The sequence below is a fragment of the Engystomops pustulosus genome, chromosome 7 (assembly GCF_040894005.1).
Source record: "Engystomops pustulosus chromosome 7, aEngPut4.maternal, whole genome shotgun sequence".
In the NCBI taxonomy this organism is placed as follows: domain Eukaryota; kingdom Metazoa; phylum Chordata; class Amphibia; order Anura; family Leptodactylidae; genus Engystomops; species Engystomops pustulosus.
Genome location: NC_092417.1, coordinates 76,625,014 through 76,745,430, shown reverse-complemented (window position 1 = coordinate 76,745,430; position 120,417 = coordinate 76,625,014). Strand labels below are relative to the sequence as shown.

The following is a 120,417-nucleotide window of genomic DNA, read 5'->3' as shown; positions in this document are numbered from 1 at the left end:
CCATAGAGAGGGCTCCGAGTGCCGCCTCTGGCACCAGTGCCATAGGTTCGCCACCACTGAGATAGGACATGTCCTATCTTTTCCCTGGCTACGGACCGGTACAGTGCCACATGTGTGCTGCACTGTACCGCTCCGTAAGGCGCCGTGCAACCATTACTGCCTATGGGGGTGTTTGCATGAGGTATATACGTTGGCCGTATATATACGTCTCCCAATGTTAAAGTTGCAGTTTAGCAACTCTTCTTTATGAAAGGTATGCAAATCATTACAAGCGTCTTTAGCAGAGATAATTACCTGTGTGTGAAAGTCCATATAGTCCAGCGTGAGCTTCAGGGATACAGGATGAGACCACCATGTATTACTCCACTAGGGAGGACGGCATCAAGCACATCAAGTGCAATTGAAATTGCAATTCCAGAGAGGTGAGGGTTTTTTTTCTTATGAAGTACTATTCAGGGTGTGAAGACCCAAAGAAATGCTCAGGGGCTTTCCAGTAACATAAATTGTGATATTACGGATGGAGAACAGGAGGCTACAATATGAGGAGGACAGAGGACAGGAGGCAACAGTAATAGCAGTATGGAGGACAAGGGGCCATAAGAAGAGGAGGATGGAGGACAGGGGCCACAGTATGAGGAAGATAGAGGACAGGGGGCCACAATAAGAGGAGGATAGGGGATGTGGGTAAAAGAATTTAGGGCTTTATAGATTTGGAAGATAAATAAAAGTGGAGGATCAAATGTAAAGGGAGGATAAAATTATTATCCAGGTGATTTGGATGAAATACTGATGATACAGGTATCGGGGATCTGTTTTCCCAGACCATGGCCTTACCCTGCTAGTGTGTTATCACTTATACCATTGCAAGGTATTTAGGTTTAGGCATTTACACCTTTCACAGACAGTTCCAACTTTATGATTAGACTCTAGTAACTGTTCATTTTCAATGCAGTGCGTTGGATTTATTCATCTATTTTTAAAATAAAAGTGCATGTATATAATTATTACACATGAATGTAGAGCTTAGGCTGGAGATCATCACGTGACGTAGTTCTAGTTTTGGTCGCTAGAGGGCGAGCTCTCCCAGGCTTTCCTGTAGTGGAAAGGGCGGGCCAGGCTCGAGTAAGGGCGGAAGTGTTCCCTTCACATCTGCCCATGCACACGACGTGTTGGGACGTCATTTTGTACCGCCGGATATGTGGCTTTGCTGAGGTGTAGATGTGTAGCAGTCATGGCGGTGAGAAACGGGGCTGTGTATGAGGGGGCTTATAATATAGTCGTAAAAATTTGTGGACGACCGGCGGTTACCTCCATTTTGAAAATGGGCAATAAACTTCACCAGGGAAACAATTCCTATAGTAACTGATGACCCGTACACAGACCAGTACTCTGCCACTGTCACTCAATCGGCCAGTGACCCAGATCTCACTACAGTCCTAATCAACACTACGACCGATAACCTACCCCTAATATGAGATCTCTAGTGGTCTGGATCCTGTCCCTCACCCCACCTATGATTCCCCACCTTGCCAGCTTTTGTTGCTGGTTAGTATCCAGCCACGAAATCCAGCTGCTGACCAAGAAGTAGACCCTTTATACACCACTCCTAGTCTACTAGAGACAGACATCAAATTTAGGCTGGTCAAAAGTTAGAAAGGTAGTGGTGCTAATTATTCCTGGTTGCCTGGTGTTTTACATGTCTGTATGTAATATATACTATTGCTAAAGACGCTATAACTCTCCAAACCCCTTTCCGATGTAACTAAATTCCATTAATTGTCTTCAGCCGAAAGGAAAAGTAGGCACTAAGGGAAAGAAGCAGATATATGACGAGAACAAGGAGACGCTGAGTTTCTATCTCCGCATCATACTCGGGGCCACGGTAAGTGTTCCACGTTATATGTGTATTGTGCTTTACCAGGAGTGCAGCTGATAAACTTGTCCACTTCCAAACCAAGCTCTTTTGCCCATTAACACTTGACTCCATCTCTCTGGCCATGAGATGGTGCTGCATCACTTACCTGTGTGCCCATTCGTATTTCCCACTACAGCCTCTAGTAGAATAAAGGGTTATTGGAGCAGCATCTGACCACTGTGACCACAAATTTTCCAAGAGCTTTTTTTTAAGTTTTGGGTATTATTACTGATGGGGGCTGTAGACAGTGAAGTGAATGGGATTTATTGAAATCACTGTGGTTTCACTGTAGCTTATTTAATCATAATGTGACATTGTGTGACCTTTTTTCTCTCTGTCACTTCAGGTGTTGTATGCAGCCATCACTGTTGGGATCTTCTATCATTCTACCACGTTCTGGAGCTGGGTAAGGTCATTCATACATTGTGAAGGTCTGTATAGTGGGCACACATTCACAACCCATGCAAGGCTTTCACAATACACATGCAGGCTCTGTTCAGATCATTGTCATGACTAGAATTATTATATAAAATAAATAATGAAGTGATGCAAGATCTACAATGATGGATCTGCATATGGCAAGGGACTACCTAAATTCTATACCTGCTTACTATGTGTCGATAGAAATGCATGTGGGTTTCATCACTGGACATTTAATACAGTAGTGGTATGTATCTACTCCTACATACTTGCTTGAGATCTTGGCTATCTGCGATTTCTCTAGTAGAGGCTTTAATCTGAGAGCTGTTCTTCTGCACAGCTCATAAAGTTTACAGTTCCTCTCGCCTGCTTTTGCTGTATATCCAGAGACATTTATGATTTCTGTTTTACAGACTGTGGTCCCACATTGTCATCACTTAACAGCAAAGTAATTTCTCTCTGTGGTAGTTGTGTAATTTTCTTTTCCCACAGGCGACCCTGATTTTCAGCTGTGTCATTTATGCATTAGCGTATCGCTCCATGCGGGGAATGGCTCAACCTACCTTTTCTGAAGATGGAAGCCTGGTAGATGGTGGAATTGACTTAAACATGGAGCAAGGAATGGCAGAGTGAGTACATGGGCTTCTGTAAATGCTTCATTTGGTTGGATTATCCTATAAAACCTGTGGTTTCTCCGGACTTTGCTTTGAGGGCGCTGTCCCACATTGCGTTTGCAAACGCAGACAAAACCACGCCCACCGGGGCGGTCCGATCGCATCGGTGTTTCTATGGAAATGCCTGCGCAGCTCGTTCCCGATCGCAGGCGTTTCCATAGAAACACATATGCGATCGGACCGCCCCGGTAGGCGCGGTTTTGTCTGCGTTTGCAAACGCAATGTGGGATAGCGCCCTGAGTGTTATATTGACTTGTAGCTATACCCATTATCCCTTGGGCAGAAGCCTCACTTGTGATCATGGAAATATTATCAATATGTATTTAATTCAGTAAATAACATTTATAGGCACTTTTTTACCTTTACAGAGATCTCAACCCCCAAAATATTGATAGGTCAAGGATAGGAGATTAGGGGATGTGACACCCATTGTGACATCCAGCAGTATTGACTATGCACATAGTGTTCGCCTCACATGACTGGACCATGACTGGGTGTTGCCTGCTTACTGACACCAGCTCAATCCTCTCTATGGTTAGTGTGTGTGCTGGGGTTACTTTATATTCCAGTAATAAGCAGAGTGAGAATGGATTATATCTACTGAGGTCAATGATCAGTTAAAGTTTTAAGTGTGATTTTTATTAATCAATCATTTTCTTTTATCAGGCACCTTAAGGATGTTGTTTTACTTACTGCCATTGTCCAGGTTCTCAGTTGCTTCTCACTCTACATCTGGTACTTTTGGCTGCTGGTGAGTTCTAAGTTGTGCTGCTTTCTCACATTAACTTGTAGTAATCCTAATGTTAACATTTAGAAAAAAAATATACTGTATGTGTGTTAAACTCTCAAAATTGTTGCCAAGATCAGAGACTTTTATGAGGTAAAAGCAATAAAATAACACGTCTACACAGGACGCTAAGCTTTGCTTTTGCATCATATTAAAGTTGCATCCTTCATCCTGGTGGTAGATGCCCTTTAAGCTAGAAGCAGGAAGGGAGTTGTGTAGAGAGAGTGTTCAGAGATACATGCTTTACTAACCTTTGGCATAGGGACCATAGGGCATATTGAAGGCCTTATAGGTCTTTTATTAGAAACTTCGGGGAACATATGTCTTAAGTGAAAAAACATATCTAGTTTGGGGGGGGGGGGGGGTTTGAAGTTTTTTTGTCTCAAAAAAAAAAAAATCAATAAAAAAATCAACAAATGTTTAACTGCTTCCTGATCGATGGTCATTGGTGCCTGAATGTCCAGGTCAATTTTTGACGTTCTGATTCGCGCTTTTTTAAATGATATCTCTGGAAAAGCTTTAAGTATCATAACAATTTTTACTTAGTCTTTTTTTCATGACATGTGACACTAACTTGATAAAATAGTTTTATTAATTACATATTTTTTCTTTATAAAATTTGCTTATAACTGACTACAAATGAGAAAAAATTTAAAAAAAAAGTCAAATGACAAAAAAAGCTTTAGAAGTAGTAACTTTTAAGAAAATGATGCATGTACTTCTGCAAAGTGAATGTATTTCCTGCCGCTTCTTCTACATTTTACCTTTAGCTGACAGGCTGGGCAAAATTTAAATGCCTATATCTCCTGAACCCTTGGGCCTAGATTTGACACAATTCTGGTGTCATATTAAACAGAAGAATTTCCTCTTTAATATGATATAATTGTGTTTAGATGATTAACAGAATCGGAGATATCCACTCTTAAAGTTACAATTGGAAATAGAAAACTCATCAAAAAGGAGATTCTCCAGTTTAATATGACACCAGAATTGTGTGTCTAGGTGCCAGGGTTCAGGAGATATAGCTGTTTGAAATTGGTCATTGTTATGTTTCTAAATGTTCTTTCTGCAGAGGACATGTGCAAATTGGATGTATATAGTTGTATGGCAGTAGTAATGGGGTTAAGTAACCCCTTGCCTACGCCTGTTCTGGACTGGAGGTTATTTGTGCAAAAAGTTGTGACTTTGCACAACGATGTGTGACTTTTGCAGATAACTACAAATTTTAGTTACAAAAAAAACAGGGGGGAAATTAAAAGCTTGATACATTATCCCTTTTGGTTATATAATGAACTGTATAAATTTTTCTCTTTGTAGAGGTTTAGGGTAGCTGTTGTCGGTCTGTGAACCACCATGTAGAGTCCCTTGGGAAGGACCTCCTTACATGATAGTGTAGTCTTCACATAGTTGTTGTAGTGCATATTACAAGTGATAGTGTAAATAAATAAAACAAAGTTAAAAGTGAAATAGCCTAATACTTGGTCCTCCAGTGAGAAAAAAAAATTGTAAATATTGTATCTGCCTCCAAAAACTGGAATAAAATCCAGGGGTTAAATGGAGACGTGAGGACTTGGGGTAGCTGCTGTCATGATGATGTTATCCCCTTGCTCTACAGGCTCCAGGACGTGCTTTTTATTTACTGTGGGTGAACATTTTGGGACCATGGTTCTCCTCAGACTCATCCTCCGCTGACGCTCCACAAGAACAGAATGAAAAGCGACAGCGACGACAGGAAAGACGGCAGATGAAACGTTTTTGAGCACAGTAAAAGGACTCGGCTGTGCAGGCTGGACAAGTGTTTCAGGAAAGACTATGTCAGCTTCTGTTCGTGGTTGAGCTGATGTGGAGGATTTTCTATGCAAGGCAGTCAGTGTTTATTGGGCAAAACAGGATACACACAGGTCCTGAAAACTCCAGATGATACCATCCATGATGATAATAAAACATTCACAGAAGAAAATTACAATTTCATCTTGTATTCATCTGTTCAATGCCTAGAAAGAGATTCTCTCCATTAGAAATCTACCGTAATCTTGTTAGTAGAGTTCCTTTATAATAAGAATATAAGGATGTGTTCCTCTGGTAGTTTTCCCAGAATTCAGCTGTGACCTGTAGAACAATCTGAAATCTACAGTTTTTCTGCAACCACAGACTAAGCCTGACACTAAGAATATGCAGTAAATGACTTTCAGTACCTACACTGACCTATTGACTAGAATCAATAAAAGGGTATATGAAAGTGGGTATTATAAATTATACAACACCCATTTGAAAGAATATTCTTGTGCTCCGAATATAAGAGTTATCATTGTCACTGCCAGTTTCTGACACCAAGACAGGCTGTTAAATGTGTCTTATGTCTTAGATACCACACATCACATATTTAAAAGATTACCTGTGAGGTTGATTTGGGACCCTAAACCAACTATAGGTCCTTATGGACCTGTGGTTTAGGGTCCCAAATAGACCTCTTTGACATGTTTTTTTTCCCACTTTATTTAAAGGTAAACATTTATCGGACTCATTGAGGCGAGTATAAGGCACACCGAACACTCATCCTCAGATTCCGTTCCTCCTCTCGCTTACACGGTGAAGCTGGGGTGTAATGTGCTGACTTCACTTGCCACTACACACAGGAGACGAGGGGAGTATAATGTTTTTTTTTCTCTTCCGAATGCTTAAAAATACAACAGGGAAATCAGGGACACTAAAACACCAGTCCATAAGGACCAGTGTGCGGTCTAGTGCCCTAAATCGCCCTGACAGATTCTCTTGAAATATTCTTTCTGTATGAAATTTAAAACACGCATTGCGGAACAATGTTTTTCCCATAAAACAGTTGAACAGAATTGAATGGAGGGGCAGGACACATGCTCCTCCTGTTCTTGTGATAAGCACGTGTCCCAGCAGTCCAACCATCAAAGATCACCTTTTAAGGACTTGTTTTTCATAGAACAAGCTGCAGTTTCTGTTGATACAAAACACTTTATTACATTATACAGTGAGGTGAACTGAAAACCAGAATTTGCATGGTGCTCAATGGACAAACAAAAAGCCAGCAGATCCCAGAATGAAAATAAGGTTAGGATGTCTGCAGAGGGTTGTCCTTACGATAGCCTAACAAAAGCTGATTTAGAAGTGTTTTATCATTGTCCCTTTTGTGAACAGGTAGAGGTGGCAATGGATTTCCTTTATACTCTATAACCGCCATCTTGGCACGGTCCAGATTTTCCCGGTTGGGTATTCTGTACATACTTGTGTAGTTCCCATCATGGGAATGAAATCGAGGAACCAGAGTTTTAAAAAGCTTGTGAATTAGGTCCTTCTCCTGCAAAAATGAAAATAGCAAAATGTATGTAATCTTGTCTAGAATTATATTACAACTGTTTGAGAAGACCTCTTTCCTAAAAGCCCTGATTCTATTTTCCCCATTATACCTGGAAGATGCTATATTACAAAACACAAATGATTTTATTAGTACTTAAAACAGTACCAAAGTACATCCAAATACACATGTTGTTTTACCAGAGTATGTGAAACATCATTACACCCCCTGAACAGGTAATATATACCCTAACCTACCCTGAAATGGGTAAACAAAATATATAGGTATATCTAAAAGTGAAGGGCCACCATGAGACAAAAAGCGTTCATACTGATGCCTGACAAGTATACAAGTAAGCCAAAACGTCACTGTAGGTGATCAAACATAACTAGTGCACAAGGCAAATCTCTAGCATAAATTACAGGTAACATGGCAGCGGACACGTCAGATCAGGGTAGTCAATAAACAGGAGGTTGAGGCAGGCCTGGCGCCAGCACCCAGCTTACCTGGGCAAGTGCCGGGGTACTGGAGGGGCCCACTCGGGCGCGGAAAAAAAATTCCTGAGGGATTTAAAATGAAACAAACCTTTTTCCCAGCCCACATGCTCCAGTCCCTCTCTCTGACATCACAGATGGGGAGAGTTTGGCTTGTTCCTAGCTTCCGCCCATCTGTGACATCAGTGGGGTGGACCTGGAGCGTGTGGGCTGGTAAAAAAAACCAGGATCCAGATGTCCGTTTAATTTAGAGTTCCTGCCCTCAGAACTTGGCGTGGGAGCGTGGCAAGGAGGCAGGTAAAGTACAATTTACATCTTGGCAAACATGACAAAAAGCAACTATGCAATTGTCATGTTATGGGCTTTTGGAACATGTGCGTGGTGAAAAATGGGGGTTATGGCGACAGGTTCCCGTTAACACATGTGGTAACAGAACATGCAGTTACATGTATTGAGAAAGCCTTTCTGCTAACACAGTGGGTTCAGACAATACAAGACACCGGGAGCTGGTTTCCAAGGGTATGTCCCAGTTGTGGCACCGCGCTCATACCAAGAAGGTCTATTCAAGAATATGCAACATCTGCTCTGCTTGGTGCACCAAGAACATAAATACTTGGAGGTTTAATCTCTATTGCTCTTTCTCCAGCAAGGTTATGACAAAGGAATGAAGCCTAAAATGTTCAAAGTGCAAGTGATGGCCTTTAACACGTTTTCAGAAGGTATATTTTCCAAACATCCGTTAGTATCCAGATTTCTTAGAGGTGTACATAAGTTCTGTCTTACATTCTGAAGACTCAAGTGCCTGAGCTGCAGGCCCTCTCATTAAGAGCCATACCTCAGGATTCTTCCAGAAGTTGTCATTCTAACTCCAAATCTGACATTCTTACCAAAAGTAGCCTCATCGAATAACATTAATTGAGAGAAATTGTTAGTTTTTTCAGATCCTAATTTATCTTCAGATCTACAATCCCCAGATGTTAAGAAAACAAACCTAGTACATGCCTTTTAGGCAGACTTGTTTTGTTTGTGTTTTATCATGGTACTAATAGGGGAAAAAGTCATTTTGTGTGCTGCCAGAGAAAGTCCAGGAAGTAGAAAATTCTTGGAAATGAAAATTTCATTTCCTGGAGTCCATAGGCAGCAAAGTCCACATTGTCTAATGTAAGCTCTGGATCATTAATAGATTACTGCTGATTAACTTTGTCTTTCCTATCCAGCAGTAGGCAGATATTAACCCTTTGTCTGGTGTCTACGGGAAATGGAAATTTCAGAAAACTATTTACATGTAGGAAATTCTTATATGTAAAGTGCTGCAAAATATGATGGTGCTACAATACAAATTATTGATTTTACTTACCGTCAACCAGAAGTCTGCCATTTTCATAGCTTTGGCATCAGTATCTCCACATTTCCCATAATCAATAATCTGAAAAACACAGAGAACAATTACAGATGAAAAGTGGCAGCTTTTATTAAATCTCCACTGGTAAGAGAGGTAATGACAGGCTATGACTTGTGGATGGAGGTGGTCTCTATGTGTCGTGTCTTGTAAGGGGATTGCTAATGTACTGATGACAACAGAAAAGACTACCCAAGCTGCAAACAGACAGGAATAGGACCAGCCCTAAGTTTTTTCCTGAGCGTGGTTCATACGCAGATCCGTGGAAACCGCATGGGAAGCTATCGATATTATTATTGTTGTTTCAACATGAACAAATAATAACAATAATAATGAAAGCACACTGACAAATACTAGGATCATGTACAGGGAGCCTAAGGACCGTCTGGTAGTACTTCTGGTAGGTGGCTTCATACATGACAGTCCAAGATTTTGGGACTTGTTGTTCCCTACCTAAGGGCACGCCCACCTTTGGGAAGACACGCCCCTCTTAATACAAGTTTTAAAAGTATCCAAAAAACACATTAAATGTATCACAAACCATATTGCACCAAAACCATGGAACATTTGACTGACTAAACATATTGTGGTCAGTGAAGGGTCATGCTTCGTGCTGGGGGGCACAGAGGTCTATCCAATCATGGTGGGTCTGGTAATGCTCGTCCTCCACATGACAGTCACTGTAGGTTGTTAGTGACTCTCACCTTGTTGGCATAGAAGCGCATCTCATCTGCACGCGCCCACGTGGTTTCAATGCGCTCATGTCTGACCAGGGCCGTCACGAGATTTCGCAGCATATCCAGTCTTGACCGGGGCCCCAGTCCCATCCGCCGGGCCACCCTGCCATGGGATACCAAGAGATGAGGGAACAGCCTCATCTTGACCGAGCAGAGACCTCTACAGCCCGGCTTCCGTAGACACCAGTCGAACTTCCGGCTTCCGTACAAACTGATGAAGTCGAATCATTCCGTTCATTGCCGGAAGTGGGACAACTGCTTTCCGTACATGGTCTGGAAGGGGAGGAGATTGGGAAAGGGGCGGACTTATGAGGCTGCTAAGAGTAGCGAGCGGAGACCTGCACCTCCGGAGGCCGCTGGAGTTGGAGTTACCCCGGTACTCAGCAGGTTGGGCAGACCCGACCCGGGCTGCGTTACGTACTTCTAATAATTGTGTTATGGCTTCATGGTTTACTATAGGTCACGTGACTAGAGTTGAGTAGACAGTATCACACACTGTAGGATGAGATACATTGGGTTGGTATGTCATGCCATAGATTATGTGCAATATGTCCATCAATATGACAATATGAATGGCTCCTGTTAGTGTCTATTTGAATCGATTATGTTAGTCTTTGCCTCATTTGCTTCTGTCCTACTTATCAGACAGATAAGGGATGGACACTTAGGCTGTGTGCACATGCTGCAGGTTGTCATGTGGAAAATATGCACGGTTTTATATGCACGTTTGTTAATGTGGATTTGTCTACTTAGCTTGTAGTTTTTCACATCTATATATTTTTTTTTTTTACCTGTTTTGTGAGCCAGATCTGACGTCATGTCAAGCAAAAATCTAATCATGGTGTGGGTTTGTTGCAGATTTTGCCTCTCCCATAGACTTTAATATAAAAAAAAAAAGTATGCAAAAATCTGCGAGGATGCACAAAAAAAGCACAATGCTCATTGAGCAACAATGTCTGTGCAAAAACTATTTGTCTATATTACTTTTTATATTCGTCCAAATCACATTCACTTGAATGCTACTCTATTACTCTGCCAATCTTTCTACACCAAAATCCACACCTAAAGTCCCCCGGAACTTGCAACATGTTCATCCATGAATCCATTAAATTTCTATCTTATCTTTTTAGTGATGGGAGAGGTCTGAATGAAGGTGGGATCTGAGACTTAGATGTTATTACAGTATAATAATTATCATTATTAATATTATTATGTAACTACTCAGCAGAAGGTTTTACATGTCACAGGATGAGGCTAGGCACATCTGTTCTGGAGCCTTCATTGTCTTCTTCCATTAAATGGCAGGATTGCAAGGAGTTAATCATCTAGGAAAGGGATGGACGCTCCATTAGAAGCCATTGTAGTCAGTAGAGTTTTTGGTCACTTTAGGACATGTGAACTGTAGTCTTAGTTTCAGTAGCTTGGCAGACTGTTTTACGTGTAATACAGCAACTCCGCAGACAGTATTGCATGTGTTAGCAGTGATGTGCCAAGGTCATCACTGAGGCCTATGATGTAAACAGAGGAGAAGGTGTAGTGGGGCAAGGTGCTGATACTAATTTTTGATGCCCCTTTTCAGCCCAGTTAGCATAAGAAAACCTATGCATGAGCCCTTACATCCGCTGTCATCCCCTGTGACGTACTGATTTGTGGTCTGTTTCTTAGGTGTATCTGAGCTAGTGGGTTCCTGAAACTGTCTCAATGTTATCCGATGATCTACAGTCTAAACCAGAGGTAAGTGCTCCCCCTTCTCTGCAGGGATCCAGGTGTTCGGTACAGGCCTCCAGTAATAGTCCTGGTTCTCTGGTGCGCCATTTTCTTGCTTTCATCTTGCAGCTACTGGTGGAGTTTGTCCAGAACGCTTCTATTCCACTGGGAGAAGGACTTGTCGGTGCTGATACAAAGGATCTGACGTGTCTCTCACTTCTTCCGGAAACGACTGAATGTGCTTCCTTACTGTTACCAGGTAAGTTTATTCTGTGGACAGAGGAAAAGATTTCATAGAAAGACCGCTTTTACAGAGGAGCAGTCCATGGCATGACAGAGACGTAAGAATGTGAGCTTTCACTGCTTCAAAGTCTGTACAGCTCGTTCCTCTGCAGTCCCTGAACAGAATTACCATAATAACTAAAGCTTCTTTTAAAAAAGACCAAAAGGCAGGCACACGGCTGTTCCTTGTAGCGGGGAACTGGTGGTAGGGGGCGCTGTACAGAGGCACGTGGGAGCATGTTACTTGCTCCTACTGAACTATATTAAAGAGGCTGTCAACCATAATAAAGGCACTAGGCATATTCATGAGGGGGAGGTCAAGACGCTGCTTCTCCCCCGGGCCGCCCCAAGTCCCGCCGCCTCATGAATACGCACCAAGCTGTTTGAGCGCAGTCCGGCGTTCCTATTGTACTGTGCAGCAGTGTCTGCTAGCTTTATTGGAGGGTTCTGATAAAGCTAGTAGTGTAACACTGCTACATCTGTTTGCCTTTTTTATGGGCGACAGGTCCTCTTTAACTGAAACAACGATTAAAAAAACATTTTTATTTTAAAACGTAACCTTTAATGAGAATTCATGTTTCTCAGTGTCCGTGTTAATGGCACAAAACCTCTCCAGAAAAAAACACTCCTAAACCAAATAGAACATCAGCAATTGTGTATCAGTGTTCCAGTTCATCATCAACATTGAACTGAATGGGTCAGATTTATCAAACTGTGTGAAAGTCTATATTTCTAGTTGCCCATGGAAACCAATCACAGCTCAGCTCAGATTTTACCAGTGCTCATGAATATTTTAAAGGGGAGCTGTGATTGGTTCCCATGGGCAACTAGAAATATTCTGATTTTCAGACAGCTTGATAAATCTGCCCCAATCTATTAGTGGATTCTAGAGAGGGGTCACCAGACTGGACTTGGGACAGTATCATAGTAGTTCTGTTGTACATAGGAGGTAGTATTATATATATTTTTTATTTTGTATCTATTCTTGTACATAAGGCAAATACTACAATAATCCAGAGAGGGGGAATGATGTTCAGCAGCTGATCACTATTTTCTCAAGGGATTGACATTATCTGTCTGGGGGTCGCCCTGTTGATTAAATGACCCTTGGCAGGCAGAACGGCTCTCCTCCTCTTTCTTGTGATGTATGTAAAGCCATTCTTCAATATGAGCCGATTTACATTAATGGTCTATCTGTAGATACTCCTGCAGAGAATCGAGTGTCACCTAAAACATCAGACACAGAACTACTAAACAGCCTCCATCTCAGCACAGATTCCAGAGATCATAAAAGTGAAGCCACCTTACTGTCTCCATCTGAGCCTTCATCACTTCTGCAGGACCTGCCTACCAATGACAACTCCTCATTCATCCTCCTCAACCTGGCCAGATCAGGTAAGAATCTGCCCTAGCACCATCATCTCCAGGATGTACTATGTCGCTATACAATGTGAGGGAATCTGCAATTACCGCAACCAGATGTGATCAAAACCAAAAATCTAAATCCATAAAGTAACCAAGAGATTCTATATAAAAAGTAACTTTACCTCTACATGTTAGTCTTTACATCACTTAGAATACACCATCTGCAGTTTTACATGGTGAAAATGGATGCCAAGTTAGAGAGTATATCGCTTGCTTTTTGTGGACTGATTGCCTCTTCCATGCAGTATGATCAGTTGTTGATGGTATATCTCACCATGCAAACATGGGATATGCATGACAGTCACATTAATGTGTACTCTGGTATGGTCCGGATCGTTTCTCCAAGTATATAAAGCCAAATGAGAGCTGATTGGCATGATGTTTAGTCAATAGTGTTTTTTTTTTTTTATAAAGCGTAACCAAACTTTTTTTGAGTATTGTCTGAGGACTTGTCTCCCTACAGACAGTCACTGGATTAGTTTTAGCTTCTTGCAGAGCTGAATTATAAAATGAAATATGCTCTTGGTATGGTAATCATTCTGTGTCCTTCTCATGTTTTCGACCATATTGAGCAGTGTATCTGAGTTCTGTACTCGGCATAAATATAAGGAAATGTCTTTATTTGTATGATGTGTACAGAACGCAGATGGACTGCTCACTACAGGAGAAAGAAGGAGCAGAAAAAGGTCACAGAGAATCGGCTTTACTCTGTGAAGTAGATTACGAAGTTTACTATTGTCACCACCTGCACATGTAAAAAATGAATATCCTGAAAAATTTAGACTTTTCTGTCTCTTCTTATAACTGCATATCCTTGTCTCCAGTTTCCTGATGTACACTTCATCTATAAGTTTCTCTCCTATGAAGAAAGTGTTTCTCCCCTTCTTTTGTCTGCCTTTCCTCTTCCCTGCTGCTCTAATGCAGCTTGTGCTGGACTACAATGCCCAGTAGTACTGCTGACTTACTTGACTCTCTTACTTTACAGGGCTAGGTTCTCCATCTGAGCACATGGTGTTTGTTCATGATGAAGCAGAGGATTCTGGGAATGACTTCTTGGCCAATGATTGTACAGATAGCAGTACGCCGTGGTTTCTGCGTGTTCAGGAGTTGGCTCATGACAGTCTTATAGCTGCCACCCGGGCACAGCTGGCAAAACATGCTAAGTCTATCAGCAATAGTAAGTGCTGCCACCAGTATCTCTGTAAACCAGTAAATGGCTTGTAAGACCAAGAATCTATATCAGTATTTCCAGTGTTGGGAGACAGAAAAGTAATGTGCCCTTCAGTTATCTTGATGTAAAAAATGGAATTGTAAGATATTTTGTGTATTATTTTAGTGGACACAACACTGACTGGATCCTGTGAGGCCAGAGCTGCACACCCAGAAAAACGGCTCCGCTGCTCCTTTCATGGCTGTGATCGATCATTTGTGCGCCCAACACACCTGAGGTACCACCTGAAGACACATGTGTAAGTTCCTTAAACAGCTTTGTGGGCTAACCTACTACAACTTGGCAGAGAATTGTTTATTACTGTGATTTGTGTCTGCCAGAGTAGGATATACATTGCCCTTCAGAAATAGATCTTGGTTAGGTGGAGATATGGGTTGTCCAAAACAAAAGAGAACCTGCTGCTGTTAGCTGGCTCACACTGCTGCATCCCCGGTGATGCTACTTTCTATTGCTGTGCGGTTTGAGGGCAGGTCACTACTGACACCAGTTGGTGACGCAGCATTTGAGTACAGGTCACCACTGCCACAGCAGCATAAACCAGGTGTCTGTTTGTGGAATAGAGGTAAAATTTGTATGTATGTGTGCTGGGACGGTAATAGATGTGGTGTATGTTCCTTTCAGATTACTTCCTAACCTATGGTAAAGGGTTAATGCACTGACCAGAGCTTGCATAGCCCTAATCACCAAGTGCAGCTGGGAAGAGGGTTTTTAGCTCAGAGCTGTATTCTGGTCATGGAGCGACTTTGCTCTGGACGGCTCCTTTTTCATTTTGTTAGACAACCCCTTCAAGGTCCAACAACTTGACCTTCAATTACTGGTTATCACACAGGCCCTTTTTAAATGACATATAATAAGACAGAAACGTTAAATGTAATCATGAAAGTTTTTTGCAGAAATGAGCGCTCCTTCATCTGTCCTGCAGAGGGTTGTGGGAGAAGCTTTTATGTTCTCCAGAGGTTGAAGGTACATATGCGCACCCATAATGGAGAACGTCCATTCCTGTGTCCTGAGCCTGGCTGTGAAAAGCAGTTTACCACAGCTGGGAACCTGAAGAACCACCTGCGTATCCATACTGGTGAGCACTAATCTGTCTGTGTATATGTCCTGCGGAGGCTGCGACATGGCTCACAATTCTCCTATCAACAGGAGAGAAACCTTTTCTGTGTGAGGAGGAGGGATGTGGCCGAAGCTTTGCCGAATATTCAAGTCTGAGAAAACATCTGGTAGTTCATTCAGGTAACCTGGTGGCTGGGGTATGTCTCTCTAACAGGATCTATGTTCTTCTTGGCTGACACTTGATATTGTGTTTTAGGAGTGAAGTCACATAAGTGTCCAGTATGCGCCAAAACCTTTTCTCAAAGCGGAAGCAGAAATGCCCATGTAAGAAAACATCACCATGAAAGGAGCGAAGGTGGGTGACTAGTGTCTTCTCCTTATTTTCACTAGTCTTATTGGTTTTCCGTTGAGGAAAAAAAATAAACATTTAGTTTACCTCATACACGGGATGAAGCTGATAACTGATAGTGACCCACCAGATTTACTGGTTGTCTCCTGCAATGAAAGGCACATGTGCTGGGAAATCCTCACTGAGCCAAGATGTCCAGTGCACAACCAGGGAGTTTTGGCAACAAAGCAGTAGGGATACATGAGGAGAGCAAGCACGGTTGACTGGGCCATTTTAAAGGGGTTTTCTAGGTTTTGAAAATGTAATATATGTTGCTCCAAGGAGTATGAAAATAATAAAGCGCTCACTCTCCGGTAGCCATTGTCTACTTTGTTCAGCTCAGATGTGTGCTTGCCGACAACTGTTACTTCGCCCAGTGTGCAGGACACACTTGTTGTCAGATCTATATTCTCCAATGAGGTCATACACAAAACTGTATTCATTCAGTATTGAAATTATCTGAAATGTGGGAGGTTAAAATTTTCTGTATATGTGATGTGCCCCCCCCCCCCCCCCCCCATCACTTAAGAAGTAATTGCAAGAAATAATAACCTAATTGTTTTAACCCCTAGACGCACCACGACGTTATACTATGTCTCCGGGGCTAGATGCTTAGCGCACCGGGACGTAGTATAACGTCCAGCTTCTGGGACCGGCTCACGAACGGAGCCGGTACCAGAAGCAACGGCTGTCATCTGTCTATCATAGCTGACACCGCGCTGTAACACCCGCGATCGGAGCCGACTCGGGTGTTAACCCCTTACACCCCTGTAAGGGTGTTCCTGCTGTGGATCGGATCCCCCGTGCCGCTTACCGCGGGATCCGATCCTCTACTGGGCAGCTCCGAGGACTGGCATGTGTCCCGGAGCTTCCGGGTCTGACTGTAAACTGTCTGAGCATGCACAAGCATGCTCAGACAGTTTACACTGCTCTACAATAAAATAGTATTGTAGAGCATTGTATTGAACTTAAACCAGCGATCAGAGCATCACTGGTTTAAGTATGTATAAGTAAAAATATGCAAAAACACTTAACACTACACATTATAATAAACAAAAAATAAATACATAAAAATATAACCCCCTAAAATGTCACTTTCCCATAAAAACAACTTAATAAAGTATAAAAAAACATTAAAAAAACCCTGCATATTTGGTATAGCCGCGTCCGTAACAATCTGAATAATAAAACAGAATTATTACTGGACCCGCACGGTAAACGCCGGAGGGAAAAAACGCAAAAAACGTTCCGAAAAAAGATCATTTTTAATGAATACCCTTTAAAAAATGCTCTAAAAAGTGATTTAAAAATTTTTATGCACTCTAAAATAAGCCCACTAAAAAGAACTGTTCTCGCAAAAACTAAGCCCCTAACCAGATTTGTCAGCCAAAAAATAAAAAAGTTATGCATATAAAAATGGTGATGCTAAAATGAACAAGATTTTCTCCAAATTAGTTTTTATTCAGTACAATTGAATAAAATAGACAAAACCCCCACATATTTGGTATCCCTGCATCCGTAACAATCTGCATAATAAAACAGAATCGTTATTAGATCCGCAAAGTGAACCCTGTAAAAAACAACCTCAAAAAACTCTCTCTGAAAAAAAGATGATTTTTAATTAATGCCCTTTAAAAATGCTCTAAAAAGTGATTTTAAAAAGTTGCGCAATCTAAAATAAGACCACTAAAAAGAGCAATCATTCTTGCAAAAAATAAGCCCTTAAACAGATTTGTGAGGTGAAAAATAAAAAAGTTGGTGATGCTAAAATTAACAACAATTTTGCCAAATTACTTTTTATTCAGTAAAAATGGGAAAAAATAAAAAATCTATATAAATGAGGTTTTTTCGTAATCGTGGTGACCCATAGAATAAAAATAATATACTATTTTCATGGTATGGTTAATGGCCAAAAAAAAACCACATAAAAATTTTCCTAAAAATTGATGATTTTCATTTCCTCCACCAACAAAGGGTTAATTAAATCTCACCAATTAGCTATAGATGCCCCAAAATTAGTGCATCTCATGTGGCAAAAGAAATAAGCCCCTATAGGTGCACGTTAAAAAAAGAAAAAAATTATAGCCTGTACAATGTGACATAGCAAATCTGATCTGGATGGCGCCTCCTTCCCTTCTATGCCCGTCCGTGCGCCCATACAGCAGGATACCACCACACATGGGGTATTGGTGCACTCGGGAGAAATTGGGTATCAAACTTTGTGGAGCCTTTTTTCATTTGATCCATTGTAAATGTTTAATTTTCCACCCAAAATGAGTGTATTGTGAAAAAATATTACAATTTGCAGACTGCACCTCCATTTTGTTTTAACCCCTATAAAACACGTAAAGGGTTAACAAACTTCTTAAAAGTGGTTTTTCATACGTTGAGGGGTGTAGTTTCCACAATGGGGTAATTTATGAGTCTAGCTATTATTTAGGCCTCTCATTGTCAATTAGAAGTTGAGCAGGTCCATCTAAATACTGGTTTTGGTGATTTTACAAAAAATGTGAAAAATGGCACCCAAATTCTGAGCCTCATAACATTCTAGTAAAATATGTGGAATCTTAAAAAACCATGGCAACATAAAGCAGACATTTGGGAAATGTAAGTTATGAATTTATTTGGGTACTTTTACTATCTGCATCAAAAGTAGAGCATTTAGAACAATGAAAATAAAGAATTTTTCAAAATTTTGTTTTTTTTCATAACTAAACGCAAAAGATTTCATCCAAATTTTTGAACTAATTTGAAGTACTATCTGTCACAAGAAAACAATCTCATAATCCCCTGGATATCTCATAGTGCTCCCACGCTATAACTACTTATAGTGACACAGGCCAGATTTAAAAAATGGGGCCGCGTCCTTTAGGCCAAAAGATGCTGAGTCCCGTAGGGGTTAAGCTGTTTAAATAAGATCAGAATATACACTCACCGGCCACTTTATTAGGTACACCATGCTAGTAACGGTTTGGATCCCCTTTTGCCTTCAGAACTGCCTCAATTCTTCGTGGCATAGATTCAACAAGGTGCTGGAAGCATTCCTCAGAGATTTTGGTCCATATTGACATGATGGCATCACACAGTTGCAGCAGATTTGTCGGCTGCACATCCATGATGCGAATCTCCCGTTCCACCACATCCCAAAGATGCTCTATTGGATTGAGATCTGGTGACTGTGGAGGCCATTTGAGTACAGTGAACTCATTGTCATGTTCAATAAACCAGTCTGAGATGATTCCAGCTTTATGACATGGCGCATTATCCTGCTGAAAGTAGCCATCAGATGTTGGGTACATTGTGGTCATAAAGGGATGGACATGGTCAGCAACAATACTCAGGTAGGCTGTGGCGTTGCAACGATGCTCAATTGGTACCAAGGGGCCCAAAGAGTGCCAAGAAAATATTCCCCAAACTATGACACCACCACCACCAGCCTGAACCGTTGATACAAAGCAGGATGGATCCATGCTTTCATGTTGTTGACGCCAAATTCTGACCCTACCATCCTAATGTTGCAGCAGAAATCGAGACTCATCAGACCAGGCAATGTTTTTCCAATCTTCTACTGTCCAATTTCGATGAGCTCGTGCAAATTGTAGCCTTAGTTTCCTGTTCTTAGCTGAAAGGAGTGGCACCCGGTGTGGTCTTCTGGTGCTGTAGCCCATCTGCCTCAAAGTTCGACGTACTGTGCGTTCAGAGATGCTCTTCTGCCTACCTTGGTTGTAACGGGTGGCGATTCGAGTCACTGTTGCCTTTCTATCAGCTCGAACCAGTCTGCCCATTCTCCTCTGGCATCAACAAGGCATTTCCGCCCACAGAACTGCCGCTCACTGGATGTTTTTTCTTTTTCGGACCATTCTCTGTAAACCCTAGAGATGGTTGTGCGTGAAAATCCCAGTAGATCAGCAGTTTCTGAAATACTCAGACCAGCCCTTCTGGCACCAACAACCATGCCACGTTCAAAGGCACTCAAATCACCTTTCTTCCCCATACTGATGCTCGGTTTGAACTGCAGGAGATTGTCTTGACCATGTCTACATGCCTAAGTGCACTGAGTTGCCGCCATGTGATTGGCTGATTAGAAATTAAGTGTTAACAAGCAGTTGGACAGGTGTACCTAATAAAGTGGCCGGTGAGTGTACATTGCTATATACGGTACCTCCCCTACTCCCCTGGGGTATGCTCTGATGTAGAGAACCTCTAAATTTGTGTCTGTTTGTAGATGCTCTTGCCGAGGATAAAGTGTCACCTAGAGCACCAGACCCACAACTGCTAAACAGCCTCCATCTAGATCCCAGTACAGATTCCAGAGATCATAAGAGTGAAGCCGCCCCACTGTCTCCCTCTGAGCCTTCATCACTGCTGCAGGACCTGACTGCCAATGACAACTCCTCATTCATCCTCCTCAACCTGGCCAGATCAGGTAAAGTCCATGTCGCATCCCTGTTGCTTTCTCTTCATGGTCTTCCCAGCAGCACAGTATATGGTTTATTTCTGCCCCTGCTTGTAAAAATTAATCAATTGAATGAAGTCTGACCAGTCCTTTTAGACATGTTCATAAATCAAGCACCCCCTCACCCCCTTTTTTTTTTCTTTTAAGTTGCTTATTAATTGAGCTTTAAGCCCTTAAAAGTTGATGATGAATTTCTCTCCCTGCTCATGATGTCTTAGACATATTCTCTACTAGGAAGATATGAAAACTTCATCCTTTGTCCACTCACTCGTATACTATTTTAACTTGCAGTAACCCTTAAAATCATTTGAAAATATGACCCACATTTTTCCGTCTGAAGATTTCTTCTGAAATGTTGGACCACCCTGTATTATATTTGTCATTCAGCCTTTTAAATGTGCATTATGCTTCCATTAATAGGTTCAATGATTTAACTTTTGGTGGTGTGTCTTGAATTTCCCATTATTGTTTTGCTGGTAGTGTTAATTTCAACAATTGGCTTTTACTTCAGTGAATGTCTTCAGTGAAGATATTTAAACAATTTTGGCTAAAGGGATTCCCCAAGATTTGCATATAGATGACTTTTGCTTAGCATATATTATCACTTTCGGATGGTTGTAGCTGAAACTCAACCAATTGGCTAATATCATCTCCTGCCAGGTATATAAAGTATACAGAGCTGGAAGTACACAGCTTTCTAAGCTATAGTGGTCTTGGTAGGGTGCTGCAGCTTAGCTCCATGTCAGGTAAAAAAATAGCAATAGCCATTATTATACTGCTGGTAGGAATAAGAATACAAATTAGTTTTAAAATCCCACAATCCCAAAAGTTCTACATTTTAATTTTACCAAGGATGATGCCTACAAGCTAAATACATTACTGTAGTCTTTGCATATACAATCCCACCTAGATTGTATCGCTCTGCACGCCATATTCTACTCTGTTCTCTTAGTGAACCTTTGTTATACAGTTGTCAGTGACTTGTCCACACTAAACCCATAATAAGGAATTTTGAGTCTTTTGTGCTCCCATTTCTTGCATTCTTATTGAGACCCTTTCTTTACAGGGCTAGGTTCTCCATCTGAGCACATGGTGTTTGTTCATGATGAAGCAGAGGATTCTGGGAATGACTTCTTGGCCAATGATTGTACAGATAGCAGTACGCCGTGGTTTCTGCGTGTTCAGGAGTTGGCTCATGACAGTCTTATAGCTGCCACCCGGGCACAGCTGGCAAAACATGCTAAGTCTATCAGCAATGGTAAGTGCTGCCACCAGTATCTCTGCAAGAACAAGAATCTATATCAAGAGGAGGGATGGCATCCCTGCATCTCTTTCCAGTGTCAGACAGAAAAGTGATGTGACAATGGAATTGAAAGATATTTTGTGTATTATTTTTAGTGGACACAACATTAAACAATTCCTGTGAGGCCAGAGCTGCACGCCCAGAAAACCGCCTCCGCTGCTCCTATCATGGCTGTGATCGATCATTTGTGCGCCCAACACACCTGAGGTACCACCTGAAGACGCATGTGTAAGTTTCTGGCAGCAGCTTTGTTTCTTGTCAATGTAGAACCTAGTATTGCAATTATTTTGGTAGCCCCATATAACTCAGCAGAGGATTGCCCAGAGAGGTGGTTTTTATAGGAGGACCATATATCTCTAGCATCAGCCTTGCCCTTCTGTAAGGGAAGATGTATAACTTTTCCTTACATGAATCCTATTAATTGCTGAAAGTGGACAACCCCTTTAAATTAAATGTAATGCAGCAACATAACTAAACCTCCGCTTCAGCTGTCACCGCTCCTTTGTTGCTCTTTAGGCTCGGATCACCGTTAATGATGGTCCTTGCGGTACATTTTGTGTGAAGTCAACATTGAGGTATTTGCTCCATTTAATTTTTATTGGACTGAAATGGCTGGATCGCGAGGGGTCCCAGCATTTGAGGATAATGTAAAAACTTAGGACAGACCATTTAAAGGGGGCATCACAAAAAATAAAATCACAGGAGCTGCGGTGATGGGAGCTGGAAAAGAGCTGACAAGTGTGTTTCATTTTTAGTTGTTTAGCACACAGTTTTGGTGTTAAAATTAGGGGCCTCGGGTTATATACGGTAACAAGAAAGTTTTTTGCAGAAATGAGCGCTCCTTCATCTGTCCTGCAGAGGGTTGTGGGAGAAGCTTTTATGTTCTCCAGAGGTTGAAGGTACATATGCGCACCCATAATGGAGAACGTCCATTCCTGTGTCCTGAGCCTGGCTGTGAAAAGCAGTTTACCACAGCTGGGAACCTGAAGAACCACCTGCGTATCCATACTGGTGAGCACTAATCTGTCTGTGTATATGTCCTGCGGAGGCTGCGACATGGCTCACAATTCTCCTATCAACAGGAGAGAAACCTTTTCTGTGTGAGGAGGAGGGATGTGGCCGAAGCTTTGCCGAATATTCAAGTCTGAGAAAACATCTGGTAGTTCATTCAGGTAACCTGGTGGCTGGGGTATGTCTCTCTAACAGGATCTATGTTCTTCTTGGCTGACACTTGATATTGTGTTTTAGGAGTGAAGTCACATAAGTGTCCAGTATGCGCCAAAACCTTTTCTCAAAGCGGAAGCAGAAATGCCCATGTAAGAAAACATCACCATGAAAGGAGCGAAGGTGGGGGACTAGTGATTTCTTAATCTCCACCATTTCAAGTTTTAGGTTGTATTTCGGAGTTGTCCACAACTCATTTGTTATCAGATCACATTCTGCACTTAAGATAATATCTGCAGCTTGATTTTTTTTTTTCTCCTGCAGAGCACAGTAAAGCTGCACAATCTCTACATCTTAATGAGGAGAGCTTGACTGGGGGTCAGCTGCTATCTGTAGAATCTGTAAGTCACTCCTATGAAGACAGAGTATCCATCCTACTAAATTAGACTTTTTTTTTTTTTTTTGGACACATTAATTTGTTTTACAAATTAGCACATAGCTTCAAGACTGAAGTTCTGCCTTGAGGTACAACAGTTTGTTGGACAGAAACTTATGTAGGGACTAAATTCTTGCTACGACCCTCACAATATGCACCTGGCTGCCAAGTCTTCCAGACAGTCTCTACGGAAAAGATGTTGCAACCTTGCGATTGCTATTCCAGCCGTAGGTGCTTACAAATACATATTTGCCACATCTGCTGAACATAACTCCAGTATCGATTGTACCTTTTACAGACTGGATCTGGGTAGCAGCCAATAGTCCTCTTGTTTCTACGTGACAAGGTCTGAATGTAGAAATTCCAGCATCCTCCATATTCTGCAGACTAAAAACCCATCTAGATTTCGGACCCTTAACCTAAATAATTTCATCTGTATTTTGATGGTAATAGTATATTCTTTGGTTCATAAAAGGCAATCGCAAAAACTTGCCAAAATGAAAATTCCAGCTCCTCCGAACGTAGATGAGAATTAAAAAAAAAAAAAAAAAATCCCATTGACTATGCTGCTACTATACTGTAAATCTCTGTGGGGTAGCCAGTGGCATCTACATGGCAGCTGACTCGCACATGTCCACGTTGCTTTAGGATGGGAGGTGATATTGATGTGTGAGCTGATTTACTGTAGCATTTACAATGTGAAGATGGAATGTGCTGCAGGTCACAAAATCCAGATCCCACCATTTGTAAACTACTACTTTCTCAACTAAAAATAAAAAGATTTCCATTATTTGGGCTTATGGATGCCACATTCTGCCCCTTTTCTGTGTGAAGTGTTAATCTGTATTATATCGTAAAACTAGCTGTAGCTCCCGCCCTTGTCCTCGAAAGTAAATAACTGCTTTTAGCTACAACAAAATAGAATGGGTTAAAAAAAATATTTAATGTTTTTCTCTATATACTGTCTCAGACCGTCCCTTTTCATAAACTTTTTTTGACGCTCTCATTCCAGCGACTGTCTCTTTGTCTATGGGGAGATTTATCTGAAGTGTCTGAGAGCAGAACTGTTCTAATTGCCCATGGCAACCAATCAGAGCTCAAGTTTCATTTTTGCACAGCTGTTTACAAAATTACAGCTGAACTTTGATTTGTTTCCATGATGAACTATACCAGTTTTACCTCAGACATTTCTGATAAATTTCCCCCTATGTCTGTATCACTATGCATCTTACCTCACACATGAGTGTCTTATACTGATTACCTATAGTAACCAATCAAAGCTCAGAGCTCATATTAATGACCTGTAGCAGAACAGCAACCAATGACAGCTCAGCTTCTAACTGCCACAGCAGCAGACAATGGCTCCTGTATATGGTGGGAAATAAGTGGATTTTGGAAAGCGTGGGTATAAATTTTCGGGTCAAAACAGAGACTATGACGTTCCCTGAGTCACAGGCAACAACTATGCAAAACTTGGCGATTGTAAACGTGACGGTACAGATTCCTTTAGCGGACACACACACACACACACACACTTACTTTTGGAAAGGAAGTAGCATAGGTGTCAACACCTCAGTCGCATAATTTCTACACTCAAATTCTTTCAGACAATACAGATGTTTTGTTCATCTCTAGATAAAAATGGATCCCTTTTGTGTAATTTAAGCTCAAAAATAATTTTGGATAGTGTTCTCTGTGCACTGGATCTCTAACAGTGGATATCTGTTTCCAAAATGTAGTCACATCTTAGGGCAGTGGTGGCAAACCTATGGCATGGGTGCCAGAGGCGGCACTCAGAGCCCTCTCTGTGGGCACCCAGGCCATCACCCTAGCACACCAGACAGGACTCAAAGAATCTTCCTGCAGTTCCTAGCAACTTAAAAGATGCTGCTTTCAGTCATATATTTATGTGATAATTCGCTATTTGGGTATGTAGGAAGAGGGAGAATGAGTAGACGGGGACGAATTATCTTTGGAAGACCTACTGCTGGCCCCACAATATTCTGTATACAGAGGGACACTGGAAAGAAGCTAAAATGATGCAAATTTTCCATCTTGTCCTCAGGAGGCCGATATTATCGAACGTTGTTGAAGAACAGGGAGCAATAAGTTACTGCTTTAATTTTTGGTTGGCACCTCGCAATAAATAAGGGGGGGTTTTGGGTTGCAGTTTGGGCACTCGGACGCTAAAAGGTTCGCCATCACTGTCTTAGGGGATTCTGAATTAATGGCACCACAGAGGCTCAGTGTAAGTGGCATGGTCTCAAAAAACAAAAACAAAAAAAAAACAGTGTACAGAGCAGTTAATGCCCACATATATCCCACCGCTTGTGTGCAGAAGGGCAGGAGCATGGTTTACCTCTCTCACCCCAACCGCAGTCTGGGGATGCCCCTATAGAAAGGTTGTATGCTGCAGATTGCAGTGTGTCTGTAGTTGCTGGAGGTGGTGAATACTTAAAGGGGTATTCACATTTAATTTAATTCATTTGCCATATGTAAACATTTCTTCAACTGGATATTATTAAAAAAATGTTCCTGTGTGAAGATTATTTCTCATAAATGCAGTCATGTTGTCCCTTAGAAACATGATGGCTTCCTTGGATACGACCACCTCACATTTTGGCAGCGATGGCCAGACATGCACTATTGAGCACTGCCTGACCTCCTGACTTCAGCAATCATTACCAGAGAATGGCTGTGGGACATGCAGTAACTTCCAGACATTAAATATACAAAAACCTTTTGTTTCTTTGTGCAATCCCTCCAGCAGAGGTGACCGTATCCAAGGACAAAGTCTTGTTTCTAAGGGACCATATATATCACTACATTTATGAGAAATTAGCTTCACAGAGGTAAATTTTTTTTATAGCATCTAATTGAAGAAATGTGTGTGTGTGTATATAAAAAAAATATGGCAGATTAATGAAATTTAATGTGAATGCCCAGACGGGAAAACCCCTTTAAACGTAAAGTAATGCACTCTTTATGTTTGAGCCTTCAGCCAATACTAACAGAAGGCGGAAAGAGGTGCCGAGCTATAAAAAACATAGGTTTCCTATCCCTGGAGGAGGACCCCTAGCTCTAGTTGGGTGCTGTCATGATTTAGGGAAACAAAATTCGGTGAGTAATCACGATTTTCTTCTGTAACAACAGATTTGGACATTTTGGATTTGCATATTAAAAATAATTTATTAAAACTATTCACTAAGAATACATTTCATTATGTACTACTTTGGTAGGATTTTTGCTGAAATCAGTGCTTTAAAAAAAAAAAATTACTTTATGGGCCAAAATCTGTATTTTCACCATGTGATGGAAAAGATTTTTATGGCCCCCACCACAGTGTATATAAGGGTGGACTCGCATTTAGCGTTTTTTTTTTTTTTCCTTTTACATCATTGATTTATCACTTTCAATTCCTGGCCTTAGTTGATTTGTCACTGATGCCTTACTGAATTTTTCTTCTCAATGGGCTTTTTTTTACACTTCAGTTTTTTTCACTGATCCAATGTTGTCATGAACACAAACAGAATAAGGTTACTTTTCCTGTTTTTTTTTTTTTTGTTTTTTTTTTAATGATGCATTAATTTGGGTTACTGTTTTATTCTTTTTAATTTGGTCAAGATTACCTTTTGTGCATTTTTTTTTTTTCCTAAAAACATTCTAAAAAATATTTCAGACCCATATAATGTGTAATCATAACACCCTGAGCAGTCCAAACTGCAGCCATTTATTTCACAGTCCAAGAACACTCAACTAAAATATACAGAAAGTGAAGACCTAGAATTTAGCAGGAAATAAGCACCAAGGTAAGGTGTGAATCCAAAGATTTGTGCTAATTCTTCTGCCGATTAAGTCAGGTTCTCTTCTCCAGACAGCACCATGGAAACTAGGAAAAGCAAAAAAGTCAGATGTATTACCTTTGGTGGTGGCTTCCAAGTCCGGTAACTCCAGTTTGTAGCAAAGACTAGTCGCTGCTAGAGGACTATACAGCGAGTTTTGCAAAATCTAATTCCCACAGTAGGGTTACTTTGAGCAACTGTTGATGATTACAGCGACTAATTCACAAGTGCTACTGACTGAGGCTTGTGTTAATGCATGCATTTGTTAACGCTTTAACACATGTGTTAACTAATGTTTTTGTAAACACAATGTTGACAGCGGTATAATTAGGCAAATCTCCTCTTCAGCTGTTTCAAACAGACGTGGCGTTTTGAACCAATCTTTGGGACGTTTTTAAGCAGTCCGTAAAAAAATGCATGCGTTTTTGAAAACGCATCAGTTTTTTCCTAATTATTATAATTTTCATAGTTTGTGTGTGTGTGTGTGTGTGTGTGTGTGTGTGGGGGGATGACAAAAAAAAAAACCCAAAAAATGCTTGCTTATCAATCTCAATCCATCCCTGGAAACGCATGTGCATTTGGGCCGAGGACCGCCCCCCTGTCCGCTAATGTCCCGTTACGAACGGACACCTAGCGTTACGTGTGACCGCGGTCTTAGTAATTATTTTATCATCACTCTAGTCTACTGCTAAGGTCTTGGGGTGATGCCACACATGGCATTTTGAACCTGTTTTTGGTCTGTTTTTAAGCAGTCCGTTAACTTATGCGTTTTTTTAAAAAACGCATTAGTTTTTGACAGGTTTTACCATGGAAGCGTTTTTGGACGGACTGCTTAAAAACTTACCAAAAAGAGGTTCAAAACGCCATGTGTGGCATCACCCTTAGGCCAGTGCCACATGCACCGCTTAGCCTGCGTTTAAAAACGCAGACAAAGCCGTGCCCACCGAACGCCTGCGATCGGGAATGAGCCGCCGGTGTTTTGCGTTAACTTAATTCAAAACACCGGCGGTTCATTCCCAATCACAGGCGGTTCCATAGAAACGCCGATGCGATCGGGCCGAGGCCCGCCAAGGTGGGCGCGGTTTTGTCTGCGTTTTCAAAACCCAGACAAAGCGGTGTGTGTGGCACCGCCCTTAGGGTGCGTTCACACAATGCATTGCGCTTTGTGTTCTTGATGCATTCCACTGGCTTCAGCCCTGATTACATGCTGAGGTTACATTGCGTTTCCACTACATCTGCTAAAACGCAATGTAATCTTAGTATGTAATCAAGGCTGAAACCAGTGGAATGCATCAAAATCATGACGCACAACGCGAAGCAACGCATAGCGTGAATGTGCCCTTACTGTGATTTTTGTAGGGTATAATATATCTGGTGGGTAGGATGGAATTGCACAATAAGTCTAAATCTTAATTACCTTTTTATCACTGGGCTTCTTCATCAATGTCTTCGCTGTCATGGAACTCACTCAGATCCGATGATGTCCTTCCCTTCTGCTGCACAAAGTCATCATTTAATCCAGCATGTTCTAAAGTCTCTGTATATCTGCGCTCCATATTTTTAATGACACATCCCTGCAGGAATAGACTTGGTAAAAACGGCCTATGACAAAAAAAGCAAACTATGAAACCCTTAGGCCGGCGGCACACGTGGCGTTTTGGGCTGGTTTTAAGCAGTCCGTTAAACGTGTGTTTTTTTGAAAACGCGTCTGTTATCAATTATCGTAATTTAAAACTGGTCAATAACAGATACATTTTCAAAACACACGCATGGTTTTTTTTTTTAACGGACTGCTTAAAAACGGGATCAAAACGCCACGTGTGCCGCCGGACTTGAGCCCCACTGACCTTAGCGACTTGCTCAAAGAGAAAAGCTCTTGTATTGACACGGCTCATCATTTCCTTCAACTCTTTTTTGTATTCCAACATCCTTCTGCGATCCGCCTCCCTAATCGAGAAAAACATCAGAATGGTAGCCTTTGCCTGTTTGATTTTCCATAGTTAATCCTGATATTTAGCACATTTTCTGCAATTGCTATCTAAGTCAGATGCTTAGGGTGCAGCCACACGTTGCGCCTATAACATGTTTCAAAACTCATTGCATATAAGCCCCTAAAATGTCACTTTCCCATAAAAACACTTAATAAAGTATAGAAAACACAAAAAAACCCTGCATATTTGGTATTGCCGCGTCTGTAACAATCTGTATAATAAAACAGAATCATTACTGGACCCGCACGGAGGAAAAAAAACGTTCCGGAAAAAGATCATTTTTAATTAATACCCTATAAAAAAATGCTCTATAAAGTGATAGGGTTAACAAACTTCTTTAAAAGTGGTTTTTCATGTGTTGAGGGGTGTAGTTTCCACAATGTGATCATTTATGAGTCTTGCTATTATTTAGGCCTCTCACGGTCAATTAGAAGTTGAGCAGGTCCATCTAAATACAGGTTTTGGAGATTCTGAGCTTCATAACATTCTAGTAAAATATGTGGAATCTTAAAAAACCATGGCAACATAAAGCAGACATTGGGGAAATGTAAGTTATGATTTTATTTGGGTGCTATGACTATCTGCATCAAAAGTAGAGAATTTAGAACGTTGAAAATAAAGAATTTTTCCAAATTGTTTTTTTCATAACTAAACGCAAAAGATTTCATCCAAATTTTTAAACTAATTTCAAGTACAATCTCGAAATCCCCTGGATATCTTATAGCGTTCCAAAGCTATAACCACTTTTAGTGACACAGGGCTGATTTGAAAAACGGGGCCGCGTCCTTAAGGCCAAAAGAGGCTGAGTCCCGTAGGGGTTAATGCTTGCACGTTGTGTTAACCGTTGCGTTTCTGAAACACAAATGTTTAACACAGCTGTTTAGTTAGCCAAATCTCTCTCTCCAGCATGATGCGCTAGACGCTATGTGTGACTGCACCCTAAAAGCATCAACACTTGTAGCTGAATCAATTAAACAAATGGGGGGGTTGTTATATTTGGACTGCGCCAAGGCTGATTCAAGCAACAAAACACGATTGAACCCAAGCACTGTAGGTGTAATTAATAACCCCCGAGGATAAACATGCAGGGCTGGATGCATAGTTGGGATAATAAAAGCATATGACGTGTCTTATAATCAAATCAGACTGTGTCCCACAATACACATCACTATTGTACTTACTGCTTCTGCCTCACTGTCTCTTTGTTGGATGCAGCTAGAGGCTTGTGTGTATCTAGGGCTTTAGCTCGTCTGGACAATGAGTTCTGAATTTTCATAGATTTCTGATGGTGTTTACGAAGCCACTTTTCCTTCTCTATTATCTGGTTATCTTTGTCCTCTAGAGAAGATCTACAAGATAGAAATAAATGGAGGGCATTTATCAAACTTTTGTAGGAGGTTTTTTTCTTTTTGCAACTTTTGGTACATTTTTTTTTATCAGTGTTGCGCCTGATTTGTTAGTTTCCAGATGTTTGTATGAAAATATTGCAATTTTTGTTTTTCAGATTTATATGACTGGGGGGAAAAAAAGCACATAAACGGGCGCAAATGAGCACCAGACAAAAGAAAACTATGATAACCGTCTGTGTCATACGTTTTCGGGTTTTTCAAATTTAGCAATTTATGCCATATCCCTAGGATATACCAGCTCTTACTGCTTGTCATCTACTCTATAATCCCATACTTGTTTTTGCTCCTGGAAGCTCGTTTGTAGGATTTACATGATTTATCTAGTGAAAAACCTGAATTTAATAGGAGTATCCCAAGATCCATGTAAAAAAATCCTACAATGATCTACCAAATAAATGAGAGGGCGCTGGGCCAACCCAGTAGAAACTACAGCAAGAAACTGTTTGGAGACCATACAACTGTACCATAGATATACAGATTACATTGGATTGGGTTGATCAATTCATCCAGCTGAGGGGTTTGACTAGAGCTCAAGGGAGCCTACCAGACATAGCTTCTGAGAACTTTTAGAAGCAGTAAGATTTATAGTAATATTTATATTCCAGAATTGTAGCTGGACTTGTGAGAGATCTCTTAACTGAGCCCAGCCAAGCTTCAATCCCCTTTTAATCTGAGTAAGAGCAGTAGCAGGATTTTGGTTTGGTATAAAAGCAAAGGATTGGGTCTGATAATCCCAGTGCTCTAACTCCAACTTCATCCTAGAATATAAATGCATTTTTCATGTCCTGTTGCAACTAACAATACACACGGTTACACTGATCTCCAGGGCTTCTACTTAACAATTTCTGCAGCTTTGTATGGGCTAAACTGATGCAAGATTCCCCTTTGAAGTAACAACCAAAATTCTATTTAGTGCTTTCATTACTAGATGTCAAAGAATGACGAGCATCTAAATGCAGTAAAGCCAAATGACGTCTCTAAAAAGCAGCATCTACTCCATGAGCAGAATGTGCATCACGTCAACCTCTTTTCAATGTAATCCATAAAGTAGAAACCGAGGAAAGCCTAAGAAGAAATAACATCTTTAAAACATTTGTTTCCCAGGAAACTGTAATGATTACCTGATGGCAACTTCCCGCCTCTTGGTGCTATCGGTAATATACACGGGAAGAGTGTTAGGCGATAAGCTAGACAGATGGCTCAAGGATTTCCGAGGTGGGGTCTCTTGTAAAGTTTCCTAGAAAAACATTGACATGTAACTTGCTGTGCGGCACAAAACCATATTTGTGAGGGATCCATAAATCATAGGTGTATCCCACTTACATACACTGAACTTCTATATCAGTCATGAAGAGCTCTGTGGACTATATACGCAGCATATGTAATACAAGCCAGTACTGGCACCTACACCATAGTTCAGTGATGGCGAACCTTTTGGAGACAGAGTGCCCAAGCTACAACCAAAACCCACTTATATGTCGCAAAGTGCCAACATGACAATTTAAGCAGTAACTTATTGATCCATTGCTGTATCACAGGTTTTAATCGTATTGGCATCCTGAGTTCACCAATACAATATAAAGATGATGGAAAAATTTGGATTGTAGCTTCCCTCCACGGTCCCCTGAAGAGGAAGAATCAGGGGACCCAGAGCAGGAGCTCCAATGACAATCCATCTCTATCCGCACCTTCCTGCTCCTCCTGTAGTCCTGGCAGCCAAGGATGTTGCCTTAAAATTGCGCTGAGCTTGGCACTTCCTGGGCTGTATTGGATCACAGGGGAAAGCCTTGAGTCCTATCTGGCAAACTCTAAATTGGGGTGAAGGCCTGGGTGCCCACAGAAAGGGCTCAGAGTGCCACCTCTGGCACCCGTGCCATAGGTTCGCCACCACTGCCATAGTTGTTCAGGTGTACTCATGCCGCTGTGTGCAAATGAAAATAAATCTACTCTGCGATATGACTGTTCCCTTTTTACCTGTTTGTCGTCTTTCTTGCTGCGTCTTTTGGAGCTGAGTCTATTTGTGCGCAGATTAAATGGCTTGGTCTCTGTGGGTTCCTGTGTAGCCTGGTTCCTTAAGGAAAGTTTCTGAAAGTTGCGATGCAGTGTCTCAAAATCAGGCGCATACTGGTTGATACGGGGCTTGAATGTTAGATCCTGTTGTAGGAACCCCAGATGCTGCTCCTTGGTCTTCAGGGAAGTTCTGGAATTTGGGTCACGGATATTTCGGCTTAATGGGATAGGAGCTGAGGAGCTCTCTTGCAAGTCTTTTGCTCTCAAATGACTGTTAATCTTTCTTAGAATTTCTGCCTCTGTGTAGAGAATATATTCTGATTAGTTTTGTAAGATATACAGGTCCAAACCCAAATGTCCCTAAGAGTGGTCCTGCACATGCCCATACTGAGCTAGAAAGACTCACCTCTTAACCTATCACTGACTGTGGGATCCAGAACAGATTTAGGGATGGACCGCTGTTTGCTTGCCACTTTTTTGTGGTCACTTGGGTCACTAACTGGTCTTTCCACCTGTTGGCTCCTGTCTTGTACCGTGAGGTGGAATGGTTTCTGCATGGACATCAGGTGCTTCTTCCTTTTCTGGATGCCAGTTTGTCTTCGTGTTTCATTTTGTTCCATTATCTCATTGTACAATGGCAAGAAGACATGAGCAGGTACCGGCTGGGCACGGAACTTCTTCAAACATTCTTCATCATCTACATTCGGCTCATCTTTTAGATCACCCCAAGCATTACCCTTCAGATTCTGCCTTTTCTCTGCTTCACGCAGCATCATTTGGAAGGGTTGGGGAACAGTAAATTCAGGGCCTTTAGTTGAGACATTGACCTTTGGCTTGGAGGCTTTCCTTTCACTTTAATAAGACATATAAATCAGTAAGATATAAATGCTATGTCCAAGTATGGGGGTTTATAATCTTATAAATTGCTAAAATAACAAACACACTAAACAATAGGGTTGCATGATGCTTTGAAATACATTTTCAATAATATTAAAGTAGACTTTAGGCAGAGAATCCTTTCAATGGATGTGTTGGGCCAGCTGCAGACCACGTCATCAGGGAAATATCATGAACTGCCCATTTATGGCGGTTCTTCATCTTTGAGGGCTTCCCTTATTTTTAGAAGGGTTTCTGTCCCTGCACACTTGCTGCAGCCGGCATATTTTCATACGGCTTTATGTACCTGGCTGTGCTGGAGTAGCAGCAGGGCTTTTATACGTCGGCGTATTATAAATAACCCCCAAGGTCTCAAAATTATTTCATGATATTCAATTTAATAATTTTTTTGCCAGAGAGGATTAGAACTCTCACAATCTACACTCTCTGCCATGCCATATAAATACAGAGGATAGAGGAGAAACTAGAGGATAGCAGTTTTCTTGTGCAGCCGGCTGGAGACCAGTTGGGTTTCCTTGCGTAACCGCACTGGTCTCCAGTCGGCTGTGCAAGGAAAGTGCTACCGCGCACACGCAAGACTTGCAGACAGCCGGGTGACGTGGTCTGAATGCCACCAGAGAGACTTGACTGTCCTCTAGTTAAATGTATAACTCAGCATTTAATCTTCATTCTCATAAGCACATCCCATAAACCCATGATGGGATTTGCAACTGCGATTCCAACTACAGTAGTAAGATCACCCATATCCATGGGTTACTCACAGGTGTAGGCTGCGTTCTCCAGGCGGTCCTCTCCATGTCTCATACAGAGACGTCAGCTCTTGGAGAACAAGATTATTCCTGGTCTTCAGACCTTGCAGCATTTCTAACACATCCTTATCTATCAGATCCTTGGTTGCTATCCCTCCATCTGTTTCCTCGTCCCAGACCATGGTGGAACCAAAGAAACTTTTATTGTCTTGAGAGCAATGGCCGTGGGATAGGTAGCCCTGTGACATTAGAAAGAGAAAAGCTGCACGTATCAAATAATTTCCACAACAACAGGAAACATCCACCATTTAGCAGACATTTGATTGCACAAAGGCGGGCACAGCCTGGCTACTGATGCTTGAGGAGAGTACAACTATACTGTGTATGGCTTCTTTAACTAAAAGGATATATCTATCAAAGTCCTGGATTCTGCGCTGCACTCATGATTTACTCATGAAATGTCTACAGCATGTGGTTTGTTATTTACAGGTGTTTTTTTTAAGCCCTTGACAGTGGGTGGATGTGGGCAGAAAGATCCTAAATCACCCCATAAGTACAGAGCCGGGAGGGCAGATACCCGGCTCATTTCTATAGGTGTGTGGCCAAGGGTGAACTCAAATATTCTGCTGCCTGCAGCAAGCTTTAGATGGCACCCCCCTCTGCCCCATCCAGTATATATCAGGTATGGTTTCTTTTTAGTAGATGAGTAGCATGCAGTGTGACAAAGCCACAGAAGGTGTAAAGAGACGCTACTGTCAGGTCCTACTGTGGAGCTGGTGCTGACCTCCAGCTCTCTGCAGGTGCTGCTGCCTGAGGCCAGAGGCTCAACTTGCCTCCTGGATGGTGCACCCCTTGGGATGTATAGTGCTGGTGCAGGGCAGACACAGGAGCAGCGGTAGTTGTGGCCACGCCCAGTAGAAAAAGGACATTTTCTCTCTAATGACGGATGGTCACACATCTGCTGTTGTCTTATGAGGCGCAGCTCCCTCCGCCCCCCACTATACAGTCACAGGACATCCAGCTCCATTATCCCCACCTGCAACAGACCGGGACCCCAGTCCTTACCTGGCCTCGGATTCTCTGTGAATTGCGGCTCTAGAAGCCCCGCCCACCCGCGCTTTCCGGTTGGCTAATTGGTTACTGGTTGCCATAGAAACTTAAGTGTAATTTCCGCACACAGACCGGTCGCCATATTTGAAATGGGAATAACCAAGAGGAAGACGATGAGGTTTACGGGACGTTCTACTCCTCCCTCGGCAGTCGCCCGTCCCAAACAGCAGGGTATAAGGAGCGCAGGGACAAATCACGTGCTCTGACCTAATCCTGCCTTTTATCTTCGCTCACTGAAGTGACGTCATTAGATCTGCGACCACAGCGCTTGACGGGTTTGACCTGAAGTTTCCTTAATACAAATAAAACACATACTGACTGCAACAGAAGCCCACTAACCCTCATGCTCCCTACTAATCACCCAGCACCTCTCTCAGCCCCGATCACCCCGCGGTGTCCTCACCCTTAGAACTGACACACCTCATCATCAGTACTGATCACAATGCACGTCCCCCACCACCGTCCTCACCCTTAGAGCTGACCCTACCCCCGACATCTTCCTCACCCCTAGAACTGACCCTACCCCCGACATCCTCCTCACCCCTAGAACTGACCCTACCCCCAACACCCTCCTCACTCCTAGAACTGACCCTACCCCCAACACCCTCCTCACTCCTAGAACTGACCCTACCCCCAACATCCTCCTCACCCCTAGAACTGACCCTACCCCCAACACCCTCCTCACCCCTAGAGCTAATTCTATCCCTAACACCCTCCTCACCCCTAGAACGGACTCTACCCCCAACACTCTTTTCACCCCTAAAACTTTCCCCTCATCCCCCTTACTGATCACCCTGCACCACAACACTCTCCTTTCCCCTCTCTGCCATATTCTCTTCACCACCCCCCATTACTCTTGCACAGTAATTCAGCAAACTATTCTCCAATACTGTAATTTATAAACAAACAACCATTCTGTTCTCTATTTAAGTCAAGAACATCAGCATCACCCCCTAATCCTGCCCTTTAAAATCCTTTCACCGGAGATCACATGACCAGCTTCTGTCTCTTGTCCTGACAGGGGCTTTGGTTCAGAACTGCCATGCTGCTTCCTCTGGGTATGCCCATTGTTCATAGATGCCTGGTTCCCCGCCGCTGCCTGTCCTCTGTTACCTCTACACTCTACGATGTCGTTATATCTGGTGGGGGGATGGTTGGAACAGCAATGGCTTGTGCCCTAGGTGAGGAATACTTTGTGTCTTACATGATGGTAAGACATTAGTGTTTAATGAAGAAAAAACGTTTCTGCACAATGCATGAAATCAAGGTTTTATCCCCATGTCCTGCTGATTCTGTAATGTGTGCATTGTACTGGGCTCAACCCAGGACTCCTCATGACATTAATTTTATTTTGGCGGTTATTATGTTGTCTGACAAGGTTCCCATCCTCACTTGCGTCACAAGAAAATCCTTCTGCTGGAGGCTGGACAAAGGAAAGTGTTGGAGCCCCTGCCAGAGAAATTCAGCAATCGTGTGAGCTCCATCACTCCAGGGTCTGCCACGCTCCTTGCCAGTGAGTATAGATTGTACAGCATTATCTTCCACTCCTCCTGCCCTCCTCTGACAACAGCCTTCTTATTGCTACCCACAGGCTTTGGGGCTTGGGATCACATCTGTACAATGAGGTTAAAGCCTTACAAAAGAATGCAGGTAAGTGTGTAATGTAACCACTATGTGGAAAGATCATTGGCAATCTTGCCTGAGCCCTCCTTTTTTACTGTTGTGTTGGTAGGTTTGGGATGCCTGCTCAGATGCACTCATCACATTTGATAAAGAAGGAATGGAGGACATGGGCTACATCATAGAAAATGATGTAATCACAACAGCACTCACCAGCCAGCTGGATGCAATGTCAGGTCAGACTGCTGTAGCTGATCTCTGAGGAGAGAAGTATCCGGTAGCAGCACTGATCAGAGCTCAGCTTTTATTGTCTGATTATAAAATGAAAGCTGAGCTGTGATCGGTTGCCATGGGCAACTAGAACAGTTTTACCTTAGATACTTCTGATAAATCTCCCCCCAAATTTTATGTATATGATTCCTGTGATTCCTTTATTACAATCATTGAAAGCCTGTACATTTTTGCCCTAATAATGTTTTCTCAGGGCACCCCCCTCCTAAAATAAAAGAGGATAACAGTGAATAAGGCTAAATAGGCCAATTGGCCACAGTCTCTATATGATTTTAGTAGCTTCCTCTGAATTCACACTGTGGGTGTATATCTTACAGTATACACCTTCTACTGCGTACATCTATTTATCTCCCCCCTCTGGTGATTCTTCTACACAAGAATAACCTTTCTTGTTTCTGACTACTTTAGAACATGTAAAGGTTCTGTATCGGAGCAGAGCTGTGGGCTACACCTGGCCAGCACCTTACACCAGTGAAGAGGGTAGCCCATTTGTAGAGATACAACTGGCAGATGGACAGAGTTTACACACAAGACTGGTGGTAAGGAACCTTCAAGCCTTCCTTAAATCGATGTTTCCATTTCAGCAAATTAATGTTATTGTTTGTATGATAAAAAATGTAAACAATATCCCAATATGCTTTCTGAATCATCTTTGCATGAATTTCTAGATCTCTGCTTGCTGTCCTTCTATAGAAAGCTTCTATGTTTACTGCCAGATGACAGAAATCTGTCCATGGTTACACAGGTGCGCGGCTGGTTGATATCAGAGATGGGTGATATGACGAGCCATGGGATGTGTGCCCATGGACAGATTTCTAACCACCTTCTATAGAAGGACAGCAAGCTGAGATCTAGAAAACCATGAATTCGTACAGAAAGTATATTGGAAAAATGTATAATTTTTCTACAATAATAATAAGTATTTCCGGTAATGAGAATAACCCTTTTAACTTTTCTCTTCTCATCTCTTCATTGTTCAATGCAATATAATGCTTAGGAAAGTGGTTTCCAGATTTTCCTTTTCCACTCTACAGTAACCCATTGACAAGTTGTCCCAATTGACTAAACCAAAAATCACTCCACTCTTCCATGTGTTTCATCCTAGACACTTGTTTGCATTCCTCATTGGTCTGTATAGAAATTGAATGATCCTAATTAGAGATGAGCGAGCACTAAAATGCTCGGGTACTCGTTATTCGAGACGAACTTTTCCCGATGCTCGAGTGCTCGTCTCGAATAACGAGCCCCATTGAAGTCAATGGGAGACTCGAGCATTTTTCAAGGGGACCAAGGCTCTGCACAGGGAAGCTTGGCCAAACACCTGGGAACCTCAGAAAAGGATGGAAACACCACGGAAATGGACAGGAAACAGCAGGGGCAGCATGCATGGATGCCTCTGAGGCTGCTTAATCGCACCATTATGCCAAAATTATGGGCAACAGCATGGCCATGACAGAGTGACAGAATGAAGCTAGATAGCATCTAAAACATCCAATAATTGACCCTGACACTATAGGGGACGGCATGCAGAGGCAGCGGCAGCAGGCTAGAGAGTGTCATGGCGACATACCCTAAATGGACTCAGGCTTCAAACCAATGGGTGGCAGAGAGGAACCAAAGGAGGTGAGCAAGAAGCGCTCAAATAATATCGGTACATGATAAAAGTTTGCCAGTATATTTTGTGGATTACACAGCAGGGTGGCGACAAAGTTAACATGGAAGCCATGAAAACAACCCAAAATTCTGCCTGACACAGCTCGTTTGATAAGGGGACCATGTATGGAGGCAGTGAACTAGTAGTAGATTAAAGGTGCTGCAGTTAAAACTATGTTAGTTGGATCTTGGCATGGAGCTGGCGCTCCGCTGCCAGGTGAGCTTTCGCCAATCCAAGCCCCTGTCTCTAGGCTACTCCCCAAACAGCACTTCTAAGAACCTTTTGTATAAGATCAAGTGTAGTAGCGTTCTTATAAGTTTAGGATATGGCGGGTGAGGGGAATGTAAACAGATGCGCAAGAAGCGCTGAAATAATATCGGTAAATGATAAAAGTTTGCAAGTATATTTTGTGGATTACACAGCAGGGTGGCGACAAAGTTAACAAGTTTGATGTGGAATGCCCTGTAATAGCTCTTGGGCGGTGTGCCTTTTATCGCCTAGGCTCAGCAGTTTGAGCACCGCCTGCTGTCGCTTAGCGACGGCACTGCTGCTGTGCCTAGAGCTACCGACTGATGGCGCCATGGCCACGGATGGTAATTCGGAGGTGGAGGAGGGGTGGGAGGAGGAGGAGGTATACTAGACCTTTGAGACCTGGACCGAGGTAGGCCCCGCAATTCTCTGCGTCGGCAGTATATGACCAGCCCCAGGGTCAGACTCGGTCCCAGCCTGCACCAAGTTAAGTGTAGTAGCGTTCTTATAAGTTTGGGATATGGCGGGTGAGGGGAATGTAAACAGATGCGCAAGAAGCGCATGATGCGCATGGAGCTGGCGCTCCGCTGCCAGGCGAGCTTTCGCCAATCCAAGCCCCTGTCTCTAGGCTACTCCCCAAACAGCACTTCTAAGAACCTTTTGTATAAGATCAAGTGTAGTAGCGTTCTTATAAGTTTAGGATATGCCGGGTGAGGGGAATGTAAACAGATGCGCAAGAAGCGCTGAAATAATATTGGTAAATGATAAAAGTTTGCCAGTATATTTTGTGGATAACACAGCAGGGTGGCGACAAAGTTAACAACTTTGATGTGGAATCCATGAAAACAACCCAAATTTCTGCCTGACACCCCTCGTTTGATAAGGGGACGATGTATGGAGGCAGCTATATGGACGACTTTTGGAGGTAGCAATGGAGACAACGTGTGGAGGCTGCTATGGAGACAATTTAATTTGGATAGTGCCTGTATGTGGCAGTCCCAAAAATGTTTCAAACCAGAGGAGCAGGTAGGTGGCCCTCCAGAAAAATGAAATAGATTGAGTGCCTGTATGTGGCAGTCCAAAAAAGTTTTCAAACCAGAGGAGCGGGTAGGTGGCCCTCCAGAAAAATGAAATAGATTGAGTGCCTGTATGTGGCAGTCCAAAAAACTTTTCAAACCAGAGGAGCAGGTAGGTGGCCCTCCAGTAAAATGGAATAGATTGAGTGCCTGTATGTGGCAGTCCAAAAAAGTTTTCAAACCAGAGGAGCGGGTAGGTGGCCCTCCAGAAAAATTGAATAGATTGAGTGCCTGTATGTGGCAGTCCAAAAAAGTTTTCAAACCAGAGGAGCAGGTAGGTGGCCCTCCAGAAAAATTGAATAGATTGAGTGCCTGTATGTGGCACTCCCAAAAATTGTTTAAAACAGAGGACCGGGTAGGTGGCCCTCCAGAAAAATTAAATGCATAAAGTACTATAGCTAGAGCCAGTGGGCCCTGTCAAAAAATAGCCAGTTTCCTCTGCTTTACTGTACAAAGAGGAGGAGAAGGAGGAAAATGAGGAGGAGGAGGAGTGGATCAATTATTCAGGTTGAGCTTCCTTCACCTGGTGGAGATTGGAAATTATGAGAAATCCAGGCTTTATTCATCTTAATAAGCGTCAGCCTGTCAGCGCTGTCAGTCGACAGGCGTGTACGCTTATCGGTGATGATGCCACCAGCTGCACTGAAAACCCGCTCGGACAACACGCTAGCGGCAGGGCAGGCAAGAACCTCCAAGGCGTACATCGCCAGTTCGTGCCACATGTCCAGCTTTGAAACCCAGTACTTGTAGGGAGCTGTGTGATCATTTAGGACGATGGTATGGTCAGCTACGTACTCCCTCACCATCTTTCTGTAAAGATCAGCCCTACTCTGCCGAGACTGGGGACAGGTGACAGTGTCTTGCTGGGGTGACATAAAGCTGGCAAAAGCCTTGTAAAGCGTACCCTTGCCAGTGCTGGACAAGCTGCCTACTCTCCCTCGCTACTTGTCCCGCAGAACTACGCACTCTGCCGCTAGCGCTGTCAGAAGGGAAATACTGTTTCAGCTTGTGAACCAGGGCCTGCTGGTATTCAAGCATTCTCACACTCCTTTCCTCTCCAGGGATGAGAGTGGAAAGATTTTGCTTGTACCGTGGGTCCAGGAGAGTGAACACCCAGTAATCGGTGCTGGAATAAATTCTTTGAACGCGAGGGTCACGGGATAGGCAGCCTAGCATGAAATCTGCCATATGCGCCAGAGTACCAACGCGTAAGAATTCACTCCCCTCACTGGCCTGACTGTCCATTTCCTCCTCCTCCAACTCCTCTTCTTCTGCCCATACACGCTGAACAGTGAAGGACTCAACAATGGTCCCCTCTTGTGTCTCGCCAACATTCTCCTCCTCTTCCTCCTCATCCTCCTCCACCTCCTCCGATATACGCTGAGAAACAGACCTAAGGGTGCTTTGGCTATCAACAAGGGAATCTTCTTCCCCCGTCTCTTGTGACGAGCGCAAAGCTTCCGACTTCATGCTGATCAGAGAGTTTTTCAACAGGCCAAGCAGCGGGATGGTGAGGCTGATGATGGCGGCATCGCCACTGACCATCTGTGTTGACTCCTCAAAGTTACTCAGCACCTGACAGATATCAGACATCCACGTCCACTCCTCATTGTAGACTTGAGGAAGCTGACTGACCTGACTACCAGTTCTGGTGGAAGTTGACATCTGGCAGTCTACAATCGCTCGGCGCTGCTGGTAAACTCTGGATAACATGGTCAGTGTTGAATTCCACCTCGTGGGCACGTCGCACAACAGTCGGTGAGCGGGCAGTTGGAGGCCGCGCTGCGCTGCCCTGAGAGTGGCAGCATCTGTGCTGGACTTCCTGAAATGCGCACAGATGCGGCGCACCTTCGTGAGCAAATCAGACAGATTGGGGTATGTCTTGAGGAAACGCTGAACTATCAGATTTAACACATGGGCCAGGCATGGCACATGTGTCAGTCTGCCGAGTTGCAGAGCCGCCACCAGGTTACGGCCGTTGTCACACACAACCATGCCTGGCTTCAGGTTCAGCGGTGCCAGCCACAGATCTGTCTGCGCCGTGATGCCCTGTAATAGCTCTTGGGCGGTGTGCCTTTTATCGCCTAGGCTCAGCAGTTTGAGCACCGCCTGCTGTCGCTTAGCGACGGCACTGCTGCTGTGCCTAGAGCTACCGACTGATGGCGCCATGCCCACGGATGGTAATTCGGAGGAGGAGGTGTGGGAGGAGGAGGAGGCATAGTAGGCCTTTGAGACCTGGACCGAGGTAGGCCCCGCAATCCTCGGCGTCAGCAGTATATGACCAGCCGCAGGGTCAGACTCGATCCCAGCCTCCACCAAGTTAACCCAATGTGCCGTCAGCGATATATAGTGGCCCTGCCCGGCAGCACTCGTCCACGTGTCCGTGGTCAGGTGGACCTTGTCAGAAACGGCGTTGGTCAGGGCACGGATGATGTTGTCTGACACGTGCTGGTGCAGGGCTGGGACGGCACATCGGGAAAAGTAGTGGCGGCTGGGGACCGAATACCGAGGGGCGGCCGCCGCCATGAGGTTGCGAAAGGCCTCGGTCTCTACTAGCCTATAGGGCAGCATCTCCAGGCTAAGCAATCTGGAGATGTGGACATTAAGGGCTTGGGCGTGCGGGTGGGTTGCACTATATTTGCGTTTCCGCTCCAGCGTCTGGGGTATGGAGAGCTGAACGCTGGTGGATGCTGTGGAGGATCGTGGAGGCGACGATGGGGTTTTTGTGGCAGGGTCCTGGGCAGGGGGCTGACTATCAGCTGACACAGGGGAAGGAGCAGTGGTGTGCACGGCCGGAGGTGAACGGGCTTGTTGCCACTGAGTGGGGTGTTTAGCATTCATATGCCTGGTAGTTAAGCTAGTAGTGGTGGAACCCCTGCTGATCCTGGTTTGGCAAATGTTGCACACCACAGTCCGTCGGTCATCCGGTGTTTCCTTAAAGAACCTCCAGACTTCTGAAAATCTAGCCCTCGCCACGGGAGCTTCACTAGTTGACACATTTGGCGCTGATGCACCAGCTCTGGCCCTGCCTCTCCGTCTGGCCCCACCACTGCCTCTTCCAACCTGTTCTGGTCGAGGACTCTCCTCTGTCTCAGAAGCACTGTGTTCACCCGGCCTATCAACCCAGCTTGGGTCTGTCACCTCATCATCCTCCGATCCCTCAGTCTGCTCCCCCCTCGGACTTCCTGCCCTGACAACAACTTCCCCACTGTCTGACAACCGTGTCTCCTCATCGTCGGACACCTCTTTAGACACTTCTTCCACTACGTCAAGAAGGTCATCATCACCCACAGACTGCGACTGGTGGAAAACCTGGGCATCGGAAAATTGCTCAGCAGCAACCGGACAAGTGGTTTGTGACTGTGGGAAGGGTCCAGAAAACAGTTTCTCAGAGTATGCCGGTTCAAATGCCAAATTTTCCTTGGAGGGGGCAGACTGGGGGGGAGGAGGCTGAGGTGCAGGAGCTGGAGGAGTGCCGATTTCGGTGACATGGGTGGACTGCGTGGAAGACTGACTGGTGGACAAATTGCTCGAAGCATTGTCGGCAATCCACGACATCACCTGTTCGCACTGTTCTGGCCTCAACAGTGCTCTACCACGAGTCCCAGTAACTTCAGACATGAACCTAGGGAGTGTAGCTCTGCGGCGTTCCCCTGCTCCCTCATCAGCAGGTGGTGTCTCACCCCGCCCAGGACCACGGCCTCTGACCCCTGCAGTAGTTGGACGCCCACGTCCCCGCCCTCGTCCTCTACCCCTAGCCCTCGGGTTAAACATTTTTAAAATGAGAGTTATAACTTTTTAATTTTTTTTTAACTTTTTTTTGTGTTTTTTTTTTGTTTTTTTTTGTGTTTTTTAGTTTTTAAAACCAAACGATGCTATCCTATTGCTATGGCTATTTTCTAGCCAAGTATGAAAGCACACTACTATGCCAGATGAGATGACGCTGAGTTATTAAAAAAATAAACGTAAAATAAAAAAGGAAATGGCAGACTGTGCCTAATTTAAATCCAACCCCTAATAAATTTTCCCACTTCGGTCTTTGCAATGGATATGTGCGTCACTAAGCGCAAAACACAGCGGTCGCAAGTCTCACTACAAATTGCTCACAATTTGCTAGTAGATGCACTGCAGCAAGTACAGCCACCAGCAGATCAACCAGAAATCAAATATATATAACGCTACTGTAGGCGTAAGTAAGCCGTTTGGATTCTCCTATGGCTATTTTCTAGCCAAGTATGAAAGCACACTACTATGCAAGATGAGATGACACTGAGTTATTAAAAAAATAAACGTAAAATAAAAAGTAAATGGCAGACTGTGCCTAATTGAAATCAAACCCCTAATAAATTTTCCCACTTTGGTGTTTGAGGTGGATATGTGTGTCACTAAGAGCTAAACACAACGGTAGCAAGTCCCCCTGCTAATTCCTCACAATATGGTACTAGCTGCAAATTAAAAAAAAAAAGTATAACGTTATTGTAGCCCTAAGAAGGGCTGTTGGGTTCTTGGAGAATCACTCCTGCCTAACACTATTCTAATAGAACAGCCTAACGCTTTCCCTGACCAGCAGCAGCTCTCTCCCTAGCGGCATCCAGACACAGAATGATCCGAGCAGCGCGGGCCGCGGCTAGTCTATCCCAGGGTCACCTGATCTGGCCAGCCAACCACTGCTATCGACGTGTAAGGGTAGCACGTCATGCTGGGTGGAGTGCAGAGTCTCCTGGCTTGTGATTGGCTCTGTTTCTGGCCGCCAAAAAGCAAAACGGCGGGAGCTGCCATTTTCTCGAGCGGGCGAAGTATTCGTCCGAGCAACGAGCAGTTTCGAGTACGCTAATGCTCGACCGAGCATCAAGCTCGGACGAGCATGTTCGCTCATCTCTAATCCTAATCCATCTCCCTTTCAGATTGGTGCAGATGGACAGAACTCCATGGTCCGCAGATCAGCAGGAATGAAGACTGTTCAGTGGAGCTACAATCACGTTGCTGTTGTCGCAACCTTACAACTATCTGAAGTAAGTGGAAAATTATTTTTTTTTGCCTGTAGTGACCATTGGTCCATTAATGTTACACTGGCATGGAGCTTTAACCATTTATTTTTTTGGCAGCCTACTGAGAACAATGTGGCCTGGCAGAGGTTCCTCCCTACTGGACCCATCGCCCTATTACCGGTAACCATCTATCTCTAAGCTTATTAGGCTCTTTACCAGCATATGGCCATGTGATATTCTGCTATTGAGACTTTTCACCCCTCTTTCCTCCTCATATGATAACCTTGTCTTCTCTCTGGTCACACTTTTCTGGTAAACTCTTGTGTTATTTTATCTTTTGCTGATCTTTGTTACAGCTTTCAGATACCTGGAGTTCTTTAGTGTGGTCCACATCTCCAGAACATGCCTCGGAGCTTCTAAAGATGAATCATGAGAGTTTTATTGATGCTGTGAATTCAGCTTTTGTAAGTCCATATTTCTTATGTAAAATATGACGGCACAGGCCATGTGGGCCTCATGTACTTTGGTTTTTTTTCACAGTGGAGTAGTGAGCACCATTCAGATTTTATTTCGTCTGCTGGATCTCTGTTGCGTTCAGCTGTGTCCTTCTTGGCACCATCTGGTTCTTCTACCCGTCAGCTTCCTCCAAGTGTTTCTCATCTAGGAGACCAGAGCAGGGCAGCTTTCCCTTTAGGGCTTGGTCATGCAACTGAATACGTCCGCCAGCGCGTGGCATTAATAGGGTAAGATGAGTTTGATATGGTAAAGATACTTGGTGCTGTGAGTTTGAAACAGACTGCTGATGTCTATCTCTGCAGGGATGCTGCGCATAGAGTGCACCCTCTGGCCGGTCAGGGTGTTAATATGGGATTTGGTGATGTGGCCAGTCTAGTTCATCATCTAAGTAAAGCAGCATTTGATGGTCAAGACCTAGGTAACTTTTTATTGAGTTCATATTTGCATACAGAGAAGTGAATTTAATTTTACAGAAAATATGCCTCCTACGTTGCAAAGAACAATGTTTCACAGTGCAAATGTAATGTAAAGAATGCTTCTAAACCAAAACAGCACAGAATTTGGTGTTTATCTGGTCTGGTAGATCTGAGTCATTGGTGTTTCATAGGATCGACAAGGCACCTACTGGAGTACGAGACTGAACGCCAGAGGCAAAACCTGCCTTTGATGGCCACCATTGATCTGCTGAAGAGGTTGTACAACACGAAGCAGCCACCCATAGTGCTTCTCCGAACTCTGGGTCTTCAAGCTACGAATGCACTGCCTCCACTAAAGGTTTGTGTACTCTTCTGCCATTTACTGTCTGGTTATAAAGATCACAGAATTGAAATAACATGTCTGTTTACTAGTCACATATAGGGGCACATACTTACTTACCCAGTCCATTCGTGATCCCGCGGCGCGTTGTCCGACGTTGATTCTGCCGGGATTCACTAAGGCCGTGCGCCCGATGTCCACTAGGTGTCGCTGCTGCGCTGAAGTCCGCCGGAGTTCACCTTCTTCGTCCTGTGTATGTGAGTGCTATTCTTGCAAAACAATTTTTTTTTTAAATTCCGCGGTTTTTCCAAATCCATCGGGTTTTCCGACGGCCACGCCCACCGATTTCTGTTGCGTGAAAGCCGGTGCGCCACAATCGGATAGCGTGCACAAAAATCCCGAGACAACTGGGCGCAAATCGGAAATATTTGTGAAACCCGACAAAAATGCGCGATTCGGATCCTTAGTAAATGAGCCCAATAGTGTCCAAAAAGATTCTGTGGGCAATACAATGAATAGAAGTAGAAGATTTATATAAAATAATTTTTAAACATAAACGAGTTTTCTACTTTGCAACCATTCAGGTTTACAATTTTATAGGTCTATCTTTTCCCTTTTTGTTCCAAACCAAATTAATCCTGTGACTTTTATTACCAGACACTGTGTAAACTTGCTCTTCCAGTGTCTACTGGGGGTTCCCAGTCTAATAATCGTTCTTGGTTTCATTAACAGGAACAGATCATGGAGTTTGCAAGTAAATGAAATTCCCAACAAGATCCGACCCCGATTTATGTAACTTATTATAATTATTTTTTTAATTGTTGTGTATAAAAATAAAGAGAATTATTTGCACACAGAGGTGTCTGCCTGTGATCTGCTTCATTAACTGATCCAGTGTTATCATAATAAATCCACAAACATACTCGTATTTTAAGGTCGACATTTATGTCTAGGGTCCCGATTTTTGGAAACAAATGCCTGCTATGGAATATGAGAACATTAAAAATCCTTTTTTTTTTTTGTTTTCTCTCCACTCCTAGGTTTTTGGCTTCGAAAGCTGCATTTAAAAAAAAATCTGTGAACACTCCTTTAGTAGACATTCGGTTATATACACATGTTTAGGAGAAGGTATCATGCCATGTACACTATATTTTGGCCTACAAAGCACGAAAAAGGTTGCAATTTCTGGCACATGGCAGCAAATAGGAACTTTTGAAAAGTGAGAGTGCTATAACCTCTGGCAGAATACAGGTGCAGTTATAGTGGAAATCTATGCCAGGTCTGACCTGGTGTAGACTTCATTACAGAGAACGCGTGTGTTGTGCGCTGGGGCTGCAAATGTTGGGCCAGTCTTAGGATATCTGCAGACAGATCTCATCTCACTCCATGATAGAGATTTCTTATTACATAGGCAGATGTATTATTTTCACCATGTTGGCTAAATCTACAGTATGAAGTTTTATGGGACCCAACATCACAATTCGTAACTAGTTTGTTTTTGCAGTTTTGTCTGACCAGGGAAATACATAGTCATCACATGGTCTAGCATTTGTTCCTACAACAGCTGTACCCATATTTGTATAAAAAGTCAGCTGTCGGCAACATTGCTTGCTTTAACTTTGCCGCAACGATTTTTTTTTTTGGAGATTAAGATAATGTATAGGCAGAGGTCAGTTCTCACCATTTGTTCTTGATACAAATGTTTCCTCTTTACATGTTTCAACTGCATGTTGGCTTGTTAACTGCAAATTCTGCATAAACCCACATTACTTTGCATGTATCTTAATTCACTCAATAAAGCCTTGAATGAGAAAAAAAAGTCAACAGCTGTCATGGTCAATGTTGGTACCAATGACAGAATAGATGGTAGTTGGAGGAGCCTGAAGAATAGTTTTAACCCCTTAATGACCGCCGTATCGGCTTTTTACGGCGGTCATTAAGGGTACTTCTTCTGACGTGACGCCTTTCTACGGCGGCGCATTAGAAGAAGATTTCGGGACATCGGGTCCTGCAAGTGCCGGTGTCAGGCTGTGATATAACAGCCCAGACCCGGCACTTTCACCCGGGATCGGAAAACCTCTGATCCCGGGAGTTTAACCCCTTACACGCCGCAGTCAAGCATGACCGCGGCGTGTAAGTGTCCACACCATGGATCGGACACCCCCCCCCTCCCCCCGGTGTACTTACCGAGGGATCCTATCCCTCCTGCTGCAGCCCGACGATTGACCCGAGGCTGTCGGCTCCTCTCTGTGCCAGGTTCCGCCTCCTGGCAGGACCCGGCTGTATGTAACTCAGCATGCTCAGTTACTTACACTGTACACTGCAATACAAATGTATTGCAGTGTAAGGGCTTGAACAAGCGATCGGATGATTCAAGCCAAAGGATGGAAAAAGTAAAAAAAAAAAGTACTTATTTAATTATATTACAAAATGACTAAGTCCCACAATTTCCCCAGTTACACATAAAATGCAAATAAAGTATATAAAACACAAAAACACGTACATATTTGGTATCACCGCGTCCATATCAATCTGTACAATAAATCTAAATCAATATTGAACCTGCTCGGTGAACGATGTAAAAAAAAACTTGAAAAACTTCCCGTAATATACAATTTTTGATCAAACACCATCACTAAAAAGTGATTAAAAAAAAGGTACGTTCCCTAATATGATACGACTGAAAAGAACAACTCTTTTCGCAAAAAATAAGCCCTCAACCAGGTCTGACAACAGAAAAATACAGAAGTTATGGCCCTAAAAAAAATTGAGCAAAGATAAGAAAAACTATATAAATGAAGTATCACCGCAATCGTAGTGGGACCAAAGAATAAAGATAGAATACTGTTTTTACATTCCGGTGAGCAGGGGAAAAAAATGCTAAAAATCCCAAATAAAAATTAATGATTTTGTTTGTGTCCCCCCTTGAAATAGTTAATAAAATCTCATGAATAAGCTTTAGACTCCCAAAATGAATTATCTATACATTCTATCTCATCCTGTAAATAATAAGCCCTCATATGTTCGCATTACCAAATAAAATATAAAAAATTATAGGTTGTACAATGTGACAATACAAATCTGCTTTGAATGGCACCTCCATTAATTCTATACTCGGCCGTGTGCCCATACAGAAGTTTACCACCACATATGGGGTATCAGTACACTCGGGAGGAATTGGGCATCAAACGTTGAAGTGCATTTCATCATTTAATTTATTCTGAAACTCTCAGTTTTGGCCTAAATGAATGTATTTTCCAAAAAATTCAAAAGTTTCTAAATCGCAGGTCCATATTGTTTTAACCCATGTGAAACACTTAAAGAGTTAATAGACCTAATAGAAGTTGTTTTGCATACGTTGAGGGATGAAGTTTCTATAGTGAGGTAATTTATGGGGTTTTACTATTATTTAGGCCTCTCAAAGTCACTTGGAAGCTGAGTTGTCCCTCAAAATGCGAGTTTTGGCAATTTTCAAGAAAATGAGAAAAATGGCACCTAAAGTTCTGCGCCTCATAACATCCTAGAAAAATGACAGGATGCATAAAATATCATCTCAACATAAAACAGACATTCCGTAAATGTTCATTATCAAGCTTTTTGGGTAGTTTTACTTCCTGTCTGGAAAGCAGAACATTTCAAACTTGGAAAATGAAAAATTTTTACAAACTTTTGCCAAATTTTCACTTTTTTTCAGAACGAAACACAAAACTTATCACTTAAATTTTATAACTAATATGAAGTACAATGTGTCACGAGAAAACAGTCTCAAAATCACCGGGATATGTTAAAGCATTCCGAAGTTATAACCAATTATCGTGAGACAGGGCAGATTTGAAAAATCGAGTCTGGTCATTGAGCTGAAAACTAGTGTCGGTGATAAGGGGTTAAATAATTAGGTTCAAAGCTTAAGGGAACACCCTCCATGGTAGTATTCTCCGGAATTCTACCTGTGCCAGGCGCTACACAGAGCAGACAGCGGGAACTCAGGGAGTTAAATGCATGGCTCAGATGCTGGTGTAAAGCAGAGGGATTTGGGTTCCTAGAGCACTGGGATGATCTTTCATTGGGGTACAAGCTGTTTTCCGCAGATAACTTGCACCTAAATGGAAGGGGGGCTGCTGTGCTGGGGGAGAAGATCCTAGCATGGGTGGCGGAGTATTTAAATTAGGATCGGGGGAAGAGGAAAAGGAAGACACAAAAGGGGTAGACAGGTCAGCGAGGGGACAGGTTATGTTGGTGGGTAGTGTATGGGGGACGAAGACAGGTTACAAAACAGTAGTGAGGATATGTGCCGGTAAAATTACTTTAAATCGGATAAATAACAGTGGAAAATTAAATTGTATGTTCACAAATGCCAGAAGTATCACAGGCAAAATGGGCGAGCTTGAGGCTCTGATATTAGAGGAACAGTTAGATGTTGTTGGTGTAGCAGAGACATGGCTCGATGCATCGCATGATTGGGGTGTTAATATTCCAGGTTTTACACTCTTTAGGAAAGACAGGGCAAATAGGAGGGGAGGTGGTGTATGTATGTATGTATGTATGTATGTACCAGGGGGGGGAGGTGGTGTATGTCTGTATGTAACGGGAGGGGAGGTGGTGTATGTCTGTATGTAAAAGGAGGGGAGGTGGTGTAAGTCTGTATGTAACGGGAGGGGAGGTGGTGTATGTCTGTATGTAACGGGAGGGGAGGTGGTGTATGTCTGTATGTAACGGGAGGGGAGGTGGTGTATGTCTGTATGTAACGGGAGGGGAGGTGGTGTATGTCTGTATGTAACGGGAGGGGAGGTGGTGTATGTCTGTATGTAACGGGAGGGGAGGTGGTGTATGTCTGTATGTAACGGGAGGGGAGGTGGTGTATGTCTGTATGTAACGGGAGGGGAGGTGGTGTATGTCTGTATGTAACGGGAGGGGAGGTGGTGTATGTCTGTATGTAACGGGAGGGGAGGTGGTGTATGTCTGTATGTAACGGGAGGGGAGGTGGTGTATGTCTATGTAACGGGAGGGGAGGTGGTGTAAGTCTGTATGTAACGGGAGGGGAGGTGGTGTAAGTCTGTATGTAACGGGAGGGGAGGTGGTGTAAGTCTGTATGTAACGGGAGGGGAGGTGGTGTAAGTCTGTATGTAACGGGAGGGGAGGTGGTGTAAGTCTGTATGTAACGGGAGGGGAGGTGGTGTAAGTCTGTATGTAACGGGAGGGGAGGTGGTGTATGTCTGTATGTAACGGGAGGGGAGGTGGTGTATGTAACGGGAGGGGAGGTGGTGTATGTCTGTATGTAACGGGAGGGGAGGTGGTGTATGTCTGTATGTAACGGGAGGGGAGGTGGTGTATGTCTGTATGTAACGGGAGGGGAGGTGGTGTATGTCTGTATGTAACGGGAGGGGAGGTGGTGTATGTCTGTATGTAACGGGAGGGCACGTGGTGTATGTCTGTATGTAACGGGAGGGCACGTGGTGTATGTCTGTATGTAACGGGAGGGCACGTGGTGTATGTCTGTATGTAACGGGAGGGCACGTGGTGTATGTCTGTATGTAACAGGAGGGGAGGTGGTGTATGTCTGTATGTCAGAAGAGACTTAAAAGTAATTGTGAATGAGACAGTGGTCTCAGAAGAGTGTGAGGAGGCTGAAACTTTGTGGGTTGAAAGTCAAGAGAGCTTTGAGAAAATAATTTTTGCTGTAATTTATAGACCCCCTAACATCCCTAAAGGAAATAGAGGGTCACCTATATAAAAAGATGGAGCGGGCTGCACAGGAGGGGACCGTAGTGATAATGGGAGACTTTAACTTTCCAAATATAAATTGGGGTCAGGGCTCGTCTTTTATTTTATCAACTTTCTGCAGGATAATTTTATGGTGCAGCTTGTAGAAGATCCCACAAGAGGTGACGCATTGTTGGACCTTGTGATTTCTAACAAAGCGGAGATTATCCAAAATGCCAGTGTCCGGGAACCCTTGGGAACAGCGATCATAATATAATTGTTTTCCTCTTAAACTGTAAAAACAGGTGGGAAAATCAAACTTTGAATTTTAAGAAGGCTAATTTCCAGAAATTCACTACAGAATATAGACTTGGATCAGATACTGTCAAATGATGATCTATCCTGGGTTTTTATACTTCTAAATTTATTCCAATAGGTAACAAGTATAGACGGGCTAGATTACACCCCGCGTGGCTTACAGCTACAGTTAAAAGGGTAATTAGTGATAAAAAGAGGGGATTCAAAAAATATAAATCTGATGGGTCACCTGAGGCTTTCAGTACTTACAAAACACTTACCAAAATCTACAAAAAGGAAATCATATCAGCCAAAATACAAAATGAAAGACAGGTGGCCAAATATAGCAAAACAAATTCCAAGAATTTTCATAGTACATCAATGCGAAAAAAATGGGTCAGAACAGGTTGGACCCCTTTATTCTGAAAGTGGGGCATCGGTGATTAGAGACCAAGAGAAGGCGGAGATACTTAATGGAATTTTAGCTCCGTTTATACAATAGAAGAAAGAACTTGTGATGTGGGTGGTGCGGGTCATGCACCCTGTAATATACTAGACGGGCTGAATGTAGACATGATCCAATCGAAGCTCAATAAAATGTGTACAAGGCTCCTGGACCAGATGGGTTACACCCCAGAGTTCTTAAAGAATTGAGTTCTGTTATTGCTGTACCGCTGTCTAAAATCTTCAGGGATTCCGTAATGTCTGCCAATATATAAAAAGGGCTCTAGAACTTTGCCAGACAATTACAGGCCTGTAAGCTTGACTTCCATTGTGGGGAAAATATTGGAAGGTTTAGTAAAAGACTATATACTGGAGTATGTGACATAAAATAGTATAATAAGCGACAGCCAGCATGGGTTTACTAAGGATAGAAGTTGTCAGACTAACCTGATCTGCTTCCACATATGCTTGGACAGAGGAGCTACTGTGTATATTGTGTTCTTGGACTTGCAAAGGCATTTCACACTGTCCCTCATAGACGCCTGGTGGGTAAAATTAGGGCTATTGGTTTGGCAGAAATCATTTGCAATTGGATTGAAAACTGGCTGAAGGATCGTATCCAGAGAGTTGTGGTCAACGATTCCTACACGGAATGGTCACCAGTTATCAGTGGTGTACACCAGGGTTCTGTGCTTGGCCCACTACTATTTAATATATTTATTAATGATATAGAGGTAGGAATTAATAGCACTGTGTCTATTTTTGCAGATGACACCAAACTGTGTAGTGTAATACAGTCTATGGAGGATGTTCATAGGCTGCAGGGTGACTTGGACAAACTGAGTGTTTGGTCATCCACTTGGCAAATGAGGTTCAATGTGGATAAATGTAAGGTTATGCACCTGGGGGCTAATAATCCAAAGGCAAAATATGTCCTTGTGGGATTAAATCTGGGAGAGTCCCTTCTTGAGAAGGACCTAGTACATCATAAATTGAATAACAGCATGCAATGTCAATCAGCTGCCTCTAAGGCCAGTAGGATCTTGTCATGTATCAAAAGTGGTATGGACTCTCGTGATAGGGATGTAATATTACCCCTGTACAAGGCACTGGTTCGGCCTCACCTGGAATATGCCGTCCAGTTCTGGGCACCGGTCCATAAAAAGGATGCCCTGGAGCTGGAGAGGGTTCAACGTAGAGCCACAAAAATGATAAGGGGTATGGAGGGTCTCAGTTATGAGGAAAGATTAAAACAACCAGATTTATTTAGTCTGGAAAAGAGAAGACTATGAGGGGACATGATTCATTTATATAAATATATGAATGGTCCATACAAAGAATATGGTGGCAAGTTGTTCCATATCAAATCAAAACACAAGGGGCACTGTCTTTGTCTGAAGAAATCAAGGTTTAATCACCAGAGGCGACAGGGCTTTTTCACTACGAGAACTGTAAATCTGTGGAATAGCCTGCCTCAGGCGCTGGTCACAGCAGGGACTGCAAAGAGCTTCAAGAGGGTCTAGATGCCTTTTTACACCTAAATAACATTGATGGTTATGTTATATAGAATTGTTTCCCCTAAATCCCTTCCTCATCCAATCCCTACCCTGGTTGAACTTGATGGACATGATTTTTTTCAACCTTATAAACTATGAAATCCAAACATGGGTTAAAATAATTTATATTTATAATTAAAAACAATAGAATTATAAAAATTGTAGAAGAGCAGCAACAAGAACTGGCACTTGTGTACTAGAACTACTGGCATTAACTATTCTTGGCTTTTTAAGGGTTATTTTTCTGTAGAACGAAGTAACACTGTGGCTTGGATTCCATCATGCTGAATGTACCAGGGACTGCATCACTCCGAAGACAGCGCCGAGAGTCCAGCTCGTCTCCACATCCCGCACCTTTTTTGCTAACTAGAAAATAAAAAAACAGGGGGCAATGAACTGGGGTCTATGAATGAGGATAGTAAATGCTTCCCATTATTAGGACTCTTTGGTACCTGTAGGGTTGTATCTTCCTCAAAGCCAAATCCTTCTTTGAGTAGAGCAGTAATGTAGGCAAGATCCATACACAGGAAAGGGCTCTGGGATGTAAAGCGTTCCATATGGTCACATACTATGCAAGGGGACAAAAGATCACATTATAGGAGGTCACTAGTAATGAGAGCACAATTAATTCAAAATGGTGCAAAACCGTTCAGCCAACGCTTCTGCCCAGTATAACAGCATCACAAGATCTTAGAACTGGAGAATGTTTGGCTACACTGCCCACTGACTTTCAAAAATCTCTCCATTAAAAAAAAACATCCTTTTTGATATTATGATTAATACATTCTCGCTGAGCAGTGGCTTGGCCACTTTACTTTGTGTTTTTTGTAATGTGTGGGGGCAAAATATTAAGTAATGTGCCTATATATATATATATATATATATTATATATATATATATATATATATATAAAAAGTTCTGCACTGCTTTCTTGAAATCGAAAGTAAAGCCCCCTCCTTCAAAAATGTATTTTACCTCCTGAGGGAGTATGTGATCCTAACTCAAAGCTTCCATTCCAAAGTTACCAGACCCAAAATAGTTTCAGCATAGCTGGAGAGAGCCTTTGACAACAATACCCATATCATGCTACTGTCTTTCTAGCCTGACATCCAGCCTCATTTGTAAATCTATCCTCAGCTTCTCCTAACTGAGGTAAAAGCAGCTTCCCTCACATCCCATAATTCTGAGCTCAGTCTGAATCACAGTGATACTACTGTACAACACAAATGTGACCCTAACCTGACATTAAAATTCAATGTCAGTTTTACATCCATACTAAGGTGCATTACAATTATGGTGATCTACACATCTAAATTATTGTACACACTTGCGTATACATCTATGCAGTTTTACACAGACCTATAATCTAGAACACAGTACCCCCTGAGGAAGCGACTGCAAAACACGCGTCGGGGTTTCTGTGGTACATCAATTGTGTCCATCTCACTATGCAGCCGGGTTGGTATACAGGCGGTCCCCTACTTACGAACACTCGACTTACATACGACCCCTAGTTACAAACGGACCACTGGATATTGGTAATTTATTGTACTTTAGTCCTAGGCTACAATGATCAGCTGTAATGTGTCTGTAATGAAGCTTTAGTGTTAGTATTGATTCTTATGACAACCCAACATTTTTAAAATCCAATTGTCACAGAGACCAAAAAAGTTCTGGCTGGGATTACAATGATAAAATATACAGTTCTGACTTACATACAAATTCAACTTAAGAACAAACCTACAGACCCTATCTTGTATGTAACCCGGGGACTGCCTGTATTTAAACACTGTCTGATACGCACTAAGCACTTTTATTGTGTTTGTATACATGTATTTGATATATTGTCTGATCCGGTACTGTATTGATATTGCCACCGACTAAAACCTGTGTGTTTTTCATGTCGCTATTTATTTTCAGAGTTTCATTGCACTTAGCACTTTGCTCTAATACTTGATCAATATGCACTAGCTCTTTATTCATATGTAAAAATGGTTTCTTTGTAAGTTTGCAGTTTGAGTGGCCAATATAGGAATCTGATTAGTATCTGCTTTCAAATATGATTGACCGTTGATGTACTTATGTGATATGTGGATTGTTTTTTATGGGTTGATTTTAGTGTCGTGATGACCATACTATTGATATTTGTTGTATATGTTAATAAAATATGTATCCTTGATAAATCAGTTTGTTTGTGAGTCTGTAGATAGGTACATCTATAATCTAGAACAGCCTTATAACTACTATACACACTACCTGGATGTGTCGGCAAGCCTGTTCAGCAGATGCTATTACTCTTACCTCATCCTAGGACAGTGGTGGATGGGGATTACACACACGGAAGAAAGTTTTCATCCTGTGTATCTGACTGCTATGCTGACCCTCCTCCCCCCTTCTCTTCACTGATCAGACTGGCGATGGTTTAAAGAGAAGGTTTATATTCTGTGCACACTAGACTATTCTTTTTGACTGAGCAGCTTTAGGGGCAAGGTGCCCTGTGTGTGTGGGATTGTAGAAAGAACAGGAGCTCCTTCCTGTAGTCACTGAGCATAGTCGCACCCCACACCCTGCAGTCCATAGCCCATTTCTCTGTATGGATTGTTCTTAGCAGCTAGAATGTTAGTTTTCAGCTGTTGCAGCTATAGGAAAATCTTTATAGTTATGCTTGTATGCATAAATACTATTATGCAAATGCAGATTTTAGCTCATAGCTGTGGAAATGTGACCCAACTCAAAAACAATCATACAACAGACAGAAAGAGTCAGATAGTACTACCAGTAGTACAGACCACGGATGGAAAAAAGAGGAGAGACTCCAAATATAGATCAGTTTTACATAATTTTTGTGCATCTTGCCTATATACACTCACCGGCCACTTTATTAGGTACCCCTGTCCAACTGCTCGTTAACACTTAATTTCTAATCAGCCAATCACATGGCGGCAACTCAGTGCATTTAGGCATGTAGACATGGTCAAGACAATCTCCTGCAGTTCAAACCGAGCATCAGTATGGGGAAGAAAGGTGATTTGAGTGCCTTTGAACATGGCATGGTTGTTGGTGCCAGAAGGGCTGGTCTGAGTATTTCAGAAACTGCTGATCTACTGGGATTTTCACGCACAACCATCTCTAGGGTTTACAGAGAATGGTCCGAAAAAGAAAAAACATCCAGTGAGCGGCAGTTCTGTGGGCGGAAATGCCTTGTTGATGCCAGAGGTCAGAGGAGAATGGGCAGACTGGTTCGAGCTGATAGAAAGGCAACAGTGACTCAAATTACCACCCGTTACAACCAAGGTAGGCAGAAGAGCATCTCTGAACACACAGTACGTCAAACTTTGAGGCAGATGGGCTACAGCAGCAGAAGACCACACCGAGTGCCACTCCTTTTAGCTAAGAACAGGAAACTGAGGCTACAATTTGCACAAGCTCATCCAAATTGGACAGTAGAAGATTGGAAAAACGTTGCCTGGTCTGACGAGTCTCGATTTCTGCTGCGACATTCGGATGGTAGGGTCAGAATTTGGCGTCAACAACATGAAAGCATGGATCCATCCTGCCTTGTATCAATGGTTCAGGCTGGTGGTGGTGGTGTCATGGTGTGGGGAATATTTTCTTGGCACTCTTTGGGCCCCTTGGTACCAATTGAGCATCGTTGCAACGCCACAGCCTACCTGAGTATTGTTGCTGACCATGTCCATCCCTTTATGACCACAATGTACCCAACATCTGATGGCTACTTTCAGCAGGATAATGCGCCATGTCATAAAGCTGGAATCATCTCAGACTGGTTTATTGAACATGACAATGAGTTCACTGTACTCAAATGGCCTCCACAGTCACCAGATCTCAATCCAATAGAGCATCTTTGGGATGTGGTGGAACGGGAGATTCGCATCATGGATGTGCAGCCGACAAATCTGCGGCAACTGTGTGATGCCATCATGTCAATATGGACCAAAATCTCTGAGGAATGCTTCTAGCACCTTGTTGAATCTATGCCATGAAGAATTGAGGCAGTTCTGAAGGCAAAAGGGGGTCCAACCCGATACTAGCATGGTGTACCTAATAAAGTGGCCGGTGAGTGTATGTGCATACTGCAAGCAAAGTAGGACTGGCTAGAAAACCTATGAACCTCAACATGGCAAAAGGAATGACAACTAAGCTATACTTGGGCAAGTTCTCAGGAGTCACAGAACATACAGGAGTAATGTCAGGACAGAAAATTTACCTTCTTTGGCTTTTAGTGCAAAGTCTCTCACCGTGAGCTCTCCTCCATCTTCATAGACTAAAAAATATATAAAAAAATTTAAACAAATGTGTCTAAAGTAGTTCAAATATTCCACCCATCAAAGGACCATCTTACCAATCAAACTGGTGTCTACAGCTCGGTCATAGTAATAGGAGAAGGCATAAAAGGGTCTGTCTCGAATTTCATCAACTTGGTGAAACTTGCCCTGTAAGATTTGTAAGACCTCCGAATAACAGGCATCAAACCCTACTAGGCCTGAAAAGCAGAGGACAAAGTTGAAAAAGTGTTCATGAGAAAGCAGCACATCCACACATAACAGAGCTGGACGCATATATGTTGGGATACAAATCAGCAAAACAGGCATAGGGTGAACCGCAATATCTACTTATCACACATAAATAAAGACAAATTGCATTTTTGTATAATGGTTATTGACACTTCAGGTAAATAGGACCTAATAATATTTGGCTAAGGTTGACATTTTTTACATACATCCAGAGACTGTGTACCAGACTACACTGTTTTCTGACTGTACAGAAATGCAGTCACCTCTACTGTACAGATCCAGCAATATATAATGTTCGATAGCTGGTCTCCACTGCACAAAGCTCATCACTCCAGTTCCTGTCTGCTGTCCAAACTACATACTTCTCCTGGCGAAGGTTTAGCAAAATGCGCATATACTGACCCCCGGTGAGTAGCCCGTCACTGATTTCTTAGTATCCTTTACCCTGTTACATCCGGCTGTTCTTATTAATCTAATTCTGTATGAAACTTTCTTATAAGCACTTACCCAAAATAAATGTCATTGGGTGTTGTCACAAGGACGAACAGAATATTGTACTCTAGCATAGCTCTGATTGATATGCCTTTACATACATTGTGGTAACTATTATTTACACTTTTATTTGTTAAAGGACACCTGTCATCAGGTCTCTGTCACTAGTCCTGTCACCACTACCTGTTGAAGCAGCTCATAAGGATCCCATCCCAGCCTTTATCTGGCTAAAATCATATTTTCTTTATTGTGTAAATGAGGCTGGTCACATGGTCAGAGGCAGTGATGTCACCCCTGTTCCTCCTCCCCTCTCCTCCCCCTGCTCATGTCTGTGTGTAATGTATAGTAAAGCATTGCTAGCGTCTGGGCTTTATCTGCTGACATGTTCTGTTCTGCTATACACATGTGTGAGACACAGACATCAGCTACACAAGTACCTGACATTTGCTGCTATAACATGGCTGCATCCTGTTGCAGTTGAATCTCATACACATACAGGCTGCAGGGAGCGCCAGCACCAGGAGTGTCACATCATTATACAGGCGGTCATGAATAAGAGGGACAACTGAATATGATAATGAATCATTGGACTTCTCTCAGGTCATTTGCATACAGCTCTAGGAGCAATTGTTTAAAGGAAACCTACCATTTAGAATGGTCGGTGTAAGCAGTAAATACCGAGCACCAGCTCAGGGTGAGCTAGTGCCGGTACTTACTTCCGTTAGTGTTATAAACCGCGGTATCGCGGTTTTAACACTTTTTAAACTGTAGAGCAGAAGGGGCTTCGGCCCTGCGCACGACCGTGCACGCGCAACGTCTCCGTCATTTCCTATGGAGGCGCGCGCATGATCGTGCGCACGCAGCACTGAAGCCTGTTCTGCTCTAGAGTTTAAAAAGTGTTAAAACCGTGATACCGCGGTTAATAACACTAACGAAAGTAAGTACCGGCACCAGCTCACCCTGCTTACACCGACCATTCTAAGTGGTAGGTTTCCTTTAAGTTTACAGGGATGTAGAGGGACAATGAAGGATAGAAGCAATTTTATGGCAGATTATGAACATACATTTTGTTTTTGGGGTTAATTTTCTTGACAGGTTCTCTTTAAGTATATCAGTATTTTATGTAGTTTAAATATTTAAATTAAGGTACATTTTAATAATATGGGAAGAATATTAGTATATATGCTCACCATCAGACTGTCCTGCATATCTGTAGGCAATGCCAGCAAATGTCCATTCTCCTTGGAAAGCTGATGGGAAACAGTGACTCCGAAAAATCTGTTTCTGCTGAGCTGAAAGGCAATTACATATTTCCTTTGTGAGCTCTTTCGCTAAGACCAAAATGGAAAATATAAAGGAAGGACCACATCTCTGTCCTTGCTGGATTTACTTTTGGGTTTGGTTCAAAACTACCATGAAAACGACATGCCTATTCCCACACAACGTGCATTCATTCTGTCCTTTGGTTACCTGCAGACGCAGAGGCTCCGAGCACAGCCAGCCGAGCCGCCTTCAGACCAAGGCCCAGATAACTGCGTAATGTGCAAAGACAACTGTCAGAGCTACTCAATGCCCCTATCCCCAGGAACCTGTACCCTTCTTGGTGCCAGTAACATCTCTTACCTGTGTGTGTACAATCGGTAGGTGCTGTTAAATAACTCAAAGGAAGTCAGGAAGTTGCCAGGAGTCTTATCCAATGTGGCCTAAAAATACAAAAACTCAAAATGGTGAAGAGGATTACATCAAAGACTTACAACAGAAGGCAGGACAGCACTCACCTTAGCCAAAGGCAAGAACGTTATCTGTGTGGAGGCTCCACCTAAATCCAGGGTCCCCACACTTCGATCCCCATGTAACCGACCTGCAAAGAACATAATTGCATGTATAAAGGAGTCCACCATCCTCCGCTATAACTATTAGCATCATGTTATACGCCTCCTTATATGCATTGCTAAGTACCCAGCTATGTAAATTAGTAACTTTGTGTACCCGGGGCACTGATATTGCTCTTTGAGCACCACTCTGTAACACCCTCCTGGCAGTGTTTTAACACATGGTGGAGATGTACTGATGTGTCGCACAATAGACCAGTGCAGAGAAGAACTAGAGCAGTCTTCTGCTGTGCCACATTTATCACTGTGTCTGATGCTGAATGCGGAGTCTGCTATAGTGTAAGACAGTCCAGTTGTATTTGTCGGTCTAATTTTCTGCTGACCAGTTACGCACTGGCTTCATTTTTTGGTGCAGTGACTTTTCAACTGCAAGATTATGCCCATTGAGCTACTATATGTACAGGATTTGTCAGAGCAATGGGGGTCGTAGGCCTGATGCCCCCTGCCCATTCAAAGTGCCCAACGCACGGTGCGTTCACAGCCTCGCCACACCATGACCATGTCTTATCGAAGTCAATGGAGGTTGTGAGCTAGCCGTAATTTGTGTGGCTAGCTCACAGCTGCATATACCGTCATGTGCATGAGGCCTTAGAGTCAGGGCAGGCAACAGGTCATTTATTTGCCATCTTTTTAAATTATATACTTTAATAAAACTTGAGGGGGGTAGGCAACAATTTCATCCAATGTGGTGCCACACATTCCATTTAACCCTGGCCCTTTTTTGTTTTTTCATTTCCATTTTTGCACTTTTTTTCCCCACCTTCAAAAATCTATAACTTTTTATTTTTACACATAAAGAGTTCTGTGATGGCTTGTTTTTTTGCGTGACTGTATTTAATATTCCGTGCGGTGTACCGGGAAGCGGGAAAAAAATTCCAAATGCAGTGAAATCGGGGAGCGGCAATCTTATTGAAGCTGCCGGGGATCGACGGGATAACACCCGCAATCGGAAGTAGCACCGATCGCAGGTCGTACCAGTAAGTCTTTGCTGCATATTCTTACCAGCTATGGAGAGGGCTCAGCCCACACCCGACACGCATCATACTATTACGCCCCGCGTCGGGAAGGGGTTAAGTGCAGCGGTCGCGGAAAAAAGTGGAAAATACGAAGTAGGGAAGGAAAAAAAAAAAACGATGAAGATCGAACCTTCATATACTCCCCCTCCATTTTTTCCTCCTTATTGGTACGTCAGGAAAACAAAGGAAACTTACAAATTGCTGCTCAGTGAAAGGCCATGATCTCCTAGCGTGCTACCATTCTATGGACAATTGACACTGTTTGCCGAAGATTTGGTGATGTACTTGTGTTTTATGTCTTTTCACATTTTCTGGATATAAAGAAAGATTGATTGATATTGCTGACTCCGGTCATCTGTCTTTAAACGCTGATGTCTGTGTCTCACACATGTATATTAGGAGGATGCAGCATGTCAGCAGATAAAGCACAGACACCAGCAATGATTTACTATACATTACACACAGACATAAGCAGGGGGAGGAGAGGGGAGGGGGAACAGGGGTGACATCACTGCCTCTGACCATGTGACCAGCCTCATTTTCATAATAAAGAAATGATGATTTTGCAATGATTAATGTACCGTATATACTCGAGTATAAGCCGACCCGAGTATAAGCCGAGACCCCTAATTTTACCACCAAAAACTGGAAAATCCTATTGACTCGAGTATAAGCCGAGGGTGTAGTATACAGCCAGCCTGCCCCCTGTAGTATACAGCCAGCCTGCCCCCTGTAGTATACAGCCAGCCTGCCCCCCTGTAGTATACAGCCAGCCTGCCCCCCTGTAGTATACAGCCAGCCTGCCCCCCTGTAGTATACAGCCAGCCTGCCCCCCTGTAGTATACAGCCAGCCTGCCCCCCTGTAGTATACAGCCAGCCTGCCCCCCTGTAGTATACAGCCAGCATGCCCCCCTGTAGTATACAGCCTGCCCCCAAGTAGTATACAGCCTGCCCCAATAGTAGTATACAGCCTGCCCCAATAGTAGTATACAGCCTGCCCCAATAGTAGTATACAGCCTGCCCCAATAGTAGTATACAGCCTGCCCCAATAGTAGTATACAGCCTGCCCCCATAGTAGTATACAGCCTGCCCCCATAGTAGTATACAGCCTGCCCCCATAGTAGTATACAGCCTGCCCCCATAGTAGTATACAGCCTGCCCCCATAGTAGTATACAGCCTGCCCCCATAGTAGTATACAGCCTGCCCCCATAGTAGTATACAGCCTGCCCCCATAGTAGTATACAGCCTGCCCCCATAGTAGTATACAGCCTGCCCCCATAGTAGTATACAGCCTGCCCCCATAGTAGTATACAGCCTGCCCCAATAGTAGTATACAGCCTGCCCCCAGTATGCCAAGTGAATAAAAAAAACAAACTTAATACTCACCCTCCGACGATACTCACCTTTGATGCTCGGCACGGCTCCCGGTCCTCGGCGGTGGCTCCCGGTCCTGGCGGCGGCTTCCGAACCTCGGTGGCAGCTCCTCTCTTGTTTCTTCACTGGCGGCTCCCGGTCACTTCGCTAGCCGGCAGTCGCGTCCATGCGATCTGCGGGCGGGCGCACACTATGATGCGGCAGTGTCGTCGCCGATGACGTAATCGGCGGCGACAGCGCCGCATCTTAGTGTGCGCCCGACTGCCGGCTAGCGAAGGAAGCAAAGAGCCCGGGAGCCGCCAGTGAAGAAAGAAGAGAGGAGTGGAGCCGCTGCCGAGAATCGGGAGCTGCCGCCGAGGATCCGGACACCGGAGGGTGAGTATTATTATTATTTTTTTTTTTTTATAGTTGACTCGTGTATAAGCCGAGGTGAGGGTTTTCAGCACATTTTTTGTGCTGAAAATCTCGGCTTATACACGAGTATATACGGTATTAATTGACTAGATAGAGGCTGGGATAAATCCTTGTGAGCTGCTCCAAAGGGTAGAGGTGACAGGACAAGTGACACAGACCTGATGACAAGTGTCCTTTAAGCCCAGGTTGTTTCCCTCGCCACACAAAATCTGAGAAAAGACGCTATTATCTTAAATATTTTAAAGGAACAAGTATGGGAGTAGCATATAACAATTTTGGAACCAACAACATCTTAATCAGGGCTATTTTTCCTAGCATATTAAGTGGTAATTTTTTCCATATTTATATATATGTTTACTCAAAAGATCTATCATGGGTATAATTTTTAACTCAATATATGCCAAAATATCTAAAGAAACATTAATTCCCAAGTATTTCACACTACCTCCCTCTTCTAAGACCTTAATTTCCCTAGGAGATTCCTCCATTTTATCTATGGGTAAACAGACAGATTTATGCCAATTGATACTCACACCAGAAAAAAACACCATCGCCCCAAATTACCTCAAATACTTTATTTATAAAATCATGGGATCCCAGATATTCTCATGTATCCCACCCTGTTGGAACTTGTCTAATTTTACAAGATCCATGGCTATAGCAAATCATAGGGGTGACAAGAGGCAACCCTGCCAAGACCCTCTTATCAAAACAAATGGTTCTGATAATATTCCATCGACTATCACCCTTGCAGTAGCCCCTTTATACAATAATTTAATCCAGGATATAAATCATAGGGCAAAGCCCATTTTTTTCTGAGTTTTCCACAAAAATTCCACTCCAGAGTATCAAAAGCCGTAGAGGCATCAACCGTTGTCCAGCGTTGGAGGGGGTACGCTGCAGATTTAAATACAGGCAGTCCCCGGGTTACATACAAGATAGGGTCTGTAGGTTTGTTCTTAAGTTGAGTTTGTATGCAAGTCGGAACTGTATATTTTATCATTGTAATCCCAGCCAGAACTTTTTTGGTCTGTGTGACAATTGGATTTTAAAAATGTTGGGTTGTCATAAGAATCAGGATTAACACTAAAGCTTCATTACAGACACATGTGATAACTGTTACAGCTGATCATTGTAGCCTAGGACTAAAGTACAATAAATTACCAATATCCAGAGGTCCGTTTTTAACTAGGGGTCGTATGTAAGTCGAGTGTTCTTAAGTAGGGGACCGCCTGTACAATCCACGCAGATTATCTATCGTAGGAACCTCCTGAAATAAAACCCCTCTGATGTATCACCTCTCTTATATTTTTTTTTATTTTTCTGCCAGGACATGGCAAGCAATTTATTATATATATTTATAAGAGAGACTGGCCGTGTGACGCCATCCTAATAGTCTTATGGTACCAGGATATTAAATAAAAGCAAACAATAAGCATACAATGTCCCAGCATATAGAGATATTTTAGAGATACCATCTCTATATACTTTATATTTAGTGATTCTTTTAGCAGTTGATCCTGTGCCCTGTGGCTCCCTGGTAATGGCCCTGACAAAGTAAAACAGAGTTATTAAATAATATATCTTGTGTTAGGGGGTTGGGCAGTCAGGTGATGGGACTTTCCACATTGAGGGGTCATTTTGGCTGGTTCCAGGAAATAGCAGTGAGCCCTGTATATACCGGGAACTATGGCAGCGACACTTCTCTGTTTAGGGTGCATGAAGGCAGAGGATGGTAAAACTGGAGTGGTGCTCCAGGCCAAAAAAAAAATCTGGGTGTTTTTAAAAATAAAGGTTCTTAGCAATGTTACAACTTTCCCCCAACTATATCTACGGCGTACATATATCTCCAAACCATACCCAGAGTTACAACACGTGCATTCCTACTCTATCCCATGCCTGTGACATGCACACCCCAAACTCTATTTGACAACTATGATGCACTCATACATTAAAATCCATAATACTAGCCCTTCACCAAATGTACAATGCGGTAGTGGACACTTTATATAAGGAGATACCTGTAAGATAGTTGACTGTAATCCAGGCAAAGATCCCTGTAAAAAGAAGTGCATTTTATCAGATACCTGAGCATAGACTCATGGATGACATTCCCGGTCACTTCTAGCTGCTCTTGTCATTCAGCCCAACTTCAACAACAATTTAGACTACCGTATATACTCGAGTATAAGCCGACCCGAGTATAAGCCGAGAACCCTAATTTTACCACCAAAAACTGGAAAAACCTATTGACTCGAGTATAAGCCGAGGGTGTAGTATACAGCCAGCCTGCCCCCTGTAGTATACAGCCAGCCTGCCCCCCTGTAGTATACAGCCTGCCCCCAAGTAGTATACAGCCTGCCCCAATAGTAGTATACAGCCTGCCCCAATAGTAGTATACAGCCTGCCCCCATAGTAGTATACAGCCTGCCCCCATAGTAGTATACAGCCTGCCCCAATAGTAGTATACAGCCTGCCCCAATAGTAGTATACAGCCTGCCCCAATAGTAGTATACAGCCTGCCCCCAGTATGCCAAGTGAATAAAAAAAACAAACTTAATACTCACCCTCCGACGATACTCACCTTTGATGCTCGGCACGGCTCCCGGTCCTCGGCGGTGGCTCCCGGTCCTGGCGGCGGCTTCCGAACCTCGGTGGCAGCTCCTCTCTTGTTTCTTCACTGGCGGCTCCCGGTCACTTCGCTAGCCGGCAGTCGCGTCCATGCGATCTGCGGGCGGGCGCACACTATGATGCGGCAGTGTCGCCGCCGATGACGTAATCGGCGGTGACAGCGCCGCATCTTAGTGTGCGCCCGACTGCCGGCTAAGCAAAGAGCCCGGGAGCCGCCAGTGAAGAAAGAAGAGAGGAGCGGAGCCGCTGCCGAGAATCGGGAGCTGCCGCCGAGGATCCGGACACCGGAGGGTGAGTATTTTTTTTTTTTTTTTTATAGTTGACTCGTGTATAAGCCGAGATGAGGGTTTTCAGCACATTTTTTGTGCTGAAAATCTCGGCTTATACACGAGTATATACGGTAAGTAATATGTTCCTTCTAGGAGGTGACTATGACTATATTATGGCCCTCTGTGAAATCATAATACTGCATCATGACATCACAAGGTACAATTAAAACAAATAATGCCCTATAATGACATCAAAATGCCCACAATGACATCAACAAAGCTCCATTATAACATTGCAATGCCCATTGTACAATTCCCTATTGTGACAGCAGAAAGATTGATGAATAGATCTTATTGATGATATATCCGACATGGGCGTATTATGAATTTTATGGACACCTAAAATCTTGTTCTTACCTTCATCGGTTCCATCCAAGATGCTGACACTGTCCTCCGACACCAGAAAAGGAGATAAACGGAAGACTTTTCTGACCTAAAAACAAAAAGAGGCCCCCGCATGAGGCAAAGTCATGCCAGCAACCCCTAAGATAAATGGACAGTCAAAATCAAACCCCCTTGGATGACTTGGTATTAACCTACCCAGACATAATTCTACTTTCCTGTATGAACCCAATAGCAGCAGTCAAATGGACAGTTAAACAATAATAATTGCAACAATTCAAGAAAAAAATCCAAAAACCCTCCTGTTTTTGGACAGTTGACGAATGTAAAGATAGTTTGCAACCACACACCTATGGCCCTTGCCTGGACACTGTGTTCATTTAATTGAACCTTGAAAGTTATCTCTACAATATATTAGTATTCGGACAGCTCTCATACCTCCGAGAGCAGGGCCTCAGCCTGGTGTTCAGGAAGCAGTCGTAGTCCCGCAGTTGCTTTCAGCACCAGTGGTGTTTTCTTCCATTGTGTAGGGGGGATACTGCCTTGTGCTAGTTGAAGCAATGAACGGATAGACTCTGCACACTGAGGGGAATCATCACAAATTACCAAGGCAATCCAGGGAGCATCATTAGTATACTCAACACATGAAATCCAAATGTCAGACATTTATCTCATTGATGCTCCCCTCTAAGAAAATTCAGCTCACCTTTTCAGGCTGTTCAGCAAAAGCTGAAAGCCCCGGCTTCACAGACTCAAAAATCTCCCCATCAAGGTCTAGAGGAGACCCTAAAACATGGAGAACACCAGAATAAGATTATGGCAAACAGTTTGGACATGTGTGCTGCTGCTCCATTCACTGTCTATGGAACTGACAGAGATAACCGAGTACAGTGCTAGGCTATCTCCATCAGCACCATAGAGAAAAACAGAGAGATGATTGTGTGACCAACTTCTCCAGGGATTTTCAGGAACAACAGACCCCCATTCTTGTGATCTGTGGGGGTCCCACCACTGAGGCCCCCACTGATCAGTAAGTTATCCCATATCCACAGGACCACTTACCTTAAACTTAAAATTCACCACAGTGGGTGGACCCCTTTTAAGAGACAAGCTTGACCCGTACCTGCAGAGCTCTGATGGAACATGTAGATGTGAATTCTTGTCCCAGTGCTGCCCGCATCAAACACTATGCCATAGATTGTATTATTAGACGTGGGTGACGTAGTTTTCACATTATGAGTAGAAAATAGGTCCGATGAGCAGCAGTCAGGTAAAAAGGCCAAACATATAACAACAGCAGCAGAGAGCAAGCACTTCATATTCTCCCAGAGTCACACACCCTGTACAAAAAATATAAAGGCTGCTGTTTTATATGCACCCAATAAATACATAGAAGAATTATAGAGGACATCTGGTAAACTATATACAATTAGCATACATTATATTAAAGAAACATAAACATAAAAAATCCGGAAATATGCATACAGGGCAACACACAGAGTGAGTGAGTGAGTGGCAGGCAGGGAGAGTGAGTGATTGAGTGGCAGGCAGGGAGAGTGAGTGAGAGGCAGGCAGGGAGAGTGAGTGAGCGAGTGAGAGGAAGGCAGGGAAAGTGAGTGAGCGAGAGAGAGGCAGGCAGGGAGAGTGAGTGAGCGAGAGAGAGGCAGGCAGGGAGAGTGAGTGAGCGAGTGAGAGGCAGGCAGGGAGAGTGAGTGAGCGAGTGAGAGGCAGGCAGGGAGAGTGAGTGAGCGAGTGAGAGGCAGGCAGGGAGAGTGAGTGAGCGAGTGAGAGGCAGGCAGGGAGAGTGAGTGAGTGAGAGGCAGGCAGGCAGGGAGAGTGAGTGAGTGAGTGAGTGGCAGGCAGGGAGAGTGAGTGAGTGAGTGAGAGGCAGGCAGGCAGGGAGAGTGAGTGAGCGAGTGAGAGGCAGGCAGGCAGGGAGAGTGAGTGAGCGAGTGAGAGGCAGGCAGGGAGAGTGAGTGAGCGAGTGAGAGGCAGGCAGGGAGAGTGAGTGAGTGAGTGAGAGGCAGGCAGGCAGGGAGAGTGAGTGAGTGAGTGGCAGGCAGGGAGAGTGAGTGAGTGAGTGAGAGGCAGGCAGGCAGGGAGAGTGAGTGAGTGAGAGGCAGGCAGGCAGGGAGAGTGAGTGAGTGAGTGAGAGGCAGGCAGGCAGGGAGAGTGAGTGAGTGAGAGGCAGGCAGGCAGGGAGAGTGAGTGAGCGAGTGAGAGGCAGGCAGGCAGGGAGAGTGAGTGAGCGAGTGAGAGGCAGGCAGGGAGAGTGAGTGAGCGAGTGAGAGGCAGGCAGGGAGAGTGAGTGAGTGAGTGAGAGGCAGGCAGGCAGGGAGAGTGAGTGAGCGAGTGAGAGGCAGGCAGGGAGAGTGAGTGAGCGAGTGAGAGGCAGGCAGGGAGAGTGAGTGAGTGAGTGAGAGGCAGGCAGGCAGGGAGAGTGAGTGAGTGAGTGGCAGGCAGGGAGAGTGAGTGAGTGAGTGAGAGGCAGGCAGGCAGGGAGAGTGAGTGAGTGAGAGGCAGGCAGGCAGGGAGAGTGAGTGAGTGAGAGGCAGGCAGGCAGGGAGAGTGAGTGAGTGAGTGGCAGGCAGGCAGGGAGAGTGAGTGAGTGAGTGGCAGGCAGGCAGGGAGAGTGAGTGAGTGTCAGGCAGGGAGAGTGAGTGAGTGTCAGGCAGGGAGAGTGAGTGAGTGTCAGGCAGGGAGAGTGAGTGAGTGTCAGGCAGGGAGAGTGAGTGAGTGTCAGGCAGGGAGAGTGAGTGAGTGTCAGGCAGGGAGAGTGAGTGAGTGAGAGGCAGGCAGGGAGAGTGAGTGAGTGAGTGAGAGGCAGGCAGGCAGGGAGAGTGAGTGAGTGAGTGGCAGGCAGGGAGAGTGAGTGAGTGAGTGAGAGGCAGGCAGGCAGGGAGAGTGAGTGAGTGAGAGGCAGGCAGGCAGGGAGAGTGAGTGAGTGAGAGGCAGGCAGGCAGGGAGAGTGAGTGAGTGAGAGGCAGGCAGGCAGGGAGAGTGAGTGAGTGAGTGAGTGGCAGGCAGGGAGAGTGAGTGAGTGAGTGTCAGGCAGGGAGAGTGAGTGAGTGTAAGGCAGGGAGAGTGAGTGAGTGTCAGGCAGGGAGAGTGAGTGAGTGTCAGGCAGGGAGAGTGAGTGAGTGTCAGGCAGGGAGAGTGAGTGAGTGTCAGGCAGGGAGAGTGAGTGAGTGAGTGTAAGGCAGGGAGAGTGAGTGAGTGAGTGAGTGTAAGGCAGGGAGAGTGAGTGAGTGAGAGGCAGGCAGGGAGAGTGAGTGAGTGAGTGAGAGGCAGGCAGGCAGGGAGAGTGAGTGAGTGAGTGGCAGGCAGGGAGAGTGAGTGAGTGAGTGAGAGGCAGGCAGGCAGGGAGAGTGAGTGAGTGAGTGAGAGGCAGGCAGGCAGGGAGAGTGAGTGAGTGAGAGGCAGGCAGGCAGGGAGAGTGAGTGAGTGAGTGAGTGTCAGGCAGGGAGAGTGAGTGAGTGAGTGTCAGGCAGGGAGAGTGAGTGAGTGAGTGTCAGGCAGGGAGAGTGAGTGAGTGAGTGTCAGGCAGGGAGAGTGAGTGAGTGAGTGTCAGGCAGGGAGAGTGAGTGAGTGAGTGTCAGGCAGGGAGAGTGAGTGAGTGAGTGTCAGGCAGGGAGAGTGAGTGAGTGAGTGTCAGGCAGGGAGAGTGAGTGAGTGAGTGTCAGGCAGGGAGAGTGAGTGAGTGAGTGTCAGGCAGGGAGAGTGAGTGAGTGAGTGTCAGGCAGGGAGAGTGAGTGAGTGAGTGTCAGGCAGGGAGAGTGAGTGAGTGAGTGTCAGGCAGGGAGAGTGAGTGAGTGAGTGTCAGGCAGGGAGAGTGAGTGAGTGAGTGTCAGGCAGGGAGAGTGAGTGAGTGAGTGTCAGGCAGGGAGAGTGAGTGAGTGAGTGAGTGGCAGGCAGGGAGAGCGAGTGAGTGAGTGGCAGGCAGGGAGAGCGAGTGAGTGAGTGGCAGGCAGGGAGAGCGAGTGAGTGAGTGGCAGGCAGGGAGAGTGAGTGAGTGAGTGGCAGGCAGGGAGAGTGAGTGAGTGTCAGGCAGGGAGAGTGAGTGAGTGTCAGGCAGGGAGAGTGAGTGAGTGAGTGTCAGGCAGGGAGAGTGAGTGAGTGAGTGAGTGAGTGAGAGGCAGGCAGGGAGAGTGAGTGAGTGAGTGAGAGGCAGGCAGGGAGAGTGAGTGAGTGAGAGGCAGGCAGGGAGAGTGAGTGAGAGGCAGGCAAGGAGAGTGAGTGAGAGGCAGGCAAGGAGAGTGAGTGAGAGGCAGGCAAGGAGAGTGAGAGGCAGGCAAGGAGAGTGAGAGGCAGGCAAGGAGAGTGAGAGGCAGGCAAGGAGAGTGAGTGTCAGGCAGGGAGAGAGAGTGAGTGTCAGGCAGGGAGAGAGAGTGAGTGAGTGTCAGGCAGGGAGAGTGAATGAGTGAGAGAGAGGCAGGCAGGGAGAGTGAATGAGTGAGAGAGAGGCAGGCAGGGAGAGTGAGTGAGTGAGAGGCAGGCAGGGAGAGTGAGTGAGAGGCAGGCAAGGAGAGTGAGTGAGAGGCAGGCAAGGAGAGTGAGTGAGAGGCAGGCAAGGAGAGTGAGTGAGAGGCAGGCAAGGAGAGTGAGAGGCAGGCAAGGAGAGTGAGTGTCAGGCAGGGAGAGTGAGTGAGTGAGTGTCAGGCAGGGAGAGTGAATGAGTGAGAGAGAGGCAGGCAGGGAGAGTGAATGAGTGAGAGAGAGGCAGGCAGGGAGAGTGAATGAGTGAGAGAGAGGCAGGCAGGCAGAGTGAATGAGTGAGAGAGAGGCAGGCAGGCAGAGTGAGTGAGTGAGAGGCAGGCAGGGAGAGTGAGTGAGTGAGTGAGAGGCAGGCAGGGAGAGTGAGTGAGTGAGTGAGAGGCAGGCAGGGAGAGTGAGTGAGTGAGAGGCAGGCAGGGAGAGTGAGTGAGTGAGAGGCAGGCAGGGAGAGTGAGTGAGTGAGTGAGAGGCAGGCAGGGAGAGTGAGTGAGTGAGTGGCAGGCAGGGAGAGTGAGTGAGAGGCAGGCAAGGAGAGTGAGAGGCAGGCAAGGAGAGTGAGTGAGTGGCAGGCAAGGAGAGTGAGTGAGTGGCAGGCAAGGAGAGTGAGAGGCAGGCAAGGAGAGTGAGTGAGTGGCAGGCAAGGAGAGTGAGTGAGTGGCAGGCAAGGAGAGTGAGTGAGTGGCAGGCAAGGAGAGTGAGTGAGTGGCAGGCAAGGAGAGTGAGTGAGTGGCAGGCAAGGAGAGTGAGTGAGTGGCAGGCAGGGAGAGTGAGTGAGTGGCAGGCAGGGAGAGTGAGTGAGTGGCAGGCAGGGAGAGTGAGTGAGTGGCAGGCAGGGAGAGTGAGTGAGAGGCAGGCAGGGAGAGTGAGTGAGTGGCAGGCAGGGAGAGTGAGTGAGTGAGAGGCAGGGAGAGTGAGTGAGTGGCAGGCAGGGAGAGTGAGTGAGAGGCAGGCAGGGAGAGTGAGTGAGAGGCAGGCAGGGAGAGTGAGTGAGAGGCAGGCAGGGAGAGTGAGTGAGTGAGTGACAGGCAGGGAGAGTGAGTGAGTGGCAGGCAGGGAGAGTGAGTGAGAGGCAGGCAGGGAGAGTGAGTGAGTGGCAGGCAGGGAGAGTGAGTGAGTGGCAGGCAGGGAGAGTGAGTGAGTGGCAGGCAGGGAGAGTGAGTGAGTGGCAGGCAGGGAGAGTGAGTGAGTGGCAGGCAGGGAGAGTGAGTGAGTGAGTGGCAGGCAGGGAGAGTGAGTGACAGGCAGGGAGAGTGAGTGAGAGGCAGGGAGAGTGAGTGAGAGGCAGGCAGGGAGAGTGAGTGAGAGGCAGGCAGGGAGAGTGAGTGAGTGAGAGGCAGGGAGAGTGAGTGAGAGGCAGGGAGAGTGAGTGAGAGGCAGGGAGAGTGAGTGAGTGACAGGCAGGGAGAGTGAGTGAGAGGCAGGCAGGGAGAGTGAGTGAGAGGCAGGCAGGGAGAGTGAGTGAGAGGCAGGGAGAGTGAGTGAGTGACAGGCAGGGAGAGTGAGTGAGAGGCAGGCAGGGAGAGTGAGTGAGAGGCAGGCAGGGAGAGTGAGTGAGAGGCAGGCAGGGAGAGTGAGTGAGAGGCAGGCAGGGAGAGTGAGTGAGAGGCAGGCAGGGAGAGTGAGTGAGAGGCAGGCAGGGAGAGTGAGTGAGAGGCAGGCAGGGAGAGTGAGTGAGTGAGTGACAGGCAGGGAGAGTGAGTGAGTGAGTGACAGGCAGGGAGAGTGAGTGAGTGGCAGGCAGGGAGAGTGAGTGAGTGGCAGGCAGGGAGAGTGAGTGAGAGGCAGGCAGGGAGAGTGAGTGAGTGGCAGGCAGGGAGAGTGAGTGAGTGGCAGGCAGGGAGAGTGAGTGAGTGGCAGGCAGGGAGAGTGAGTGAGTGGCAGGCAGGGAGAGTGAGTGAGTGGCAGGCAGGGAGAGTGAGTGAGTGGCAGGCAGGGAGAGTGAGTGAGTGGCAGGCAGGGAGAGTGAGTGAGTGGCAGGCAGGGAGAGTGAGTGAGTGGCAGGCAGGGAGAGTGAGTGAGTGGCAGGCAGGGAGAGTGAGTGAGTGAGTGGCAGGCAGGGAGAGTGAGTGAGTGAGTGGCAGGCAGGGAGAGAGTGACAGGCAGGGAGAGTGAGTGAGAGGCAGGCAGGGAGAGTGAGTGAGAGGCAGGCAGGGAGAGTGAGTGAGAGGCAGGCAGGGAGAGTGAGTGAGTGAGTGACAGGCAGGGAGAGTGAGTGAGTGAGTGACAGGCAGGGAGAGTGAGTGAGAGGCAGGCAGGGAGAGTGAGTGAGTGAGAGGCAGGCAGGGAGAGTGAGTGAGTGAGAGGCAGGCAGGGAGAGTGAGTGAGTGATTGAGTGAGTGGCAGGCAGGCAGGGAGAGATCACTGCATTTAAAGAACACCAGCCAGCATTACTAAGTAAAGTCCATCACACTACACTATCAGTACACATGTACAATACCAGTCACATGTATTATATACACATGTCCCATCAAACTACACTATCACTACACATGTACAATACCAGTCACATGTTTTATATACACATGTCCCATCACACTACACTATCACTACACATGCACAATACCAGTCACGTGTATTATATACACATGTCCCATGACACTACATTATAGCTACACATCTACAATACCAGTCACATGTATTATATACACATGTCCCATCACACTACACTATCACTACACATGTACAATACCAGTCACATGTATTATATACACATGTCCCATCACACTACACATGTACAATACCAGTCACATGTATTATATACACATGTCCCACCACACTACACTATGACTACACATGTACAATACCAGTCACATGTATTATATACACATGTCCCACCACACTACACTAATCACTACACATGTACAATACCAGTCACATGTATTATATACACATGTCCCACCACACTACACTATCACTACACATGTACAATACCAGTCACATGTATTATATACACATGTCCCACCACACTACACTATCACTACACATGTACAATACCAGTCACATGTATTATATACACATGTCCCATGACACTACATTATAGCTACACATCTACAATACCGGTCACATGTATTATATGTCCCATCACACTACACATCTACAATACAGTTGTCTGTACTACACTACAACTAATCATTACATGTCTAGAACACTAGTCACTCACATAACCCATACCACCCATCTACCAGTGCATTTCCAGTATAGCAGTCACCTATACTATAGACATTAGAACCCGACACACCACTATTACTGCACCTCTAGTAGAGCAGTTACCTGTATTTTGCAGTGTCACGCAGCTCTTTGGACTGTTCCTCCCTCTGCCCTCACAGTTACCTGATATTTTCTAGCCAGATTTCCCAGGATTGAGGGAGGCATGTGTTACAAGCCTAATTACATTGAGGGATGAGGACTAAAGTGCAGTTAGAGTAACCTGCCCTCTTAAAGAAATACACTACTTGGTATTTCTTATAACCAAGCCTAACCTTTAAAGATGAAGACACCTATATGGTGATGCGCCATCTATACAGTTAATATATAGAAATAATGCACCTTAAGGACACCACTCAGGATCTGCTCTGATGCCGATTTCTTACAAACAGAAAGGTTGTCAAAGGGCCCCAGCATCTGGGGGTACTGGGTGTGTATATACTGTATGTGTGTACATGCTGTATGTATTGTATATTTGCACTATATATGTGTAAATGCTACATGTGTGCATATGGTACTATATGTATATGTATAAATGATTTGTATATACTGTATGTATGTTTATGCGGTATATAAATGTGTGTGATTGTAAATCATGTGTGACTATACAAATTATGTATATATTTTTTTAAAGGGGGGAGGGGGCCCGTTCAGAAGTCTGCTATGGGGCCCTGTCACTCCTTTTACGCCCCTGCATTACCACCGTTACTCTCTTCCCTTTTATACATAACTTTTATGGGATAAGTGCTTAAAGGACACCTGTCATCAGGTCTCTGTCACTAGTCCTGTCACCTCTACCTGTTAGAGCAGCTCACAAGGATCCATCACAGCCTTTATCTAGTAATTTCATACATTAATCATTATAAAATCATCTATTTTGTATTATGTAAATGAGGCTGGTCACATGGTCAGAGGCAGTGATGTCACTCCTGTTCCCCCTCCCCTCTCCTCCCCCTGCTCATGTCTGTGTGTAATGTATAGTAAAGCATAGTTAGTGTATGGTGAAATGCTGCATCCTCCTAATACACAGAGACACAGACATCAGCTACACAAGTACCTGACATGTTCTGCTATAACATGGCTGCCTGGAGCTGTTGTATCTCTCCTATACACACATAGGCTGCAGGGGCGTGGCAATCAGCAAGCACATGGAGCAGCCATTACATCATTATACAGGCTGTCAGTCAAGCACTGGGGGTGTGGCTGTGCCTCCCACTCATGAATAAGCTGGACAGCTTGAATATGCTAATGACTCATTGGACATTTCACAGGTCATTTGCATACAGCTTTAGGGCCTCATTGCTTGGATTTACAGGCATGTAGAGGGACAATAAAGGGATAGAGGCAATGCTCTCTAATGGCAGTTTATGAAAATATATTTAGTTTAGGGAGGTTATTTTGCCTGACAGATTCTCTTTAAGAAAGACCAATGTCTATGATAAAGTATTTATTCCAGCGAGGATTACCTCCTCCCAAACTGACCTGTATCCATGCTATTCCCATCATCCTCAATCACATTCCATGTATTGGGAAAATCCTAAGTGTGGTCTGACGTCACTCATGTTGTGAGGTGTGTCTGCTCACATTTATGGCACAATCCAGGGCTACTTTCCTCTTGTTCATTAATTGTGATTGCACTGTTAGTTCCTCACATTACCACACATGTGCTTCCCTTCCACAATGCGCATGCAACATCGGCTGCCCCCCTCAGCCTCTTCAGTACACGTCTCAAAACTAACACATATGAGGTGTAGAAAATAAGGTACTACCTGGATATTATAATATAAGCGCTTTCCCTAGAAAACCTACACAACCATTGAAAAATTTCCAGCTTAAAAAGAGATATTAAGTCCTTTCAAAAAGTGTTCATGTGAATAAATGCAGATATAGCAAAGTCTGCTTTGTGTAAAATGTCGGGTCCTACAGCTATGGCAATGTACTATGTATATACCTTTAATTGTTTTATGTTTAATAAAGAAAGGGGCCGGCCTACCAAGGTGAGAGAGTAGTGAAGAATTGTGAGAAGAAGAAGGGTGGAGTTAAGAGTGATTGAGGAGTCTGAAGTGAGTGTGAGCGAGGAGGGAGTAAAGGGAACAGCACTGAAGCATGTCCTAGAGGAGACAGGCAGGAGGCCTGGGTCTCAGAGAAGCTAAGCAGCACAGCAAGCAGAGGTTGTACTTGTAATAAGAGGAGTTCAATGCAACTGAGGAACAAGCAAGAATCATATTGAGGAGGATAGCTCACCAAGGTGGTCGGCATCCCCACAGTTCAAGTTCAAAAGCAAGTGTATGAGTTGTTTATTTGGCGTCACTATCATTGCAAGGCAAGTGACTTACACCTCCTCCTCCATCCACTCCCCTGGGAGCCAGCCCTAGTTGGGAAGGGTTCATAAGATCACGCTGACCCGCAACACCTATCTCCCAGGGCTGAAGTCAGCAACCATTATCCCAACTGGCATTACCAACATTTCCCTACAAGTCCTTTCCTTTCCCCCTTTTTAAGAGACCATAGTGACGGCCCCTGATTCCCCGTCAGTGCTCTCGGCCTAAGGGGACGGGGCCCGATAGCTCCTCTTTTGGCGTCACAAACAGGATCAACGCCATTCCGTGCGAGGACCTGGTGGTTAAGGCCAGCAGCCATTTTGCAGCCTACCGCGTGGGCGAGCAGACACCACGTGTGAGAGTAAGGACGGTCCGCCATCTTGCGCAACAGTCAGTACCCTTCAGGGAGGGAGTAAGGGAAAACCCAAGAATTGGATTTTGATGTGGAGGTGTTTTACTGTGGAAGCCCTGCTCCCGACCCTCCAACATTATCTGACTAGACATGTGTTGCCACACTGCACAGTGCAGGGGGAGCGCTGCTCTGGCATGGAACGAGTTAACCCCTTGGAAAAATTATTGTAAACAACTACGCAGCAAAAATTCAGAGCCTGCGCAAAGCTCACTGGCGGGAAGAGCTGATCGGGATGTCACCAACTCCGTCCCCCTGTTTGTTGACATGAAGCTAAAGAAGGGAGGAGGCCCTGCGAGCTGCGCCACGTGCATCCAGCATGGCATGGAATGAAGAACGTGAGCTGATGGACGAGGAGATAAATGCCCAGCTCTCTTCCCTGTGTTGGGAGCTTATTGATAGCCTCAGAACTCCCAATGGGAGGATATTTCCAGTGCTGAGACCCCCAGAGAGCGGGCCATATACCAGAGTGCCCCGAAGCGCCGCCATTGCCGCCTTCAAATCGATGGGCCAGGCCTGCCCGGATGGGACCGGGACAAGGTCCATTTTGTGAGCTGCTGTTGAAGCTCTAGGAGGTGGCCGTGACTCGGAAGTAGAGGAGAATGGTGGTTCCAGCGCCTGCGCAGTATCCGAGGTAGGATCCATCCAGCGGCTCGTGCAGCAAGTGTTTCAGGCGGTGCCTGGCTGGCAGCCGCCCAGCGAAAGAGGCGAGGTGCTGCGTAAATCAAAGCAGTCTCAATATTTTGAGCAGTCGAAAACCCGCCAGAAGGAAGCAGGCCGCTACTTGTCTGTTGAGTCCATGGCCGGCTCGTGGGCAGGAGTAAACCGGACCTCTGGTGTAGTGACCGGGTTCGATACCCAAAGAGGGTTCAGGTTCATCAATGAAGACGAGACATACCAGGAGGTATTTGTGTCTGTGTGGCCGGCCTACCAAGGTGAGAGAGTAGTGAAAAATTGTGGGAAGAAGAAGGGTGGAGTTAAGAGTGATTGAGGAGTCTGAAGTGAGTGTGAGCGAGGAGGGAGTAAAGTCAGTCTGCGGGAGCAGTCAGAGGGAACAGCAGCCACTGAAGCATGGCCTAGAGGAGACAGGCAGGAGGCCTGGGTCTCAGAGGAGCTAAGCAGCACAACAAGCAGAGGTTGTACTTATAATAAGAGGAGTTCAATGCAACTGAGGAACAAGCAAGAATCATATTGAGGAGGATAGGTCACCAAGGTGGTCGGCATCCCTACAGTTCAAGTTCAAAAGCAAGTGTATGAGTTGTTTCATTGGCGTTGCTATAATTGAAAGGCAAGTGACTTACACCTCCTCCTCCATCCACTCCCCTGGGAGCCAGCCCTAGTCGGTAAGGGTTCATAAGATCACGCCGACCTGTAACACATATCTCCCAGGGCTAAAGTCAGCAACCGTAAATTTGGGAAACAGTGGAAAAAATGGTTGGAGTGTCCAGGAATGGGAACAGAGGATTTGATTCGGAGATGGCAGAGGGTTTGCCCTGAAGGATAGTTGGAATTGGGAGGAAAGGGTAAATGGAGGTTGAAGGAGGTAGCTCTTTGGGAGATGGATTATGGGGTACTTCTTGAGGAGCATGATACAGCCAGACCTGGGAGGGGGGAACGATTACCGTATATACTCGAGTATAAGCCGACCCGAGTATAAGCCGAGACCCCTAATTTTACCACCAAAAACTGGGAAAAACTACTGACTCGAGTATAAGCCGAGGGTGGGAAATGCATTGGTCAAACCCCCCCAGTAGTATACAGCCTGCCAGCCCCCAGTAGTATACAGCCTGCCAGCCCCCAGAAGAATACAGCAGCCCCCAGTAGTATACAGCAGCCCCCCTGTAGTATACAGCAGCCCCCATGTAGTATACAGCAGCCCCCATGTAGTATACAGCAGCCCCCATGTAGTATACAGCAAGCCCCTAGTAGTATACAGCAAGCCCCCCTGTAGTATACAGCAAGCCCCCCTGTAGTATACAGCAAGCCCCCCTGTAGTATACAGCAAGCCCCCCTGTAGTATACAGCAAGCCCCTAGTAGTATACAGCAGCCCCTAGTAGTATACAGCCGCCCCTAGTAGTATACAGCAGCCCCCAGTAGTATACAGCAGCCCCCCTGTAGTATACAGCAGCCCCCCTGTAGTATACAGCAGCCCCCCTGTAGTATACAGCCTGCCCCTAGTAGTATACAGCCTGCCCCTAGTAGTATACAGCCTGCCCCTAGTAGTATACAGCCTGTCCCTAGTAGTATACAGCCTGTCCCTAGTAGTATACAGCCTGTCCCTAGTAGTATACAGCCTGTCCCTAGTAGTATACAGCCTGTCCCTAGTAGTATACAGCCTGCCCCCACGGCCCTTAAAAAAATAAACTTATATACTCACCCGCCGATGTCAGCGCGGCTCCCCCCGATGTCGGCGCAACTTACCGATGTCCCCGATGTCAGCACGTCCTGTCTTCTTTATTCTCCGCGGCTCCTCTTCACTCTTCCCGCGCCCATGTTTTCTTCTAGCAGGCGCATACTATGACGTGGCCGCTGCTGACGTCATAGTATGCGCGGCCATGAAGAAAACATGGCCGCGTCGATGATAGAAGAAAGAAGAGAGAAGAGGAGCCGCGGAGAAGAAAGAAGATGGGACGCGCTGACATCGGGGACATCGGTAAGTCGCGCCGACATCGGGGAGCCGCGCTGACATCGGAGGGTGAGTATTTAATTTTATTTTTTTAAGTGGGTAATTTTGGGGGGTAATAGACTCGTGTATAAGCCGAGGGGACGTTTTTCAGCACATTTTTTGTGCTGAAAAACTCGGCTTATACACGAGTATATACGGTATATGTTCAGAGCTAATGTTTTACCTATACAGTTCAGCTTATGATATCTGTATATGTATGCTGCAATATGTATACGCTTTAATAAAAGTTACATGATTTAAAAGAAAAAAAATCAGCAACCCTTATCCCGACTGGCGTCACGACCATTTCCCCTTTATAGAGAGCATAGTGACGGCCCCTGATTCACCGTCAGTGCCCTTGGCCTAAGGGGACAGGGTGCGACACAGTTACAAACACAGGCCTATGTGGAATAAATACATGTAGAGCATTTCAGATCTTTTTGTAAAGTTTATTTTTTAAACCATCAGAATGAACACCATGAACTCCCAACATACACATTGAACGTTTCCAAAGACATATACAGGCAGGGGGAGGCCTCCGTCTGCTCAGTTTATTTGACATCAGGAAACACAGGAGGAAAATGTGTAGTAGACTGCACTATATGATCCTGCTTCCTGAGGTAAAAACAAAGTATAAATTCAGGGGGGTATCATTAAAACCTATGGGGGATGAATGCCACTGTATATCATCCATAACAAGCCTCTCCTGAACATACACCGTGGTTCTTTCCTCAGTGAGTGGTGTAACTGTCTACATAAAACAATGGCAGCAGCAAATCACTACCCACTACCAATATTCGCTCCCCCTCCTCCTTTCATGGGGGGGAGGGGATTGAACCAGAGGATGTAAGAATAAGTTAAGTATACAGTTGGATACATTTCAGCCTTCTATTGTAGGTATATGTCCATTTACTTTCAATGGAGGGCACAACTGTGGTGTAGCTTATATCCCCGGCAATATAACACCATCAACTACAACTTTTTGCACCTTTTAATAGGTGTAACTTCACTGGTTTTGGCTCCTTTTTCTTTTAAGTAGCTGTCTCTGTTCCCAAGCAATAAGCGCATTAATTCCACAGCCTAATATGAAACTCCCTACTATCTGGGGTGGGTCTTGTGTACTACACAGGGCCACCACTAGTAATTTTGTGGCCTCAGACTGGAAGATTTTTTTTGGGATTCCCCCCCCCCCCCAGATGTCCCCTTTTAATGAAATGTCCAGCCCAGATGCCCCCTTTACATAAATCCCCCGTTAATGTAATGTCCACAGCAGGACACTCTTGAAAAAAAAAAAAATCTATACGCTCTGTCTTCTCTTCCAGTCCCAGCATATACACCATGACGCAGCGGTGTTGTGGTTGCGTGATGTCATAGTGTAAGGGCCCGCACAACGCATACACTATGATGTCATGTGGTCGCGACACCGCCACGTCATAGTGTATGTGCCCAGTCCGGAAGAGGAGTAGACGGAACCGCGGAGCCGGTGAAATAAGCTGAAAAGTGAGTATATATTTATTAGATTGTTAGACAGGAATAAGTCTTCAGTTATCATGTGGCCCTTCTGGTGAAAAGAGCTTAGTTCTCAGAGGAATCCTTCTCAGATTCCAGACCAAGGAACTACTCTCTTCTGGATGTAGATTGCCTGCTTCCTATAGACGATAGACATGGGCTTGTCAAAGGCAGTTGTCAACCACTGAATTTAAGTCAAGAGGTGACATAACAAATAGAAAAGATTCCAGGATGAAGGGGAACCTTGCTAAGAAGCGTGAACAAGGTTCAGATCATCAAGAGCAGAAGCCTTTGGTCATGTAGTTTGTGAATCCTGGTCTAGATAAATAATTGCAGCTCTGCTTTCAACAAATCTTGAGTTTACTTTGTGAAGTTTGTTAAAAAATACAAAAGGGGATGTCTGAAAGAGACATTTATAACTACGGTACCTATAAAGAAAAAGCTTTGAGAACAGTAAAATTCTTTCACTACAGTGTAACACCATTACTATTTTTATACAATGGTGAAGACAGCTGTCCATGCGGTCATGTTTTTGGGAAAAGCTCTTTTCATCTTTCAGAAGATATTTATTAGCTACTATATTCGATAATAATATTTCTATTTAACAGGCATATTTAGATGCAGATATACCTAAGATGTTTTGTCAATTTTTTTGCTAATTTTTTTTATGTATTTTAAACGGGGTTGTCCAGGTATATATATTTTTTTTTATAAATGGCTGGGGTTTTTTAAAAATAATAAACAACATATATTTACTTCTATCTGCACTCTCGTTCAGCAGCGGCACCGCCTGTCACTGCCAGGTCTCTGTTTGCTTACAGAAGCTGGCAGGGCCATCCCTACAACAGCTGTAGCAGGTTTGTGGCTGTGGACGGGATGGCACTGCCCACCTCAGTAAACTGAGACCTGCCAGTGCCACAGGGAGAGAGATATGTATTAAAGTAAAGCCTCCCCAGTCATATATAAAACGTTTTACATACCTGGACAACCCCTTTAAGTTTTTAATTGTTACTATTTACATTTGAGCCTTAAGAGGTCTTGTCACCCATACAATATACTGCTTCCCTAATACTTCATAGGATTCTGCTATTAAATGCCTTTCTAGTCTGGGATAGCTACAGAAAGATGTACAGGACAAGAAGTGTCAGATGAATATTAGGTTTCGGAGTGAAAATTTCAGCATTGTAGGATTTCTATAAATAGATATAATGGCAAAAGAATTAAAATAAACAATAAATATTTGTTTAACATAATAAAACAATAGGTCATTTTCTGATGCCACATTCCCATAAATAGCTGCTCTCCTCCAGAGCACTGCTGAAACACAGCCTTATTGTTTCTGTCCCCATCATCTGGAACCAGTCCAGCCATTCTCTGCTGGATTTTCACTCACAGAAATGTCACTATAGACAATATGCATCAGTTGTAGATTTTAGTATCACTCCGAGATCCTACATTCTCCAATTTACAATCACAAATGGTAACTCTGGTTACATTTCTCCAACGGTCAGCATTAGGTTATCCCTTATGACCAACCATACTTCGGTCATGATGACTGAGCAATTTTATTCATTTTTTTTTTACTATCGGTCATGATGACTGAGCAATTTTATTCTTTTTTTTTATTATCATCATCATCTAACAACCTAAACCTTATTTTTCCCCAGCAACAGAGCTTTTTGAAAGCTTGTATCCTTTCAGGATTAGGCGTCTTTCTCATTGGAATCATTGTGGGGTATATATAACTTATAACTTTTTTTTTATATATTATCTTATATTTGTTTTTGGACGGAACAGATACATATGCAATATTAACAGATTTCATTATTTTAAATAATTAGATTGCAATCTTCAAGAGCTATACTTTGTTATTTTTCCATCTAGGGCACTGTGTGAGGAATGACTTGATGTTTATATGGCTACAATTGCGATGCATAGATTTTGAATCAGCTTTTATAACACTTTTTGAGGAAAGACAAGAAAAACACCTCTGTGATCTGTTAAATGGAACCTGTCAGCAGAAACTGACCGAATAAACCACTACCAGTGTGTTGTCAAGCAAGTAAACACTGTGGGAGATTTGGCCCAGTAGAGACCGTGGTAGCGGGGTACTGCGATGCAGTTCAAGACAGTGACACCAAGGTTCAGTCCAAAACAGGTCTCGCCTGCATTTATTGCAGCAGCAAAATAAAACAGCCTTCACATTCAGGCATTAAACAAACAAAATCCTACCCGTCAGGGTGCTAACTAAACAGAGTTTCTCTAACTCACCACTAGTACATAAAATATGTTGTTGCTCCAGGCACAGAGGTCAGGGCTGTGTGCTCTCCAGCCTCCTTTCAGAGCTCTCCAGCCTCCTTTCAGAGAGACCACACTCTCAGCTCTGCTCAGCGGCTTTATGCAGACTGATTAGGCTGCTCCCATCACCTGTGTCCAAGGTGCTGGACAACACAACCTCAGCACTCAGGCCTCGCATAGTATGAAAACCTAGGGGAAACATACCGCCCATCCACAGTTAACCCCTTCAGTGTCTCACAACACCTTCCATATGTTTCTTGCATGGTACAGTGTAGAGGAATCATCCAGAAAATCAACTTTGAAATGAGATCTAAAATAGTGGTTTTAAGTCAAGGAGGTGGAGAGTTTAGCAGTGAAGTCAAGCTAAGATTGTCCCTTTTGCTGTAATTCACGGACATCACAAGCAGGAACAAATTATGTAAATCACAGCAGGGGGGCAATCTGTGGTGGGGAGGTCTGACAGTGCTGAACTCTCCACTTCCATAACTTCATGCAACCAACTTACAGATCACTTCACTCTTTGGATGATGCCCCCACACTTGGTCATGAAAGAAACATGATCTGGAAGGTGTTTAGCTGCTTGGCAGTGGTTTATTAGGTCAATTTCTGCTGACAGGTTGACTAAGAAAGACAAAGCCTCAGCAGTCCTACTACGGAACATTTATCATTTGAGATTTCTAATTTCGATGCTCTTTTTTTTTTACTCCGGTATGGAGGAACTTACCCCTTGTAAGCAGCAGGCTATATGCCTGAGAGAAACCCTGTTAGTTACAGGAAACCTGATGTGAAGAGATTAATTAAGAAAGTTATCACAGCCCAGGACACACCTAAGATGTATATCACATCAACCTTTCTTAAACAACTTTTTCTTAATACAAAGAAGCCCTTTACCACCCTGGCAGAGGGTTACAAGAAGCCTCCTGAGTAATAGCTACTCAGAACTTTCCCCGCCTGTCTACTATGCTGTAAATTATTAATTTTTAGCATAAGTCAGTGCAAAGGTCCCAGGCACAAAGTCATGGCCATCATCCACCCCATGTCCTCAGCTGGACTCACATCATACCCTGATTTACCACATGCAGCAGGACAAAAAAAAACATATTACCCACAATGCACATTTCTGCCTTTCCTTCTGGTAAAGAATTAAGTGCCCTCTAGCTTTCACAAGACCTACAGGAGACCCTCAACACTACTAAGCACATTATCAGGATGATTACACATGTTATTGAGGGTACATAGCTATCTTCAAATCAACATTGGAGGCTTTGACTACACTATTCCTCTGGAGTCTGGCATTTCACTGAATAAAATATGGCAGAGTTTGTCAAACTTTCTTAACAGAATGTGTGTTTAGGTAATGCAGACAAAGCTGGATGTTACCTTCGTATCTGCTGTGGATCTACGGGTTTAGCTACTATTTCGGGTCATGTTACAAAGCTTCTTGAGAGTTGAGCATTGATGTAGAGAAGGGGTGCACAACCGCACCCTGCTGTCCACAGAGACCAGTGAACGCTGCCATCAATGAAATCTGACATGTACTCACGGCTTCCAGGTCCTATTCTGCTCTACCCTGGGTGCTGATGCCAGCACATAGAACTAGCATCTGGACACAGTGCAAAGCATCGCACAGAAAGAAGTTCCAGTGCGGCACAGGAAGAAGAGGAGTCAGGAGAGGTCAGTATTTGTAGACTTTTTTGACTGCTTTAGGGGGTCTCCATAATTATAGATCAGTCTCCAGTATTGGGTGGCCACTAACGTTGAGCAGTATGGAGCCTTTGGACCAAAGAAGGTTGTGTAGAGGGACCTGCTTTATTTAGGATTTTTGCAACCAGAGATTTTGATGCAGAGAAAGGAAACAGAAAAGCGAGTTTGGGAGCATTTGTGACTTAGGATTGAGGGACTGGAGGTAACTGCTGTATTTTGTGGTATCCCATTTCTGTGAATTAGTACTTTGATAAATCTTTATTTTCTCTTGTATTCCCCATTAGTACAATGGGCTTCATAAGTGCCAAGGCTAAACAATAAGCATCCTGTGTCATTTATATTTTCCTTAAGCAACCATTCGAGCGGACATACTGCTGTGTGCTCATCTGGAAGGCCAGATTCTGGATCTAAATGGGGAAGTTTCAAGGCTGCGGGCAATTGACAATGTAGAGTGGAGTTCTGATGTGAGGTTCAGAGTGAGGGGGCAGCTAGTTGGGTAACAAGTAGTAGACAGGGTAGTGCAAAGAGTTGCAGGGAGTCTAGTCCTGAACTGGTGCACACTAATAATTTTACTAGGCTGGTGGATGAGGGAGATATCAGCTCTGGGGTAGAAATGCTGCAACAAGACATGGCCTCTAGCAACCAGGGGACTGTCTGCTCCAGTAAGAAGGTAAATAGGGGCACAGAAAAAGTCAGTCAGGTGCACAGTGGAAGGTAACTGTGACTCCTGGCTACCGTGTGAAGGCACTGTGACTACTGATTACTATATGGGGGAATTTTGACTATTGTAGGGGCACATACAGAGTCTCTGGTTCAGTTTTGTACGTGACCTCAAATGGCTGATTGTAATGGTTAGGATGTATAAATGTAACTACTAAACAGCTGAAGTAGATCTATTTATACATTAATAATATGACATTTGGCTCTTCTAGGTAAACCACAAGGCTTATGTGCCCCCCCCTGCGGGAAACATGAGTCTGACACCCCTACTCTAAGTCTACAGGAGAGGATGTTGCACCATCATCATAGATAGAGATTCTTTACTGTGAAAGCAGTGAGACTGTGTTACTCTATGCCGCAGGGGGTTGTTAGGTATATGTTATATCATGGGTTATAGAGAAAAAACATCTGTTTAGTCTTATAGGCTGGACTTTATAGATCTGCCCCTTTTTTCCAACCTTATATACTATGATACTGAAAAAAGGTTTTCCTCTTTCCCACCCTGGAAAAGATATTTGCATATTCCATATTAAATAATTCAAAGTTTTGGGGTCGATCTTGGTGGCGAAAGGCCCCCTCTACTGTGAGATGTGTGTGGTACTGGTGCACTGTTTGCCAGATCTGGAGCTTCTATAACAGAAACACCTGGTGCAGAGGATAACATACAGTAAATGGAGAGGTGTGTATGCAATACACAGGTGTGCGGTATATGGAGGTGCAAAGAGGTATACATAGAATCAACATACAATAGTTGTTAAAGGAGTGTGTGTGGTATATGAGGAGATTCATAGATGTACAGTATACGGAGATATTAATGTAATGATAATACATAATAGTTAGAACGGTGGAGTGCGGTATATGATAATGTATATAGATGGAAATAACAAAGTACTTATAAATAGAGTGTGCCCTATATGATGAGGTGTATACATGGGAATAATACACAGTAGTTATAAAGCAGGTGTGGTGTATACATGGAAATAACATACAGAAGCTATAAGGGGCTGTGGGTATATGAGGGGATGTATAGATGTGTGTATGAGGAGATTTGGAGATAATACACAATAGGTAGAATGGCGGTGTGTGGTATATGAGGAGTTGTGTACATGGAAATAACATAAAGTAGTTGTAAAGGGTGGGGAGGTGGTATATGATAACGTACAATAGTTATATAGAGGGTGTATACATGGGAATAACATAAAGTAGTTATACAAGTGATATGCGGTGTATGAGGAGGTGCACAAATGCATACAGGGCAGGGAACACACAGGGGTTGGGGCTCTCCGAGCCCAGCGGCAGTTCTCTCCTGTCACCGTGAAGGTGTCGGCATCGCACTCACCTGTCTCCATCAGGCACCGGAGCGGCAGGTGCCATTGCAGGCAGAGCACCGCTACTTCCGCGCCCACCGCCCAAGCCCCGCCCACCGGCTGTCACGCGGGTTGTCCCCATGGTAACTGTACACACCGCTGTCTGTGGAGGATTGCGGGTCGCCATGGTTGGGATCCGAAAGAAAGCGGCGCGGGGAAAGAAAGGCAAAAGGTATCCGTGACCCCCAGAGCAGGACTGTTATTATTCCACCGCACGATGGAATAAGACATGACCCAATCCCGACCCAGTGTGTGTTACTAGAGACCCCTGACCCTTATGGGACAGAGAGGCCACTGCTACTCATCATAGACACATATAGAGGCAAAATAAGACATTACACAGGAAGAAAATAGGATGTGGCAGGAGAAGAATGAGTCCCAGGAGATCGCAAACCCACCTAAATCAGGGATAAGCCCCCACCACCTCCTCAGTATGTGATAAGACCACTTTTCCGCCACAGCATGAAGACCCCACTTCTCTCCAGTATGTGACCATATATTAGTCTATCCTGACCCCAATATGTGATAAGAGAAGATCTAGTCCCAAACCCATTATGTGATAAGAAGGATCTTTCCCTCACCCCAATATTTGATAAGAAGGATCTTTCCCTCACCCCAATATGTGATAAGAAGGATCTTTCCCTCACCCCAATATGTGATAAGAAGGATCTTTCCGTCACCCCAATATGTGATAAAAAGGATCTTTCCCTCACCCCAATATGTGATAAGAAGGATCTTTCCCTCACCCCAATATGTGATAATAAGGATCTTTCCCTCACCCCAATATGTGATAAGAAGGATCTTTCCCTCACCCCAATATGTGATAATAAGGATCTTTCCCTCACCCCAATATGTGATAAGAAGGATCTTTCCCTCACCCCAATATGTGATAAGAAGGATCTTTCCCTCACCCCAATATTGATAAGAAGGATCTTTCCCTCACCCCAATATGTGATAAAAAGGATCTTTCCCTCACCCCAATATGTGATAAGAAGGATCTTTCCCTCACCCCAATATGTGATAAGAAGGATCTTTCCCTCACCCCAATATGTGATAAGAAGGATCTTTCCCTCACCTCAATATGTGATAAAAAGGATCTTTCCCTCACCCCAATATGTGATAAAAAGGATCTTTCCCTCACCCCAATATGTGATAAAAAGGATCTTTCCCTCACCCCAATATGTGATAAGAAGGATCTTTCCCTCACCCCAATATGTGATAAGAAGGATCTTTCCCTCACCCCAATATGTGATAAGAAGGATCTTTCCCTCACCCCAATATGTGATAAGAAGGATCTTTCCCTCACCCCAATATGTGATAAGATCTTTCTCCCACCCCAACTATGTGTGAAGACAAGATCCTGCACCATAGGATGGATCAGCAGATTGTTGTCACTCTGTAGTACTTTTGACTTTTAGGAAGAAGGGGGCTGGAAAGCATGAACATAAAGTGGATAAAGAATCAGAGGTGGAGAGGGCTAAGGCGAGTGCGGCTGTGTGGGAGGCCAGGCTAAAAGTAACCGAATTCTCCAGAGCCGAGTATCGAGAGGCTGCCCGTAGCCTTGCACAGAACAATGTGGAACTGACAAAGAACCAGTATCAGATGGAGAAGGACATGCTAGATGTCATTGGATTTCTCAAGAAGCAGGATGAGAAGAAAGATGAGATGGTAAATTCCTCCTTGTTGCTATCTTGTGTCATCCTGCCCTCCCCCACTGCAACCAATATTACATAACACCAAGTTTTATTTTTTGAGACAGTTTGGAGAGTAAGGTAGTTTCCCCAGAGTTATTATTTAGGCGGTCCATGCCCCAGAATTCTCTTTTTTAGTAATACATTTAGATATGCCACCAGAAGTTAAATATTAATTATTGTATGATTAATAGTTAATTTTTAAACCAAGTTCAATACCTTTTTTCCCTTTACTTAATCTCCCGCCAAATCCCATCACTTGTAATTTTGTAATGTATTTTTACTTTCAATTCATTTCTGGATTGGTAATCTGATGCCATAGTGCGCTTTATATAGCAACAGAATTTGTGCCGGAGCCTGTAGATACTATTACAACATGGGAGGTGTACAGGGCGGGTAATGTAGGCATGTCCTATAGTAGTTGGATAACCTTCACCTTTACAATATTGCCCAACATATACCATTTTATTCTCAATTAACTAGTTTCTTTAGGTCATCCTTTAATTTTTTAGGTAATTTATCTTTAGACCATTTTAAAATGACATTCTTTACTTCATCTACAGCTCTACAAAGCTGTGTGTCCAACCTATACATCATTTATTTACAGCAATTGTTTCGGTACATAAACAAGTGATAATTAGCGCAGCCTGGCTGCCTGCCAAGATAAATTACTGCCTCTTCCTGATCTTCATGCCTTGTGCCTTAGAGAAAGCTTTGTTCCTATGCCCTGCGCTGTTTTTCTGATTTCCTGTTGTGACCCTGGTTCCGTTATTGACTTCGATCCCGCGCTGCCTGTCCTGACGTTCTGCTACATCTCTGACTTTGATCCTGTGCTGCCTGTCTCGACCTCCTGCCTGTCCCTGACCACGAGTTTGCTTTACGATTCTGTACTTCTCCTTGGCTGTCACCACGCACAATGTCGCGCCTGTGGAACGACCTGGTGGTACCACGCTGCAGCAAGTCCAACCCGCTTTGCGGCGGGCTCTGGTGAAAACCGGCTACCACATAGACTCCAGTCCCAGGTGTCGGCTTACATCATCGTCCTCGGTGGTCCAGTGGGTCCACTACCCCTGGTGCCTGACAACAACATTAATAACAATTGGTAAAACCTCACACATCGTCATTGACTCACTGACATTGCACGTACCGATGCTGGCTCACACGCTAGTAGGCCAGTCAGTGACACAGACTTTAGTGGTATTTAGTACCTTACAGGATACAATCTACTCCATCATGAAGAGGACTTCATTAAGATTTTTCCAGGTCATGGTTTATCACCGCCAAATGTCATGCAGCACATCTCCACACTGTGCCCCTAAAAAAAAACAAAGTCACAGTATAATTGATTGTGTTTCTAAATATATAACACTCTCAAAACACGACTGAACACAATATTCCCCACATCAAACATTCATTATACAGTCCCCCGAATAAATTATAGTACAGTACCCGCAATTTATAATCTGTACCAGACCCCCTGAACTGATTACATACAGAATCCCATAATTAATATAAAGCCCAGTTAGGTTGGATACACATATTGGGGCTTATTTACTAAGGGTCCGTGGATCGGATTTACGCCGGACTGTTCATGGTACTCGATATTTGCACCGCTGGGACAGCATTTAGAAGGGGATTATGTCGAATGCGATCGAATTTTGGCGCGCAGCAGCGCCAGCTTTCATGCCACAGAAATCGGGGGGCATGCCGTCGGACGATCCGACTGATTCAGACTGAGCGGGGGATTTAAGATTAAAATTGTGTCGCAACCAATGCACTTACATGCACCGGGAAGAAGAAGGTGATCTCCGGTGGACCTGAGCGGGGAAGCGACACATGCAGGATATCGGGCGCACAATCTTTGTGAATTGCGCCAGAACTCCTCGGGAACTCCTCCGGACGGGTAAGTAAATGTGCCCATTGAATTGTGTTTTGAAACCCAGTGCAAATGCATCAGGCGAACTCATGATCATGCATATACCATATATAGTATATATATAGAGTATAAGCCGACCCGCGTATAAGCTGAGGCCCCTAATTTTACCACCAAAAACTGGGAAAACCTATTGACTCGGGTATAAGCCAAGGATGGAAAATGCATTGGTCACAGCCTCCCAGTATATAGTTAGCAAGCCCCCAGTAGTATATAGCCAGCCAGCCCCCAGTAGTAAATAGTCAGCCCCCAGTAGTATATAGCCAGCCAGCCCCCAGTAGTAAATAGTCAGCCGCCAGTAGTATATATCAAGCCAGCCAGCCCCTGTATTTTATAGCCAGCTAGCCCCCTTAAGTATGCAGCCAGCTCCATTTGCCAAGCACATTAAAAAAAAAAATTTCCATACTCACCTTCCGGCAGTTCCGATGATCTTAGAAGAGGTGCTGCCCATGGACCTGCTGCGGACCTGCCACGCACATTAAGATAGAAGAGGCGTCAGGATGCGAAGTAGTGGATCCTCTGAACCACCGTGGACGATGACACAAGCCAACACTTGGGACCAGAGTTTAAGTGGCACCTGGTCTTCACCAGAGCCCGCCGCAAAGCAGGATGGTCTTGCTGCGGCCGGGTACCACCAGGTCGTTCCAGAGGCGTGACTTGTCCGCGATGGCAGCCAAGGTCGAGGTACAGGAACGCAGGCAATCTCGTAGTCGGGGACAGGCAGCAGGTCCAGGTCGGGCAATACGGGATCAGAGTTGGGGAAGTAGCAATAGATCAAGGCATACAGCGAAGGAGCATAGTCAGGAACTGAACTGGGGTCACAACGGGAAATCACAATGGTGAGTACTCAGTTTATTGTTTTTTATATACCCGAGTATAAGCCGAATGGGGAATTTTCAGCACAAAAATGCTGAAGTGCTGAAAAACTTGGCTTATACTCGAGTATATACGGTATATAGAGCCCCCCCCCCCCCCAAAGATAGTTTATACAATCACAACCCTCCATAGAAAGTATATATAGCCAGACCCCATATAGATAATATATGCAGCCAGTTCAAATAGTATTTACTACCGGACCACCACCCATAGATACTATATACAGCCAGTACCCCCCTATAAATAGTATACACAGGTAGACACCTCCATAGATAGTATACCTACAACCAAACACCCCCATAGATCGTATATACTGTCAGACCCCCATAGATATTATATACTGCCAGATATCCTCCCATAGATAGTATATACAGCCAGTACCTCCCACCCCATAGATACACATCCTTTTCCTCCATGTCGCATGTTAAAAAATAATAAACCAGGGAGTGTGTTCACTTGTGACGTTAATACATTCATAGTTAACATTACTGCTTCTGCCCACTTTTGAAAGCATATAAAAGTATACCTGGCTCTCTGCCAACATACTGCATTGAGTCACGCTGGTTTCCAAGTCCCTGTACCATCATCATTATCTCCTCTCTGCTCTGATAGCTCGTCCTCTCTACCTCCTGGGACAAGAGCTGACAGATTTGTTTGGAGCAGGGGGTCAGTGAACATGTGACGATCATGTATCTCTGCTGCCCTTCTCTTAGCTTCAGGGCAGTATGAGAGTGTGTATAGATGAGACCCACTGGTTACCCGAGCCTGACAGTCACTACAATAACCATGTCCATCTCTTCTCCTAAAGATTGAGAAACTAAAGCAACAACTGATAATGCAGAAGAAAATGGCTGAAGATGAGCGAATAAAGCTGGTGAGTGAGCATAGGTCCATAAGATCATAATGTTATATAAAACAAAGATTGCTGGAATATATGTATCTGCAAGCTACATTTTCTCTAGATACAGGACAGTCATTTCTTAATGGCTGATAGGTGGAGATGAATTACTCCAAAAAATATACAGTAATTAAAGGGATATTTTTATCCTGGGGTAGATGACTAATAATAAAGTTCTCTTACTCTCCCACTCCCCTGCAGCTGCGGTGCCGTCCTGTTTGTACACAGAGGCCTGTGGTGACGCAGCGCGTACAGCTGCACCCCAAGGGTGGCAAGGGACGGCCCCGCAGCTGAACGGGAGAGGGTGAGTATGAGTTCTTTATTTATGAGCTCTACTTTGCATTAATACAACACACATTACTGTCGTGTGCATCTGCCCTAATACCCAGGGCCAGATTAAGGGTCTCAGTGGTATGGAGCACCTCATTTAGGATGGGGCCCCCCAGCTATGCAGCCGACGTGGGGCCCCCTACCACAACAATATAAGTAAAAAGATACCACATAGTTATACTGTTTCAAAGCTCTAGAGATATTAGAAACCAAAAAATACTATTATAAAATAATGATACCACAATACTGTTACCAATTAAAAGTACCATAAGACCAGTATTCCAAACAATAGCGCATCTATTTATAAATGATTCCTCCAAAATGCAGCACACAGTATCACCACAACATAATACCAACATCCTGATAATGAGCACAAGACTCTATACACAGACCGGTATTACCAATAATTTACCACATATAAACTCCATTTATTGATGATCTTTACCGCCATATTGTTATTATACACACACCACCGAGCGGAGGACAATATCACTAATAGCACCTCTGTACGAGCCCAAATAATAACATTACATCATGATTATTACCACTACATAATAACTGGATAATACTGCAATACTATGTAATAACCTACACACACAGACCAGTATATACCACCATATAGTGACCATATAGTAGTATATACCAGTCCTGCATAGAGGCCGCAGTGTCATCCAATCACTTACAGGTGACGTCCCTCATGTTGTCTCTTCCCTTCTTTCTGATCTTCCATGAGGCTTCTTCCAGCCGTGACTCATCTCTGCAGGTTTATAAAACAGACATGGTTGGCATCATCCTATATACTCCTTACACCTGACCCTCAAATACAAAAATGACCACACTGTACCCCCACATTTATCATATATACCCCTCACACCACAACTGACCACACTGTGCCCCCACATATATCATATATACCCCTCACACCACAACTGGCCACACTGTGCCCCCCACATATATCATATATACCCCTCACACCACAACTGGCCACACTGTGCCCCCCACATATATCATATATACCCCTCACACCACAACTGACCACACTGTGCCCCCACATATATCATATATACCCCTCACACCACAACTGACCACGCTGTACCCCCACATATATCATATATACCCCTCACATCACAACTGACCACACTGTGCCCCCACATATATCATATATACCCCTCACACCACAACTGACCACACTGTGCCCCCACATATATCATATATACCCCTCACACCACAACTGACCACACTGTGCCCCACATATATCATATATACCCCTCACACCACAACTGACCACACTGTGCCTCCACATATATCATATATACCCCTCACACCACAACTGGCCACACTGTGCCCCCACATATATCATATATACTCCTCACACTACTGACCACACTGTGCCTCCACATATATCATATATACCCCTCACACTACTGACCACACTGTGCCCCCACATATATCATATATACCCCTCACACCACAACTGACCACACTGTACCCCCACATATATCATATATACTCCTCACACTACTGACCACACTGTGCCCCCACATATATCATATATACCCCTCACACCACAGCTGACCACACTGTGCCCCCACATATATCATATATACTCCTCACACTACTGACCACACTGTGCCTCCACATATATCAAATATACCCCTCACACCACAACTGACCACACTGTGCCCCCACATATATCATATATACCCCTCACACCACAACTGACCTCACTGTGCCCCCACATATATCATATATACCCCTCACATCACAACTGACCACACTGTGCCCCCACATATATCATATATACAGTATATAGTATACAGCCAGCCCCCATGTAGTATACATCCAGCCAACTACCTGTATTATACAGCCAGCCAGCCCCCAGTAGTATACAGCCAGTCCCCATGTAGTATACATCCAGCCAGCCCCCTGTAGTATACAGCCAGCCCCCTGTAGTATACAGCCAGCCCCTGTAGTATACAGCCAGGCCCATGTAGTATACAGCCAGCCCCCTGTAGTATACAGCCAGGCCCATGTAGTATCGCAGCCAGTCCCCATGTAGTATACAGCCAGCCCCCTGTAGTATACAGCCAGCCCCCTGTAGTATACAGCCAGGCCCATGTAGTATACAGCCAGCCCCCTGTAGTATACAGCCAGGCCCATGTAGTATACAGCCAGCCCCCTGTAGTATACAGCCAGGCCCATGTAGTATCGCAGCCAGTCCCCATGTAGTATACAGCCTGCGCCATGTAGTATACAGCCAGCCCCATGTAGTATACAGCCAGCAAGCCCCATATAGTATATAGCCAGCCCCCTGTATGCCAAGTACATTTAAAAAAAAACTTAATTCTCACCGTCCGGCGATACTCACTCACTCCCAATCCTTGGCGCGGCTCCTCTTTTTTCTTCTATTTGCTGTAACAGCCGTCAGAGTCGTGTCCATGCGATCTGCTGGCCGGTGCACACTATGATGCGACGACACTGCCGCATCATAGTTTGCGCCAGCCGGCAGGTCGCATGGACACGACTCTGATGGATAGAGAAGAGATAGAGAAGAAAGAAGAGAAGCCGCGCTGAGGATCAGGAGCTGCGCCAAGGATCTGGGCGCTGGAAGGTGAGTATTACAGTTATTTCTTTGAATTGACTTGTGTATAAGCCGAGGTGAGGTTTTTCAGCACATTTTTTTGTGCTGGAAAAACTCGGCTTATACACGGGTATATGCGGTATATATGTTGCCCCCCCAATTAATGACTTAATTTTTATTGCCCTCTTTAATTAATTAATTTACCTATTTATAGCCCTCTCTATTATACGGTGGTGCCCCATGAATTTTAGATGCTGGTCACCTCAAGTAATTATTTAAAATACATTTACTTAATGTACTGCCCCAATCAATGAATTATCTAATATACTGTCCCCCCCTAGCCTTGTGAACTATTTGTGATCCCTCTTGATAAATGCTTAACCACTCCACTAAGAATCTAATATACTAGAATGAATACTGGAATACTAATACAAAATTATTTGATATGTCCCCCCACAATGAATATTTGATATGCTGCCCCCCCACAATGAATTATATGATATGCTGCCCCCCCACAATGAATTATATGATATGCTGCCCCCCCACGATGAATTATATGATATGCTGCCCCCCCACACAATGAATTATATGATATGCGGCCCCCCCCACACAATGAATTATATGATATGCTGCCCCCCCCCACACAATAAATTATATGATATGCTGCCCCCCACACAATGAATTATATGATATGCTGCCCCCACAATGAATGATATGATATGCTGCCCCCCCACGATGAATTATATGATATGCTGCCCCCCCACGATGAATTATATGATATGCTGCCCCCCCACACAATGAATTATATATTATATGATATGCTGCCCCCACACACAATGAATTATATGATATGCTGCCCCCCCACGATGAATTATATGATATGCTGCCCCCTCACACAATGAATTATATGATATGCTGCCCCCCCACACAATGAATTATATATTATATGATATGCTGCCCCCACACACAATGAATTATATGATATGCTGCCCCCCACACAATGAATTATATGATATGCTGCCCCCCACACAATGAATTATATGATATGCTGCCCCCACACAATTAATTATATGATATGCTGCCCCCCCCCACACAATAAATTATATGATATGCTGCCCCCACACACAATGAATTATATGATATGCTGCCCCCACAATGAATTATATGATATGCTGCCCCCCCACGATGAATTATATGATATGCTGCCCCCCCCACACAATGAATTATATGATATGCTGCCCCCCACACAATGAATTATATGATATGCTGCCCCCCCACAATGAATTATATGATATGCTGCCCCCCCACAATGAATTATATGATATGCTGCCCCCCCACACAATGAATTATATATTATATGATATGCTGCCCCCACACACAATGAATTATATGATATGCTGCCCCCCACACAATGAATTATATGATATGCTGCCCCCCACACAATAAATTATATGATATGCTGCCCCCACAATGAATTATATGATATGCTGCCCCCCCACGATGAATTATATGATATGCTGCCCCCCCACACAATGAATTATATGATATGCTGCCCCCCACACAATGAATTATATGATATGCTGCCCCCCCACAATGAATTATATGATATGCTGCCCCCCCACAATGAATTATATGATATGCTGCCCCCCCACAATGAATTATATGATATGCTGCCCCCCCACAATGAATTATATGATATGCTGCCCCCACACACAATGAATTATATGATATGCTGCCCCCACAATGAATTATATGATATGCTGCCCCCCACGATGAATTATATGATATGCTGCCCCCCCACACAATGAATTATATGATATGCTGCCCCCCACACAATGAATTATATGATATGCTGCCCCCCCCACAATGAATATTATGATATGCTGCCCCCCCACAATGAATTATATGATATGCTGCCCCCCCACAATGAATTATATGATATGCTGCCCCCACACACAATGAATTATATGATATGCTGCCCCCACACACAATGAATTATATGATACGCTGCCCCCCCACACAATGAATTATATGATACGCTGCCCCCCCACAATGAATTATATGATATGCTGCCCCCACACACAATGAATTATATGATACGCTGCCCCCACACACAATGAATTATATGATATGCTGCCCCCCATGATGAATTATATGATATGCTGCCCCCACACACAATGAATTATATGATATGCTGCCCCCCACACAATGAATTATATGATATGCTGCCCCCCATGATGAATTATATGATATGCTGCCCCCACACACAATGAATTATATGATACGCTGCCCCCCACACAATGAATTATATATTATATGATATGCTGCCCCCCCACACAATGAATTATATATTATATGATATGCTGCCCACCACAATAAATTATTTCATGTTCTTCCCTCCGACCACCAAATCCCAAATGAATACTTTTATACAAGCCCCCACCATGTTTTTACTGCTGTTTGATTTAAAAAAAAAAAAAAAAAACTTCTGCTCACCTCTGGCTCCGCAGCTTCTATCTTCTTGCCGCGTCCGGGCAGGAAGGGGTGCGCGGCCGCGTGATGACGTCATCACGCGGCCGCGCAGCCTAGTTCCTGGAGCGATGTGCGCCGGGGTTGTATTCCGGCCACATCGCTCCAGTAATAGTGCTCGAGCGGCCGGAAACGGCCGCATCGAGCACTATACAGGGACGGGCAGGAGCTTCCTGTCCGGACGGACGGAGGCCCCTGCCCGACTGCCGAATACAGGGTCGGGGCCCAGCAGGAGACTGAACATTGGCGCTATTGGAGCGCCAGGCCGGGGGCCCCCAAACAACAAATCCGGATCCGGGGGCCCGGCGCTAGCGCTCCAATAGCGCCAATGATGATCCGGCTCTGCTAATACCCATAATCATTACTGGCACAAATTGTGGGTGTAAATTGCTGCTGTCAACCTGTGGCTTTTAAACTCCAGCAGCCGACCAAGTTGGTGATTTATGCAGAACCATTCGGTTATTAAGGCATTGAGGTGTCATAAATATGAACTACAATAAAGAGATCAGCATTTGTGTATGTTAGGTTGTACCATGCATGACCTGAAAAAAGTCTGTGATTTTATCGGGAGTGCACTGAACTTTCTTTCTCTGAAGTTGTTTTGGACTTTTTATTAAATCCTTTTCACCCTTTTCTGTTCAACGTCCTCTGCTCAAACCTCTTTATGCTAAGTGCACTGTAGAGAATTTTACACATCAAGGACAGCGATTCTTTTCTTTTGTATTGCTGTTACTTTCACTTAACTTTGTGAGTGCCAAAGAAAACAATAAAAGGGAAATACTAGACACTAGTGATATTAGTACGCAAATGGAGTGTCCTAGTACGGCGCGTCAGGTCCCGGTGCATGGAGAGGGCTCAGGGGCTGAGCGTTCTCTATAGCCAGTAAGTCTTTGCTGGTGTTTTCCTGCCAGTCGCTGCCGGCAATGCTGCCGGCGGCTTCAAAAAGATGGCGCCATCTTGTCAACGAGCGTCACTCCCCGTGACGTCATCGGGGAGCGGCGATGTGTTGCCATGATAGCCTTGGATCTTCAGATGACTCATATTAACCCTATCATTACAATGTGCTATCAGCACATTGTAGTGAATAGGAAGGAAAATTCCCATATACTGCCATACTGTAACATATGGCAGTATATGTTAGGATCAATCAGACAACCTAGGGTTAGAGTACCCTGGGAAGTCTGAAAAATAGTAAAAATTAAAATAAAAAAAAAGTAAAAAAAAAATTATAATAAAAAAACTAAAAATTCAAATCACCCCCCTTTCCCTAGAACTGATGTAAATAAACAGTTAAAATCATAAAACCAAAATAAGTATCGCAGCTTCGGAAAATGCCCGATCTATCAAAATATAATAACGGTTTTTCACTGTGTTTAACCCCGTAACGGAAAATAGCGCCCAAAGTAAAAAAAAAATGGCACTTTTGTGCCATTTTGAAAAATATTTAAAAAATCTATAAAAAGTGATCAAAAGGTCATACAGTCCTAAAAATAATAGCAATAAAAACGTCATCAAAAGGCTCAAAAAATGACACCACCCATAGCTCCGTACACCAAAGTATGAAAAAGTTATTAGCGACAAAACATGGCAAAATTTAAAGAAAACATTTTCAGGAGGTTTTAATTTTTGTAAATGTATGAAAACATCATAAAACCTGTACAAGAAAACCTATTTAAGAAAATGGTGCAAATGCGTTTTTCACCATTTTCACTGTCCTTGCGGTCCCCTATTTAAGGACACCCGACTTACAGACAACCTATAGTTACAGACAGACCCATCTGACCTCTGGTGAAGCTTTCTGAATGCTTTACTATAGTCCCAGACTGCAATAATCAGCTGTAAGGTGCCTGTAATGAAGCTTTATTGATAATCCTTGGTCCCATTACAGCAAAGACTGTTTAAATTCCAATTGTCACTGGGGCCAAACATTTTTTTGTCTGGATCTACAATTCTAAAATATACAGTTTCAACTTACATACAAATTCAACTTAAGAACAAGCCTACGGACCCTATCTTGTACGTAACCCGGGGACTGCCTGTATTTGGAATTTTTTTCCCGCTTCCCAGTACACAGGGCCGGCGCTATGGGTAGGCAAAGTGGGCAATTGCTCAGGGCCCCCTGAAAGAGGAAAGAGAATCTCTTCTTTCAAATGAATCATGAATTGTGTCTCTAGGTGCCATGGATCCAGAGATATTCAGGTTGAAAGTGAGAATATCAGGTGCAATTTTTATATATAAAAAACACTCCCAACTGCAGTTTAACAGTTATTATCTCCGTTTTCCTGACACTTAGAAACACAAATTTAGATTCATATAAAAGAGATTCTCTTCTTTCATAGAAAAAAGAAGTAAGGTTCTATGTGTCACAGAGCCAGAGATACAGCCCCCTGAAATTAACCCCCCCCAATCCAGATTCTTAGCCATCAGGCTGCAGGGAGCATTTGTTGCACACATGAGCTGCTGCTCCTCACAGATAATGGAAATATTCACTTTATATGTTACTACATTTTGATAAGGAATAATTTTTTAACTAATATTCATGTTTTAACCCTCTCCTATCCAGAACTATCTAAGAACACACTTTCTCTCTTGTTGCCTTTTATTTTGTGACAGGTTTTTTTTTGTGTGAAAATTTACTGATACAATGAACATTCAATCCTCTTCGCCTAATGTGGCTACTATATATTAACACTGCGACCCAGAACATGTCCACCAAACACACACACATGTTCTGGAATAAAGTTTTTATTTCCCACCATCCTCCATTACTTACACCTATGTTATTTGATGCTCTCACTCATTTTCTTATGAAGCGCGGAGGGTTCTGCTATTGTCCAGCTAATACAATGGCGCACATCTAAAAGTGACTTTTGCTATTTCATTAGCTTGGGTTATGGATATATAGTTATTATTTGGGTTACCATTGTGTAAGGGAGCATACAATGATAGATCTGTGTGACGCTCAGTGCAATTTCTGCAAAAATGGATTTAATGCCCCTTTTGCTGCATATTTTGGTGAATATCCACATGTGGGGTCTGTATGATCTCCTCACATCTTACTGTTTTAGGAAAGTATATTTTCTTTATATAAGTATTCAGAATTTGTACATATGTTAGAGAAAATTTTGAATGTTAATTGCCAAATGCAAAAACCAAACGCCTGGTTGTCTGCTTTCTATTCTATAGGTTTTATGGCCGCTTTACTTTTTATTCTGTTTTATTGCTATATTTTGCAGGTTGTGACTGTCTTTAAATTTGTAGATGAAAAGCAGTTATTACATATTAGTGATATTATGTGGATTTATTTATGTGAACATATCACTATGGGACATTTGTGAACTCTACACATGTCCATCTATTACATTTAGGAGATGTGAAGGGAAATATTTTCTGTTTGGAGCACCTTTTTTGTCATCAAAGTCAAATTTTAAGTTTTTTTAATGAAATGTTTCAGTTTTAATCAAAATTGCATGAAGGCGCCTCTTTCTATAAACTCTTTAATGCAATTTTGCTGTAATTTTTAAACGTCAAAATTGTAAAATTGCTCTGGTCAATAACGCAACAAAATATCCAGAAATGCCAGGCGTTGAAAGGGTAAATACCTCTTGGCTGAATTCCTGGGTGAAGATGCTTATGATCTATCTGTCTAGTTATCTCTCATATAATCTGACCATTTATATATCTTGCTTTTTCTCTATTTAATAATCAATCTTCTATTTCTTTTCTACTGTATTTATCTCTCATATCCATCTCCTGTATATATATAATCTACTTTATAATTCTGCATCTAGAAATTTCTATCATCTTTCATATTTATCTTCTATCATAACACTTATAAATAATAATTCCTTTATTTATATTGCACGCACAGATTACGCAGAGCCCCATGGGGCTCACAATCTATTCAACCTACCAGTAATTTTTTTGGAGAGTGGGAGGAAACCCACGCAAACACAGAGAGAACATACAAACTCTTTGCAGATGTTGACCAGCGCTGCAAGGCTGTAGTGATAACCACTGAGCCACCATGCTGCCCATCAATCTCCCTATCATCTATCTATCTCCTATAAAATTCTACCATATTACAGCTTGTTTTACCATACTAAATGGAGCCTTTTGCTTACTGTGTCTGGTCATAAAATAGTTTTATTTTGGGGCCCCACTTTTAGTTTTGCCCAGGGCCCCACTTTGTCTAGAACTGGCCCTGCCAGTACACGACATGGAAAATTAAATACCATCACTATGAAGTGCAATTTGCTACGCAGCAATCAAGCTGTCACAGAGCTCTTTCGAGGAAAAATAAAAATTTTTTGAAGGTGGTGAGTGAAAATTCAAGTGAAAAAACTAAAAAGAGTAAGGTTGTTAAGGGGTTAACATAGGTCCACTCTTTAGTTTCAACAAAATTTTATTGAAGGAAAACAGAATGGTGCTTTGAAATAGGTCACAGCAAAACACATACCCCTTGCAGGGGGAATTCACAGGGTTTGGTATGATTCATAGTCAGCTACTGTATCAATCAAAAAAAGAGAGAAAACAGACTGTGAGGGAGTAGGAAACCTTAGCTCCACTCTTTAAGGGTTTTTACTGCCCTACTATTTTAGGGGTTCAGCAATTGAGACTGAGCACCTGAAATCTGTTACTGCAAAAATCAGCCAATTGACGCTCCTTTCCTTCTGAGCCATATTGTGCACGGAAAAACAGCAGTTTGTGACCATGTGTGGGATATTACTGCATTCTAGAGAAACTGGGTAACATACTATGGGGTGCTTTTATTTCTCTAAATGGACCTCATTTTCACTAAAGACAGGTTGCAGAAGCCCATCACACCTGCAGTGCAAATATGTCTTTCTGCTTTCTCTAAACATTTGCATTACAATATAATTGTGTGTTATAACTGACCTTGCACCCTGACAGAATCATTTGTGTAGTCCCAGGGGTTGGGCTATAGTTATTAAAAATATGTTTTGCTTTTTTGTATGTGCAAATATGATTTTAGACTATATTTGTTATACACATACGTATCTAGTGAAATTAATTTATTCTGTTCTGTTATAAAGAATGGCGGGATCCTTCTTTTACTCTTCAATTGCAATATTGCCACCTAGTGACCATAGAGCATATTTATTCGAAGAACAAAAAAAAAATCTATATAGCCTCTTAATACATTTAAGAGGAGAATAATGGAGCAATTTACATGGCAGCATTTTATAACATATGTATCACCCCAGTAACATCCGTACAGTTTTCATCATTGCTTAGGTTTTTGCTATCATTGTTGTTGCTTTCGTCTTTATTTAGATTTTACAAAAAAAATTTTTTAAAGGGAATTGTGCAGGGATTTTATCTTAGTTGTGCATCTTGTAGCCTTTTCCCCCACTAACGCTCAGGGATAATTCCAAGCACATCATCTTTAGAGTACATTATGATCTCTAACTTCCATCATGAAATAATAAATCCTGATCACTTGGAAGTGCAATTTATCACTGTCATTACCTAAAGAATTCTGTTCTTCCCCAGATGGAAACATATAAGAAGCAGATTTCTGGTCTTGAAGATGAATGTTCCCGTAGAGCTCATGACATGGAAGTCATTCAGTCGGAGTTTAGAATGATGAAAGAATTCCGCAGACACAAGGCTGAACTAGAGAGAGAACTACATGAGGTTGTCACCACCACCCCATTTCCCACGGTGGCTTTGTCAACCAGTGAGGATATGGACCTCTCATTTACATAAATGTTCTCTTTATGCAGATTAAGGAGAGCCTTCTCAGAGCAAAAAAGGATCATCAAAAAGCTCTGTCCAATACGGAGAAGCATTTCATTGAGGAGAAGGTAAAGGTTCTGCGCGTGATCTTACTGTGCAGCTGATACTTAATTCTCACTCCAACTCTTCTGTCTTCTTGAACTCTACTAAATAGCCATTTGTGTGCACTCTGTAGTGAGTTATAACGTAACCTCAGAACTTCACAAAGACGCAGCTAATCTCAACACAAAGTTATTAAAGTGCTAGTAAGGAGATGGATTCCAGGAACTCCTGCAGATCTTATGTGGAGGGTAATTCTGTGCAAAACTCAACATCTTCATACAGCACCAAGGCATTAATGAATGGGTCATGAATTGGCACTCTGCAGTCTCTACTGTGAGTGTAATACATAGCGAGTAGACACATGTCCTACTTTTAAGAGGCCACCTGGAACAAAACTGGAAGGATGCAGTTTCAGCCTGGTAAAACTCTCCCTCTTTTCTGCTCATTGCTTCAACAGAATCTTATAATGTTTTTTTTTTCGAGCCATTTCCTTCCATTGTGTATTTTTTAGATTTGATTTGGTTTCTTTGATTATTTTCCTCAGCAACGCTTGGAGAAGGAGGCAGAGAAGAAAATTATAATGTTGGCAGAGGAGGCTCACACTGAGGCGGTCATGTAAGCGTGTCTCTGCTGCCCATTACCTATCGCTTCTTAACTGCCATCTTTTTGGATGTTTCTCTCCTGTTCTAATGCAGCATCATAACAAAGAAACTTTTTTTTCAGCCATATAACTTCCAAATATGTTTATGTGTACTTAGGCCTCAGCACATGCTCTCCAGCCACAAATAAATAGTGTTCCTTGAATGTTTGGTCTTGAACTTTATGAAATATACCTTTTGTAGATGAATATCGAATATGCTTTATCATGATAAATAATAATAATAATTCCTTTATTTATATAGCACCAACATATTCTGCAGCACTACACAGAGCTTGCCAAATCAGTCCATAAAGCAGTGCATGCCCCCATACTGTTTGATGTTGGATTCCATGTTTTAGAAAAGAACAGGAATACCCTAGACCTCCATAACTACCAGTCCAATTCTGATTCCTGAATATAGCCACTGTCTGTTGAATGATGTGAGATACCTACCATACATTTTTCACTGCTACCCACATAAAGATAAGGTCACATTATAAAATCCTAACTGCAAGGTATAACCAGATTATTTTGGCAAAGGACGCTCACTACAAGCACCAGCTATCCGCTTGGTGGTCCAAACATGATCTCAGGTTCTAAAGCTACTCAAGCATAGTCTGATGGGAAGGCAGGGGGGTCTGAACGGTAGAGGCGAGTCTGGTTAGTGGTAATTAGGTTGGTGGAGATGGCTGAATTGACACCACTCGAATTCTATCTCCTGGCAAAGAGCTTGCTTAAAAATAACCAGATTCTTGGTTAATAATAATCTTATGAAATTAGTTTTTTTTTTCCTATGAAATTTGTTGGTTAATAATCTATTTATCTAAATCTATTTGTATAGCGTCATCATATTTCGTACCGCTTTATAAATCATGGAGTTCATATACAAATAAAATGAGACAGTACAGAGTAAAAACATAGTCATATGGAAACAATAGGAGTGAAGGCCCTGCTCCCGAGAGCTTACAGGCTGAGGGTAAACTTTTATAAAGTTTGCTTTATCAGTTTTATGTGTGTATTTCTTGCAGACAGTTGGGTGACGTAGGAAGATCAGTCTTTAAGGAGAACGTTCGACTAAAAGAAGCCATTACTTATCATGTGAACCAGTCTCGAGAGTTACAGAAAACAGTGGAACAGTTGGAGGAGGAGAGGAAGCAGCTTCTGCAGGAGAAGGTTAGAACTTTTCTTCTACATAAGGCCATAAAATCGGCAGATAGCTCATGGTCTCCAGGGACATGCATTATGCACGGACATGGTGCATGAGCACTCTGTGTCTCACCAAACTGTGTTTGAGTGGCCACACTGCAAAAGGTAGAGCAGGGCCTATTCCTGCCCCGAGCAGCTGTAGAAGTCTTAGGGTTAGTTTTCTCATATGCATCAAGTTTATCATGCATTTGCCCATTCTGCCCATAAACGGCTAATATAAATGTAACCCCCGTCCATAGCAATTAATTTATCAATATTCATTATAAAGGGTTATTCAATTTTTCATGAACTTATTTATTTATTTAGAGGATAGGTAATCATATACTTCAGTTAGCACCTCTCTCTCTTACTCACAGAAAGCAAAAAAACATAAAAAATCAGCTAGTGGAAAAATAATATGCCTTGATATTAGAAAATGTTAGAATTTCCTCTTCTTTTATAAATTGGGAAAGTGACATCTTAATGTCTTATTTAATAGTCCAGTATATCTAAATGTTTTGTTTATCCTTCAAAAAGGTCTTTTTTCATTTCACAGGAAACTAACCAGCAGCTTATACAGGAAAAGATCCACCAAGGAACTGAGAAGAATGCTCAGAACCAAGCTCTACAAGAGACCATTAGGACCCTAGAGAGCAGCCTAGAAAAGCTCACTCTAGAAAAGGAGCATGCCCTTCATAAAATACAGAGACAAATCCAAGGGACTGATCAAGCAGGAAATATGGAGCTGCAAAAGCTGCACAAAACTCTAGAGCTGAAGGACAGAGAAATGAACAGGGTGAAAAAACTGGCCCATAACATCCTGCAGGAGAGGACTCAGGTTGAGAATTTTTTCCTTGAGGCACTGGAGCATGTGAGGCAGGAGATCAAATCAAGCAGGAACTGTTATAAGAAGATGGCACAGGTGGCATACCAAAGCCGCATGAAAATGGCATCCACAGGCACTGAGCAGTACCCCAAGGTCCGAACATTTCACAATAAAGAGCACAGTACCAACGATGTGAGCCATGACCTCATGGAGGCGGATAAATGGTAAATTTTAAAATCATGACACTGAGGGTGCATTCACAGATGTTGTTTAAATTGCATTTGTGGGTGGTGATCAGACTTATTGCATTTGCAATTCCAGTGAAACATAAGCAATTGTCAGGCACCAGAGGTAGTGGGCCCACTCCACTGGACCACTGCACACGATGACATAACCGACACCTAGGAGCGAAGTCTAAGCGGCACCCGGTTTTTCCTAGATCCCACCCAAAGCGGGTTGGACTTGTTGCAGTGTGTCACCACCAGGTCGCTCCACAGACTTTGTCTGTGGTGTCGGCCAAGGCATAGTACAGAATCGTGAGGCAAGATCGTGGTCGGGGACAGACATGAGGTTGAGACAGGCAGCACACGATCAGTCACTGACACAATTGGGGTCACAACAGAAAATCGGAGAGCAATCACAGGACATCAGGAACAAGCCTTCTCAATGGCTAAAAGGCACAAAGACCGGCGGCGTCTGCAGGGAGAGGCTGGCCTATGAAGAATTCTGGAAACAAGCAGCGCCAATTAATGGTGCGCTAGCCCTTTAAATTTTTTGGAGCCAGCACACGGGCCCTAGGAGGCGCACGCCTGACCGCCGGAGCAGAGACAGGAACATGGAGAGGAAAGAAACATGGCGGTGGTCCTGGGCAGTGGAGAGGGACATGGGTCGCAGGAGTACCCGTGACAGCGATCAGGAACACAATTCAAAACACTGTGCCCCAAATTTATCAAAAGCGAGACAAACTGCTTTAGTGCAGCATGTCCCACGAATGTGCAGGGTGCGCCAGGTAATTGAATACTGGCGCATGGTCTTCAATTATCGGGTGCACCCTGCACTGCTGGGGAATTGCGCTCATTTTTTTTGTGTGCACATTTTTTATACAGCGTGCGACACAATTCTATTGAGTCGCTGTGATACATATCCACTAACGACTAGACACTAACAGTGTCGGACACAGTGTGCAAGCTTATTGCCAATTACATGTGTTTAATTGGAAACCCAGATGCATTCGGGCCGACCCCTGCCACGCCTGAAAACATGTGAGAAATGCTTCCCTATATCTAGTTCTGATTTCCTGGGGATTACTCTCAGGCCCCTCCACTCATTGGGGCCGATTTATCAAGCTGTCTGAAAATCTGAATATTTCTAGTTGCCCATGAATAATTAAAAGGGGAGCTGTGATTGGTTGCCATGAGCAACCAGATATATTCTTTCAGACAGCTTGAAAAATCTGCCCCATTATGTTTTCACCACCCTGACAAACACAGTACACAGTCATCTTTTCCATACAATTCCACTATGTACCGGCCTACTTAAAGGACATCTACCACCAGGATGAAGAATTGTAAACCAAGCACACTGATATACTAGTGTGTCTGTGCCCCCTCTGAAACGATCTGCTCTTCTTTTAACTTTTTATGCCCTGGTTTTTACAATAAAAGGGTTTTAAAATTATGCAAATGAGCGTGAGGGAGTCTTGGCTCCATAGGTGTTAATGGAGCCTGGAGCCCCTCAGTCTCATTTGCATAGTTTTTAAAGCCCTTTTTTCTTAAGGGAATAAGTAGCTAAAAGAAGAGCAGCGAAAAGAAGAGCAGATCCTGTCAGAGAGGGCACACACCAGTATGTAAGTGTGCTTGGTTTACAATCTTTATCCTGATGGTAGATCTCCTTTAACTTGGTTGACCAGTTTCCACAAATAAATGTTATTGTTTTATTGATAAGTTACAATTTTCCAATATGCTTTCTGGATTAATTCCTTAGTTTTCAAGATCTCGGCTTGCTGTCCTTCTATAAGAAGTTTCGGGCTGCATTTGCACAATTCATCTGGATTTTCAAAAAGCAATCCAGATGGAAGTAATGAGCACCCATATATCTTGCTCCTGAACAATGCAAAACACCAGGTGCTACCTAACAATCACATACGTTCCTGTGGAAATGCATATGCAATTCAACCAAGACCCTACCGGACCGCTTGGATTGCATTGTGAAAAAGGTTGTGCTTCCGTTCACAAATGGCTTTTAAATTGCGTTTTGAAACGCAATACATCAACTGAGAGGAGATTTGCCTAATTATAATTACATGGCTTTTAACATTTGCACTGTTAATGCATGTGTTAACATTGCGTTAACAGTTCCATTATGTAAACAGCAATGTAATTAGGCAAATTGCCTCTCCTTACCAATTTCAAAATGTTTCAAAATGCAATGTAAATGCCAGGTGGGAACGCAGCCTTGAGAAGGACAGAAAGCAGAGATCTAGAAAACCATGAGGGATCGATACAGAAAGTAAATTGAAAAACTTTTCATTATACAAATGAACTAGACAACCCCTATACTACCCTCACAAAGCTTTCATACATTAATGCAGGCATTACCACTTCTGTCCCCAATTCTTTGCATGGGAAAGTATACCAATGTCTGCATCATTTGACACTATAGTAACCCCATATATATTATTAACCTGTAACTGGTTACTCCTTACATGACCTGGTACTTATTTTTAAATCCACCAAAATCCTCTTATGACTGTGCTACTCTGAAAATGAGTATTTGTTTCATAGGTCACATGTTCAGAGTGGAAGAGCTGATTTCGGGGACCTGACATGGGAACAAAAGGAGAAAGTTCTGAGACTGCTGTTTGCAAAAATGAATGGTTCTGTTATCAGGTAAGACTGCCTTCAAGAACAAAATCGGTTCAGGCATTAAGCAGCGGTATAGCTAAAGGAACTGGGCTTGTTTAGGGGTCTTGAGGTCGTTGTAAAAACAAACTTCTATGCAAATGAGCTTTACAAGAGGCTAGAAAAATAATAAGAACATACCTAACTCTCAATTTTACTGTACGAGTATCTCCAAACCTCTCAGGAAACACCAAGAGAGAGCCACTAAGTCAGATCCCCACCACAAACAGTGGCAGGCTGAGTGGCCTTTCCTAGTTTTTCCTGCCTGCAGCAGTAGCCAAGAAGCAGGGAATGTTAAGGAAAACTTTATCATTTTTGCTTATCACTTTAAAATGAATATTCTTTTTATTGGACAACCCCTATTACCAAGAAACAACCATCTCTAAAAATATGTAAATGGTGTTTAATAACTAAGCATCAGCAATCATTTGCTTTTATCCCACTAAACACCAGCTTTTATCCCACTACACTAACAGCGCCCTCAAGTTTAGTAGGAAATATGCTTTTTAGCATTATGTTAAAACACTGTCATCTAAATTGCCTCTAAAGCCATATGTAAATGAGTGGGAGAGTCACTTTTTGCCTCAGATGAGCCACACTGTAAGGCCAGAGGGGGGAATATCACCTTAGACACCCCCCTACAGCACCGAGAAGCATGCTTCTATATTTATTTTAGATCTAGGAATCTCATTGAGCCCAGGCATGGGGTTCAGTGTTCTTTAGAACCAGAGAAACAAACCGGTAAAGAAATGGTTGGCAGTCTTTAACTAATGAATATATTTTACTAATATCCCTAAACCTGGGCTATGGAGCATGCTGCGAATGACTGAATTCTCTTGAATTGGGATTTATTTTCTCTTGTAGAAAAAGAAATCCCATGACAAAAGGAGGGAGCGATCAAGATGACTTAATGACAGGAGACCACTGTGAAAGGTGAGGCAGGCGGTACTTGAGGTACTCTGCTCTATAGTAATGTGTTTTTTACTGATCTATAACTCAGACAAAGCCTGAATAAATCCAACATCTACAGGAGTATTTCTATATACCTCTGTTCTTGAGTCTTTAATAGTCATTAGAAATCCAATGAGGTGGGGAGGGAGCTGCTCAATATTGGAGGCACATAGGGAAAGTTCCCATACTACCAAAATCTTTTTTCCTTATCATTTTACTCACTTGGGGATATTGAGTGCTATAAATAGCAAATACATCTTGTGTAACACTGTTTGGGTAATCCCTAGGTCACCTGGAAACACACAAGACCAAGGACATGCTATATTCCTAACTCAACTCAATCATGAAGAATCTTCAAGAAGCTTTGTGTTACCAGACATCCATAAGACAAGATGCCAGGTCATGAGCTAAATATCTGTTTATGGCTGATATCATGTATTGCAGGCCTCTCAAAATAAACATTTTACCTACTCATTCTAGTATTAAATCAACAATTTAGCATTTCTGCAAACCAAAGGTCTTTAGAGCAAAAATATATAAATTAACTTTTATTTTTAATATGCTTTAAAATTAAATAGACACGCGGGTTAATATATGTGTACGAAAATAATTTTTTAAATTTTAACGTGGTGGGAATAGAGCGCTGTTTTATTAGTGTATATACAGGAGAAGGCTCAATATAGAGGAAGGCAGTGTGCATTCACATAAGGAAATATCCTAAGGTTTATCAATAGGTTCCATTTAGCTGTTATTTAAATAAGTATTGAGATAGCAACGCTTATTTATTCACAGTGGATCCCTTACATAGGCTTATGGGTTCATGGATTCTCAATCCCTTTACATATTAGCCTGTGCGGCTGTCCAATTTCTCCACCGCCGTTATCTGTGACTTTTTGCCTGTATGCAGGACCACTGATTTAGAGCGTATAAAAAGCTCTCTGTAGTTATAAAGCCTGAACCTCTATATATATTCCCTATCAGCAGTGTTCACACTGTTTTAGGAATGACTATTGGTGAGCACACTCCACCATACGTATTGCTAAGCTATCTTGTTTGATGCTTGCAAATCGGGATCCTGCTGCAGTTCAGCAACTGGCTTAGATTCTGCCTCTAACTCTCAACACCACACAATTTAAAAATACACGCACTCAAGCAGCCCCCCCGACATGTTTCGCCATATATATGGTGTGCTCAGGGGGTAACTGGGCTGATCTAAGACGTTGAGCAAGTTGCCGTCCCCTTATAACTTTGCTAGGGATCCTGCAAATCGGGATCCTGCTGCAGTTCAGCAACTGGCTTAGATTCTGCCTCTAACTCTCAACACCACACAATTTAAAAATACACGCACTCAAGCAGCCCCCCCAACATGTTTCGCCATATATATGGTGTGCTTAGGGGGTAACTGGGCTGATCTAAGACGTTGAGCGAGTTGCCGTCCCCTTATAACTTTGCTAGGGATCCTGCAAATCGGGATCCTGCTGCAGTTCAGCAACTGGCTTAGATTCTGCCTCTAACTCTCAACACCACACAATTTAAAAATACACGCACTCAAGCAGCCCCCCCGACATGTTTCGCCATATATATGGTGTGCTCAGGGGGTAACTGGGCTGATCTAAGACGTTGAGCGAGTTGCCGTCCCCTTATAACTTTGCTAGGTGACATCATTGTTGGGGTATGTTTACAATACACCAATCAGTGAGAAGTACGCAATTCCAGTATAGTCAGCTGATAACCAGCCTCCCTCTTCCGGCATCCAATTGGTCCCGATGGATAGTGTTAAATTACGTCATATTTGTTAGCCTGCCATCAAAGGAAAACAGCTGATGGTATAGATATAAATTATTAGAGATTGATGTCTTACTGTGGTGAAATGACGTCTCATCTATCAAAGGGATAAGAAATAAAAGGAAGAGGACTAACAATACCGGGTAAGTATTAATACTGCGACAGATATAGATACACCATCAGCAACTTGTATACATTTGACACATCCGCTTATAGTCCACATATGTGCGTCTCCCCCTAACATATTATACATATATATACATATATATATTATATGACACTTTTTTCCTGTTCACTTGTGCTGGACGGTCGTTTTTCCTTACTGTATGCTTCTGAAACAGAAGTTGGATGGTCTTAGGTGTATCTTATCCCTTTCCCTTGATATACCTACCCATTCTGGCACATGTACTGCAAAAGGGTGGTTTGAACATGAACACACATTGGGGGACATGTATCATAGTTTTGTCTCTCTGTGGTGAATTTTTGAGACATTTGGCAGCTCTTTTTTGCGCCTTATTTATGAAAAATCGGCATGGGGGCGTGACAAGATAAAATACTGCAATGCTATTGGCCATAATGAATTTTACCAGGACATCTTTAAGACATCAAACGATTAATGAACTATAAACTATTCCCTGTTCTCAGATATGTTTATACTAATTGTGCTTGTATTAGCTCTGTATAAGTCACAACATTCACAAAGAGAAGCTGCAGAGAAGATAAGAGCTATAATGAAGACACTGTAATCTCTAAACCGTTTCACACAAAAACGAAGTCTGATTCCTTGACATGTCCGTACACAGGTTAAAAACACCTTGGCTAAAACTAAAATGTCCGCTTGATCTCCAAAATGGCGTCTGTTTAGTTTGCTTGGTCCAAAATTGCTGCTGTAGAGGGATATATCACTAACACTTGTGATACATGTTCAGGTTTTCCTATCCTGGTAGGCGCAAATTTTGTCTTCTTTTTGAGACTTTTTGTTGCAAATGTCTCAAATCCACATGGACACAAGCCACATGAGAGGGTTATATGCAGGAGTGGACACTACTGTTAATTTTGGGATTTGAGGCTGTGTCCTGCATTTTAAAGCACTGTAGTCACACCCCAGGGAGATGACGACATATGAGGCTGCACGTGGTGTCAAGGGTGCGGTCACACGTTGTGTTTTGACACGCATTAACATTCCATTCATATTGCGTTTTGTAAACACAAATGTTAACAGTAATGTAGGCAAATCACCTCTCCTCAGCTGTTGTAATAGGTTTCAAAATGCAATTAAAGCTCAATTTAAACGCTACGTGTGACCTCACCCTAAGAAGTTACCAATAAATTTAAAAATCAATGTAAATGCTAAAAATTCTGAATTTTCAATAAAAAAGGATAGTGTGCAAAATTTTAAACATTTAAAGCATGTGAAATTATTCCAATTTACATGTTAAAATAGGGTCTATGAAAAAAATCCTTCTTTTGCATCTGCCCTGGACCAGGTGCAGATTTGTGCCTAAAAACTCGCAAAAATAAGCAAAAAAAAATGATACATAAGTGAAAAGTCGCACGGAACATCTGGGAAACTACGATACATAAGGAAGGCACTGCACAAGGTGCAGACCAAGGCGTACTTGAAAAACGACAAGTGAGAAGTCGCAAATATGTCAAAAGGCGCAAAAATGAGACAATTTGACTAGCAGAAATAATGATACATGTCCCCCATTAAGTCACAACTCCATAGTAGGCAAAGGGCAAAAAGTATATAAAACACTCAAATGGGTATTCCATTAAAAAGCCCAACAAAATATATACTTACCCTGCTGTGGGACTACTGGGACAATGGGCGGCCTCCTCACACCACAGGAGATTTGTTTTCCAGGGGACTTCTCTCCCTGTTTTGTCCCCTGACACAAGGACAGCTATCAGCTAGTTACCAGGGAAAGAAAATCTGCTTAAGGCCCCTTTCACACTAGCCGTACAGGGACAAAAAATCGGGGCCAGACATACATCCTCATAGGCGACTAAATGCACCCGCGAGCATTCTCTATGTTTCCCCGTGTTAATGGTCTGGCTCTGTGCTTTGCTATGGAGAGGGAAGGGATGAGCACTGCTCATCCCTCCTCCTCTCCAGCGCGCTCGCCGTGCGAGCGCACCTTACATGTGAATGTAGCCTAACAAACAGGTCCAGGCCAGTGGTGGCACCCTGGCCATTACCCCAGTAAAGAGTTTGCCAGACATTTTGAATGACTCAAGGCATCACCCTGCAGTCCCAAGCAACCCAGGGGTGGTGCTGGGCTCAGTGCCTTTATAAAGAAACACATACTGGGATCCCTGGGACTGCAGTTAGTGTGGACAGCACTAGATTGTCATCGGACCTCCCACTCCAGGCCACATGAGTCTTTCTGTTCAAGGAAGGAAGCTACAATGATATTCCAAATTTCCTCTCCTTCCCATTTCAAAGAGTTGAATTTAACATTTTATAACAATTCAGCAATAAATCCTTTTTCTAATGATATTGGTGTCCTCAAGACCCCATACGATTGAGAGCTGGGGTAGAGAAGGGAGCAATCGCAGGGCTGTGGAGTTGGTAAGCCAAACCTCTGACTTCTCAATTTCCCAAACTTCAACTCCGACTCCACCTTCACCAAAAGGGTCACGACTCTGGTCATTGGCAGTGCTGAGATAAATGTGGGCATTCATTCCCGATGCCATTCCTTTAAACCACTGCAGGCACGCGTACCATCTCCCCAGTCTCATGAAATTGGGCCCCGACGCCTGCTGGGTCCCTGTGCTCCGATACCTGCGCGGCCCTGGTGCCCTCCGATGCCTGCCGGGTCCCAGCGCTCTGTTGCCTGTGCGGCCCCGGCGCTTCGCTCCCCGAGCGTCTCCGGCGCTCTGATGCCTGCACGGCCCCGGCGTCCCGCTTCCTGCTTGTTCATGGCGCGCCGACGTCTGCGCGGCCCCGGCGTCCCGCTGCCTGCGGGGTCCCGGCGCCTGATGCCTGCTGCCTGCTCCTGTGCTCCGGCAGTAACGTCACCGCATCCTCGCCGGAACTTGAGATGGCGTGTTTGGGCTACTGCACTTGGTAAGGTCCTCTGTGTGTGTGTGTGTCTATACTGGGGTGGGGGGAGGCCCTATTTCTATCCTGGGGTGGGGGGTGAGGCCCTGTCTCTATAGTGAGGTGGGGGGGGGCCCTGTCTCTATAGTGGGGTGGGGGTGAGGCCCTGTCTCTATACTTGCTACTGGAGGGACTGGGTATTACCCCTAAACTCACAATGCTGCAGCATTTCTCCTGTGTTGTGTATGTCATTTTCGGAAAAAATTAAACTTTTACTTAAAGAGCGACAGCCGCACTACACAGCCATACACGGAGCTACAGCCGCAGTACACAGCCATACATGGAGCTACAGGAGCAGTACACAGCCATACATGGAGCTACAGGAGCAGTACACAGCCATACACGGAGCTACAGCCGCAGTACACAGCCATACACGGAGCTGCAGCCGCAGTACACAGTCATACATGGAGCTGCAGCCGCAGTACACAGTCATACATGGAGCTGCAGCCGCAGTACACAGTCATACATGGAGCTGCAGCCGCAGTACACAGTCATACATGGAGCTACAGCCATAATACACAGCCATACATGGAGCTACAGCCACAGTACACAGTTATACATGGAGCTACAGCCACAGTACACAGTCATACATGGAGCTACAGCCGCAGTACACAGCCATACATGGAGCTACAGCCGCAGTACACAGCCATGCATGGAGCTGCAGCCACAGTACACAGCCATACATGGAGCTACAGCTGCAGTACACAGTCATACATGAACCTACAGCCATAATACACAGCCATACATGGAGCTACAGCTGCAGTACACAGTCATACATGGAGCTACAGCCGCAGTACACAGTCATACATGAACCTACAGCCATAATACACAGTCATACATGGAGCTACAGGCGCAGTACACAACTATACATGGAACTACAACAGTACACATCCATACATGGAGCTACAGCCGCAGTACACAGCCATACATGGAGCTACAGCCGCAGTACACAGTCATACATGGAGCTACAGCCATAATACACAGCCATACATGGAGCTACAGCCACAGTACACAGTTATACATGGAGCTACAGCCACAGTACACAGTCATACATGGAGCTACAGCCGCAGTACACAGCCATACATGGAGCTACAGCCGCAGTACACAGCCATGCATGGAGCTGCAGCCACAGTACACAGCCATACATGGAGCTACAGCTGCAGTACACAGTCATACATGAACCTACAGCCATAATACACAGCCATACATGGAGCTACAGCTGCAGTACACAGTCATACATGGAGCTACAGCCGCAGTACACAGTCATACATGAACCTACAGCCATAATACACAGTCATACATGGAGCTACAGGCGCAGTACACAACTATACATGGAACTACAACAGTACACATCCATACATGGAGCTACAGCCGCAGTACACAGCCATACATGGAGCTACAGCCGCAGTACACAGTCATACATGGACCTACAGCCATAATACACAGCCATACATGGAGCTACAGCCGCAGTACACAGTCATACATGGACCTACAGCCATAATACACAGTCATACATGGAGCTACAGCCGCAGTACACAGTCATACATGAACCTACAGCCATAATACACAGTCATACATGGAGCTACAGGCGCAGTACACAACTATACATGGAACTACAGCAGTACACATCCATACATGGAGCTACAGCCGCAGTACACAGCCATACATGGAGCTACAGCCGCAGTACACAGTCATGCATGGACCTACAGCCATAATACACAGTCATACATGGAGCTACAGGCGCAGTACACAGCCATACATGGAGCTACAGCCGCAGTACACTGTAATATAATAAGATGTTTTCCCAGCAATGATTGGACACAGCTAGTGTGCATTCACACTGCCATTGTGGGGACCCATATATGGCTGCAACCTTGGCTGAATGCTACAGTTATGTATGGACCTTGATTTTGGCTCTGTATCTAATGTTTGATAGAACGTGTTTTACACTTCAATTAGGAGTAGTCTGGTAGTCTTTCTTATTACATGAAGGGTGGGCACCCCACCCCCCAAAAATTTTCTCTGGTGGGCCCAAGGTACACCAGTCCGACACTAATGGCAGTAATACAGTATTCATCACTATATTAGTTATTATTGGTAATGTTGGCCTTTCTATAGTGATCTTTATAACCAGAATTATGCTATTTATGTGGTTGTAATGGTGGCCTCATGATGTCAAAGTGTTATTTGTCTCTTGTATAGTGGTATTGTGGCACTATTGGGCTAAATTGCTGTGTTGGCACCTTGCAATAGAAACGTCGGCTTGGGTTTGCAGTTTGGGCACTCGGTCTCTTAAAGGTTCGCCATCACTGCTCTAAACTATAGCAGATGAGCTTCACTCCTGAACATGTACGTAAAGGGCAAATCACATTCATCTTAACTAAAAGGGGTATCAAGGGTACATAAACCGTGCTGACCATGAGTTGCAGTCCACACCCTGCTGACTGTTGTATCATAACTTATGGAAGCTTTCATTGGTAAAGGTGCAGCTAAAGAAATTCTCACTGCTCCCGGGTCATCTCCTGTAGCTCCGCTCTGTGTCTTGCCTCGTTTTATGCATCAAGGTCAAGAAGCAGAGCGCTCACAGGAGAGGACCCAGGAGTGGTAAGTACTTGTTAGCTGTACTCTACTGCTCCTGGTGCAGCTCTTCAGGTCCTCATGCCACCAAATCACCTCTCCTCAGCTGTTGTAATAGGTTTCAAAATGCAATTAAAGCTCAATTTAAACGCTACGTGTGACCTCACCCTAAGAAGTTACCAATAAATTTAAAAAACAATGTAAATGCTAAAAATTCTGAATTTTCAATAAAAAAAGGATAGTGTGCAAAATTTTAAACATTTAAAGCATGTGAAATTATTCCAATTTACATGTTAAAATAGGGTCTATGAAAAAAATCCTTCTTTTGCATCTGCCCTGGACTAGGTGCAGATTTGTGCCTAAAAACTCGCAAAAATAAGCAAAAAAAAGTGATACATAAGTGAAAAGTCGCACGGAACATCTGGGAAACTAAGATACATAAGGAAGGCACTGCACAAGGTGCAGACCAAGGCGTACTTGAAAAACGACAAGTGAGAAGTCGCAAATATGTCAAAAGGCGCAAAAATGAGACAATTTGACTAGCAGAAATAATGATACATGTCCCCCATTAAGTCACAACTCCATAGTAGGCAAAGGGCAAAAAGTATATAAAACACTCAAAGGGTTATTCCATTAAAAAGCCCAACAAAATATATACTTACCCTGCTGTGGGACTACTGGGACAATGGGCGGCCTCCTCACACCACAGGAGATTTGTTTTCCAGGGGACTTCTCTCCCTGTTTTGTCCCCTGACACAAGGACAGCTATCAGCTAGTTACCAGGGAAAGAAAATCTGCTTAAGGCCCCTTTCACACTAGCCGTACAGGGACAAAAAATCGGGGCCAGACATACATCCTCATAGGCGACTAAATGCACCCGCGAGCATTCTCTATGTTTCCCCGTGTTAATGGTCTGGCTCTGTGCTTTGCTATGGAGAGGGAAGGGATGAGCACTGCTCATCCCTCCTCCTCTCCAGCGCGCTCGCCGTGCGAGCGCACCTTACATGTGAATGTAGCCTAACAAACAGGTCCAGGCCAGTGGTGGCACCCTGGCCATTACCCCAGTAAAGAGTTTGCCAGACATTTTGAATGACTCAAGGCATCACCCTGCAGTCCCAAGCAACCCAGGGGTGGTGCTGGGCTCAGTGCCTTTATAAAGAAACACATACTGGGTTCCCTGGGACTGCAGTTAGTGTGGACAGCACTAGATTGTCATCGGACCTCCCACTCCAGGCCACATGAGTCTTTCTGTTCAAGGAAGGAAGCTACAATGATATTCCAAATTTCCTCTCCTTCCCATTTCAAAGAGTTGAATTTAACATTTTATAACAATTCAGCAATAAATCCTTTTTCTAATGATATTGGTGTCCTCAAGACCCCATACGATTGAGAGCTGGGGTAGAGAAGGGAGCAATCGCAGGGCTGTGGAGTTGGTAAGCCAAACCTCTGACTTCTCAATTTCCCAAACTTCAACTCCGACTCCACCTTCACCAAAAGGGTCACGACTCTGGTCATTGGCAGTGCTGAGATAAATGTGGGCATTCATTCCCGATGCCATTCCTTTAAACCACTGCAGGCACGCGTACCATCTCCCCAGTCTCATGAAATTGGGCCCCGACGCCTGCTGGGTCCCTGTGCTCCGATACCTGCGCGGCCCTGGTGCCCTCCGATGCCTGCCGGGTCCCAGCGCTCTGTTGCCTGTGCGGCCCCGGCGCTTCGCTCCCCGAGCGTC

At 43.9% G+C, this 120,417-nt stretch overlaps 7 protein-coding genes across 15 annotated transcripts; 4 read left to right on the top strand and 3 right to left on the bottom strand.

The window, feature by feature from the left end:
- The first annotated feature begins 1,081 nt into the window (after nt 1-1,081).
- TMEM208 (transmembrane protein 208) lies at nt 1,082-5,762 on the top strand. Of its 3 annotated transcripts, none has more exons than XM_072116878.1 (6): nt 1,082-1,237; nt 1,787-1,882; nt 2,262-2,321; nt 2,828-2,964; nt 3,676-3,760; nt 5,412-5,762. In XM_072116878.1, the coding sequence occupies exons 1-6, from the start codon at nt 1,232-1,234 to the stop codon at nt 5,553-5,555; spliced, it is 528 nt and encodes a 175-aa protein (XP_071972979.1). In that variant the 5' UTR covers nt 1,082-1,231; the 3' UTR covers nt 5,556-5,762. The 3 variants fall into 3 exon arrangements, with proteins under 3 accessions (XP_071972979.1, XP_071972981.1, XP_071972980.1); XM_072116880.1 differs by lacking the exon at nt 1,082-1,237 and adding an exon at nt 1,377-1,657 and having other exon boundaries at nt 2,865-2,964; XM_072116879.1 differs by lacking the exon at nt 1,082-1,237 and adding an exon at nt 1,382-1,657.
- Nucleotides 5,763-6,761: 999 nt separating this feature from the next.
- MRPL17 (mitochondrial ribosomal protein L17) lies at nt 6,762-10,028 on the bottom strand. The gene is made up of 3 exons (XM_072116881.1): nt 9,719-10,028; nt 8,973-9,041; nt 6,762-7,124 (listed from the first exon to the last, which is right to left on the bottom strand). The coding sequence occupies exons 1-3, from the start codon at nt 9,890-9,892 to the stop codon at nt 6,879-6,881; spliced, it is 489 nt and encodes a 162-aa protein (XP_071972982.1). The 5' UTR covers nt 9,893-10,028; the 3' UTR covers nt 6,762-6,878.
- ZNF410 (zinc finger protein 410) lies at nt 10,003-23,802 on the top strand. 3 transcript variants are annotated; one of them, XM_072116870.1, is made up of 16 exons: nt 10,003-10,138; nt 11,417-11,485; nt 11,588-11,717; nt 12,941-13,135; nt 14,151-14,342; nt 14,502-14,634; nt 15,290-15,471; nt 15,543-15,632; nt 15,709-15,807; nt 20,066-20,266; nt 21,363-21,554; nt 21,695-21,827; nt 22,429-22,610; nt 22,682-22,771; nt 22,848-22,946; nt 23,088-23,802. In XM_072116870.1, the coding sequence occupies exons 2-16, from the start codon at nt 11,453-11,455 to the stop codon at nt 23,207-23,209; spliced, it is 2,073 nt and encodes a 690-aa protein (XP_071972971.1). In that variant the 5' UTR covers nt 10,003-10,138; nt 11,417-11,452; the 3' UTR covers nt 23,210-23,802. The 3 variants fall into 3 exon arrangements, with proteins under 3 accessions (XP_071972971.1, XP_071972972.1, XP_071972973.1); XM_072116871.1 differs by having other exon boundaries at nt 10,041-10,127; XM_072116872.1 differs by lacking the exon at nt 10,003-10,138 and adding an exon at nt 10,245-10,267.
- Nucleotides 23,803-26,908: 3,106 nt separating this feature from the next.
- FAM161B (FAM161 centrosomal protein B) lies at nt 26,909-35,382 on the bottom strand. Its single transcript, XM_072116873.1, has 9 exons — nt 35,163-35,382; nt 34,110-34,336; nt 32,858-33,303; nt 32,416-32,750; nt 31,563-31,678; nt 30,214-30,381; nt 28,889-28,988; nt 28,459-28,615; nt 26,909-27,088 (listed from the first exon to the last, which is right to left on the bottom strand). Exons 2-8 carry the CDS (start codon nt 34,277-34,279, stop codon nt 28,466-28,468), a joined length of 1,485 nt encoding a protein of 494 aa, XP_071972974.1. The 5' UTR covers nt 34,280-34,336; nt 35,163-35,382; the 3' UTR covers nt 26,909-27,088; nt 28,459-28,465.
- On the top strand, nt 35,273-47,215 carry COQ6 (coenzyme Q6, monooxygenase). Of its 3 annotated transcripts, none has more exons than XM_072116875.1 (13): nt 35,273-35,378; nt 36,229-36,388; nt 36,586-36,720; nt 36,799-36,857; nt 36,940-37,063; nt 37,527-37,657; nt 45,002-45,109; nt 45,203-45,265; nt 45,442-45,549; nt 45,626-45,828; nt 45,904-46,019; nt 46,209-46,375; nt 47,090-47,215. In XM_072116875.1, exons 2-13 carry the CDS (start codon nt 36,250-36,252, stop codon nt 47,117-47,119), a joined length of 1,383 nt encoding a protein of 460 aa, XP_071972976.1. In that variant the 5' UTR covers nt 35,273-35,378; nt 36,229-36,249; the 3' UTR covers nt 47,120-47,215. The 3 variants fall into 3 exon arrangements, with proteins under 3 accessions (XP_071972976.1, XP_071972977.1, XP_071972975.1); XM_072116874.1 differs by having other exon boundaries at nt 35,352-35,482; XM_072116876.1 differs by lacking the exon at nt 36,229-36,388 and having other exon boundaries at nt 35,298-35,378.
- A 7,038-nt stretch (nt 47,216-54,253) lies between these two features.
- On the bottom strand, nt 54,254-88,162 carry ENTPD5 (ectonucleoside triphosphate diphosphohydrolase 5 (inactive)). 3 transcript variants are annotated; one of them, XM_072116892.1, is made up of 15 exons: nt 88,045-88,063; nt 85,006-85,060; nt 68,504-68,720; nt 68,087-68,166; nt 67,819-67,962; nt 67,396-67,471; nt 66,100-66,135; nt 61,160-61,242; nt 61,005-61,084; nt 60,852-60,913; nt 60,572-60,673; nt 58,718-58,858; nt 58,583-58,639; nt 54,807-54,922; nt 54,254-54,720 (listed from the first exon to the last, which is right to left on the bottom strand). In XM_072116892.1, the coding sequence occupies exons 3-15, from the start codon at nt 68,697-68,699 to the stop codon at nt 54,634-54,636; spliced, it is 1,260 nt and encodes a 419-aa protein (XP_071972993.1). In that variant the 5' UTR covers nt 68,700-68,720; nt 85,006-85,060; nt 88,045-88,063; the 3' UTR covers nt 54,254-54,633. The 3 variants fall into 3 exon arrangements, with proteins under 3 accessions (XP_071972993.1, XP_071972992.1, XP_071972994.1); XM_072116891.1 differs by lacking the exon at nt 85,006-85,060 and having other exon boundaries at nt 88,045-88,162; XM_072116893.1 differs by lacking the exons at nt 85,006-85,060; nt 88,045-88,063 and adding an exon at nt 75,145-75,229.
- On the top strand, nt 88,120-111,691 carry BBOF1 (basal body orientation factor 1). The gene is made up of 11 exons (XM_072116890.1): nt 88,120-88,244; nt 89,491-89,740; nt 93,381-93,446; nt 104,428-104,571; nt 104,661-104,741; nt 105,260-105,330; nt 106,384-106,528; nt 107,097-107,590; nt 110,150-110,254; nt 111,131-111,199; nt 111,505-111,691. Exons 1-11 carry the CDS (start codon nt 88,153-88,155, stop codon nt 111,626-111,628), a joined length of 1,641 nt encoding a protein of 546 aa, XP_071972991.1. The 5' UTR covers nt 88,120-88,152; the 3' UTR covers nt 111,629-111,691.
- Nucleotides 111,692-120,417: the final 8,726 nt, after the last annotated feature.

What these genes read in the sequence shown, in the direction of transcription:
- TMEM208 (XM_072116878.1), top strand. An exon ending in GCATCATACTCGGGGCCACG is followed by an intron (nt 1,883 to 2,261) that starts GTAAGTGTTCCA and finishes CTGTCACTTCAG; the next exon opens with GTGTTGTATGCAGCCATCAC. An exon ending in ATGGAGCAAGGAATGGCAGA is followed by an intron (nt 2,965 to 3,675) that starts GTGAGTACATGG and finishes TTCTTTTATCAG; the next exon opens with GCACCTTAAGGATGTTGTTT.
- MRPL17 (XM_072116881.1), bottom strand. Translation starts at nt 9,892, where the DNA reads ATGAGGCTGTTCCCTCATCTCTTGGTATCCCATGGCAGGGTGGCCCGG. An exon ending in TGCGCTTCTATGCCAACAAG is followed by an intron (nt 9,042 to 9,718) that starts GTGAGAGTCACT and finishes TGTGTTTTTCAG; the next exon opens with ATTATTGATTATGGGAAATG. An exon ending in TGGCAGACTTCTGGTTGACG is followed by an intron (nt 7,125 to 8,972) that starts GTAAGTAAAATC and finishes TCATTTTTGCAG; the next exon opens with GAGAAGGACCTAATTCACAA.
- ZNF410 (XM_072116870.1), top strand. Translation starts at nt 11,453, where the DNA reads ATGTTATCCGATGATCTACAGTCTAAACCAGAG. An exon ending in CCTCAACCTGGCCAGATCAG is followed by an intron (nt 13,136 to 14,150) that starts GTAAGAATCTGC and finishes CTTACTTTACAG; the next exon opens with GGCTAGGTTCTCCATCTGAG. An exon ending in TACCACCTGAAGACACATGT is followed by an intron (nt 14,635 to 15,289) that starts GTAAGTTCCTTA and finishes AGTTTTTTGCAG; the next exon opens with AAATGAGCGCTCCTTCATCT.
- FAM161B (XM_072116873.1), bottom strand. Translation starts at nt 34,279, where the DNA reads ATGGTCTGGGACGAGGAAACAGATGGAGGGATAGCAACCAAGGATCTG. An exon ending in AGGCGGGAAGTTGCCATCAG is followed by an intron (nt 30,382 to 31,562) that starts GTAATCATTACA and finishes TCTATCTTGTAG; the next exon opens with ATCTTCTCTAGAGGACAAAG. An exon ending in TCTTTGAGCAAGTCGCTAAG is followed by an intron (nt 28,616 to 28,888) that starts GTCAGTGGGGCT and finishes CTATTCCTGCAG; the next exon opens with GGATGTGTCATTAAAAATAT.
- COQ6 (XM_072116875.1), top strand. Translation starts at nt 36,250, where the DNA reads ATGCTGCTTCCTCTGGGTATGCCCATTGTTCATAGATGCCTGGTTCCC. An exon ending in CCAGCTGGATGCAATGTCAG is followed by an intron (nt 37,064 to 37,526) that starts GTCAGACTGCTG and finishes TGACTACTTTAG; the next exon opens with AACATGTAAAGGTTCTGTAT. An exon ending in GTTTACACACAAGACTGGTG is followed by an intron (nt 37,658 to 45,001) that starts GTAAGGAACCTT and finishes TCTCCCTTTCAG; the next exon opens with ATTGGTGCAGATGGACAGAA.
- ENTPD5 (XM_072116891.1), bottom strand. Translation starts at nt 68,699, where the DNA reads ATGAAGTGCTTGCTCTCTGCTGCTGTTGTTATATGTTTGGCCTTTTTA. An exon ending in TACCGATTGTACACACACAG is followed by an intron (nt 60,914 to 61,004) that starts GTAAGAGATGTT and finishes CACATTACGCAG; the next exon opens with TTATCTGGGCCTTGGTCTGA. An exon ending in CGGAGCCTCTGCGTCTGCAG is followed by an intron (nt 60,674 to 60,851) that starts GTAACCAAAGGA and finishes ATTGCCTTTCAG; the next exon opens with CTCAGCAGAAACAGATTTTT.
- BBOF1 (XM_072116890.1), top strand. Translation starts at nt 88,153, where the DNA reads ATGGTAACTGTACACACCGCTGTCTGTGGAGGATTGCGGGTCGCCATG. An exon ending in AGCAGCTTCTGCAGGAGAAG is followed by an intron (nt 106,529 to 107,096) that starts GTTAGAACTTTT and finishes TTCATTTCACAG; the next exon opens with GAAACTAACCAGCAGCTTAT. An exon ending in ATGAATGGTTCTGTTATCAG is followed by an intron (nt 110,255 to 111,130) that starts GTAAGACTGCCT and finishes TTTCTCTTGTAG; the next exon opens with AAAAAGAAATCCCATGACAA.